Genomic DNA, 112,433 nt, shown 5'->3' on the forward strand with positions numbered 1-112,433 from the left:
ATCTTTACAAAAGGTTCATTTCAGGTTGTAATCCAAACTTGCCCCCTACGCGGACCACACACAGATTGGTTTTTCTCGAAATAGCCAAGGCTATTTAAGTGCGCTTTTATGTTACGCATCAATTTGTGCTTAGAATTGGGTTCACCTGTTAGAAAATAAGTAAGGATTAAGTGAGGATTAAACATATTTCATAAATAAGTGCTAATGTGAAGAGTTTTTAGGCCGAGTTATTCTTTGGACACCTTTCTTCAAGTGCAATATCAGAATATCGGGGCGGGTGGGCGGGCGGGCGCGCGGGGGGTGGGGGGGGGAGGGGAGGGGCAGCATAGAGGTCACCCCGAGGTTTTGGAAGTACCTCAAACCACCCACCAAAACAAAACACCAGACATATAAACATTTATTAAATAAATTATCACATACTTCGTACATACCCTCTACCAGAGCGACAGGTTGATTTTCCACAGATATTCACAGACATGTCTATAGGATTAATAGCAGGGATGCTAGTGGGGTCCGGAAAGAAAACCTGAACTTTTTTTTTGGCAAAGACGGGGGGGGGGGGGGGGGGGGGTACAAATTGATTATGAAACAATTACTATATTTCAAATTTTATTTAATAAATATATTGCAATATATGTCATCACAACTTCATGGTAATTTTCAACAGTTGTTTCCAAGGATAATCTTGACATTGACAAGATGGAAGTGCCATCAGTACATAAACACCTACCACCCATAGTAGACAGTAATGATCCCTCACGTAAGCTTGATAATCACCAGCATGATAATGATAGTCACTAAATGTTAATCCCTTTCATTTATCATTTTCAAAGATTGGTAATGGCTAATATCGTCTGTTCCCCTCTCCGCGAAATCCATTTAGTTTGGTTTAGTTCAAAATTTCGCGCACGCGGTGTCAAAACTTTCCACATGGGTGCCGACATTAAAGCCTACAAAAAGCCAACCAATCAAGCGCCATAAATAAATCACGTGCTACGGTTGTGACTAGATATTGTGTTGAAACGCAGCTCTGTCGCAATGGTTGAAATGCGACGTTCCTCTGACGCATCGTTCGTCCAGTCCGCGACCACGTTAAAAACGAGAATTCCGGAACAAAATATAGTACCAGAAAATTTTATAACTGGACGCAAAAAACCGGAATTCCGGTAAAAACCGGAAGACTAGCATCCCTGTTAATAGACGGTCATTTTGGTCTGATGATCGCCTCAGCAAATATGTCCATAATAATAAATGCGGCCCTGGTAGATGGTACTCCATATTAATGTCCACTTACACCTACTCCATACCGCAGAACTTGCTACTGCTGCACCTAGTATTTTGCAAAGAGAGAGAGAGAGAAAGAGAGAGAGAGGGGCACAAGGGTAGACATTGTGCCTTGCTTTGCTGGCAAATCTTAACCTTAACTCAATCTTGTAACTATTCATATTTTAATATTAATTTGTTTTAAAAATGCAGTAAGAATACCTTAAATGTACACACCATGGGTTTGAAAATCCCAAAAATGCTTATTTTTGCCATCCATAGCTTCTCATAAAACCTATAGCTTCAAAATGATTTAACCCCTCAAATATTTTTTCTTGAGCATACCTGATGTTGTTATCTCCAATGGAGCTTATTATTGGAAAATAGTTGCTGGTAATAATGACTGGCCAGTCATTTTAAACCAAAATCAACCTTTATAAATTTTATCAAAGGTCCAATCCAAGTTCACACATCTTTTCATAAGGTTCATTTCAGGTTTCCATCCCAACTAACCCCCTACCAAGACCACAGATTGGTTTTTCACTAAATAACCAAGGCTATTTAAGAGCACTTTTATGTTACGCAAGAATTTGTGCTTAGAACTGGGATGATCTCTGTAAGAAAATAAGTAAGGGTTAAGTAAGGATTGCACATCACATATTTCATAAGTGCTAATATGAAGAGGTTAGGCCGATTTTTTTTTTACACCTTTCTTTAGGTACAACATCAGAATCTTGGGACGAGGGGGGCATAGAGGCCACCCACAGTTTTGGAAGTACCCTCTTCTACCTTCCAAAGACAATACAGCAAGCCTAACTTTTCTAATCATCAATTGATGCTACTTTCGAAATGCGCACTCACAGCTACTCCATATTGTACAAATCTTCTAGGATTTTTCTAAAAGAGAGAGAGAGAGAGAGAGAGAACGAGAACAAGGATGAACATTTTGTGCCTTGTTTTGCTGGCCAATCTTAAACTATTAGAGGGCTTTTTAACTTCAATTACATACAAGGGATGAGGACGAAAAGCTGCTTGCCTTTGGTTCTTTTTTTATTATTATTATACCTTTTTTGCAGATATTATTATTATTATTATGTTATCATTTTTCATGTTTCAAATCTCATTCCATTTATTTTTATCTCTTTACTCTATGAACATTTTTATATTATTATATTTATCTTAAAGTTTTTCTGAACAAGGGGATGCCATAGAAACTAGTGGAGGGAATTTAAGTATGCCCAGTGTTCCCTCCTCAGGAAATAGTAAATACCTGTATTGTAACCAAATATCGATGGATAATGCACCCACCTTTCATTACTTTTTAATACACTACATTACATAGTTTTTTTTAATTATTTTATACTGAAAAACAATTTCATGTTTCTGAACTTTTTTGGTCTTGTGTGATTATACTCATTATATATGATTTTCTCTTTGGTCCCTTTCCTCTGTTCCACAACTCCAGGACCAATATTTATTGAGCTACCATAAACATTTCCTAGTACTACTATTTATTTATTAATAGAGTTACAAGATTTAAAACCACTCTCCATGTCAAAACTGACAATATGAGACCATTCCCACAGATATTTAGATCGATCTATCCTCCTGGGGAGTCTCAGTAGATTGCTGTCAGCTAAACCGGCTTAAATGTCTGTCCCCCTACTAAATGCTGTACGGGGGTAATTAACTTTTGTGTGCACTAGGCTCCCGGAAGCTGACAGCAATCTAGCGTGAACCCCCAGGGAGTTAGGTCGATCCAGATGGATCGATCTAAATCTGTGGGAACCCAGTCTATCTGATGATCGCTGAACATACTGCTCTACATACAGAGTTGCCAACATCACAGCCCTCCAGATGCATATATTTATTGTCTGCTGTCATATTTACAATAGAAACAAGGGGAGTCTCCCCTAATTATACACAGAATACACAGAAATCTGCACATGGCCCTCACAGTTTGAAATTGTTACTCCTGCCATTAACTTAATGTTCTTATAAGACCTTTGCTTGTGTGGTACATTTAGCCTGTAACTATTTAATAGCCTGCCAGAGGTACGAAACAACTTTCCACACATCAACTGTAGTTTTAAAGAAAATTCAGAAATGATGCTTAGGTTACATCCCCATAGAGTCTATGAGAGACAGATTACTCGTCAGAAGGTCCAGTAGGTGTATCTATGTTCATTCTGAGTTTAATTATAATTTCCAAACCCTGAATTCAAAGTCATTTAGGAATTCGTACATCCCATCTAAGTGTAAACAACTGATACATGTACATTTTTGTGTGCAAGAACAAACAAGATTCCAATCCTTACAATTTACAAGTCAAATCCACAAAGACTGATCTAAAATATGGACCTTGTCACTCCGGAGAGTTGGTTTTCGTCAGCCAATCGCCTGAAAGGTATGCGATGCATGCGCCACCTGCGTACGATCCCCCTGGAGGTCCCAGTTACAACGCACCGTGCTACAATTCTAATGGGGTTTGAGTTCCGTGGCAGTTCGGCAATCTCCTCGTCTGCTACATGCTGGAATGGATTAAAAGAAAATTTTGCTCAAATGAAGTTATGGTAATGGCCCCATTCAGAATAGAGTACTTACTGATCTTCTGACTACATGGCCGACCCCACTTCAAAAGTGATGCCAAAAATTCCATGATAGTCTCCCGGTCTCCACGGGAATCAGGGGCATCACTTTTGAAGTGGGGTCGGCCATATTTAGTCGTCAGGATTGCTTAGAACTCCGATCATCTGTTCTGAATGGTCCCAATGACTAAGACTCTATTCCCATAGATTTTAGATCGATCTATCCCCGCGGGGAGTCTCACTAGATTACTTTCAGATAATCCGACTTAAATGTCTGTCCTGCCTACTACAAGCTGTAAGGGGTAATTAACTTTCGTGTTCGCCCGGCTGACAGCTATTTAGCGTGAACCCCCAGGGAGTTAGGTCGATCTAAAGTAGGTCATTTTAATCTATGGAAATGGGGTGTAAATCTTTTCAATGGGCAAAAATTATCAAATTTCAATTATGTAATTTTACAATCACTAAAATTGTATAAATTTCTATATGGCATTTGTGGTGTTTTTACTATATAAAATATAACTACAAAGTAACCTATTTTTGAATTTTGTTGCTACCACTCACAAGGAAGGTTCCAATTTTAAGAAATTATAACTAAAAGAATACAGTGCCCGTAAATTCAAAAGTTTGACCTATTAAAAATTGACTAATAATCATATTTTTAAAAATATTAATGTTGATTCTTTAAGGAGAAAATATTAGCATTTAATTTTGGTCTAAGAATCCATATCAGCAAACCATTACATGATACTGTGCAAGACAAGTGTTCACATATGGCTGATAGCCATGGAATTGGTATGTAGAACATGGGCCTTAGTAGTGGGCATGCAAATTTGCTAGGGTTATCACACTTCTCTAAGAGGTATATGCAATAACTGTTTTGTATAAACCAATTCTATTCAAACAAATATTACATAAAAATTACAATGTGTGACTGTTATATTTAATGAATATATGGACAAAAATTTTAAGTCGGAAAAGTTTGGACCAATGTTTGGGCTGAAGTTCTTCTTATGAAAAGGGCTCCTTGCAGTTAATTGAATTGCAAAGTACTGATTGTCTTTGATTGTGTTAGATGTCCTCTCTCTCTCTCTCTCTGTATGAGAGAGAGAATGAGAGTAAGGATTATGGGGGAGAGAAAGAAGAAATGAGGGATGAAAAGAAGGAAAGAGCAGATAGGGGGCAGAGTACGAGAGAGTTGGAGGAAGGGAAGAGTGAAGGGGGGTGCAGAAACACACTCAAACTAGCATAAATATGGCTTAATATTTATACTGAATTTGGTTAATTAACACTAAAAAAAACTATACCAACCCTTATTTCCTTTGGCAAAATGGTATTTTTTCGTATGCAGTTCAATCGTAATCTGTCACTGTAACCCGTTTTCACAGTTTCCCTCCTTTTGGCATCTTTCATCACAGCCCATTTGACATAGTGACTGCGTACTGGGGTTACACAAGTACTTTGATGTGGTGGTTCCTCTAAAATCCTTCCACCCAGTACACACACCTAATTATATATAATTACAAACTCATGATTCAAACTAGTCTTCATTCACATATACTCAAGACTTTAAAAATGTTTGACTTTTTAAGTAAACTAATTATTAACTAAGTTATCTATTACATGCATTTAACCCATCTATTTATTCAAACAATGTTAGGTTGGTGGACTGCTTTTCCCATGCAGCCCTAGAACTACGCCTTAGCTGTCTGGGTAAATCATAACTTATGAAATTATTCACTTCAAAAGCAATCACCGAGAGATTATTTTACAATGGCGAATCCAGGAGATGGTAGTACGGTAGGGGTGGGGGAGAACGACCCCCCCCCCCCCCAAACAGATTGCCGACTCTTTCTTCCCACCCAACCACATAACAAGCAAATTGACTTAACTAATTTCTTTTCATCACTGTGGTCTACACACTGCAAATGAAGTTAATAATATCTTCGTCTGCCGATTCAAATTTGCCAGGACGAAACGTCGAGAGCCCAAAACCCCAGCAAAACCCTGGATCCGTCAGTATTTCATTATATCCCCTGTACTATAATCTTAAACAAATTCTCAAAACAAAAAACAGACATAAAAGAGACACCTGTTTGGAAGGAAAGGACAAAACTCTGCTGGTCAATACGTTTCTCAACGTGCGAACACCCAGCACGGGGGCCGCCATTTTGGTATTCTTTCTAATAACCACACTCCCTCCTCTGTAAATGACCAGGTATTGCATCATCTTTCATCACCTCGTTTGATGACGCGGAGTATTGCCAAATATATAGATAAAGCTTTTTGACCTAGATAAAACGCTTGGCCATGAATCGAATATTTTGTTTCCATTTGTTTTTTAAATAGTATGAAGGATAACAAAATGCACTGTTAACCTCATTTTATTTTTAGAGCATATTTTCCATATTTATAATGAAAATAATAATGATGATAAATATTAATATATTTAAAGTTTTAAATCCAATTATGCTCAATTAATTTTTTGCAATAAAAATTAAAGAATATAAAATACACGCAAAAGAAAAAGAAAAGAATTGATAAAAATATTAACCAGTTCAAATTATGAATAACCAAGCAGCACGTTGTTGCATCAAGTCATTTTAAACAGTAATATTTTTAAAAATTCAAGAATCATAATTTTTAATTGGTTTTTATTTTTATCATTTTTTTATAGATATTTCTTTGATTCCTTTTCCAAAGCATACAGAGCACTTTCATCGATTTACTTTCTGTACGCCAACGTTGTAGTAAAAAAATAAATAAAAAGAAATAAAGTATAATTAAGATAATGTAAAATAATCTAAATACTTTTGCTGGAGGCTGATCATCCACTTTATCCAATGTCTTATGCTGATGCAGTATAATACGGCCATGCATATAGGCCCCTATGTAACTTTTTAAATTCCGTGTTTAATTGTTTTTTATATAATCATTCCATACAGAAATAAGTCAAGTTCATTTGAAATCATGAAAACAATTGATTGCAGTTTCATTCAAGACATGTTGTTAACAGGTGTTTGTAGACACAGAAATGTCCCATGAAATGAGGCCTACTTTAATATTTTTAAAAAGGGTTTTTTAAATTATTATTTTTATTTTTTTTAATTATGATTTTTAATTATTATTAAAAAATATTGATCTAGACTTGAACAAAGAAGTGGCAGGTCTATGATTTTAAAGAATAAACGGAGACGAGGTTTTTATGGAAGTAAAACGAAGACGATAATCGAGCCACGACGCTGTATAGTGAAGAATAGACACACATGCAGCTATGTTCTTTCATTCAAAATACATCTTTGCTAATATCCAGTCCAGGATTTTTTCCCTCCAATTCGAATTCTTCTACTGGCTCACAGTCTAATACATGACCCGTCCCTGCACTTGAATACTATGTTTTATCCCGTAGAACATTCAGAGCATTCCATATGTATACAGAATATATATATATTGGCATCAGGTACTCGTATTTGAGGGGTTTTATCGTTTTTTGAGGTACTGACTGGGAAAGACGTACGTACACTGTAGTTTATAATATAGACACAGAATAATAGCTTTGGAACATTTTAAACGCGCCCGGATAATATAGGCCTACCTTTCGATTATGTGTTCCGTTGACTAATCATCACCGTAAATTAACAATAAAATAAGGGTGTCGATAAGGAAGCTATAGATGACTTTTAATCCAATTTTTTTCACTGCGATGAAGTCTCAGCGATGGAGCATACATGGTTACCTACATGAGAGCATGTCTTCGGATGGTCTTGATACGCAACCAAAGAAAAGAAATAAACGAAAAAAAAAAGAAAGCAAAGAGAACAGGTTTATGTGGACGATTTTGGACGTGATATGTGCTGGAATAGTACTGAAATTAAATTACCAGGAAAATAAATTTTGCCACATGAATGTATTATGGAAAATCTCTGCATGTACCGGCATTCATTAACCTATAGGGCCATTGTTCATATCGCTTTCATCGACATAGTAACAATTTTCTTTATTTCGAATCCTTTCACAAAATAAATAAATAAATAAATAAACAAATAAGATATTGTCAAAGCAAAATCAAAGCATTTTGTCACGGGTTAATATTCATATCTAAAATAATTTTGATACGCAGCTGACAGCGGTCTGTGACGTTCTAAACAAAGTTTGGGGCATCTCTATAATTAATAACGATTACGGTCAAACCGGCCAAACGAGTCCCTCATAATTAAGTGTTGATGCAATCCACGTGCACCTGCGAAATAATTGAAAGTTTATCGCGAACAAATGTACCATAAAATGGTAATTATATGCGCAGGGCCAACGACGCTAATTTAATCTGATAAGGTCCCTTGTGTGTGTGCGGAATTGGATGCAAGAGCAATATCAAAGAGGCTGCTCGCTGTTCGGTGTTGTTATCTATATTCACCGCTCGTGTGTCTAGTCTGTGTTACGTGAGCAGAGCCGACGTAGACCATGCGTGGCTTCTTAATGTTCACGCTTCCACTCGTCACGTGTTTTGCCCAATACGGAGTGTTTTCAAGTGTACCGGGGGTGGGGGTGGGGGGGTAGGGAGATTTTTATGGAACGGATCCGAAGCTTTAGGATAATGCAAAAAAACCTGCCTTAATTGGCATTTTTTATTCGAGCACAAATGGTGTATAAAACAATATTGGATATGTTTTGATGTGTGTGTGTGTGTTATAGAGGGTTATCCCCCTCGTTGACTAGTGGCTGCTGACAGGCAATCGTCATGGAGATTTTGTCAAAAAAAAAAAAAAAACGCTGAATTAATTATAGGCCTATAGGCCATTGCTAATTGGCCTATATATCACTCGACTTTCAGTTATTGTGCCCTGTTGCTTAAATCTGCTGAAAAACACCATTTTTGTTACACAGAGAATCCCCCTCCACCCCCCCATCCCACCCACCCTCCGCCAAAAATGAGCTATCCCCACGGCATCCCTGCCTAGCCCTCGCTGTAGACCCTAGGCTGCAGACATATAATTAATATAGTCACTGTGAATAAAATTGTTTAAATTAAAGAGGTTTATCAGCACACGGGATCAGGTCGCATTCTTTAGTGAACTTCAAGCAAAGGATCTGATAAGGCATTTCAAAAGATAATTTTCTTGTCATCAGTAAATCTCCAGTCCAGTTCTTCTCAGTGTCAGATGTCTTACACTGAGCGCAATTTTATCAGAAGTGATAAGTGATGCTAGGGGCGTGGGTTTACAAAATGGAACAGCAACCCCACGATGCTACCCGAAATATTTGTTTGAACAATTATATAATTTGGCTATTGTTATGGAGAGAAAGGTCCCACTTTTTCACGTATTTTGAAAAGGTAAGGTATTAATTTATCCTTTCTGGGCATTAAAATGAGTTGTTTAAAATTTCTTTTGAGACTACCGGAAACTGGCGGAATGCGTAATCATGCAATTGCTTAGGGGATGACGTCAATTGCAGGTACCCCTCTACTACACGTATATAAAGGAATTTCGCCATTATTCTTTCCTTTTAACCTACTCGTGGCACATAAGTGGTAAGTGTTTGAGGTGATGTTGGGAATCGGTTAAAACCTACTTGTAGAACGTGTCATCTTTCACCATGGTATCGATATTTTTATAGAAGAAAGATCAGAGTACACGTAGATGTTGATATTTTTCTGTGTCGTTGTGATTTTACGCTAAAGTATGACTGTTCAAAATGTAGAAAGTTGCCGGTCATTCATTCCCTCCCAGCTGCCATTTTTACCACGTCGACAAGTTTTCGACCATCATTTTCTAGTCCACGTGTAAAATGGTCAGCAGGGTTTAAAGAATTTTGAATGTAAGACGAATGTTTTCCCTGAAATTCTTCTTAGAATTAGCAGTGTTTGTGACAATTTAAGACGTCGAGTCTTTGTTAGTTTCGGTCACACATTCCTGAGTCACGTGTGTGGAAAATGCCGGTTTTTGTTCGGTATGGACTCTTTCTACAATATAGCTGGTAACATACATCAGGTAGACCTGTTCAATATCTAAAACTTATAGTTTTGGACTAGAAATGTTTTTTTTTTTTTTCAAAATCTATGGTGTGTGCAAGGGTCAAACATAACCACATGTGTGACTACACAACATGAAAAATGATTCATTTTTAAGTCTTTATTTACTCATAAACTATCTATTACATGTTAACTCATTTAGCTTCTCTCAAAACGATTTTTTTTTTTTTTATTTTTTTTTTTTTTATTTATTATTTTTTTTTTTTTGTGAGAAGTTATCTTCATGAAATTTACCTTCTGAAAGGTTTTTGGTACATTTTCATTTTCTTTTTGAATGTATAATAGAAATAACTCCAAATACTTTTGAAGCTCTACAGTCGGTAAGCAAGGTAGAGTGATAAAAAGCACTACTGTTCATCTCATATCATGAATCCAGAATTAAAGAGCAAAAAATAATGGGTCAAGTTGGAATACTGTAAATAATCACTGAAGGTTCATAATGTGATTAAAGTGTGCACTTATTCCTTGTTTATGAATTTTTTTTTATATAGAAATTCTGTATCAATGTTATGACACTAGAATAGGGAAATGTGGGCTTTTTTCCTGATTTTCTGGACTGTTTTTAGCCAGTCTTACCGTTGTTGCCTTTTGTCCTTTCAGGTCGCTTGCTGCATTATTTAATAGCATCTCTTAACAGAGCATCATGCCTAAGGAGAAGACTCACATCAACATTGTTGTCATTGGTCACGTAGACTCTGGCAAGTCTACGACAACTGGCCATCTTATCTACAAATGTGGTGGTATCGACAAGAGACAGATTGAGAAGTTCGAGAAGGAGGCACAGGAGGTGAGGGTCAAATGGTAGCTGTGATGTGTGGGGGTGGGGTAGGAAACTTAAAAAGATTCCAATTATTGGAATGATGCTAGTGATGGTGTGGTGCCTATTTTAAAAATACTCACTAAACAGAAGTCTGTGTAGATAATTTTTCTTGTCAAGGCTAATAAGAGTTTTAAAAGAAAGTGATGAAATGAAGTTTTTCCGTGAAAAGAAAAAGTTGGATAAAGTTGCTGGGGACATGCAGACGTCGCATTGTGATTCCTAGGTAGCTGTAAACTGCTGTTATTCACTTAAAATTGCTGTTGTCATTATTGATGTTTGTTAACTTGCAACCATCATTGAATTAGAGTTGGTTTGGCATTTCAGATGGGCAAGGGTTCCTTCAAGTACGCATGGGTGTTGGACAAGCTGAAGGCAGAGCGCGAGCGTGGTATTACTATTGACATTGCTCTTTGGAAGTTTGAGACCAGCAAGTACGAGGTGACGATTATTGACGCCCCTGGTCACAGGGATTTCATCAAGAACATGATCACTGGCACTTCTCAGGTAAGGAACACACTACTTAGGTAAAAACTTAAAAATTTCATCACTTAAAAATGAACTTACCTCATAATGCATGAATCCAACACAGCAATATTGGGTGACGAACTTTTCAAAATTTTCAAAGTAGCAAAAAATATCCATGGAAAATTGCCTTGCAACAAAATTCAAGGGTTTTACAATAGTTAAGATTCAGAGAATGATGTTATCACATACTTAGTTTGAACAAAATGTTTGAAAACCCAGCCAAACAGCAGTATTTAAGTTATATTTTTACAGTCTGTTCACAAGTCTTGATAAGTGCATTAGTTTTATGATAGAAAGTGGAGGTGCTTGAAAATTATAATTGTTACCAGACAATATTGTGGACTGTGTCCATTGTTGTCTTCTTGCTTCTAAGAATCGTGCAACACATTAGTATCTATAAGGTGTAAGTTTTGAAATTAATTTCTATGGCTCCTTTCTCGTAGGCTGACTGTGCTGTGTTGATTGTGGCTTCTGGCACTGGAGAGTTCGAGGCTGGTATTTCCAAGAATGGTCAGACTAGAGAGCACGCCCTGCTCGCCTTCACTCTAGGTGTGAAGCAGATGATAGTGGGAGTGAACAAGATTGACAGCACTGAGCCACCATACAGTGAGGTGAGAAGTAGGATTTTTTATTATATATATATAACTTCGTGTATTGAAAATACATCTAAATCTTTTGTTCTTTCTAGTTGAGATGCTTTATGGATGTGCAGGCAAAGAATGTTAAACTCATCTTCTTATGATTTTACTTCAGGCCCGTTTTAAGGAAATCTGCACTGAGGTCAGCAACTACCTGAAGAAGGTCGGTTACAACCCCAAAGCTGTTGCCATGGTCCCCATCTCTGGTTGGCATGGTGATAACATGATGGAGCCATCTCCAAATATGTCCTGGTACAAGGGATGGGCCATTGAGCGCAAGGAGGGCAACGCCAAGGGTATGACCCTGCTGGAGGCTTTGGACAGCATCCTGCCCCCCCAAAGACCCACAGACAAGCCCCTGCGTCTTCCCCTCCAGGATGTGTACAAGATTGGAGGTAAGAAGTGGTGACTGAGGAGATCATGTGTGTGAGTGTGTGTCAAAATAATAAGTAAAAAAAAAAAGCACCCTTATGAGACTTTTTCAGGGGCATTCTTGTGGATTGATTACCTGGACCCCTTGCCAATTTCCCTACTTTTCAGTGAGGATTGTCTTGCCCCTAAAAATGAATAAAATACACTTACACCCCATTTCCATAAATTAGATCGACCTTCTTTAGATTGACCTAACTCCCTGGGGTTTCACGCTAAATAGCTGTCAGCCAGGCGGACACGAAAGTTAATTACCCTCTTACAGCTTGTAGTAGGCGGGACGGACATTTAAGTCGGATTATCTGAAAGTAATCTAGTGAGACTCCCCGCGGGGATAGATCGATCTAAAATCTATGGGAATAGAGCCTTAGTGGCAGAACATTCCCTTTGTAGGGACGTTGGAGCCACAAATAGCCATTCTGCACAACATATTGAAAAAAAAATGTTTGAGCGAACCTTTGCTATTGCGGAGAAGGTAAACGCATCTATTTTTTGTCTCCAGGTATCGGCACAGTGCCAGTGGGCCGTGTGGAAACTGGTATCTTGAAGCCAGGCATGGTGGTCACCTTTGCCCCAGCCATGTTGACCACAGAGGTCAAGTCTGTGGAAATGCACCACGAATCTTTGACGGAGGCTCTGCCAGGTGACAATGTGGGCTTCAACGTGAAGAACGTGTCTGTGAAGGAAATCCGCCGTGGCTTCGTTTGCGGTGACTCCAAGAGTGACCCACCCCAGGAAACTGCAGAATTTAAAGCCCAGGTGTGTATATTTTTACATCTTTGTATACAGTGCTTCCCCCACTTTAAAGGAAATGTTGGAAATGAATAAATGCTGTTTGCGAAACCTAAGCTTAAATAAGGTTTAAGATGTGAGTCGAGCATGAATTACAGTAACGCATATAAACAACTGATGTTAGTTTCTAAATATTTGAGTCAACATGCAAAGGGCTAAATGAAATGAATCCCTTCATCAGCCGTAAAATAGCATTAAAACTGCACCTTGAATTTTTGGTTGAAAATTGACCTATTTATTGTCCCAGTTATACATGACACAGAAAAAAAAATACCCCTTATAATAATATTCAGGTAATGTTACAAAGTGCTTTGGCATTTCCCCAAATATAATCAAGACCTACTTAGTACATCTTTAAGGAATTCTGGGTTTTCTGTTAAATGATAAAGGGGGGGGAGTTGATGGGCTTTCTTATGCTAATATCCCACCCTGGCTGTTCCCAATTAGACTGATAATCAGGTTATCATTTTGTTATTATATTCTAGGTTATTGTTTTGAACCACCCTGGCCAGATCAATGCTGGCTATGCCCCAGTTATTGACTGTCATACCGCACACATCGCCTGCAAGTGGTCAGAATTGCAGGAGAAGATCGATCGTCGTAGTGGTAAAAAGCTGGAGGATAACCCCAAATTCCTGAAATCTGGTGATGCTGTAAGTATTTGCGAATTTAATGCTTTTTCAGCATATACTATGGAATGCTTGTGATTGAATTTGAAAGAGAATTTTCTTAAATGGTAATGAAAATGTTAATCAAGTGCCAAAACAACCATTGCTCAGAAGAGTTTCCAATTTCAGCCGAGTTTATCTTCCCAAAAATATTTGTGAATTTTAATCGCCTTTTGTCGTGGTTTAGATGAGCACTTTTCAATCCCTAGTTCATCTGTAACACAATTTATAAGGTTCATCGGTATTTTGTAACACAATTGATAACTTTCACCATTTTTTTTTTTCGATGCAGGGTATCGTGAACATGATCCCCTCCAAGCCTTTGTGCGTGGAGGCCTTCTCCAACTACCAACCTCTCGGGCGTTTTGCCGTGCGTGACATGAGGCAGACCGTCGCTGTCGGCGTCATTAAGGAGACAAAGAAGAAGGAAAACACCGGCAAGATGACCAAGGCCGCCGAGAAGGCCACCAAGAAGAAGTGACAGGCATCCTCCACGCTCGCCACAGTCTCTGAAGAGAAGAGAACCTTTGATGATGATGATGATACCACAGCTATTATTGTAACTAAGATCCAACCACCACGATTTTCTAGGACAATGCCATTTAAATTGAAAACACCGTGCAGCAGTGTAAAAATGAATCGGGATACCGAAGATGAAAGAGATGATGAGAACTATTCTTTAGGAAAAGGAACCTTGTGTGCCTCGGCGCCATGCGTTGTTGAGGCAACCGTTTTGAACCATCTTTTGTTCTACTGGAAGTCTTTATTTCAAAGACTTGACTTTCAATTTAATTTAAGTTGGCCTCTCTGGTTACTTAGGTCTAAGTCTCACTGGAAGGAGGTCAGAAGGAAAAGACCGTACCTAAACTTAGTTCTTAAAACGGCTTTAAATTGAAAACATTTTTAAAGCATTTCATTTCTTTTCCAGCAACAGACTTTGATTCAGGAAACGCGATACGAGTAGCGATTACATTTATTCACCCAGATGCAGGTGTTTTACTTTACTAAAAAAGAAAATGAAAATAAAAATCTTACTTAATAACTAAGGGGTTTGTGTTCGTAAATACAGAAAGCACGAGCGGATATTTAGACTATAAAGGTATAGGTCATCATTTGCTAAATTTAGATGTCCATCTGCAACAACAAGAAAAAAATTTCAAACATCTACTTAATTTGAAAATGGGCAACTGAGTCGTACAGACACGTAGTAAGAAACCCATCGAGCATGCTTCCTTGTTACCTCCGTCGAGGTTGTCTTCACCCCTGTTTGTCATCAAAATAACTCTGTTATGAACCGATTTTGATGAAATTTTCAGGGTGGGTGGGAAATGGATTAACTTATAAGGTTTTTGGTGGTGATCCGGATCAATAATAAGCAAAAATCGCTGCCTTGGTAGAGGTCTGCGCTCTCGGAGTGCTTTTCTAGTTTGTTGCATGCAACTCTTTTTCATCTAATAAGTAAGGTATTCGTAGACAATCTAAGTATTCACTATAACCGTGCAGCCGTCGACTTGACTAAAATCGACGTTTTTTCTGAAGATGAATGTAAGACTGCCTAAATTTTACTAATACATCAAAATCGCATCGAGGTCTACGACTGCGTTGAAAGAGCAGTACATATGAAAAATAAAAATTTGTAGATTAAATTCTATAAGAAATTCTGTACTGTAGTCCTCTCAAAACGAAGTGGGAGGTCGCAAATCTGACCCTCGTTCGTTACTTTTGGCCAGTAGATATCACATAAAATCGTCCCAAAACGTTGATAGTTTACGCTTTCTTTGCTTTTTACCTCACAGACTCGATTTTGTAAGGAATTGCATGATGTAAAAATTCCAACGTAAGCCGCTGACTCCTACGGGTCACCAAATACATTCTACTACTGCGAGGTCCCATAGTTATTACATTTTGAAGGCATATGCAACTAGCATCAAACTAAAAAGAAAAGGATTATAAACATAAGAAACACTTTTAAAAGTCTGATATTGGTTTTTAGCAACAACGCCCCCTCCCCCTCCCCCGCGCGCGCGCGCGCACACACACACGCACACGCCTCTTTGTCCACATTTTACTGGAGATCACAACTCCGCACTTATATATCACAGCTCCGCAGTAAATGAACAACTTTCGTCTCGCAATCGGCATGGGGGAATCACACGGAGTGTAAAAGAAAGAAAGAATGGTATTGTGCAAGTTTTTCGCTCAGGGATATTGCAGATATGGAGACAGCTGCAGGTTCGAACACCAAAAACCGGGTATGGAAAGTATTAAAGTAGTAATTATAGCAAAAACAGACAGTAATAGCAGCCAGAAAATCAGTGGGATGTAGTACAGCTCGGGGGATTCATGTGTTACGCAGTAAAATAAAAGTAGAAAGTGGACTACTAGCTTTAACAGAATATTTAGTCATAAAAAAATATAAATTTTTGACGTTTTCAAATGTGGATCGTACCAGTATGTTTGGTAGGCAGGGTAGTGTGCTTATTAGGCTAGAGACTTAAAAATTTTACACGCGAATCGATAGCTACATATGTAAATATGAATAAACCACTTTAATTTTCTTTTATCTCTTGTTTTATCTATATCGATTTGATCAAAAGTGATTTAAGTTTTAGTGACGCTGTGTCAGTCATTTTTTCAGAAACCACCTTTAAGATTTTCACTTTCAACCTTTTATAAATTGTCAAAACAATATGGCAGCACATGGACATAATAAGAGAAGGACGAGTAACGCGGAGCGAGATCAAAGGATAATCGGCTTAACGTTAGCTCTTCGCGAAACCATGTGCGTTCGGATCACACGACCTCCCGTACAGGTAGCGAGCATATCGCAGTTGTCGATGACTTTTTGTGTCATTTGGGCAGGTAGTTCGCGATAACGTGAGTCAATCTTTCGGGTGGATGAGACAATAATATTATAGAGATGAAGTATAAGTACAATTTGTTCTGTCAATTTGGAAACTATGTGAGAATTTGATATGTTTATTCATGGAGGAATTCAAAATGCCCTATGTGGTAAAGGCAATCTTGTTTGTTGTCGTAAAATGAGCATTCAAAATTGTACAATTGTAGTGTAGTATACTTGTTTTCAACTATGATCCGATTGGAAAATATTTTTTGTGTCAAACTTTTCTCTCTATGTGAGAAATTAGCCTGAGACGCGGCAATAATGAAACCTTCAATCGTGTCTTGAATTAAAATGACACAATTCCTCTCCGATTTATTCAACTCGCTGACATCGTTTTAGGTCTGGTATTTTTTACGTACGAGTTAGATAAAGGTGGCATTTACACTGATGTGTGCTATATGAAGGTGCACTTGTGGGCCTTTTAATATTCTTTTATCAAAATTGACATTAAAACTGCTCTGAAGTATACATATATTAACACATTACCGGCTACGATCTGCTCCATTCTGAGAATGATAATTATTATTTTATAAACTTTCAATATGGGCTCTCGTTGCAATATGGCACCACAGACGCATTCGTTACGCACAAAAACGCACTTGTGGGCCTTTTAATATTCTTTTATCAAAGTTTACGTTAAAACTGCTCTGAAGTATACATATATTTACACATTACCGGCTACGATCTGCTCCATTCTGAGAATGATAATTATTATTTTTTATTTTTCAATATGGGCTCTCGTTGCAATATGGCACCACACACGCATTCGTTACGCACAAAAACGCACTTGTGGGCCTTTTTATGTACAGACACAGATGTGTCTGTACATATTGCCATCACCTGCGTCTGTCGTCGCCGATGCCGATGCCGATGCCGATGCCGATGCCGATGCCGATTCCGTCGCCGATGCCGTGCACTTTCCTTGTAAACACGATAAGTGGAGGACAGTTTTACTTTTTGGCTTTATATTTACAGAGCTGATGAATATTCATAAAACGCAGGTCAAGTTCGAAAATCAGCATGATCGGGCCATTATTGTAGAACTTATGCTGTTTTTTCACTTTTCAGCATATATGCAACCCTGTAAACACATTTTAAGGAACACCGTTAGGCCTGTTGTCATGAAACTCACAGGAGTAATCAATCTTACTAAAACGCAGGTCAAGTTCGAAAATCGGCATGATCGGGCCATTACTTTAGAAGTTATGCTGTTTTTTCACATTTCCTCAGATTCAATTCTTAGGCATGTTAACAGTCTTATTATTTTACTAATAAGATACATAAAAGTGTTTGTTTGACATTTCCTGAATCTTTACAAAATTGTTAGTTGATTATGTAAAAATGATGGTAAACTTGTTATCGTGTATTGTGTAATAAAGTGTCAAAAATGGAAATAAACTCATATCATTGCAGTTTGTCAGATGCAATCATTCACTATGTTCAGAATCTCAGGATGGAGGAAATTGGACATTTAACACTGTTGTATTGATATTTTTCCCATCTCATCAATTTTCTTAGTTGATCGTATAAAAATGGCAGTAACCTGTTAATTTTGTTTATGTTAAAAAAATTGTTAAAAATGGAAAAAAAACATTTCAGAACAGTGCTGTCTTGTTTACATTTTGGCATTTTCAAGTTGTGACTTTGAAGTTCCATGGGCCTGAAGACCTTTGCTAGTCACATTTTCTGAATATCCATGATACTAATATTTTATTATTAAAAATTGATGGTCATTAAGCTGTTTAACATTATGTAATATTGCATCAAAATTTGAAAAAAACTTATTTTGGGCACTGCTCCCATGATGACCATTTAAGGAAAACCATGTCACTTACTGTTCTCAAACAGTACAGTAAATATGTACAGATGTGTCTGTACATATTGCCATCACCTGCGTCTGTCGTGGCTGGCGTTGCCGTCACTGTCACTGTCACTGTCGCCGTGCACTTTCATTGTAAACGCGATAAGTGGAAGGCAGTTTTACTTTTTGGCTGTATATTTACAGAGCTGATGAATATCCATAAAACGCAAGTCAAGTCCGAAAATCAGCATGATCGGGCCATTATTGTAGAACTTATGCTGTTTTTTCACTTTTCAGCATATATGCAACACTGTAAACACATTTCAAGGAAAACCGTTAGGCCTGTTGTCATGAAACTCATAGGAGTAATCAATCTTACTATAACGCAGGTCAAGTTAGAAAATAGGCATGATCGGGCCACTATTTTAGTTATGCTTTTTTTTTTTTCACTTTTCAGCATATATGCAACACTGTAAACACAAAATAAGAAAAACAGATAGGCCAATTGTCAGTAAACTCACAGGAGTGGTCATTCCTGCTAAAACGCAGGTTGAGTTTAAAAATCAGCTTAATTGGGCCATTATTTTGAAGAAATGCTGTTTTTTCACATTTCCTCAGATTTAATTCTTAGGCATGTTAACATGCATGTTTCATTATTTAATTAGTAAGATAAGTAAAAGTGTTTGTTTGGCATTTCCTGCATCTTTACAACATATGTAAAAATGATGGTAAACTTGTTATCTTGTATTGTGTAATAAAGTTTCAAAAAATGGAAATAAACTCATATCATTGCAGTTTGTCAGATTCAATCATTGACATTCACTATGTTCAGAATCTCAGAATGGAAGAAATTGGACATTTAACACTGCTCTATTGATATTTTTCCCATCTCATCAATTTTTTTAGTTGATCATATAAAAACGGCAGTAAACTGTTAATTTTGTTTTATGTTAAAAATTGTTAAAAATGGAAAAAAAAAATTCAGAACAGTGCTGTCTTGTTTACATTTTGGCATTTTCAAGTTGTGACTTTGAAGTTCCATGGGCCTGAAGACCTTTGCTAGTAACATTTTCTGAATATCCATAATACTCATCATTATGCTGTTAAACATTATGTAATATTGCATCAAAATTTGAAAAAAAAAAAAACTAATTTGGGCACTGCCCCCATGATGACCATTTAAGAAAAACCATGTCACTTACTGTTCTCAAACTTACAGGAAAGAAACATGGGACTAAAATACAGCTTCAGTAGGCAATGCAGTCTGTTTGGTAATTCTTACTGCCAGTTAAACAGTTTTTTTGTGAAAATTTAATTTTTCACATATTGGCATTTTCAAGGTGTAACTTTGAAGTTCCACGGGCTTGAAGACCCATGCTAGTCACATTTTCTGAAAATCCATGTATATTTTATTATTAAAAATTGACGGTCATTATGCTGTTAACCATTATGTAATATTGCATCAGAATAGAAGAAAACACAATTTTGGGTGCTGCTTGAGCATAATTAAAATTTGATGTTGAATTTGCAGTTTAACATAATGTACTTTTGCATCAGAATTGACAGTAGCCTATTTTGTGCATAGTTATTTCCTGTTTTTTGTCTGTACATTTGACAGCTTTGCTGCCTTGTAATATTCTTTTATCAAAGTTGACATTAACACTGCTCTGAAGTATATATATATATATATATATATATTTACACATTACCGGCTACAGTCTGCTCCACTTTGAGAATGAAAATTAATAGTTTTTCATCTTTAAATTGGAGTCCCTATACAGCATTGAGACGATTGACAAACGCCCTCATTGGTCTTTTAATTCAAGTATAAATGTGGACATGTACACATGCAAACTTCGTGAATATATTTACTTGGGTAATGGTCATAAAAGTGGACCTTGATCACAACTCACCTCTGTAATTGGCTTGCTACATTGCATTATCTTGTTATCAGATACGTTTGGATAGCACCTACCTGGCTTTATTAATCAACATGCTTTTAAACCAGTTATATATCAGTTCGACATATATCAATACAATCTTGGAAACGATAACAAGTATAGACAAAGGCCAGAGCCCGTTTTAATTAGGTAACAGGAAAAAGAAACTGAAAACCCGAAACAAATTTCCACTTGTTGACGCAAGTCTATGTGCTAGCAATTACAAGATGGAGGCAATGCTGTGTCATAGCAACCACGAGGGACCGCGAGAAATTGCGTTATCCATGCAATAGAACAAAAGGATTTCAATGAGGCACACCGCGCGCTACCTTGATAATAAGTTGTTCAGGCTCCCGTGGAGCTATCAAAACAGCTTATCTGAGACAATGGGCGAATGTTTACCCGAATGCACATAGCTTCAAAGGAAGATGCCGCGTTACTCGTCCTTCTCTTATTATGTCCATGGGCAGCACTAGCTAGCTGTTTTTAGTCATGTTTCATCACAAGTTCAAATCAAGAATCAGAAGTTGTGAAGCAGCATGCAATATGTAAACATGGGTAGAAATCTGATATTCTGGGGTTAATATTTATGGCAGTTTGTGTAAACAAACAACTAGCCCCACCCATTATAACCTGTGCTTCTTAACAGTAGTAACAATGATTTACAGGTAACATTAACATGTCCACAGTGTTTGCCTCTTAGGAAAAATAGTTGCTGGACCAAAAGTCCAGCCATCTTGAAAAGTAGCTGGACTGAATGTCTGCCGGGTGGGAAAACTTTTCAGCCCATTCTGAAAGTTGTCAGCCCCGGGCAGACGGTCCAGCCTTAATTTCTAACACTGCATGTCCATATATATAAGTACGACCAGGTGTAGTAGTGGATACAGCATAGACAGTCATGTGTTATGCAGTTAGTAATTGGGAAAGTGACTTAGCGTTGCAGGATATTTAGCCATAAAATATGACATCTGCCATTTCCAATTGTGGATGGTATACCTTTAAGTTTTCATAAAATGATTTATTTATCACAACAGGTCAGGGTGGTGGAAGAGGTGGAAGTGGCAAATCTGTCTCTTTTCATGATACCTTTGGCCAGAATCAGAATCCATTTAAATGGCTTGGGCAAGGACAGCGGCAGGACGGCCATCAGGGCCAGGGAACCTCTCAGCTACCCACGGCAACAAAGGACCTCAGTCCTACAGAAATAATGTAATTATGTAGTCCTGCAGTAAATGTCCAACTTCTCTTGCAACCTTCACTAAGCTGGGTGTCCCAAAAGGCTCATCCCCAGTCAAAGTATTGTTGTACATAGTCTGATCCTACTTTGATAGGACTCTTGCTAAAAGCAATCAGTATAACAGGGCACCTCCTGGCGCCGAGTTGAATACAGAAACTGGTGATTTTATGAGTACATTGGAAGTTAATTTGAAGCAAGAGGAAGTATGTTAATCTGACTATTCAGTGATCGAGAGTCTTGGCAAAGTTGAACTGATCTACGTAAACGATACTTTCACTGGGAATTAGACTTACGTCATGTATGGAAATTTAACTATTCATTAGGTCCTATACAATATGTATTAATTTTCAAAAATATTTATTTGTCATTTACATTTATATTATTTAGTACCAAAAATTTTAGCGACACTGATTCATATCACAAATAGTGGAAATCACTTTGAAGATGCTCTTTATTAATGTTTCTGTTAAATATTTTTCAGGGATTTGATATCCAAAGAGATGACCGTTTGGGAGACCAGTAAGATGTGGCCCTTCTCTTGCTATACTTACAGCAAGGAGGAACCGTCTATATCAGGTAGGTTACTGTCCAGTAAAGTTGCAGAATTAGCAGAAAATACAAAGAGTTAAACAAATGAATTGTTTATTCAGCAATCCATGTAGAGTACCTAAAATATTAAATTTATTTTAATTGGTAAATCCATTCATACTAGTTGCTTTAAAAATTGATCTGGGAAATATGTTAATTTGAGGGTATGCATGATGGAAGAAGTAAGGAAAAGACGATCAAAACTTTGATTGTGTTTCTTGCTTCATGTTACGAAAGAATCCCCTTCTACAATCCAGTATTTTCCTTTTTCCAAAAACCCTCATGTAGTTGAGATGTTTCAATGCCCATGGAACACTTGAAATTTTCTAATTTGAATTTTTTCCAGGCTTTTCTGATTTCTCACCAGAAGAGCTGAGATTAGAGGGATACCAAGCCAGAGCAAATGGAACGTGGTCTGCCTATGTAGGTTTTTATTTATTTATTTATTTATTTATTTATTTATTATTTATTTATTTATTTATTTATTTTATTGTAAGGGAATTCATTGTAATTTTTTTTTTGTTGTTGTAATTGACTTATTCTATTTCCCTTTTTTTAATAATAAAAATGTAATAAAAATCATTTATTTTTTTTTTAAAGCATCATTTGAATTGTTAAAATTTAAATGTTATTTGATGTGTAGCAACAGAGAGAGTCAGAACTTGCACGTGAGTACATGGCGAGGCGACAAGAATTCAAGAAACCCAATCTCCATGTGAAACAAAAGCTGGTAAGAAGACATCTTGCACTTATTTCCTTACTTCAAACAAAATTATTAAAAGCATTATTTGTGGAACTATTGAAGGCAAAATCTTATTTTCTTAGAGGAAAAAAAATATCCTGGGCAAATCCATTGCTCAACTCATTCCTGCACTTGGATTGAATATGAAGCACCATTTCCAAGTAGATAGCTTGGTTCTTAGGGAATTATGTCTTCTGAAATTTTGGAGGAATAATTGTATTTTGGTGAGATGACGGACCAAAAATGACATATATAATGAATGCAACAAGTGTGATAATAAGACTAGTGCTATTTACGATTTGTACAGTTGACTTGCGATATACAGTTGATTATTTCATTTGATTTTATTCCTGTTTTTATTATTATTATTTATTATTATTGTGTTTCATTCTTTATTTTCTTTCTTTTTGTTGGTTTAAGAAATGTCTATTTTATTTCCAGCTTCAGGAGATTGAGAATGCCAGACAGAAATCCACAAGGTAAGGAAGAATAATGAAGGCGGTTCAAGATAGCCCAAAGTCTTTCTACATAATGTAACCTCAAGTGAGATTTCCCAAGATTAAGGGAGAGTGGGGTCAGAAATAATTGTTGACTAGCAAGTGCAATGGGACAGCAAATAAAAGTTGATAGAATTTAACCAAGGATACTTTATTTGGATGCTTTCTCTAATTTGTACTAAATTACAGTCTATTGCACAGCACTGTGACAATTAGAACTTTTTTGTCTCAAACAATGTTCATCTGACCATATACCTTTGTTTGGGATAATTTCTTTTTCATTGAACAAATTATTCCTGGCTTATCAGAGTTTGGGAATTATTACCTCCGCCAAGGAGGTTATGTTTTTCTTTGCAACGAATTAATCATTCTGGTCATGTTTTAATCTGGAACTATATTTTCTCTTCATTAAACAAGATTCTACCTACCATATGTTTGGTTACTATCTCTAATGTCCTTGTTTCTATCTCTGAAGTGGCAGTGGCAGTACTTTTGGTTCTCCGGGATTCGGAGGCCAGTCTGGGTTGTTTGGGGGAACACAGAGCAGCTCCACTGGCATGACCCAAAGCATATTTGGTGGAGGTCAGACCCAGGGACCATCTGGAACTGCTACTGCCAGTGCTGGACTCTTCGGGGTAGGAAGTGGTGGCCAAGGTGCCAGTGGGGGCACCACGGGACTCTTTGGCAAGCCAAATCCTACTGCGTCAGGGGGACCCGTCACATCTCTCTTTGGAAAACCAACCAGCACCATTTTTGGAGGTTCGTCACCTGGTGTTAACAATAGTAACAATACTGGATTGTTTGGAAAGACTAGCTCTGGTACAGGGCTGTTCAGCTCTTCAAATCAAGGTCAAGGTCTCTTTGGAGGTCAGATAGGGTCACAAGGTCAAGGTCAGTCTGTGTTTGGGGGCCAGGCGACATTTGGTGGTGGTGCTGCCATACAGCAGAGTTCTCTATTTGGAAAACCGCAGGCACAAGTGCAAGGGTTTACGCAGGCACAATCTGGTTCACAACCAACTCAGACTGCATCACACCTAACACAATCAGGAGGTGTTCAGCCCTCTGGGTTTGGCTCACCCTTGTCTCAGCAAGCACAATTAGGAGGACAACTACCACAATCTTATACACAGTCTACAAGTGCTGGACCACATAAATCTAGATACACTCCACTTGACCAGTTAACTGATGAGGAAAAAGAACAGTTTACAGCAGCAAAGTTTACCTTGGGGAAAATTCCCACCAGACCTCCCCCTAAAGAATTGTGCACATAAGATCTCCCCTAGCGTGCACTTTGATAGATGTTGTTATTATTCTTATTAATATTATTATATATATAATTATTTTTCTTGGGGGGGGGGGGGGTATATACCCAGTCCTTTTTGTACCAGGCATAAATAATGAACAGTAAAGATTGTATGAAATATACAGTGTTATGGAAATTCTCTTTTAAACCATTGTTCATCATTTTAAGATAATATTTTGAAAAAATGGCTAGTTTGCACGTTTCGGCCATATCATCCTCACTTTTTATGGTGTGCATGTCACAGTGAAGGTCAGCATATACAAATGATACATTGGTTTCTTCAATTGTCTCATATGATTGCAATCAAGTCTTACATATCCAAGAATTGGTCAAGAGGTCATTTTAGTTCAGTCAGTGCCGAAAGTGACCTAAGTGCTAATAATCTGATTGACCAAAATATGATTGTAAGAATTTTGAAAAATTGCCAGTCAATATGACTGCATATAAAGGACAAAGATTTTATTCTTTTTCATCTTTGAAGTTGTCGAATGAAATAATGTAATTATTTGTCACCCAAGATTCTTGTCTAGGTGAAATTGTACTATTTTCTTTTAAGTTTACTTAAAAGGGAATTTATCTATTTACTTTTTGCCCAACGAAAAATAGATACTATGATCATGAAGGATAATTTTGGCTTCATTATTGTACCACCAGCGTAGGCGCTGGCGGTACACATGGTTTTAGTCCCGACCCGTATGTTCCGCCGGCTCCTGCGGCTCCGCCGCCAAGTCACCGTTACCGCTTCTCCTCCTAGACGGTACGGGCCTCCATACCCATCTCTTGGATTTAGGTCACCTATAATCTCAACTCGTTCCACGTAAAATTTGGGCTTTGTCGGTATTGGGGTCTAGGTGTGGCACTCATTGCAATGCACCCTTGTCCAAAAATGGCAAAATTAAATGCTAATTATCTCCCCTACGGAAGGAATTATGGGAAAAATTTCTACAGACAGCTTTCCAAAAGTCATATGTGTAGATTTCAAATATGCCCTTGGATTTGACCTTTGACCTTTATTTCAAGGTCAAACGGGCCAAAATTTTCAAAAAAACAAAATTTTTGCCGAAAAAAAAATTATTTGTGGTCTTATTCAGCCACCACACAGACTTAACTAATAATATTAATGGAAAGTGTTACCCTTCGGGTCATCTTTCATCTCCGTGAATTTGGGGTCAATCGGTGCATTTTCACGGGAGTAGCGGCCATAAGATATCGAAACTGAAAACTGTCTCTAATTCGGGAACCGTTAATGCTAGACACCCATTCTTTTTTGCATTTTGTAGAGCATGTAAAGCCCAACACTGGAGGTGGTCTCCGTTTTTTTGTATTCCATACGGTTTTCGAGTTACGCTGTATCAAAAAGTACATAGTGGTGGTGAAAGCAAAATGTGCAGTACGGTAATGGATAATAAATTTTGAACTCCGGAAAAATAAAACATAAGGCTTGGCAAAGCAGACAACTTGTGGTCAAAAATGACATTATTTCATCAAATTTGAACATCTGGAACTTCAGAGCACCTCCCATTTCAAGAATTTTGACCAAAATGACCTTTTCTTTATTTTAATTAATTTTTTCTGTAGGAAATTTATGGCACATTATGGTAACTCCAAAATTATAACATTTAGTCCCTTATATCTCCAAAACTGGCAGAGATAGGTCCATAGTAACTATTGAAGTTGAATAGGAAGTCATATACTGGCAATCTAAATGTGACCTTAAAATTGACCTTTGACCTACTTTTCACCATGAACTGAACTTTGCAAATTTTGCTTCCCTTTTATCTCCAAAACTGGCAGAGATAGGTCCATAGTTACTATTGAACTTGAATAGGAAGTCATATATTGGCAATCTAAATGTGACCTTAAAATTGACCTTTGACCTACTTTTCACCATGAACTGAACTTTGCAAATTTTGCTTCCCTTTTATCTCCAAAACTGGCAGAGATAGGTCCATAGTTACTATTGAACTGGAATAGGAAGTCATATACTGGCAATCTAAATGTGACCTTAAAATTGACCTTTGACCTTCTTTTCACCATGAACTGAACTTTGCAAATTTTGCTTCCCTTTTATCTCCAAAACTGGCAGAGATAGGTCCATAGTTTCTATTGAACTTGAATAGGAAGTCATATACTGGCAATCTACATGTGGCCTTAAAATTAACCTTTGACCTACTTTTCACCATGAACAGAACTTTGCAAATTTTGCTTCCCTTTTATCTCCAAAACTGGCAGAGATAGGTCCATAGTCTCTGTTGAACTTGAATAGGAAGTCATATACTGGCAATCTACATGTGACCTTAAAATTGACCTTTGACCTACTTTTCACCATGAACTGAATTTTGCAAATTTTGATTCCCTTTTATCTCCAAAGTTACGCTGTATCAAAAAGTACATATTGGTGGTGAAAGCAAAATGTGCAGTACGGCAATGGATAATAAATTATGAACTCCGGAAAAATAAAACATAAGGCTTGGCAAAGCAGACAACTTGTGGTCAAAAATGACATTATTTCATCAAATTTGAACATCTGGAACTTCAGAGTACCTCCCATTTCAAGAATTTTGACCAAAATGACCTTTTCTTTATTTTAATTAATTTTCTCTGTAGGAAATTTATGGCACATTATGGTAACTCCAAAATTATACCATTTAGTCCCTTTTATCTCCAAAACTGGCAGAGATAGGTCCATAGTCTCTATTGAACTTGAATAGGAAGTCATATACTGGCGATCTACATGTGACCTTAAAATTGACCTTTGACCTACTTTTCACCATGAACTGAACTTTGCAAATTTTGCTTCCCTTTTATCTCCAAAACTGGCAGAGATAGGTCCATAGTCTCTATTGAAATCGAATAGGAAGTCATATACTGGCAATCTAAAAGTGACCTTAAAATTGACCTTTGACCTACTTTTCACCATGAACTGAACTTTGCAAATTTTGCTTCCCTTTTATCTCCAAAACTGGCAGAGATAGGTCCATAGTTTCTTTTGAACTTGAATAGGAAGTCATATACTGGCAATCTACATGTGACCTTAAAATTAACCTTTGACCTACTTTTCACCATGAACTGAACTTTGCAAATTTTGCTTCCCTTTTATCTCCAAAACTGGCAGAGATAGGTCCATAGTCTCTGTTGAACTTGAATAGGAAGTCATATACTGGCAATCTACATGTGACCTTAAAATTGACCTTTGACCTACTTTTCACCATGAACTGAATTTTGCAAATTTTGATTCCCTTTTATCTCCAAAGTTACGCTGTATCAAAAAGTACATATTGGTGGTGAAAGCAAAATGTGCAGTACGGCAATGGATAATAAATTATGAACTCCGGAAAAATAAAACATAAGGCTTGGCAAAGCAGACAACTTGTGGTCAAAAATGACATTATTTCATCAAATTTGAACATCTGGAACTTCAGAGTACCTCCCATTTCAAGAATTTTGACCAAAATGACCTTTTCTTTATTTTAATTAATTCTCTCTGTAGGAAATTTATGGCACATTATGGTAACTCCAAAATTATACCATTTAGTCCCTTTTATCTCCAAAACTGGCAGAGATAGGTCCATAGTCTCTATTGAACTTGAATAGGAAGTCATATACTGGCGATCTACATGTGACCTTAAAATTGACCTTTGACCTACTTTTCACCATGAACTGAACTTTGCAAATACTGCTTCCCTTTTATCTCCAAAACTGGCAGAGATAGGTCCATAGTCTCTATAAATTGAATAGGAAGTCATATACTGGCAATCTAAAAGTGACCTTAGAATTGACCTTTGACCTACTTTTCACCATGAACTGAACATTTGCAAATTTTCCTTCCCCTTTATCTCCAAAACTGGCAGAGATAGGTCCATAGTTACTATTGAACGTGAATAGGAAGTCATATACTGGCAATCTAAGTGTGACCTTGAAATTGACCTTTGACCTACTTATTATCATGAACTGAACTCTGCTAATTTCTTTCTCTTTGAACTCCAAACCTGGCAGAGATAGGCCCATAGTTACTATTGAAGTTGAATAGGAAGTCATATACTGGCAATTTACTGTGACCTTGGAATTTACCTTTGACCTACCTTACGATGAACTTAACTTTGATTGTACCATTTTTAGTTATATATATATTTTTTGCATATTTTGAAAATTCTTGTTGATTGCATTTTTACACCTTGTCAAGCACAAGACTGGTGGCTGTGTTCCTTATTTTGTATATGTGGGGGTCTATACGAATGCGCTTGCTCCAGCTGGTGGTACAATATTCGGAGGCGGTATCGCCTCTCTGATCCTCTAGTTTTTATAAGTCTTAAGTTTAAAACATTTTTTAGGACTTTTGAGCAAGTAATTGAAAGCTTTTAAAGTGATAATAACTCTTCGTTTCGGCCAAAAAATGAATTTTCCTGGAGTAAACAACAATTTTCCCATACTTACCAATGGTTAATGAATCCATTTTTACATTCAAAGTTAGTCCCTGTTTTTTTTTCTAAAAAGTTTGGTTTTTTGTTAAAATCTCTTAAGAGATTATAACAGAGTATAGCCATCAATGGAGGTCACGTGGTCTAAAGACAAGCTCAGATATCAGAATAATAGCTATAACAGCCGTTTTTGTGGGAAAACAGAATATATTATATTTTTATGAGTCACTCACAATGTTTTTATTGTGAAATACAGATTTCATACGAAGAGTTATTATCCCTTTAATGTAAGAAGTTGCTAAGTAAGTTTTTGACCAAGTGAAAGTTGTCTCTGTAATTTGTAAATTTCACTAAAAATCATATAACAATTTAAAATTTATTTATTTATTGTACAGCCAAGAGTGTCTGGACACATTATCGTTACCCGAGTTTATTTTTCTATGCCCATTTCTTTGACGTGTGCAGCACGTTTTTCGTAAATAATCAGCTAATGTGTCCTTTACAAGCGTAGCTACTCATCTAATGTTCTCAAATGAAAAAAAAAAAAAAACTTAGAAGGGTACTTTTTCTATCCTTGCATAAAAGGTGTTGTTTATCTCGTTTTAAATTAAGTTTGAACAAAGGGAAAACATGAAGTCTGCGTGTGTCATTTGAAAAAGAGGTGAGTGTGATGACTTAGGCGAATGTGTCATGTCGATAATGCTTATTTGTTAACTTGCTGATGCATTTTTGACGGTGTTACACTGATACATTCCAAGAAATACGACCAGTTTCATCTGGGAAGCAATTAGACCCTGTATATTATGGGGTTAACTCAAATATCCACTTTACAGATTCAACTCGAATTGATTTTCGTCTTTTGTTAATAGGTTCCCATTTGATTACATGTGGATGGTGCTGTTCCTGTAAATTGCCACCAGTTTCGGTAATCCGAAACTCCATTCTGCTAAGTGCACGTCAAACCAAGTGTTACTAATCTCAAATATTGTTAGTGATACATAATTCTTGGGGGATCAGGTGGAAGGCAGCTGACTGTCATTTTAAGAGAAAAATTGGGGGAAAGCAAAATATCTACAGAGGAGGGAATTGAACTTCGGTTTTTGGGCGTTTCAGCCGGCATTGTACTGTTAAATTATTTTTTATGGTAATTTTTAATTGTTTTGCATCGGGTGCACTTTTTAATTAACACCGCGTTTTCTTAGCATATTTGGAGACCCACGTGGACATGATTGACAAATATTCTGAATTCTGGAGAGGTAAGGGAAGATTGAAGGTTAATATCTTTTTAAAATTATATGTAATTAAACTAGTGGGAACTTTTTCAAGTTAACGATTAAAAAATACGACGGAAATGTGCTTTGTGTTAACGCTTAAATCTGGTCTCAGTCCAGCGTTGAATCCGGTAAACAGTTCGATCTTAGAGTAGGGGAAGAAGGATTATAATGATTTTTTTTTAGAAATGTGCATCAGCAAATTAGAAAATTATTAAAATATCTCATCTTACAGACGAAACCCCTTATGTGGTTTACATAAGCGATACTTCTTGTCTTACATTTAATTTTGTCTAAAACACCAGATTTATTGTATTTTATATAAGGTAACATTAGGTAATATGTGTTATATATTTCATAATCACCGGTCTATAAACGAAAGATGAGCAATATGAAGATACTGATCCGAGCTACGAAACTCTGAGAGAAGGAGACCATTCTCGTTATTCCTCACAGATCTATCCTCTGGCAAAAGGTATATTATTAATAAATTCATATATACATTCCTACATATGATAATAATAATAATAATAATTATTATTATTATTATTATTTTTGCATCGAAAAGTTTCATTGTGCACTTTAATGTGTTGCAGTTTGTTTGTTTTTTTTTTTTTTTTTAATTTTTAAATCTTAAACGTGCTCCTCATTTCAAGGTATTATCAAGAGATCTACATAAAAGATCACATGTAAACTTCAGACATCGTTAAATAATTGGATTATCAGTATAACAAGTAGATAAAAAGAAGGTCTTTATACATGAGCTTTCATTTGTCTCCCAACAAATCTCTCTCTCTCTCTCTCTCTCTCTCTCTCTGTGTGTGTGTTTTGTGTGTGTGTGTGTGTGTGTGTGTGTTAGCTCAAGCGTATGAATATTGCCAAACTTGAATCTTTGCGTAACTCAAACCAATTTTTCAGTCTGCAATGTATTGAGATGGGGAAAAATTCTGTACTCCGGTGTGACAGAGAGCCCCCTATGACCCCCATGATAGAGTCTGCTTTCCATTCATTTGTACATGTACATGTTAGCCTGGCCCTAGATTTTGGCCCACTTAGGTCAGGCTATATGCCCTGAGTGTCATGGCCTCTTTTAAGCTAGCTTGCTCACTATGCCTTTCATACGGAAGTTTTTACAGTGCTTCAGTATTGCTGATATGGGTTATATATGAAATCAAGATCGAGCCGGTGTACCATGAAAATCTGACTCCCCTAAAATGTGACTTCCCAGTCAGATTTTCATTAATGATTATGAAAATGTGACTCCCCAGTCAGATTTTCATAATGAAAATGTGACTCCCCCTATGAAATTTTGAATCCCCCCCCCCCCAAAAAAAACATTCATAAATCTCATTTAATTTGAGTTGATGGACATGTTCTTGTAATATGTATAATGGAGGACACATTGGCACTTTTTGTTAGTTCACAGGTAAAACTTTTCATGAAAAAATAAAAGTTAAAGATTTGTATTTTACCACCCAAGGACTCCCCTATGAAAATGCTATTTATTTGACATTTGATAACCATTTCAAAATCTTTCCTTTTAGGATACTTTATGAAGTTTATATTGAAGTACTTGAAAGTTTGATAGTAAAAAATTGGGTGAAAAAAATAAAAAAGCTATTTATTTGATATTTGATGATCATTCTGACATCTTTTCTTTGAGGATACTTTTTGAAGAATATATTGAAAGTATTTGAAAGTTTGATGGTAAAAAATTGGGTGAAGTGATCATCAAATATTAAATAGATGGCTTTTTCATAGGGGAGTTATTGGGTGATAAAATGCACATTTTTAATTTTCTCTTTTTTATGTTTTTTTTTTTTTTTTTTTTTTTTTTTTTTTTTTTTTTTTTTTTTGTTGCTTTTCACCCAATATTTTACCATCAAACTTTCAAATATTTCCAATATAATCCTCATAAGGTAAATTTAAGGGAAAGATGTAGAAATGATCATCCAATATCAAATAATTAGCTTTTTCATAAGGGAGACAATGGGCGGTTAAGTGCACATTTTTTTAATTTTCTTATTTTTTCATGAAAAATTTCACCTGCAAACTAAAAAAAAGTGCCAATGTATCCTCCATTTTACATACTACAAGATCACAGTCATATACTCAAATGAAAGAAGATTTATGAAGTTTTGTGGAGGGGGAGTCAGATTTTCATGTTACACCGGCAATACTGAAATCGAGAACCTAGGGTATCGGGCTAATGCAATAACCTTGCGCGCGTTATACGTCACAGGTCTTGCGTAACTACCCACGTGCTACGATTTTTCCCTCGGGGGGCAGCAAGCGGCCATTTTGTACACGAGCAAAGCATAGATGGGTGAAAACGATACGTTGTTTTTTACCAAAAACGATGTCCCCAGGGCGAAACTGCCAACACCAAAAGTAAAGGAGTATACCAACGTTGTTTTGAAACGATGTGGTTAGCCTGTCAGTGGCGAGTTGGGGAGAAAAGAGCAGCACTGATAACAAGGTACTGTATACACGTGAACCGGCAAAGTTACTGATAATTTCATGTTGCAAAAGCATAATTAAATCAGTAAGTTATTTTCCAAAGGATATTATTTGAATAGCAGATACATAAATCAAACTAACAACAATAAAAATTTTTGATGACATTGAAAATCAAAACCTGCGGTGCACGATAGGTTGAGGAGGACACTGCCACAGCAAGTAATGCATGAATTTTGTTACACAACACCATATGCTTGTGTCATTGTTAACTCTGTGATATTATTACTCAATTTACTGCTCAAATTAATACCTGATACTATTTCTCAGGCTACCAAGTACAAATCAACTTATTTTGTGGCAATTGACCTCCATGTTCCATCTTGTGTGCAGGTTGTTTATTTTTGTTATCATTATTATTATTATTTTTTCAAACACATTTTGATAAAGTGGCTATGCTTTAACAAGAGAAATTTATGCTGAAGTTTAAAAGATTAAATTATCAGTAGTATGTACAATTAAAGCTATTAATTTGATTATGCATATTTGATTTTCAATTATCTTGATTATGATATGAGGTTTCTGCATTTTTCTCTTGCCCTCAAATCAATATCTAACAAGTAAATTGATAGTGCTTTATTACAAATTTGCTTTATACTTTCAGATGTAAAAACTGTGTAGCAGTTGGTAAAGCTGTAGAGATTGATGTGAGCATAGATCAGGGGAAATGGTATTAGAGAAACTAGGAGGACAAGACATAGATAATGTACTAGTAGATCCATCATCACAGCAAGGATAGATGGTGTGATCTTGTCCCTGAAGCTATGCCACAAGTTTTCAAACTGGTTGAGTCCTTACTAAGACAAGCTGCTGCGGTGTGAATCGTTGTACATTCAGGTTATACATGGCAGATTTATGACAAAAGAGACCTTCACAATATACTTCAAAGAAGTTATTCTTGCATCTATGCCTCAAAAGTACACAGTTACAGTGACTAGAACATTGTCTGCAAATAGTGAGGCAGTGAAGGCTGCAAGGTGCCATTGTTTTTCAGTATTAAGAATGACAGTATCTGTTTTTTATTTGTTTATTTTTATTTTTCATTTTTAATGGGAGGGAGACTCACTTTGTTCTTTCAATCCCCATTCAGTTAAGGGTTGGTGGCAATATATGGTAAATCTGTCATGCCTGTATGTAGAATTTCTCTGGCTCAAATTTCTACATTTATTGGGTGCATTATGAAGTTTCCTGACTGATTAATGAGGTTACTTGCAGAAATATCTTGCTTACACACATTTTGTGATATTTTTACTACTTTATACATATGATTATTCACATCTCATCAGTGGTGTGTGAAAGGTACTTGGTATTTGCATTTTAGAACTGTAGATCTGTGTACCAGCAGGGTTATATTTCATATATCTGCGAATGTTTCTAAAAATAAGCTTCATGTTTGATAATTAATTGGTTTGAAATAAATAAATAAATAACCAAAATAAAATCAATTCATTTTATATTTCACATAATTTGTTTTTATTATTCTTCTAAGCATTTAATCATAACATCTCCCATCATTATACTGTTATTGTGTAATAACATTGAAAGTTTCCAAGTTTTTATTAACAGGTTGATGCTAACGTATTACAAATGAACATAACTTCATAAGCATTAAAGCATATTTCCTTACTCAAATGTATCAAACGTACCACTGGCATAATAGCGGTAAAGATACATGTAAAGATGACAGCACTGATAACTGAGTTTACAGCGCTTTTAGTGCAGCTTGGCTAGTGTCAGATTGTTATCTGATAAAGTTTGCTACTAGTGCCTGGGAAGAAAAGGTCTGGCACTTGGCAATCAAGTTGATAAAATCACAAAACGCCTGTAGAAAATAGAGCATACCTGTCCAACATCGATTTGTTCAGATTCTTAACTAAGGGGTGCGTTACTGGTGTCAAGGGCAAAGACTTGAACTTTGGGGTTTGGCATGTCACTGGACATTCCTCTCGATTTCTGCCCAAATCTAATAAAGCATCAGTTGCTTAACTTTCGCCAAATTTCCAATATCTACAGGTTGTGTTGTTTAATGCTTGGGGTCTCTTCTTTGGTGGCGGTTAATTGGGGACACCTGTGCGGCCTGTCAACGCACCAAGATTCACTTTTGCCGTTGCCACATTTTCAATTGCCGTAAATATCAAATTCATGAATAGAATGAGGAAAAATGACAGTTATGAAAAAATGTTTGGAAGTACCTGTCACCTTCGCAACAGTAACCATATGGGCTGTGCTGCCCCCCCCCCACCACAGGCGACACCTTGCGGAGCAAGCGTGCGTAATCCAGGGTGCAACTGAAAATAACCTTGTCGCGCGACCTTATTATAACGTTAAACTAAATGGAGGTCGGGCTTTCTGTTACATGAACCCTCAGTTTCGTTACTCCTGCATAAAAAATTATCTTCATGCATTGTGTAATTAAAACGTGCGTATTGCATTCACGATTTCAGATGGGAAAAAATATATAAATCGACCTTTGCCGGCCGTTCCCCCAATCAGAGATAACGATACAACAAGCCAGAATTCTGATAAATATTATGAAAAAACTGACCGACGAAAACGTCGCATTGTGCCTCTGGTCGGCATAGGACTTGTCGTATGTTTGGCGTCGGTTGCTGGGGTCTTAAGCCTGGTAATACTATGTACGTATATATGTATACTTTGTAGCTTATTCATATAAAACATCAGCGATATATGTTAAGGTCGTAGGGCCCATAATTCCTAATGAAACTTGTTCTACAAAGATCGGTCCAACTCCTCGAGGACTGTCGCTGAATGCAATCAGATAAACAGATTAACAAGCCTCCTCCCGGCGTTGGGTATGATACAAACAAACTGGGGCACACGATTGCATTGAGCAAGAAGTGTGATTTTTTATTCTGATCGTATTTGGCAAGGTTCCCCGCGGAGTTGTAAATGTAGGCCTACTTTTAATTAGGAATCAAATGTGTCAGGAAATATAATCATTTTTTTCACCGTTTTTATTTATTTTTGCTCCCATTCGTTATTACAAATTTTAAATTAAGAATATTAAGGCCACACTTTTTTATTTTTATGGATGACATCCTCTGGGTACCCCAAAATCGGTGCGAGAGGGCGAAAGGTTATTTCATGCATTTAGTTGGTATAGCTATTATACTGATTTTATTTATGCGTGATTGTTAAAAAAAGAATGTAAAGTTAATAATTATAGAAAGCAAAAACAAACAGTAAAGATTTTATTTATCAGCCTGTATACCAGCTTAGCGGAAGCCACAACAACAACCATTCTGCTCCGGTGAAAGACAGGAACGGTAACACTCTGTCCACAGAGCGCGAGCAAGCAGCACGGTGGGTTCAGCACTTCAGGGAGGTCCTTAACCACCCTGACCCCAGTGAACCAGCTAATCTCACACCCACAGATGGTATCCTGGACATCAACACAGATCCGCCCACCAGGGAGGAAGTCAGGAATGCTATCATTGCTATGAAAAACGGCAAAGCTTCTGGCATTGACAACATCCATGCAGAAATGCTGAAAGCTGATGTTGGCATGGCCACAAACTTGCTGACTGACCTCTTCAGTACCATCTGGGAGAAGGACATGATACCAGACGATTGGACAAAGGGTCTCATTGTAAAGCTCCCCAAGAAAGGCAACCTCCATGAATGTGACAACTGGCGTGGGATCACTCTCCTATCCATCCCCAGCAAGATCTTCTGTCGAGTTCTGCTGAAGCGTATTGACCGAGCCATTGACTCCAGACTCAGAGAGGAGCAAGCAGGTTTCCGGAAAGGCAGGGGATGCATTGACCAGATCTTCGCCCTGGGCAACATCATCGAGCAGTGCCTGGAGTGGAACACACCTCTTTACATCAACTTTGTCGACTTCAAGAAAGCCTTTGACAGTGTGCACCGGGAGACATTGTGGAAAATACTGCTGTCATATGGTGTACCACCTAAGATTACCACTCTAATCAGCGTGTTTTACAACCACTTCCAATGTAGTGTTATCTTGGACAATACCCTGACGGAGTGGTTCCCAGTGGATTCAGGTGTACGTCAAGGCTGTATCTTGTCCCCAATTCTCTTCCTTGTAACCATCGACTGGGTCATGAGAAAAACAACATCCGACAAACCCAGAGGCATCCAATGGACTCTTCTATCCCAGCTAGAAGACCTTGACTTTGCTGATGACCTTGCCCTCCTGTCCTCCAAACACAGCCATCTCCAGGAGAAGACTGACCGTCTGAGTAGCTTTGCTGCACAAGCGGGACTTGCCATCAGCACCACCAAAACCCAGGTCATGTGCATTAACAACAGTACGACAGCACCTATCACCGTCAGTGGGAAACCACTTGAGTCTGTCGATGACTTCACATATCTGGGCAGTCTAATCAGCAAAGACAACGGGGCTCAGAAGGACATCAGGGCAAGACTTGGCAAGGCCCAGAGTTCATTCGCTAGACTCCGCACAATCTGGAAGTCAGAGCAGTACAGCTTACACAGCAAAGTCCATCTTTACAACAGCAATGTGAAGTCTGTTCTGCTCTACGGGTCTGAATGTTGGAGAGTTACAAAGTCTGACATGAGCAGAGTAGAGTCCTTCCATAACAGGTGTCTCCGCAGGATCTGCCGCATATTCTGGCCAAATAAGATCTCCAATCATGACCTGTACATACTGACAGGGAGCCAGAGTATTGTAGGGCAGATCAAGCGACGGCGATTTAAATGGCTCGGCCATGTACTTAGGATGGACGAGGACAGAGTACCAAAGGTAGCTCTGAGATGGACACCACCCGGAAAAAGAAAGAGAGGAAGGCCCAAGACCACCTGGCGCCGAACAATGATGGCAGAGCTGAGGGAGGGGGACCTTACATGGGGACAGGCCCAGCACGTAGCCAGAGACAGGGCCAAGTGGAAAGAAGTGACTGTGGCCTTATGTCCCACGCGGGACGAAGAGCAATGATGATGATGATGATACCTTGCGGATGGAGAATTTAACATGATTGAGTTCTCAGGTGTGTGGGTGATATAGTTTATAGATATTGCTCAGGATTTAAGTATCAGGTAATCATCAAACCAGAGTATTGCTTTGATGAATCCTGCAATGGAAATAATTTGATCAGTGATATCTATAATTATAGAAATAGATCAGTTTACTATACGCACCAAAGAAAGTTAGAAAGAGGCAACTTCTGGAGGTACAGAGAGTAAGCTGCTTGAAGTTATACATTTGGCACCTTTAAAAGGAAATTTGGAAATAGAATTTATATAAGACACATCACGTGAAAATCGGTGTTTGGCTATCGTTTGGGCGTGGTAGTCAAAAGGGTATAAATAGAGACCACTGGCTCTCTTTTAACACTTACTTACACTTACCTTCTTACTTACTGACTTACTGACTTACTATTTACTTATTTGCTACAGTTCTTCGTGGGACTAAAGTATCGTCGGCTACAGTGATCTCCAGGCTGCTTATTTTCGCATAGCTACTTTCTAGGCAGTTGCTACTAGCTTGGAGTATATTTATCAATAATTTTACTCACGGAATAAATACTTTACTGGAAAAGCAGTGACTTGTCCTTACTTAATTATCACCGGGACAGAGAGATTAATAACGGGAATAGACCCCCACGCACATATACAACAAACTCGGTTGATATAGCAATCAATAAAACAAATATCAATCACACAGTGTGTCTTTATTTGTATTCTCAGAATATTAAAGCATTTTGAACACTTCACAGAAATGTTTAAAAAATGATGCAAAGATATGCTTAATACTACCAAATCTATTAAAGGACATTTCGGACGATGCCATTTTGTCTACTTCAACTCACACGAAGCAGCCAAACTGTCAGGTGGCCTGTCCGACCTTCAGCCCACCAAACAGGGGCGTAACCAGGCATACGCACGGATGCACTGTGCGTACAATTTTTTGAGCCAACCATGATATTATTCTCCATTAATTCAGTGTATTTTTCAAGGAATATAATCGTACCTGGGAATTTTCTAAATCTGTGCGTACAATTTTTAAAGGTCTGGTTACGCCCCTGCCAAATACCTCGACGCCCTTGTCGACCCTTTTTTCGCTACAGAAAACCTAGTATTAATGTGCTGCTTTGTACAGAATGTCACAGAAATTTTTCGGGCGATAATTGCTGGCCGCCGCCAGCCTTTCGCACAATTGTAAAAAGGTGATATCTCCATGCCCAATATCAATTGCATACCAATCCAAAACGACGGCGCCCGTTCTCTTTATGACTTTTATTGTTGTGTAATTTGAAAGTAATCCTAGAGATGAATTTGACGGCAAAGCGGCCGCATTTCCACGTGGCGATAATACGCATGCGCAGAAAGCTCATTTCCTGGCAAATTCAATAACGACGTTTGCGACAACCGACTTCGTTGGGGGCTGGGGGGGGGGGGAATTTTTTTATTTATTTATTATTTATTTATTTTTTTTTTTTTTTTTGGAGAACGGGCGAAAATCGGTGCGCGCGCAGGATGTCATCCATAAAAATAAAAAAGTGTGGTCTAATAGATAATAAAACAATTTTATAATATGCTAATTTATCAATGTAGATACATTTGCATACATTAAAAAATAAGTACACAATTAAACTGCACATAATCCTTGTTTGAAATATTTACAACACCTATTAATTTTATCCGATTTCATACAAAACACCGTAGAAAATTCTGTCGCCTTCCTTTCTTAATTATACCTCTGCACAGACACAAAGTAAATTGAATTCAGTGATCTCACAGTCGTCAATGTCGATTTTGTTAAAGCAAACGCAGCGACCCCTATTGAGAAGACTACTGATGTTGACGTTACCACGGCAACGACACTTGACGTCACTGCAGCAGCCTCCACTGAAGGTTCATTATCAATAACAGTTTTTTAATTCTTTTTGTTCACTTTATTAAAGGTGAACAATAACTGATACCCCCTTTACACTGGACGGCGTCATTTCTGCGTCCTGTCTGCGACCATGAAATTTGGCATCGCTGTGGTCTTAATAAGGAGGCACGAGCATTGATTTTGTATCAGAATGAATGCTCAATGATCGGCCAGTTGTCGGCACGTATTTAAGTATTATAATTTTTTAACTCTCAAATGGGGCCGTACTGCTGGACGCAGAAAGGACGCCGTCCAGTGTAAAGGGCCTTGAGTGCTGTAACTGGTTGTTGTTGGCTAAAAGATGAATTCATTATATATATTTTATATGCAACTTGCATATGTTTATTGACAGTGCGTGGCCATGCTTCAATAAATTATATTTGCAAGAATAGGGGCCTACTTACAAAAAATTTCACCCTTGCAATATATATATATATATATATATATATATATATATATATATATATATATATATATATATATATATATATATATATAACTTTTAAATATTTCAATAAGAACAACAATGACAATAACAATTTTATCAACAGTATCTACCACTGAACTTACCACTGAACCTAGCACTGAACCTACTACTGAACCTACCACTGAACCTACCACTGAACTTACCACTGAACCTAGCACTGAAGCTGGAACAACAGAGGGATCTACGACCTTTCAGCCTACTACAGAAGGTATAAATTTCCGTAATTCAGAAAAACAATAAAAACACTTTGCTGTGAGGGAAGGATGTGCCTTTATCTTGTGTATGTGTTACTTATAGTGCAAGCAGTATGTTTTCTTTGCAGTTTAGAGTTGAAAAAGTTCAATGAAGCATTGCAGTCTTTTTTTTATTTCTACTTATTAAAAAAAATTGAAAATAGTAAAAAATAAAGGGTAACAATATTTTTCGTATTTTTATATCTTTACACGATAAAAGAAGAATCTTGTGGAATGGACACCATTTTAATGAACAATACGTACTTTGCCGCCGGACAAGTACTTGAGAGTAGGCCTTCTAAAGTGACCAGTGAAGCAGTTTGTCGTCGTTTCTGTGTTACCAACCCCTATTGTGCCATAGGGACTTTTAATAAGAGGACAAATCTGTGCTACCTCTCATCGCAACAAATCAGAAACACAAGTATCAGTTTACGTGAGCCTAATTTCAAATATTTACTAAAGGCGGTAGCACGTGACGTCATCCTCAGCTTCTTGGCTCGGTTGGCCGGCAAAAAGCTGGGGCTCGTTGACTATAGAAATAAGTTACATGCAATCCAATTGAAAATATTAAGTTGGAATTTCGCCAATATTTCATGGCGCTGTGCCACACAATCAATGTCAACTCGTTCAATAACATCAGGAAGGATACAATTTATGCATAGCCAATACTCTTAGGCTGTAGCCTACTCCCAGAGCTTTTAGATCGATCTATCCCCGCGGGGAGTCTCACTAGATTATTGTCAGATAATCCGGCTTAAATGTCCGTCCCGCCTACTACAAGCTATAAGGGGGTAATTAACTTTCGTGTCCGCTCGGCTGACAGCTATTTAGCGTGAACCCCAGGGAGTTAGGTCGATCTAAAGTAGATCGATCTAATCTCTGGAAATGGGGTCTTACACGTCGGCTGTTGCGTATCTGTATAGTTGCAAATGAAATGTTTAGGCCTTTATGACATGTAAAGAGATGGGATTGCCAGCTAAAACACTGGGAATTTCTCCTTTTCTTCGCTACACTGCATCTTGGACATAATAACGAATTATGCCCAAGACTGCATGAACACCCGACACCTAGGGCTTCATTCACATGCAATGTCTATTTTCTAAATTCTATTTTCTATTCGCGGTATGTCTTATGATCGCGGTCTGTGCCCTGGCGTAATTACTGGCAGCGCGAGCCAGTTACTATAAGTTACTATAAGTAACTGGCTCGCGCTGCCAGTAATTACGCGGCGGGATATTCAGGGCACAGACCGTGATCATAAGATAGCGCGAATAGAAAATAGATTTTTAGAAAATAGACATTCCATGTGAACGAAGCCTAGGTGTTACCGAGTCCGAAAACAGCCAGAAGTGACGCACGTGCTACCCACACCTGCCCCTTAAAGGGATAATAACTCTTCGTATGAAATCTGTATTTCACAATAAAAACATTGTGAGTGACTCATAAAAATATAATATATTCTGTTTTCCCACAAAAACGGCTGTTATAGCTATTATTCTGATATCTGAGCTTGTCTTTTGACCACGTGACCTCCATTGATGGCCATACTATGTTAAAATCTCTTAAGAGATTTTAACAAAAAACCAAACTTTTTAGAAAAAAACCAGGGACTAACTTTGAATGTAAAAATGGATTCATTAACCATTGGTAAGTATGGGAAAATTGTTGTTTACTCCAGGAAAATTCATTTTTTGGCCGAAACGAAGAGTTATTATCACTTTAAGCTAAATGTTACTAGTACCGGTAGATTTATAAGTGGCGGTCCGCAAAAGTTCCAGAGTCGTACGATATTGTGGGAAAATAGAATTGCTGTCTAATATATATATATATATATATATATATATATATATATATATATATATATATATAACGTCAGAATGCAGATTTATGTCAACAGGGTCGAGCCGAATGGATACTTCGTTCAACTGAAATAGGCCTTAGTTTTGGTTAAAAAGAGTAATCAAAATACAGTGATTCTTTCATAGTGCGCCAGGCTGGCTGGTCGGCGTTCATAAAGTCGGACGGGTGCCGATGTGAGATGGTGAACTATACAGCCCAGGACTTCATGTTCGTCGTTACGCCTGGAAACCCTATGGGTTAGTTATCTCGATCAACTTCTGAGATGTTTTCGTGAGCTTTGCTGTTCTTATGGTTTGTTTTCAAAATTCCCGGTCCCGTGGAACCTTAAAACAAATTCAACTTTGGACAATTTTAGATGGTCCTTAATACCAATTGCAACAGAAATATACTCCTTTGAATATTAAACTCGATCTAAGCTGATTATTGTTGAGGTTCCCGCCCAACTAGGAAATTTTATGTATTCGCAACGACAAAGTATCGTGAAAACCATAATGTCTGACTTTACCCTCTACCAGTGCCACAGATTGATATTTCACTAGAAATTCACAGATAGTTCTTCAGTTATATTATGGAACTCTTCTGCTCGTCAGAAAAAAGTGCACATAATTATCTGCAACCCTGGTAGAGGGTTGTCTGATTTAGGCTCTTAACAAAATGTGCGGATGGAGCTATTTCTGTAAATTGCTGGCTGTTGTGTCCCCGTTCAGCGCATACTGCCAGTAATTTTTATATCTTTCTGAACTTAATTAATATTGTGCCGGAGCGGCTTTGAATCATGAATATACAGCATTTGGTAGTCTGTGCATGAAAGTTGAGGAAGCTGGATACTTGATTTATTCATTTTGCATGTCTATTTTCATGTCTTTTTTCCTCAATTTTTCAGGAATCAAAAAAAGATATGTTTACGCGTCGTCGTCAGCAGATTGTGCCAATAAATGTCTGGTGGATAGCGCATGCGCCGCCTCACAACACAACATAAACGAAAACGTAAGTTCTCAAAAGTAAAAAAAAATGTTGAAAGAGTTCATCGGATATGTACTGTCAGAGAAAGAACTGTCGAGGTCTGGTCATTTCCAGTCACTTAACCCAACCCCTTTGTAAATTATTATCCTCTCTCCTCCCCTCCCATGCACTGTACAGTACATAAATTTGTTTCATACACGCATGCTATATACTGATAACTATACAATTTTGCATTGTAGATTTGCGAACTCTTTGATCAGTTGCCACAGATTATCAGTTCCTGGTTCGACGTAATGATGTTCGTCAAAACCCTCGGTTGTTCTAACAATTAGGTGCTACTGTCACCCACTACGTCTCTTCCCACATAGAATCCAACTGGACTGGAAACGCGCGCGGTGTCCCTCCTTTGAACAAAGCGCGTTACAGACAAGCATAGCCCATAGTTCTTTGCAATGGGCTGCGTCCTTTGTGCGACTATGAAACTGGTATCGCTGTGGTCGTAGAAAGGAGGCACAAGCATCGCTCTGGTTGTAGACTGAATGCTCAATGACCGGCACTATAGCATTTTCAATGGGACAGTTTCAAATGTTCCGCACCGTGGTCACAGTAGAGAGGATGACGAAAGCAATATATATATAACTATAGTTTCATTTTTAAAAGGATAGATAAGAAGTGGGGCTAATTGGGTCTTTTATATATTTATTTATATAAAGATACTACAGGTCCGTAGCCAGCAATTTCAGAGGGGGGGGGGGGGTCGTTTTCTGAAAAAGTGGACCTTTTACCATAAAATCCTCAAGTACATAGGTCAAATTTTACCCAAGAGTGGACCTTTTCCCAGCAAAAAGGGTGGTTCTTTCGAACCCCCCTGGCTACGGGCCTGTACTACCACTTATCAAAAATATGGTTGTGACCAAATGATTGGTGTTTCAGCGTATAGCAGCAAGTATCGAAGGCGCTCAATATGAAATAAATAAACTACTACTTTCTTCTATAGCGTTAGTTTTTGCATTAACACTGAGTAACTGCGACATTCAGAGTATACTGAATAGAAAATCTTTAAATATTTAAATTTTAAAAGAATGATGTCATAACTACAATGTATGAGATCGACCTTACTCTGCAAGTAAATATATATAAATGTATAATAATTAAAAAATCCTGAAAATTTCAATCATTTTTCCTTTATCATGGTATACCACACACAAAACCATTTGCAAATTTGTGACCTAAAGACACGAAAGCTTGAAGTTGCTTAATTTTGTGCCACGCTTGTAATTGGTTCAGAAACCAGTGTTTTCCACCCTGGACTCGGTTGACCGTAAAAATTAGAATTTCGTAGTTCGAAACCTGGTTTATAGTTCAATATTTTATCAATGGTTTTGCTTAGGAAATACCCTGGTAAAATTTATTCCATTTTCATATATTTTTTAATTGGTAAAATATGCAATATTAAGATGCTCCACAGGCCCCCTTAATATACCATAACATAAAGGGCTAAAATGCCTAATGAACAGCATTGGCATGTTCATGTTTTTCTTCTTAGCATCCTTAAATTCCAACAACACATACTAGTGGATAAATTTACACCAGTCCAGGGACCCATTTCACTTAATGTAAAAAAAGCATATTTCGGTCTGAGCACAGATTACTGTTACAGTAGTTCCTGACTTGGTAATGTTTCGAAAATAAAAAAAGTAAAAAAAGGTTGTTTTTTTTTAGTATTTTCACTGCGCAATTTGAGAATAAACTGATTATTTTGACAATATTTCATGATCTTAGTGACGACAAAAGACCTCTGGCACAATGTTTTAAATAAAGCAACTTTTAAGATTCCCTCATGATGCAACTGAGCCACCTAAAATCTTCTGTATTCTCCTCAAAGAGCAATTGGTGAAATAAGATCTCATTTAAAACAAGGAGCCCTCAGCCATGACCCAATTACAGATCATTGTGTTTCAAGCATTATCATAATTCCTTCCAAGTTAAATGGTCTCAGTTCCAGTCATTGTCATCATCACTGTTCGTATCATTAATTGTGCTTTGTTTTATAGCAATGTTCATGACGTCCTTGACCTCTGGTTTGGGAGGGGCCTCCAACTCCGTCTCAAGGACTCCTGCCTTGGCTAACATCCACTCCAACTCTGCAATAAAAATATTTTTATTTATATAGCCACCTTTAAAAGACAAATGAATAAAAAACAAATAAAATATATGAGTTAAAATAAGATAGAATAAAATGAAATACATAAAAATTACACAGAGCATATAGAAGACAGTTAAAAAGATTTTAAAAGTAGTCCCACAAGCATGTATTTCTTAGATTGTCTGTCCTGATAACTGGGACTATTGACCAAAAAAGTCAATGTGTCAGCTCAATATAAGCTCAGTATATTACATTTATAAGTACATGTGCTGGCATAGCTTTATACATTGAAGAGAAGTATGGACTAATGTATTGACAGAATATACAGTGCATACAATCCAATGTTCTCTTTTGTACCAATCAGTACATTTATATTCATTTACTTATTAATTACAACAGCTGTTACAGCAATTATAATTTGTCTTTGATTCTGGAGCAGCTGTGCCATGCACATTTCATTAAAAGAAACGTGTCTTCATTGGGCAGTCTGTGTCAACAAGAACAGATGTAGAAGAAAATTCATTCTGATAAAATAGAACTGTTTTAAAGATACTTTGCATGTGGCATAAATACATTAAACTTAGATTTTTGTATGTATGTGTATACTAGTGTGTGTTTAGTAAATTTTACTTAAATTTTTTTATAATGTTAAATTTCTCAAACTCTTTGCTTATTTTGTGCCTCTTGATTTAGAAGTTTACAAGGTGTGTGTGTGTGTGTGTGTGTGTGTGTGTGTGCAAGCGCACGCACGTGTTCAGAAAATAAATTTACGTACCATCACATTTGAAATTCATGCCCCCAAAATTTAAAGGGCCAACCCACTGTTTCTTCAGGTCTCCTTCGAAGTACAGAAATATAGTCGGCAGATTCTTGTCCGGATAGTTTGGAATACACAACGAGGATATGCTTTTCAGGAATTTCACTTGTGGGTTTTTCCTTGCCAGTAGAGACAGATGCTGATTTAGAAGTTTACACAGTGGTATTCTGAAATAAAAGAATGAGTTAATTTGAATTTTATGTAAATTATCTTTAATTTTATATACAGTCACCAATCCTGAGATTTATTTACAACAGTTTTGTTCTATTTTTATTGAATAATTAATTAATTTTTTTTGCACATACTTGCAATTTATCTAGGCATGATTCATTCATTTTTTTCAAAAGTACTGTATTTTTGGAAATAAAAGACATTAGTTTAATTCAACATTGTAAAGTGATTTGCCTTTCTGTTCTAAAGCATGTTACAGGAGCATAAAGCTCCAAGTCCAGAAATTCTTTTAAAAACAAAAATTCAAAAGTTGTCCTGTCTAGGCAAAAGAAAAAAACTTAAAAGATTAATTTAATAATATATTTTTTCTTTTTTTGTGGATTATGAGATTACAGCAATTTTTCTTGCAAATACTCACGAGTCTTTGTAAATATGGAGAACCACCCACACCCCATCTCCAGCTTTATTAACTTCATCAACATAATCCGCCTTTGTGATTTCTCGGACTTCTCCATATTTGGCTTTCATCTGTGCTGCCCTCATTTCTGCCATTCTTTGTTTTCTATACTGCTCAAATATCCTCTCTTCTTCCTCATCTATCTCGTCCTCTATGTCATCAAGTTCATCTAGGGTCATTTTGTCCATGGACTTACCTATTAACATCAAATTAACAGTAAATATAAAAGAATCAAAGTAGAGAGCTCATAATCAGTTGCTGGTGCAGGATTTTAATTTTTTTTTTTTTGATATGGGTGGCATATAGATATAAATTTCTTCCATTCCCTCAATAATTAAAAATACAGACAAGGACAATTCTAGAGCATGGGAAATCCCCAAAATTTATTTTGCTTTTCTTTTTTTTCTTTTTTTTTTTTTTTTTTTTGAGGCCTTAAATAGACTAAAGCCAGGGGGTGGGGGGACTAAGACTAAGGCCAGGGGGTGGGGGCGTCACTGTAGACTCTTTATTAAACAATAAACTATTAGTTTAGCTGCTGTCTTAATAAACCACATGCATTATTGTACCTCTGAATGTAAATGCCATAACTCTGCTAAAACTTAATTTAACTGAGAGCTGGCAATTCATTTCAGACTAATGTGAATCCAAGATCAAGGCACTAGTAACATACCCTCAGATTTTTCCTGTATTGCACTTTCTACCATGTTAACAATGTCCTCCTCTGTCATCTCCGTCTCCTGTGGCTTGGGGGGGATAATGCCCTTCGCACGGAGGACATCATTCCATTCTGTGTCTTCATTTGGATCCTAAAATAATATCAAGATATAAATAAATTAATACCGGCCTCAGGCTCTATGAATATTTTCCTGAATATGTCGGTCTAGTAAATATGTGTGTGTGTGTGTGTGTGTGTGTGTGTGTGTGGGGGGGGGGGGGGGGGGGGGGGGGGGGGGGGGGGGAGGGGGGGGCGGGGGGAGGCACTAACAAACTTCCCAGATTATTAATTCATTGTACAGGATTACCATTCTGCAAATATGCATTAGGCTATGGTCCTTCACATTTGCCCTGGTGCATTGCCAGTGTGAGACCTTACAGTGAGGCAAAGGGAATTTACATGTTAACCCCCTTCCAAATTCCATATTACTCTCTCATGGACATGGATAATGAAGTCATGTACGTGTAAACGGTATTTTATTAAACCATATAATTTATTAGCTAAAATGAACATATATCTGCTTCAACAAGATGAAGGAAAATATTTTTAATAATAATAATAATACAGGAAACAGAAAGTCTTCTCATGTTATAGTACCCCCGACGTCGTGTTCGGTGTTTCCCTGTGGTCCAATATGCCCATATAAGGAAGTAAAGGTGGGGATTCCCTACCCCACTTGGCGAAACCTAAAAACTCTTGTTGATTAAATGAAACCTTAGTTCTACCATGTTAAAACAAATGGATCACACATCAGCTATTATTTTGGAATATAACATACCTGCATTTTGACTAGATCTTTCTCAACTTGGTACAACTTTTGAGTTTTTCCACAAGTAAGATACTTGAGTACTTCAGTGATTCACGCTTTACTTCCGCTCATGCGTAGACGGCACTTCCTCTGACGTAAGCACTGAAAATGGCTTCCAAGGAGCAGGTGCGTGCAAACTGTTTATGTTGCTTATATCAGCGTTTTTTTGTCTTACACGGCTATATAAGGTGCCGGTTACAAAGTGCGTTTAGTGCATATACCTTTTGTGTTTTATCCATGCTGAAATGCATGCTTAATTTCAAATCAGATTTTAATTCTCAGGTATTGTTTTTTGATCACTGACTAGGCCTAGGGTACTGCAATATTTGCAGATTACAAATATTTGATGTAATTATGCAGTGATGACTAATGCAATGACATGTTACCAACTGTTTCTGTCCTTATTATAAATGACTGTCAGCCGTGACTCACGTCGTATTTTTATACGTTAATTTTGCGCATACCTACATTCTAATACTATATTGTCATCTAAATTTGGCAGATGTTTATTCTCGTGTCAAGACGTTTGATTACTGTTGGCTGTCACCATCATCTATGGTAGTTGATAAGTCTAAAGAAAAAAAAAACGTGAAACCAAACAATGGCTTTGTATTTTAAACGAATTTTAAGAAATCACCATATACATGTACATTGGTGTTTATGCCATAGCTAATGTTGTTTTTGATTTAAGATGACAACTTGTGAAATACCAGCAACCCCCCTCCCTCTCCAGCTCTGACATGATAAAAATCCAAAATGAAATAGAAACTGTGAAAATGAAATTTTGGTGTAAGTGAGCTTTTTGAAATAAATGAATAAAGCCAGACATAACTGATAAGTTGGTTAGAGGTTTAAAATAATTGGAAGTGAGACTTAAAATGAATTATTTTTATAATAATTATTATTCCTATTATTATTAAACCCCCAGGACACTTCCAGTGAAGGAATAAAGGCAGGAGACATGCCAAACCCTTCAGAAAGATCCTCGAGGAAGCGCACATCCTCAACATCCTCGCGGAAATCCTCCATCACCACGCCGCCATCTTCACGACGTAATTCACTGTCAACACCAAAGTCACCCGGCAGCAGAAAGTCAACACCCACACCTAGCAAATCTGGTAAATATTTGTTAATCCTGACATTGATATCTAAATAGTGTGTACCGCTTTTTAAATAAAACAGGATCATTTCTCCATCTTTTCTTCCTTTCATTGATAAAAGTCTTCTGGATTTATCTGGATATCCAAGACTCCCTATGTCTACGTGTGCATCAGTACTTCATTTTCAGGTAATTTTTAAAGGTCCACTTTGATCTTTGGTTTTATAATTGCAGACTTTTCCCTTATTTCAGGTGGTACCCCTGACTCCAACAAAAAGCCTCCAAACAGAGCCGGGATAACATGGAAACCTGGAGAGAAACTAGAGGCCAAAGATTTCCTGCAGAAGTGGTGAGTTTGACATTTTAAAATATTTAAGAGCAGGTGTCAGAAAAATGTGATATTGTATATCAGTCTCTCTTGACTAGATTCTGTCAGAAGTATCATTAAAAAAAAAAACAGCCTCAGTGAGTTTATGCAATTTTCTTTTGACACTCTTTTGTCCCACACTTTGAGGTATTTTTAAGAGAAAGCACATTACTGTTCCTTTTTTTTTCTTTATATTGACATCTTTGAGAAATGATTTTAATATTGACGTGTGATACTCATCAGGCATGAGATTTTTCCGTCTTTTGGCGGAATTCCGACTTTTTTCCTTCAAAAATGTCATTTTTTATATCATTGCAAATCCGTTGAGAAAATTTCAGGGGGGGGGGGTAGGGGTACCCTTCCCTTCCCCGGCGAGACCCTTCACTCATCGGCACTCGCATGTTTTCAATTTTGACCTTGCCGAAAAACGTTACCAACCGTACATATATATCGATTCTGGGACGCACTGTTATCAAGGGGGAAACTTTTGCGACATCTATACGACATTTATACAGTCATTGAATGCAATTACCGTAAAACGGCCTGTATCCTGTTCATATAGCGCTGCGCGGTTTTTTCCATGTGGTATCGTGTGTCGCTTTTGCGTTTTGGAAAATGAAGCTACTTGAGGCCGGTGTAAACGACGATAGAGTCAGAGAAATCGATAAAGGGATTAAAGTCATAATAACTCTTCGTTTTGGCCAAAAATTGGATTTTCCTGGAAAAAACGGCAATTTTCCCGTACTTACCAATGGCCAACGACCCCATTCCTGCATTCAAAGTTAATCCAGGGTTTTTTTCCTAAACGTACGGTTTTTTGTTAAAATCTCTTAAGAGATTTTAACTGACGGAGCTCTCTCTGACATTGCAAAGTCACTGGTGACCTACTTAAAACCGCGGGAAAAGCAGACAACAACAACACTATATAAGATTCATGAGATATATTCGTCTTTTTGTTAAAAATGCATTTATATCCACAATGTGTGCCATTCTGGGCTTTTCGTTATCCGACGCACTGTACAAAAACTCGCAACTTACGTCTGCGTCTGCACTAATGCGTTTGGCGCCATGTTATTTTGGTCTCGAATGAACGCGAGAATCCGCGTGACACCATTACGTCATTAGCAACGAATGCACTTGTCGACCGGAAAAAAGGCATCGTAAGCCCTATTGACAAGCACAGATTTTAGTTTTCCTACAATAACGGCCGTTTTAGTGGTAAAATACAATAGAATATATTTCCATGCGTTTTTTACAATGTATTTCATGCGGATTTTTGAATCTCAAAGGAAGAGTTATTATTGCTTTAAGAATAAATTCAGATAGGTTGTTTTACTAGATCGGTTGTGTGTATGTCGTATGAAGACATTGAACTTGCATTTGAAAATTTTCATGTTTTGAGTTGTCGACTTGTCGCTCGTTTAAAATTGTGCCCAACTGTTGAATCACTAAATCTACTGATCGTCTGATGTGATGACGGTGTTGTCACTAGTAATAGTATAAACGATAGTTGTACTAGATCTATGACATGGTTTAAACGTACATCAACAGAATTAAATGCTGAATTAGAGATCAGTAACGTTCTCACTCAGTCACTGGTGTGTGTGTGTGTGTGTCACTGAGTGTGTGTGTGTGTGTGTGTGTGTTACTGTATTATAGTGTATACTGTCAATCAAACTATTCCTACATGTATAGGCCTAGCCTACGTGTGCGTTAAGATTTTTCTTCGAAAAATCTTTCAGACTTTTTTATCAAAATCAAATCTCATGCCTGATTATGAGGTTCATGACGTTGTTATTGATGTGTATGATAAATGCTCATAATAATAACTCTTCTTATTAAAAAAAAAAATAATAATAATAATCTCAGGTACCCAGCCAAGATTGTAGAAATAGACCAGAAAGAGGAAGAGGTACTAATTCATTTTGAAGGATGGAATTCACGGTTCGATGAGTGGCTGGAGATGACCAGCGAGAGACTTCGACCAATCACAAGGCACTCAGAGCGCAAGGACAAACCAGTTCAGAAGGTTAAGAAGGCGGTAAGTTTGGAAGGAACGTAACACAGATGGCATCTATAATTTTTTTGCACACAGGGCTGTCTGTCTTTTAGGGTCATTCCACAAAAAAAGCAACCATTTAAATAACATACATAATGCACACATTTTGTGTAATTTTTGATAATCATTTAATTTATATCACTTGTTAAAGCCCCCTTTACACTGGACGGTGTCCTTTCTATGTCCTGTGGTACGGCTTTGTTTGAGAGTAAAAAAAATATATATATATTACGTACTGACAACTGGCTGAACATTGAGCATTCATTTCTGCAACCCAAGCAATGCTTGTGCCTTCTTTCAAACAACCACAGCGATAAACTTTCTTGGTCGCACAAATGACCCAGAAAGGACGCTGTCCAGTGTAAAGGAGGCTTAAGTAGAATAAAATGGCATATCACAATTGGGCAAATTTTGATCAAAATGTGCCCCTTATTGTCCTCATTTGTCACAGCGCAGTGCACAATTTACAAATCAAAGCTTCAAATTCTAAAAAAAAAAAAAATTTTAACCAAAGATGTTTTTTACATCTGATTTATTGTATTAACAGAAATACAAAATCAGCGATGTGGTGTTAGCCAAGTGGTCGGACTGCCGTATGTATCCTGCCAAGGTGACTGACGTCCTTCATGACAACATGTACGAAGTCATGTACTACGATGGTATACGGAAAGTGATCCAAAATATCAACATCAGGCCTTTGCCTCCTGAAATGCAAGATCAGGTGAGTTGTGGAAGATGGGACATGTTGATCAATGAGTATCAAGTTTGTTGTGACACTAGAAGCAATTTAGATTGTGTTGGATGTGACACCAGAAGCAATTGAGATTGTGTTGGATGTGACACCAGAAGCAATTGAGATTTGTTGGTGTGAATTGAAGCAATTTAGATGTTAAGTGAAATGCTGAAAATTGGTATTTTTGAAAATGCAAACAATCAATGAAAATTGATATCTTGGGCATCATGTGTATCTTTGATCATTATCTGTAGGAATTCCACATAGTCCCCCCTGAAGCAACTGTTGTGAACCCCCTTATGCCAACATTGTCAAAAGAAGACAGACGGCTGCTGAAGAAGAAAGAAAGAAGGGATTTTACCAATAGTCCGGGCTTTAAGAGTGAGTTATCCTGGAATTTATGGGAGAACAACCTTTAGGGATCCTTGGAAATTCATTTGATAAGATGGCTTTAATCCTATTCAGACCAATAACTATTAAGTATTTTTTTACTGTTTAATTTTTCGACGTGCTGATCAGTCAGCTTCTTAATTTGCAGTGTTTAACTTAAAAAAAAATCTTTTCAGAAAAATTAAAGCAGCATGGTCATCATGAAAGCACAGAGCCCAAAGAAAGGAAAAGCACAGAGACCAAAGAGAAAGAAGGAAAAACGGGTAACCACTTACAAATTATGATTCTTTGGCCACTTTTTTTTATAAGTTAGTAGACAAAGTAGGCTTTTTTAATAATAATATTAGGGATGCAGTTTATCAGATTTCAGAGCATTAATTGGGAAAATAAGGTATTATATTACCAATTGATGAACAAAATGTCTCTTTTTTCTTGGCTTAGTCTCAGTTATTTATATGTTAGAAAATAAAAAAGGCAAAAACACGTCTCCTCTCTCCTGTTTTTAAGCTGGATATTGTGCCTTCCTTATACTGGCCAATCAACACTTCAATTTTTGACATTTTTCCCATCCGAAGGAAACTGATTTTCTTTTTCTCATTTTTAGATAACACTATGAAGAGCCATTATGGTGTAGTACATGATTTATTTACCTTTAATGAGTTTGTGCAAAATCTTCATCTTGTCTTTAGGGAAGACAGCAGTGAAACAGAAGGATCAGGCATCAGTTAAAAAGACAGTGAAAGGTATTTATTTATAATTTCACTTTCTCTATTATTTGATTCACAGTTAAAATTATCAACTGAGTTACATGGTGATATTTTTTTCAATACAGAGTCTGATACAGGGTGCAGTCAGTGAAAGTTTTTAAAATTATTTATTAGGAGTTTTATGAAAAAAACATACTCAGTCATGATTTTCAGACGTTTTTAGTCCAGAAGAATCTTTGAAATTTTGAATAATGTATAGGATCGTTAGGATTGTTTGGGTTATGGCTAAAAATTATTCACCAATTTCTTTCAGTGGAGGATAAAGTCTCTCAGAAGAGAGAAAAACCAGACAAGATAACACAGAGACTTAAAAAGGAAGAAAAGCAAAAGAGGCGAGAGAAGAGAAGAGAGGAGAGACTGAGGGTAAAGAAGGAAGCTCTGAAAGCCAAGGGCCGGAAAACAGACTATGCAAAGTTTTTGAAGCGAAAGAAGCTTCTGATTGGAGGAACCTTCCAGGCAAAAAGGAAGTTCCAAGACGTGCAGAAAATGAGGAAGAAAAAGGTTGGCAATTTTGGCCCTGTTTCATTGAAAAAACTTTGAGAAAAAATTTGGTTGTAACATCAAGAATACAAAATAGTCAGAGAGAAGAAGATTGTTTCACCTGCTTGCTGCTACTGGCTTGTTTTGGAGAGTCTTCAGCAGGATTCTTTAAAATATATAAAAATACATGGGGTGATAAACCAAAGTTATTTATTAATTTTGATTCAGTTCAGGCTGTTGTGTAATCAAGGTTAAGATGTGAATGGCAATCAGAAACAAAATGCCTTTTACCTCAATCGAAATTTCTTTGATTGAAGCCCCACTTGAAATCTTAATTATGGTTTGTGTATGACATTTGCTCCATATTTTTTAACCTAAATTTGCCATTGCAGTTGAAAGAAGAGCATCTTAAGAGACAGAAAAAAGAGAAAGTTGTCTCATCAGATGAAGACATTGATTCAGATGGCAACAATGGTAAGGTCAAGGTCACTGTCAGTCAAGGTCATTTGTTAGAATTAGAATAGCTTTTACTTCTTGCTAGCTTTCTATTTTATCTTCTTAAATATACTTAGTATAAGAAAAATACACAATAGTGAAATACATCTCTTTCTTTCCCTATTTCTTTCTTTTTGTCAGTCTTTCTTTCTTAATTTTTCTGTCTGTTTTTTGTCTTAAATCATAAAGAAGAGAGATACTGTCTACCTTCCTCCCTATGGCTGAGTAGCTCACTGTAATGTTTCTGATATTGCTTGTAGTTGAACCAAGTAGTTTAGAGCAGAACACTCCCCCTTTGTCTCCACAATCTAGGAGAATGAACAGTGCAGTCATTGCTAAGAAAAAGGCAAAGCAAGGTAGAAAGTTTCAAATTTATAATTTTGGGGAGTCTGAGTGTTAGAGCGGGAGCATGCGTTTATTTGTCTATTAGTGTGCTTGTGTGTTTGTGCATGGCTGTGCTGCACAGTACCAAAGTTAAAAAAGAGAGGGATAGAAAAGTCAATGTTTTGCACATAGCATTCATTTTTTTATCTTTTTTTCAAAGCAGAACATTTTTAAAACTAGTTGACAGTTAAATGAAAAAGAATTGTTAGCTGTTTACGCATAGAACCAATATCTCGTACAACTTTTGATACTTGATAATTATTTTTATTATTCGAATTGTCGCAGATAATCAGTGAAAAAAAAAAAGAAAAAAAAAAAAGAAAAAAGATCCAGCAATATCATGAGTTTTCCTTTGCAGCAGTCACTCCCTCTCCCCCAACAAAGAACACACCGCCGGAGACGCCCAAATATCCTGAAGGTAGTACGCTGAAGCACATGTTAATGCAGTCGCAAAGTGTTGGAATGGCTGATAGCTTATCTCTGCTGCCGTCTCCTGCTAAATTCGCTTCTGCGTCTGCTTCCTCTGCTTCTTCTGCCAAGAAATCTGGTACAGAAGGTAACTGGCTTTGTGCTTTCTGTCACGTGTTGATAGTAGTATAGATAAGGCTGTGGTGTTGTTGTGATGTTGCTCTAATATGGCCCAGTGCTAGCTGGGGCAATGTAATTGTGTTAGCTGTGACACCTCCATTGTGTTAGCTGAGACATTGTAATTGTGTTGGCTGTGACACCTCCATTGTGTTAGCGGAGACATTGTAATTGTGTTGGCTGTGACACCTCCATTGTGTTAGCTGAGACATTGTAATTGTGTTGGCTGTGACACCTCCATTGTGTTAGCTGAGACTTTGTAATTGTGTTGGCTGTGACACCTCCATTGTGTTAGCTGAGACTTTGTAATTGTGTTGGCTGTGACACCTCCATTGTGTTAGCTGAGACTTTGTAATTGTGTTGGCTGTGGCATTTCCATTGCATTAGCTGAGGCAGTGTTATTATGCTGGCTCTCACATGGCCACTAAGCTGTTTTGTTATGTGATTGTAACATTGCTGTGCTTGTGTCATTGTATTAAAAGATCTAAAAGAATGCAATACTGTAGTCTAACATTGCCATTGTGGTATGATTTTGTTGGCTGCGACATTACAAACAAGCTATATATTTTAATTGTTTGTATTGTCTCTGTGTTTGTGAGTGGTGCTTGAGCCAGTTGTGGCATGGTAATCACTTTTACCATATATAATGACAGTATAACTGTGGTAGATTGAATGTTGTAAGCATGGCATGATTCACTGCTACTGGGTATGTTCTGTGTGTGCTTTAAAATGTCATTGAGCTAGCATTTCCTTATTGTGACTTTGTTGGGTGTAGCTGCATAAATGTATTTAATTTAACATTTAAGTACGGGGTGTTTTGGCTTTAGAACGCATTACATTTACAGAGCAAGCTCTGTTATTTTGTTGGATATGATATTGTAGTTGTGCTGTCAATGTTTTTGAGTTCAAGTATGAAAAAGGGCTGAATTTAAATAATAGTAATTTAATTTGCTCATTTGAAGGAAAAGTTAAAAGAAAAGGATTAGGAGAGCAGAAGAAAAGGCGACGAAAGCGCCGCATAGACAGTAGCCCAGATAGTGCAGGGAAGAAAAAGAAACTGAAATTTTATGCAGAAGGTAAAAAATCTTGGACATTCTATGTATTGACATGATTTGTACTATTTTAAAATCTCCTTATGCTTTTCCCCTTATAATTACGGTAAATTATATTTCCAAACCAGTGGACAAAATTATGATTTATCATAAGCTCTATGCCCACAACTGTCCAAGAACCAGGAAATATACAATATCATAAAAATTTTCTTTTATTCTAATTTATATATTTATTTACTAATTTCCAGTCCTAGTTCCCGCCACTGATCCAGCTCCCAAAGAATTTGTGGTGAAGAAAGACCACAACCAATACAAGTGCATTTTCACGGATTGTGACAAGAGCTATCGTAAACAAAGTCTTCTGGACTACCATCTGAAATATTATCACACTGAAGATGGCACTCCAATCCAGCCTCCACCTCCCAGACAGAGGAAGAAAACAATAAGCATGTGTATGTGTAGTTTCTCTCTCTCCCTCCCTCCCTCCCTCCCTCCCTCCCTCTCTCTCTCTCTCTCTCTCTCTCTCTCTCTCTCTCTCTCTCTCTATCTCTGATGTATCAGTTTTAAACAGAGGGTGTCCATATTTCTCCATTTATCATAATCCCCACATGAACATTAAGATGGGGTAGAAAAAGAATCGTGCCTGTGCATGGAACACATTAAAAAACTCTCTCCCTCTCTGCTCCCCCCCCCCCCCCCAATCTCTTTTCATATTCAGTTTTTCAAAAGATGGTTTAGATTAAGTGTACTTTTCTCGAACTGCTTCTGTCCTTGTTAGTTAAATATTTCATGTCCTGGTTTAAATTTTAATTTTTTTTTCTTTGGACATGAAATTAAAAAATATATGTATATTTCAGGTTCCAATGAGTCCGAAGTCTCCATCTTGAGTGACCTGCCCCTGTCAGAATTGGTTTCAAAGCCAGCCAAAAAGAAACGCATGTCGTCTGCTGAGTCAGAACGCAAGCGCCATCTGTCAGCAATGTCTACAGACAGCAGGGCAACAGTGGAGTACCAGGATGACACGGCTTGTCTTGATACTGCTGAAGGTACCCTGTGATTGTTTTCACTTCATTACTTAGGACTTAACACAAAAGTCGGCGATAAATTCATAAACTTATCTCCCTAGAACAAATTTTGTGAAGTTTTCATGAGCTGAAAAAATGTTTCTTAAATTGTGAAAAGCCTGTAATTATCAAACTGGTTCAGAGCTTTATGCTATCATACTGTATAATACTGAGCTTTCAAATTGTTTAATTTTTATTAACCATTTTTGTAGTCCTTTGTCAAATTGTTGGGTGTCTCTTCATGCTTCGTGGCTTAAGTTTTGTGCAGCCTGTAAATTCTTTGCTTTTCTGTCAGCAAATTCTCTTAAAAAGGTAACTAATTTTTCCCTCCTCAGCAGGGTCTGTCCACAGTTTCACAGCAGACCAGGATGGTTTTAAGTCCACAGAGGACACAATGGACATGCTGGACATGGAGGATGGCCAGGAAGGGCCGGAGGAGCTTAGCGACGAAGTGGTCAACTGTATCTGCATGCTGAATGAGGAGAATGGACTCATGATCCAGGTATACTGGACTGGACTAACTTTTATATTAATGATCATGATGACCAAATGTGAGTCTTTGTAAAAATGACTTACTCAAGCACAGTTTGGTTGAATTGACTTTGGCCAAGTTCTGCAAAACAACTTGTTGATTGAAAGTAAAAGAAAATAATTGTCTATTTATGAAATGTAAAGCTTAAATGTTTTTCTCCTCCAAGATAACATCAAATAGTTGTCATCTGCCAAGTTGTTGTTGTCTGATTGATTTTTCGTCTCCTTCACTCTGATTAGTCAAAAATGCTATTTTACATCATTGATTAGAATTGTGTTTGTGAAAACATCTGATCCAGTGCTCAGCAGCAAGTTTTATGATACATCGAATTCCCAGATAGAATAATCTTTGGCTTTTATGTGATAATATATCTTTATTCTTTGATAATTATATGACAAAATATTGTATTCTGTGGTCATATTATGTTAATTGTATAATGCTATAATGTTATTTCCAGTGTGAGTGCTGCATGTGCTGGCAACATGCGGACTGTTTGAATGTGACTGCAGACACTTTACCCAGCAAATATGTCTGCTCCATATGTCAGAACCCAGTGGGTAGGTATTGCACAACTGTCACACCTAACATAATACTGTCACACCTAACACAATACTGTCACACTATTGTCACAACTCTTGCAATACTGCACCCTGAGCTTCAGAGCTAACTTGACACTAACCTTTTCACTGTAGCCTATCTTCATCGTGTCAAGTAACCTATGACCAGATTCGATTGCCTCCGCCGCCCGCCAATCAAATTTAAAAGCCCGCACTCAATGACTCATTAAACGATCTAGCCAATGAACGCGAACGAGTCAAAGCGCGCTTTGTTCAAATCCGGACCAATTAAAGATAAGGCTGAATATCAGGGACTTGCCGTAACCTGTGGGCAGCACGCAAATAACATCGTCTCTCAGTAGATAATGATGCAGGGCCTCAAACTGCTAGACCCTATGGTTTCAATTCCGATTTTCTCATATTTTGCAAAGAATCAAGAGATAACTTAACACATTCTTTTTCGTAGTCACTCGCCTTGCTTTCTTTGTGTACGGTAATACACTCGGAACTACTCGGATGTCTCCGCACTCGACAATAACTTTGTTGTTAGTATGGAGCTTGCGGAATCAGCCGAGGATTGCCGATTGACGGTCAACCAATCAGCGTTTTCACCAAACTTTGGTGAAAAATTTTGAAACATGGATTTGATTGGCTTATATAAACTAGGTCAAACTATTTTTGTCAGAGGTTACTTGACACGATGAAGATAGGCTACAGTGAAGAGGTTAGTGTCAAGTTAGCTCTGAAGCTCAGGGTGCAATACTGTTACACCTAACACAATATGGTCACACCTAACACAATATGGTCACACCTAACACAATACTGTCACACTTGACACAATGCCTCACAAAATATCAGGTGTCTCTTCTTATAAAATTATTCTTGACACATCTGACACATTGCTTTTCCAGAAGGAGAGAGAGTAGAGAATGTAGATGTCAGAGTAGATTCTCCTCCTTTTCTAGATTTACGCATAGGATTGTAATCATCACAACATTTTTTTTCTGAAGTAAGAAAAATTGGTTTTAACTCCAACAAAAAAAAATGAAGTAACTGTTACGTTTCAATATCACATGCCCTGTCTTCTTAAAGGCGTCCGTGAGAGTGCTCGCTTCATCTGGGACCAGGATATGTTTAAAACAGGCCAGCTTGCCAGGTTTGCCTGTAACTCACTTGTGGACACAGGACGCAAGTCCCCCTTCATGCTGGCCACTAATAACCTGCTGGGAGACATGCACAACATTAACCTGGTGTTGAAAGGGTTAAAACAAAAGATTAAGTTATTGAAGTAAGTGCTGACACAGAGGTTTGTGTAGAGAATGAAGCTAGAAGTTAACACTTGCTTTAAAGGTGCATACAAAGTCAATTTTTTTGTCACAAAAACCAACCAAATGCCAGCATATAGTTTCAAGTAGAATAACTAAGAGAATTACCAAAGGACATTGTTTAATTTTACCCGAAAATGATGTTTGAACGGATTTTTCTGCTGGCATTCTAAGCTGTATGTCAATGGGGCAGGAAAGTAGGTAACGAAAGTAGGTTAAATTTACAACCAAAAATTTAAAGAAAGGAGCAGTCTAAAGGTCTTTTATGGCTGATCGAGTGATCTATTCAGTTTATCCCTTGGCGTGTCGAATTTATTTAAGTCATATAAGAATCTAGTAGAAGTGGTTTACATGTGTTACTGGGAATCCACGCTCCACCGATGCTCGGTTCGTATGTACCTTTAAGACCAAAACTTTGAAATAGAATTAGTAGTTCACCAAGACAAGAATATTAGGGCTGTTTTAGAATAAGAAAGAGAAATGTTCAAAATTTTAGACTGATAGCTGACACATGAGAAACATATATCCCATAATTTTAGCTCCAAAGATGACCCTGACCTTGACCTTTGGGCCAGAGAGCTGGAAAGAAGGAGAGAGATAGAAAAAGAGAGAATGGAGGAAGAGTTGAGACTTGAAGAAGAAACAGGACATTTAGAAGAAGAAGAGGAGTATCCAGAGGAAGGAAATATTTCTCATAGGTTTATTCAGGGATCAGAGGAGCTTCCTGGACCACTGCATTCTGGGATGCCTCCAAATGACTTGCAAAATGGCGGTGTTGATTTGACAGGTGAAAAAGTACACAGATCAGAAAGTGTTGACAAAGAAGTGTCTGTTCCAGAAAAGACAAGTGATTTGGCTTCAGGAAAGCATCAGGTGGGCAATGAGGGAAGTGCTGAACAAGTTTCATTGAAGGAAAGAGAAACGGAAGATTTGGCAATCAAACCAAAACCCTCAGACCCACAGGGTGGTAAGTCCACATTACCACTGCCCAGAAGTGCCAGAAACAACTCCAGTTTAGACTCAAATGAGGAAATTGATGTCATTGGCTTATCACCAACTCAAAAAACTTTCCCTTCGGTACCCAGTTCAACCAGTGTCTTAAGTGAAGTGGACCAGTTGTCGAATGCTGGTCACTCTCAGCAGACAGAGGAGACATCATCTAGTGATAAGGCTTCAGATGGAGTCTCAAAGGTTGTTGACAACTCAGCTGCCATCCAGGCAAAAGCAGCAGATAGTGAAGGTGCTGCCAAGGAAAAACTGCCTACAGGTGTCTCCACATCCCAAGACCAGTCTGTGTCAGCAGTAACAAAGACTGTACCCTCAAAATCAGATGTGATCAGTGTGAGTGCATCATCTTTGCCCACTCCCCAGGCTGGTCTTGGAGAGTACAAACTGTCTCCAGTGCCCTCTAGGGTTAAGTTGGTTGGGAGCAGTGTCTGGACACCAGTTGCCAAGGTAACCATAGTTCTATAATGGGTATTTTAGAGTAATTCAATAAATAAAAACTGCTGAAGCTGTCAAAGCATAGTACTGTACTTAATATTTTCAGGGACATATATCATTGCTTCTGGCCGTTCACATAGATAAATTATATACATAATTTTTGTGGTGTCTTTATCAGAATCTTACCACTTTGGACAAACCACCAGAAAACAACAGGAACCAACAAGAAAAGAGCCCCCCAGCAGAGACTGGACCCCCAGCAGAGCAGGAGGCTCCCTCTGGTGGCAATCAGAAATCTTCAGACACCAGCATAGACTTGGACGTAGAGGAAGACAGACACTTAGTGGCAGAACAGCGACTGAGAGAACACATTCATCAATTACAAGACCAACTGGAGAAGAAACTTGACAGTGTGGAACAGCAGGTGGATTGTAAGTACAATATATTCTGTAATTTTTTTTGTTATAATATTATTATTATTATTATTGTTATTATTATTGTACCACCAGCGTTAGCGCTGGCGGTACACATGGTTTCGGTCCCGTCCGTATCGTTCCGCCGGCTCCGTTGGCTCCGCCGGCTCCGCCGGACGGCTACCGTTACCGCTTCTTCTCCTAGACGGTAAGGGCCCCCGTACCCATCTCATGGATTTAGGTCACCTATAATCTCAACTCGTTCCATGTAAAATTTGGGCTTTGTCGGTATTGGGGTCTGGGTGTGGCACTCATTGCAATGCACCCTTGTCTAAAAATGGCAAAATTAAATGCTAATTATCTACCCTACGGAAGGAGTTATGGGAAAAATTTCTATAGACGGCTTTCCAAAAGTCATATGTGTAGATTTCAAATATACCCTTGGATTTGACCTTTGACCTCTACTTCAAGGTCAAATGGGCCAAAATTTTCAAAAAAATGAAATTTTTTACGAAAAAAATTTTTTTTGCCCTGTTATTCAGACACCACACAGACTTAACCAATAATATTATTGGAAAGTGTTACCCTTCAGGTCATCTTTCATTTCCATGAATTTGGGGTCAATCGGTGCATTTTCACGGGAGTAGCGGCCATAAGATACCGAAACTGAAAACTGTCTCTAATTCGGGAACCGTTAATGCTAGAGACCCATTCTTTTTTGCATTTTGTAGAGCATGTAAAGCCCAACACTGGAGGTGGTCTCGGTTTTTTTGTATTCCATACGGTTTTCGAGTTACGCTGTATCAAAAAGTACATATTGGTGGTAAAAGCAAAATGTGCAGTACGGTAATGGATAATAAATTTTGAACTCTGGAAAAATAAAACATAAGGCTTGGCAAAGCAGACAACTTGTGTTCAAAAATGACATTATTTCATCAAATTTGAACTTCTGAAACTTCAGAGCACCTCCTATTTCAAGAATTTTGACCAAAATGACATTTTCTTTATTTTAATTAATTTTTTCTGTACGAAATTTAAGGCACATTATGGTAACTCCAAAATTATAACATCTAGTCCCTTATATCTCCAAAACTGGCAGAGATAGGTCCATAGTTACTATTGAAGTTGAATAGGAAGTCATATACTGGCAATCTTACTATGACCTTGATATTGACCTTTATTTTAATTTATTATTTTATTTTAATTAATTTTTTCTGTACGAAATTTAAGGCACATTATGGTAACTCCAAAATTATAACATCTAGTCCCTTATATCTCCAAAACTGGCAGAGATAGGTCCATAGTTACTATTGAAGTTGAATAGGAAGTCATATACTGGCAATCTTACTATGACCTTGATATTGACCTTTATTTTAATTTATTTAAGGCACATTATGGTAACTCCAAAATTATAACATCTAGTCCCTTATATCTCCAAAACTGGCAGAGATAGGTCCATAGTTACTATTGAAGTTGAATAGGAAGTCATATACTGGCAATCTTACTATGACCTTGATATTGACCTTTATTTTAATTTATTATTTTATTTTAATTAATTTTGTCTGTACGAAATTTAAGGCACATTATGGTAACTCCAAAATTATAACATCTAGTCCCTTATATCTCCAAAACTGGCAGAGATAGGTCCATAGTTACTATTGAACTTGAATAGGAAGTTATATACTGGCAATCTAAATGTGACCTTTAAATTGACCTTTGACCTACTTTACACCATGAACTGAATTTTGCAAATTTTGCTTTTCTTTTATCTCCAAAACTGGCAGAGATAGGTCCGTAGTTACTATTGAACTTGAATAGGAAGTCATATACTGGCAATCTATATGTGACATTAAAATTGACCTTTGACCTTCTTTTCACCATGAACTGAATTTTGCAAATTTTGCTTTCCTTTTATCTCCAAAACTGGCTGAGATAGGTCCGTAGTTACTATTGAACTTGAATAGGAAGTCATATACTGGCAATCTAAATGTGACCTTAAAATTGACCTTTGACCTACTTTTCACCATAAACTGAACTTTGCAAATTTTTCTTCCCTTTTATCTCCAAAACTGGCAGAGATAGGTCCGTAGTTACTATTGAAGTTGAATAGGAAGTCATATACTGGCAATGTAAATGTGACCTTAAAATTGACCTTTGACCTACTTTACACCATGAACTGAATTTTGCAAATTTTGCTTTCCTTTTATCTCCAAAACTGGCTGAGATAGGTCCGTAGTTACTATTGAACTTGAATAGGAAGTCATATACTGGCAATCTAAATGTGACCTTAAAATTGACCTTTGACCTACTTTTCACCATAAACTGAACTTTGCAAATTTTGCTTCCCTTTTATCTCCAAAACTGGCAGAGATAGGTCCATAGTTACTATTGAAGTTGAATAGGAAGTCATATACTGGCAATCTAAATGTGACCTTGAAATTGACCTTTGACCTACTTTTCACCATGAACTGAACTTTGCAAACTTTTCTTCCCTTTTATCTCCAAAACTGGCTGAGATAGGTCCATAGTTACTATTGAACTTGAAAAGGAAGTCATATACTGACAATCTAAATGTGACCTTAAAATTGACCTTTGACCTACTTTACACCATGAACTGAATTTTGCAAATTTTGCTTCCCTTTTATCTCCAAAACTGGCAGAGATAGGTCCATAGTTGCTATTGAACTTGAATAGGAAGTCATATACTGGCAATCTAAATGTGACCTTGAAATTGACCTTTGACCTACTTTTCACCATGAACTGAACTTTGCAAACTTTTCTTCCCTTTTATCTCCAAAACTGGCTGAGATAGGTCCATAGTTACTATTGAACTTGAAAAGGAAGTCATATACTAGCAATCTAAATGTGACCTTAAAATTGACCTTTGACCTACTTTACACCATGAACTGAATTTTGCAAATTTTGCTTTCCTTTTATCTCCAAAACTGGCTGAGATAGGTCCGTAGTTACTATTGAACTTGAATAGGAAGTCATATACTGGCATTATAAATGTGACATTAAAATTGACCTTTGACCTACTTTTCACCATGAACTGAATTTTGCAAATTTTGCTTCCCTTTTATCTCCAAAACTGGCTGAGATAGGTCCATAGTTACTGTTGAAGTTGAATAGGAAGTCCTATACTGGCAATGTAAGTGTGACCTTGAAATTGACCTTTGACCTACTTTTTATCATGAACTGAACTCTGCTAATTTCTTTCTCTTTTAACTTCAAACTTGACAGAGATAGGTCCATAGTTACTCTTGAACTTGAATAGGAAGTCATATACTGGCAATTTACTGTGACCTTGAAATTGACCCTTGACCTACCTTACGAAGAACTTAAATTTGATTGTACCATATATATTTTTTGCAATAGTTTAAAAATTCTTGTTGATTGTCTTTTTACAGCTTGTCAAGCACAAAACTGGCGGCTGTGTCCCTTATTTTGTGTATGTGGGGGTCTATACGAATGCGTTTGCTCCAGCTGGTGGTACAATATTTGGAGGCGGTATCGCCTCTCTGATCCTCTAGTTATTATTATTTTTTTTTTTTTGCAGATATTTTGTAAATGCAACTCAACACAGTTTTTGCATGATAACTTTGTTTAGATGAAAATTATCAGAATGGAACAAAACTGGATTTAAGTGTAAAATAACATTAAAAATGACAAGTAACATGATTTTTTTTTCAGTTTTGGAGGCAGAAATTATAGGTGGCAGCTCAAGTCAAGATGATCCTCTTGAAGACGTTGCACAGCTGAAAAAGTCCCTTCATAGTATTCTCTTTGACCTAAGCAAGGTGAAGAGGATGGCCTTATACCACTGACACCAGCTCCAGCCCAGTTTATAGAAATAGGTTGCAATTCACAAAGAATCTGCAGTCAAAAACCATTATTATATCTAAACATAAATTCTGCATTTTGTAAGGGACAAAATTATTGGACAATCCATTCCCTTTGAGAAATAGAAATTATACAGATGTGCTCTTTTGAGGTGAATGAAGTTTCTGGAGCAGAGGATCCCAGTTGTAATAAAAGAAAACAAATGAAAGCTGGTTTTCTGTGTTCATTTTCTGTAAAACTTGTGACTTTGTAGGGTTTTTTTACTTCAAGTAAATGGGGTAACATTAAATTCACTTTCAACAAAATGATTGACAATTAAGCAACAAGCAGCCCACAATATTTTAATTGTCAATGATACAATGACTAAAAACAATTTTTCTTTTGTGAACTTAGGCCTTTTCCACATGAATTTCTTCTTTTGCAAAACCCACCAAAAAAAAAAAAAAAATAATAATAATAATAATAAAATAATAATAATAATAAAACAGATATTTCTAATTAAAAAATTTGTAAAACTTCACAATGCATTGCAATGCAATTACACAACGTATTGGATGAAAGCAAGCCCTGAGTTTTTTTTTTTTTTAACATAAATTATATTTTACAGAATTATAAATGAACACTCAATAAATGTTTACAGATTAACATTCCTGTACAAGTAAAAGTTCTGGGGTGGAAGCTCAAAATGACATTGCAATGAACCTTCACGAAAATGGTGTAAAAAGCATATGGTTACAGCATTCTGACTCTGTTTTCGTCTGTTAAGTGTCATTAATTTCTTATCCCTTTTGACATTAATGTCATATATACTAATATTCACAATTCAAAACCCATTTCAATCTGTTACTCGTAACAGAGTCACAATAATGAAGGAATGATAACATATGGCACACAAATATTTAGCTTAAGACTCAAGACTCAACTAAAATGGTCACAAGGTGGAAAAAACTACTGGGAAACAAAGCCCTTTATTATCATGGTGTTCTCTCATTATATGTAATGTAAATGGCATTACTAATGCCACAAAAATAATATATACAAATCTGGATCCAACTTAGCTCTCTCACTCATGCCTTAATAGCTTATTATGGGCATGTTTTAGCCCATACTTCTTCATATTGTAAATTACTCAATACATATGACAACTAAATTTTGTAGCAATGCCATATAACTGATTAACTTGTTATAATTTATGGGATTTTATTTTTTGTTTTTCAAAATTGCCCTTTTCGGACTACAACTCTCAAAACTAAGTGGCTTAATATAAGAAACAAAATTATTATCCAGTAAAACAAAGCTGATTCTTTGTATGTTTAATAGGCATGTTTAATAGGCTATGTAGCAAAGAATTTAGTCTTTTTTGGGTCACGCAGACCTTTTTATCTGTCCTTGACCTTGGACTTATTACCAACTGTAAAACATCTAAACTGCAGTCTCTTTTCTAGGCCAGGGGTCACCTTTCAACTCTCTTTCCCTGATACCTGACCTCCAGACTCTGACCTTAAAATCGTCACTAACAGTCACCAGCATCTCTCTGTCCACAGGATTGAAGGCAACGCAGTTCACCACGTTGTCGTGAGGGAGTTTGGCCAATTTACAATAGTAGTTTCTGTCCCATAGGTATGCATGTTTGTCCTCTGATCCACTAGAATTGAAGGAAGTGAAAAGGTTTATAGTTAGATTTGTACATAACAATTATAATTACATTCATCAACAACCACATACCCCAGTACATGCAAAAAAAAAAAAAAATACTGACACATCTAGTATATTTTTCTCATAGTAATAATGTTACAGTACTATAAGTATTACCATTAGTTGTTCAAAATTACAAACTGAATAATTATGATTTTTTTAGAAAAAGATTATTACTTCTTCAAAAAAGACTTCTTCACTTCTCAAAACTGCTAATTTCTGTCAAACAACATGCAAAATATTTCTTATCAATTCATATCTGATATTAAGTATGTCTGCAGGTACATTTACACGCAATTAAATACACATACTGGTATAAACACACAAAAACACATTTATGAACACTGACAAATGCACGCAAAAAACATACATGTAACACACACACGCACGCAGGCACGCGCACAGACACACACGCACACCTGCTAATATCCTCTACCAGGGTGACAGATTAATTTTTCACAGTTATGTCTCTAGATAAATAGACAGTCATTTTGGTATGATGTCGCATCAGCAAAAAAAAGTCCACAATAATAACTGTGGCCCTGGTAGAGGGTACACCTACTAACACATACAGTATACCCGCAAAGATAAACATCTACCCACCTAGCTACATATTTATCACAAACATCCAAAAATATGTAAAAGCAGTCTTCACTTGGCGTAAACCCCCGATGACCTTTGTAGAGAACCCCAATGTCCTTCATCTTGACAAGGTCAATTACATGCATGTCTATCTCTTCTTTTATTGGTGGTATCCAAGTGTCATCCCTCACCAGGTGGCAGTCTGATCGCCAGGAACGGATGTTCACATAAAGAAATCTAGGATAATGGAGAACAATTAATGATATAAGCCTAGAGATAGAAAATCATTATGGTAATAATCAGAGCTCAACATTACCATAACCTATTTCACTTGGTTGCTACTGAACGCAACCAGGCTAGGTGGTTTGGCTGCTGTTCCAGATTTAAAACAAAATATTTCTCGAGGAGGGAAGGGGGGGAGGGGCTTACCAAGCATGCAATGAAATACTTATTACTTTCTAACTGATACTCCAGATTCAAAAATAATTCCAAATAGAAAGTAATGCAAGTTCCACTGTTTTTCTGACAAAATAAAATTTAAGGAAATGTAATATATTATTGCTATCTTATAATCAACACAAACAACTACTGTTCATGTTAACTAAGAGGAGCCAATACCATAAAACAGACTGGAAAACATACAATAAAAGAAAATTATTCATAATGGAATCAGTTTCATTGTTGGGCAATTGCATGGGTGAAAGTTGTAAATTTAAAACTAAAATTCCAAAAACATAGCTTGGAATTCCTTATCACATTTGGATCATTAAAAAAAAAAAAAAAAAAAAACCTATCAAAACAGTGACTGAAAATCCCAAAATCAGGCATAATCCTGAAAACCTTCACCCATGAGCTCTATGTCTTCAGTGAAACTGGCCCCATGGCTCCTTGTTGATCCTTACCTTTGGTCTGGAGATAAACAAAGTCCTATAATCTGTCCCTTCATTTGGAACATGTAATCAGGAGAGGAATCTTCCTCCAAGAAGTGAATTAGCTCCCCGTCCAAGTACAATCCCGTCTCGACTCCAACGTCTATTTTCTTTATACCAATTTGATGCGGCACAAACCCCTGCGTCCCAGCTGTGAAGATCAGATATTTTTGATTACTTTTCATAGCATCTCTCCGCTGCCAGTACAGCCTGGCCAGCTCATCTTGTGTCAGTTCATCTATAGAGCTGTTGTCCGAGTCCTCACGTTCCAAACAGCCAAGAAAATCCTGTTCTGAACCCAAATGCTGCCTTATGTCTTCTCCGTTAATTTTAACATCTTTTTCCACAGCCTGCCTCTGGTCTAACTGTGACCCTGCAAGGCCATACTGATTAATGGATGAGTCTGTTTGGGCATCATGACTGACCTCCGATACTGATGGATCAGATGGGCCTTCTGTACACGCTGGCATGTAATTTCCCCAATCTGTGTCATGAACATCACCACAAGATGGCGGCACTGTCTGGACCACATCCCTTTCCCATCCGCTGCCACCAGAAGGATTGCTCACCTCTCTGTTAAGTTGAGATGTGGATTCATCAATTTGGGATGCATCTTTATTTCCATGCTCTTCTTGAAAATATAAATGAAATAGGTAATTTCTGTTATCCTCTCCTAAATCAGCACCCTCTTTTGCCAATTCCTGCCTATTATCAACCGAAACAAGGTCAACCTGTCCTGAATGAAGGTCACATTGCCCTGAATTTGGGTCACTGTGTCCTGAATGTGAGTCAATCTGAGTTGGATCTAGGTCCGCATGACCTGCATTGTTTTCAAAGTGACTCAGATAAAAGGAATTGCCCCCAACAGCTTGCAGCTGCTCATCTCCTGTGTGTAAATGTATATGAATATCCTTAAAGTCTACTTCCGGTCCCAGCCTCTGTTTCCTGTTACTATGGTGATCACGAGATGCAGCCATGTTGCACGATGCATCTAGGGAACTTTCTGTTTCTTGTTTGGATTTCTTTGAGGCAGCTTCATCTTCATGACAATCGGCAAACATCAGATACCTAGTAAATAAGACCATTGGTTGAAGTTATAAAAATAAATTTAGCTCGGATTCAGTTTCATGTTGAAAGCATTACCTGATATTGTATGAAAAGCTCAATTTACAAAAATGGGTGACGATGGCCACGACAGAGGCAGGTGACGGCTATATGTACAGACACATCTGACAAAATGTTAGAATACCTTACAGCAATACTGTGGAGCAGGCATTTGGCTGTATATCATTCTCATGCCAAACTATCTTATTATCAATTTGTTATTTCAAAAATTTACACAGTAAATAAGTTAACATAAAACACCACATGTTGAATCTTTTATGTATTTACAATAATTCCTAGAGTTTTTTTACCGCCTCTCATTTTACCTGGAGGCAAAACCTTCACTGTAGCAGAACATCACTCTCCTCTGCTGCCAGTCCGACATTTCAAAGTCAAACTTTTCATCTTTATTCACCTAAAAAAGTAGTATACATGTTATTTTTTTAACATTTTGCTCCAAACTGTTTTAAGACTTTAATTTATTAGCTAATGACATTATCCTATCACTTGATGTGCAATACGTATTTTAGATATTATTCATTTCAGGAAATTCCATATGTAAAACCTATTCAAAACTGTCAATATTAAACGAAAGGATGGTAAATAAATAAGCCTTTTTGGCCTATTAAATTGTAATAAAATAAATTGATTAATACATTTTGAATACTTCATCTTTACTAATTTTTTTATCATTGTGATCAGAAATTATAATCACATGGCAAAAATTACTCTTAGACTCAGTGAGAAACTATGAAAAAAACTTGTAATCAATTAATCAGAAACAGACTACTTTCTAATACCTTGGCCACAAAGACCTGTGAGGAGTTATTGGCTGACCACCCAAGTTCCCCTGTTAACATAAACTCCTGGTCCAAGTATGGAGACAGATAGAAGTCACCATACATGTCAAATGGAGAGTTGGGATAGAACCACACCAACTGGGGTACTTGTAGATGATCACCAGCTGAAATGGCAGTTAGAGGTATATGAGACAGAGGATCTCACTGGTCAAAAATATTGTTAAAATTTTTTACTTTATATGAGAAAGAATATTTCACTGGTGGAGATTTGAAAAGATGGAAATTCAGAAACTAAAGATTATTCCATTGGCAGAAAAATCTGAATTATGAAAATATGAGAGATAATCTTTCAATGCCATAAAATTTGGACATCTTTTCATTGGTTTATACCAAATGTCTTCCCAAATGGACACAATGACACTTGAACATTCTTCTGATGCCTAATTATGTGGAGTTACCTGCTTTTATATTATAGACCACAATAATCCCATCAAATTCGTTGGACTGTGGTCCCACAGCGAGTATTAAGCTGTCATCGTGGTTGAACTTGGAGAACTGCGGAAATTTCATGGTTGTGTCGCGCACATTGATGCTATATTTCAAAGAGATGGGGTATTCAGCGCTCCAAACCTAAGGAAATAATGGAATACGATATATTGTCACATATTGGCCTTATATTTCAAAGAAACTGGGCAACCTGTTGAATACGTCTTTGGAATGTAGGGTTTATTGTACAAGCATATTGATTTTTTGTTCAAAAGAGATAGGGTACCCCATGCTTCAAGCCAAATAAAGCAGTGGATATAATAAACATCTCTTGTATATAAAACCGTTTTTTTTTTTTTTTTTTTTTTTTTTACTTTTTTTAAAAATAGGTATTATTATCTAAAAACTCAAAGAAAAAAACCTACGTGATCCAAATCTCAGTAATTTATGTACACTTTTATATAGCAATATAATAATTAATTTTTATGGAAATTTCAAGATCTTTCATTTAATCACAAACTTGGGTTCACCAATACCACTGACATATTCCATAATGGTTATCTTTATAGTATTACCTGTTTTTGAGTTCTAAATCTTAATTATTGTCTAGCTCTTGTAATGGACATACACAGGACATATACAGTATATCTTCAGAACCTTTATCTTATTATAATTTTTTCTCTGAGAAGTGAAATTGACACTGATCAGAAATCAACTTACCTTAACGTGCCCGTCTTTTGAAGAGGTGGCAAAAAATTTTCCGCAGTGAGCAAAAGAGACATAGAGCACCTCATCGGTGTGTTGGGTGAGCTCTTCACTCAAAATGTCAGGAACATGATAGAACAGCCGGCGATACTCATCCTTCCAGGAGGGGATGCCCTCTGGTAGTGAGGGACTCCTGGGTAGAAATAAATGCATTTTTTTAATCATTGATATTTGAACTTTTTGGAGGATTTTTAATATCAGGGGCAGATCCAGAGATATTTTCTGACAGTCTTCCAAATTATCTTTGTTGATCTATCCTCTATTTTTTAGTCTTCTGATGGAAAAAATTAGATACCCATCAATGTACTCATCCAGAAGATGGCCTCAATCTGCCCCTGAATATTCAATATTCTTTTGCATCATATTGAATTACTATAAAATTATACTGTAGTACTTAGTATTCTCCTGATAATATTGCAGATTTCTTTGAGAGTTATAAAGACTTAGAAAATTAATAAAGAATATCATTTAAAAAAAAATGATAATAAAGGACTAAGTTCTGAAATGGACATAAGTCTTTTTTGGAAGTGACTAAAATTGGGATAATTTTTAAAAAGTGAAATAACAGCAAAGTATGTGAATATATCTAATCTCAAAATAATACTGTTTAAGAATAATTAAAACAACAAATAGCCATAAATTACAATAATAAGGAAAAAATAAGACTCCCTAAAAAAATTAATTGAGTAGAAATATTTTGCCTTACCCTTTGACATTCCATTTACAACATACAATCTCTCTCCATAAGAATTCATCCTGCGAGATTTTATACCAGTCTTTACAGACTAGCCCAGCTTGTATGATATCTAGACCAGGGAGGTAGGAAAATATGTGCAGCAGCACACCATGCGGGATTCTTTTCCAAATGCTCATACTACACTGAAATCGACAGGCAACAAAATCCTTTTAGAAGCAGTCTGTTCATCAAGCAAACCTTAGTTAAAGGGATACCAACTGTTTGTTTTGGCCAAAAAATGAATTTTCCTGTGGTAAGCAACAATTTTCCCCAAATTACCAATGCTTAAAGAATGATCAATCCATTCTGAAATTTACACCTTTTTTTCCCCAAAAAGTTTGGTTTTTGTAATAATCTCTTCAGAGATTATTACAGAGGGTAGTCATCTATGGAGAGCTTGTGATCTGATGGAACTTGATCTGATGACAAAAACATATTTCAGAATAATTGTGATAATTAACTGCTGTTTTGGTGGTAAAAGTCAATTTATTACATTTCTATTAGTTGTTTACAATTTATTACATTTCTATTAGTTGTTTACAATGTATTTATGTGAAATATGCATCTTAAAGAGTTGCTATGATCCCTTAAATTTTTTCAGAGCCTACTGGAAATTGATCTCTTTTATATCGAAGCATAGTTTCATTTTCCAAATGTTCACAATAAAACTTCGCCCAACCCTCTTTTGGATCAATTGATAAAATGTTGCAAACATTCAGACCAATGAACCTTCGGACTATCACAACGGATTAACCCTTATATTATCCCACTCAATCTGCTGTTTACCAGAAAAGGGAGAGCCATGTTGATAATAGAGCTGTATGCTGTCATTTCTGAACCTAAGGATGCCTTCAGGGTTTGTTTCAAGTCACAGGAGTCATATGAGGCATTGCTTTAATAGTGTATTAAAAAAGCGAAAACATAAACGAGGCTGTGCATATTTATGTCATGAAGTCATGAAGGATAAAATAAACTACATTTTGGTGAATTCTCTCCAATTTCTAAACCTACCTCGTTCTTGTAACAGTAGAATTATCAGGACAGGATGGAGCTGTCAGTTGTGTTTCAATCCTCGCGTCAAACTGAAGTAAATTGATAAATAATATAATGTGAATATCGACATCCAAATTGTACAGGCCAAAGCACGACTCGAATACATCAAATCAGATGAGTATTGGTCAGATATCTGACCATCTACGATGGTACCCTTAATCTGAGACACATGCTGGCAGTACCGCGTGCTGGTTAATCCTTCTTTTATTCTAAGTTCATGCGCGTTCTTTCCTTCCTGGGTCAGGTCCAAAGTCAAGCTATAATTTTGCAAATACCTTAGTTATCATTAAACTTTAATATTCAGAAAGCAATCTTATGGATAGACTGAATTGTGTTTTGTTATATTACTTTTAAAATATTGTCTATAATTCCCTCAAACAAATCACATACTGACTTACGAAAAAGACAGTCAGAAGTGGCAATCCCCACACCTGGAGGCAGACATCTTGAAAATATCCCGGATGTCAGTTTCGCATTGGAACACTTTCAAGTAGACAGTCTCTTAATTTTTCACTTTTGTTTTTCATGGGATGAATGTTTAAGTTATACTCGAATATTATGGACTGTATTACTGAATGATCATCAATTGACCAAGAATAAAGTGAGCCCGTCTGGGTCAGAGAACCTGTAAGATACATCGACGTACATTTAAACTTCCGGTACACGCAAAATAAAAAAAATAATATGACTTGTTCACAGTGACTGGCGACAGCACAGATATTTTTTAGGGTGTGCATTTATTCTGTGCCCAAACTTGAACGAGATGATAACTTCTGTTGTTACTAGAAACGTAAGTTTATATTGGTTAGTAATACTGTTAATTTACAAGCGTAAGATCGCATTCACAACGAGTTGAGCCAGGCTTTACAAAATATGGCGGTCGTACATGAAAGAAAAACCGCCTAATCTTTTAATAGTCTCTCCGCCTCTCACACGCCTCCCCACACGTCGTCCCTGCGGGGGGACAGTCATTAAATCTCTCCTCCATTGGGACGACACAACTCGTTGTGAATGCGATCTAAGTGAATGATAAGGCCAGTCTATAATTTTCACTGCATATGTTTAAATTTAGCGGAAAATGATTGTGTCTTTTACTTTCATTTCATTTTTATTAAGCCCTGTATGTGTTTACAATTCCAGGCCAGCAAAATGTAGTGGCAATACAAGAGGAAAATGTGCATGGCAAAGACCCCATTAAGCAGACCTTGACCCTGTTGTGCATGACCTTGACTGACCTTGACCTGTAATTTGGCCAGATGTTGACAGTCCTGTGGTCCTGGAACTATCTATTCCTCTACATAGTGCTGTTCTCTGCTACAACATATGTCAACAAAGTGAGTGTGTTATAAACATAGTAACTATTGGTCAAGGTGAATAATTAGGTCAAGGTGAATCATAAGGTCATTGTGAATAATTAGGTCAATGTAAACTAGTACTGGTAAGATTTATATCTATTCATATATATCTACAATTTGTCTTTTGCCATATAACATAAAAATGATGATATGCACAATTGAGCATGTGAAGAAATTGAATTGAATATTGATTGAATTGATTCATTTTGTTTCCATTAATTAAATAAATATTATGTGTTGTTTTATTTCAGTATGTGCTGTCAGTGTTGACCTTTCAGTATCCCACTATATTTCAGGGGTGAGTTACTTTTTAATAATAAATAATAATAAAAGTATGGAAAAAGGGGTTTTCATAACCACATAAGTGCAAGCAACTTCTTATGGTTTAGGATAGGTACGTTACATTTCCCTTTCCGTTGAGGCACAAAGTCACCATTCACATAATTAAAGTCTCTAGATGGTGGATCAAAATGTAGTTTGACTCGTTAATTTTTCAAGTTCCACTACTGCCCCTTAACACGAGTCTCAAGGGTTAAACAATCTGATGGCCAAAATCAGAACTAGTGGAACAAATTTCCACAATTTGATAGACCAGGTTTAACTTAACTGGTACAATGTATTTGGCATGCAAGCAGTGTTAATGTCACATCTGTCATATTTAAGTATCTGATACTTCTTCCACCATTCATTGCATGTCATTAACTTGACAATTTACAAAAATGACCTTCTTTTTGCATGGCAAGATGGCAGACTCTGGTTGGGGCAGTGTCCTTAAGACTTCTCAGTCTGAAAATAGATATTGGGACAGCAGATTTGAACAGGTAAGATATATAGATGTGTGTAGATAAAGTTTTTAATTAAAGTCTATTTCTGGACTTACAGTATAATCTAATTGATGACATTGCATCCCTCTTGCAGACTTCTAAGAATACTGGTGAAATAATTTTCATGTTTATTATGTAATCTATACCAAGATGTTTGATGGCCCAGTCCCCCCTATATATATATATAATGTAAAGAGAGTAATTTTTTGTGATCAAAATAATTATAATAATTATATATACAATAATTGTTAGTGTTTGATTTCCAGTTTGATTTATTATAATTTTCTTTCTACTGTAAAAAAAATTTAAGAACTTTGAGAAGGTCTCCTTCCCGGTGAGTATAGGTGGATGTTATCAGGTTTACAGTGGTTTTCACATGCTTGTTACTAAAGAGTTTTTTTAAACAGTAGTACTTGGTATTTTGTTGGTAAAATAAGGTTTACAGAAATGTATTTTTTTTAGATGTATGTAGTCTAGGATTTTTGGGAATTTGATCATTTAAAACATTTAATCTTTAAATTTGATGGGTTGAAATTCACCATGATAAATTTGAATGCTAGTATTCAAATTCAAGGCACACAGTGTGTGTAGACTTTAAAAAAGACCAGTTGATTTTCCTCGTAGTTTTAGCAGTTTTCCCTTGAGTGCCAAGGTGTACCACATCCAAAACCATTGACCCAGGTACAAACTACTGGTACAAAGCATTTTTCGATTTTCTAAATTTCTAATTCCTACCAACCAGGTGAAATTTGCTTCACGCTGAGAGTGCTTCAATTTTAACTAAATCTAAGAATTCAAAAACAAGTTTAAGGAGGTAAATGTTAAGAATAATTTTGGATATTTTGTAGGTTTTTGAATTGGTGAAAAAATTTAATTTTTGCCACACAAATGTCTAGCACCTGTTGTGTGACTTCAGTATAGTAACTGTTGTCTCTAAATGGTGGTATTGGGCAAATTTCCTTGAAGTAGATATTTTTCAGTGTTTTATATAATGCGTAAGTTTCTTAGAGGAACTTCTTTTCAGTGTGCAAAAGGATTAATTTCAGATTGGTTATACAGCACTGACAACAATTTTATTTATTTTTTATCATAAGTGGTGGTCAGGGGAGATTATTTTTTTAAATTGTGGTTATGGTGTGACTTTGAATGTTAAGATAAATAAAAATATTAAATGTTTTGTTAATCAAATTTTCAGTAGACTGTTTGATGGGTATGATATTTATCTTTATGCCATAACTGTTCGATATTCTGTTTGATTATGAAATTGGTGTAAATATTATAATAATCTCAACTTAGCAACAAAAGAGTTGCAGCAGCAGTGCTTTCAAATCAGGGGTTAAACATAGTTTTCCCTGCTGCACCTGTATCCATACCCTTTTAACAAAAGTAGTGGGAATTTATTTCAGGACCTTGAACATTAGATATAAAGATTTACAATATCATGTGATTTTAGTTAATGCTTAACTGTACACACACACACACACACACACACACACACACACACACACACACACAGGCAGAGGTAATGTGAAAAAGATCCCAACTTAAGTCTTTGATAATTACTTGTATAGTACATATTTGTTATTGGGGACAAAATTTTAGTGATTAATAATAAGTTGCCAGTCTTTCACCCTGGGTTTGATAGCTTACTGGAAACCCTCTTTTGTTATCACTATTATTTTGCCATTTCCATTGATACCCTGTGAGTTTAAGCAGCCACTCAATTATTATATCTTTATTATTTCTTCTAACTGGAAACATCAGCCAGGAGCATGCTGATTATAGTCTCAGGTGTTTTTTCTTTTACATCTGAAAATTGGGGGTCACCAATTTAGTGTCTTTTATATACGTATGTACATGTACCCTCAAAAATGTTCCTGTAATAAACCCATGCACTCCATATATTTTCAGGAGAGAAGTTCTCAAATGGTCTCCTGGGTTGGTGCTTTTTGTGATCAGCATCTATTCTGGCTCCAAGGCTCTGTCAAAAATAGTAAACAAACCTTGTTATATAGTTCATTGCTGTTCAATTTTGATTGTATTAATTCATGATTTAATTGTGTCTTTGTAGCGAAGGTTATTTATCATTTCATAATCAAATTCACTTGATCTCCAGCTACCTTTATTATTCTTTACACTTTACCATGATAATAAATTATTTCATCCACTGTAATTGCATATTGAGACACATTTCAGATAATAAATTAAGATATTGATACCAAAGTGGTGAAAATTCATCACTGACAGCATACTTTCTTTACTTTCAGCCCATTCCAATATTTTTAGCCTTACATAATCTAACAGATTTTAGTCACGTTATCACAGACACCATTATACATAGAAGGGTGAGTCATTCAGTCTCCCCCCTCCCTCCCTCCCTCTCTCTCTCTTAAACACACACACACACACACACACACCACACAGACACACACTGTTAAAGCAACTTGTAAAATTTTGTTACACATGATGTTTCTTCTAAGGTTACCAATTAGATCTGTGGTTACAACAGTATAGGAGAAACTTCTACTTGGATTTGGCTGATTCTGATTGGTTCTATTCTAGGCTGTTCCTTACATTTGATTTTTAGAAATTTTAAGGGTTTGGGAACTTGTTTGAAACACCTTCAGAATTGTGCAGATACAAAATAGAAAAATAGATAACAAATGATGATGGAACAAAAATAAATTATAATTTCAAGATTTTAATATTTTCCAGACAGTGACCCTGGGCCGATATGTGTCCTTGATGTACATCGCGGGGTCCTCCATTATGATCAGCTGGACTGATCCACAGGTACACTGAGTTAATTAAAAAATTCTGTCCTGTTTCACAAGAGAAAATTGATTTTTTTTTTCACTTGAAAATTGGTTGAAACTTGTAGACAAAAAATTTGATTTAAATTTTCATGGTACTTACTCAGTCTTTTCAAAGGGCAAAAATTATCAAACTTTCAGATACATAATTTTATAAGCACAAAAATAATTATATTTCTATACAGCATTTGTGGTGCTTTTAATGCACAGAATAGAACTATAGAGTAGCCTGCCTTTTAATTTTGTTGCTACCACTAAATAGGAATGTTCTAATTTTAAGAAATTATTATTTAAAAAATGCATTATCTGTAAAATGCACAATTTTCTCCCATCGAAAAGATTAAATAAATATGGTTATGTTTAAGTGTCAGTAAACACTTGAGAAAAATATATTATTTATAAAATAGAAGTATGCTACATTTTGTTCTTATCACAAGAGCCTCGTAATAAAAAATAAAGACAATGTAGAAACAGATCCAACTGGAAAAGATATGACATGGTTATACTTACTGTCAGTTTTACTTGTTAAATGATAATAAAATAGTAATCATAACAAATCTTCATAATAAATTGAAGCGATTTCAACAGAGCAACTACAAGTATGTAATTAGGTATAGAATTGGTTAATTTGTAATAATGTGTATTTAGATATAAGTATATAACATACTAGCATTTATAAAGAGACTAAGTCTTATGTATTTTCAGTTCCACGAGGCGGGGTACTTGTGGATGATGGTACATATATTATCCACTGGGGCACTTGCAATGTACAGCAAAATGACAAAACATTTCCATCTTATACAGCTTGGGTAGGTAGTTTTTCATTTTCTGTCAAACCATTTATTTCCTAGCTGTCCCACAATACATTGATATTTCTACCTTATTTCTACATCTGTCTCATTTTGTTTAAAGGTATCGATATCTGCAGTGACTTCTGTATCTAAACATGGGGCAACATCTGTTTGAAAAAACCTTCTGTTCAGCTAGATATTTTGCAGACAGTTCATGGATGTTTACATTTATCATCCAGCATCATTAAGTCTTTTAAATTACAAAATTGTTTGACAGTGTGTTCTTCCTGATCAAATGGTAGCTAGATGTTTATCATTTGAATTGAGTATTTTTATTTTATTTTTATTTTCAGAGATACTGGTAGACTATATTACAATTATTTATATAGGTAAGTCTGAATTGTGTCTTGAATTGCAGAAGAACTGTTGCCTGTTATTGATTATTGATGATAGTCTGTGAAAATAAGATAAAGTAAGGAATATTCTTAGAACACAAACTATCACCAAGAAAAGAAGCAATTACTGAAAGGGATGACAACTATTGAGAGACCCAGATACACTTGAAATTGTAATTATTTTTCTTTTTTAAGAATAACAATCTCTCTTGAGTATTTCATCGAAATTTGCAAAGGACTTTTTGAGGTATTTTGCCTCTAACAAACAGATAGACTGAGGCATATAATATATTTTCTTTTAAATTAGTTTTTATATTTTCAATCAATGTGAAGGATTTTCTTATTCTGTGTTCCCTGCAAGTTTGATCGGCAGGATGAACACCCACTTTCTAATTGAACTTTTTATAGATCTCCTTTGATATTTTGTTCAATTGTTCATTTCAGCTTCATAATATTGGCACCTTCAAGTTACTTCATAGGTAGGTTTATACACTAGATTTGCACTGAATTGTATTTTCAGTGCAAAAAAATGCTATGAACAACCATTTTTACCACAAACAGGCAGCCACTTTGTCCTGTTTCAAGCTCAAGTATACTGCAAGTTACAGTACATATTTGTCACCTTTAAGATTATGAACTCTGCCTTTTGCTTGACTCAAACGGATAAGTCACAAACTTTCCTTTAACTTGCATTAAGCATTTTGTTATTCTTCTAGTAGAGGAATGGAAACATATTTAAATTCTTTATTTGTTCCATTTTCTCCTTTTACTGTTTTTAGGTGATGCCCTAGCAGCAAGGGAATTCCCATTTTTCTACTTATATAAATTTTACGTTGGATGTGTGTCAAGGTAAGCCAGGTCCGGTTCTGGGAGAGGTTCTTGTAATAAATCCTTTAATATATTTTGTTATATTTTTGTTAACTTTTCAACCAACTTTACCAGTCTTCATTGATGTAAGCCATGCATGCCAGTTAGCCAGTGACATTTGGGCCAGTAGTCAAAAAGAAAGTTGCTGGACCTTTTTTTTTCTAGACTGACTGTAAATTCAATAAGAGAGCTCTTAAAATTGTTACCAGTCTCTTTGATCGACTGATTCAGAACACAATTTTTTACCAGTTTGTTAAAGTTTTATCTGTATTGACAAGTAGGCGAGGATTGACCATTTGTGTCGTTTCAGCCTGCTACACATCTCAGTTCATGAAGCCAATTTGCACATTTCCTCACTTGTAACACTTTTCCTACCCACTGTCTTCTTGCATCTTTAATTCAATGACCCACTTTCATTTTCAGTGACCTTTTTTCACTTTCACTTTCAGTGGAGTTTTTGGTGTGATACTGAGCCTGATTGTGATCAAATATAAAGAGGAATACCACACCTCATTCAGAGCCACGGCCGCTGTCGCAAAGGTGAGGTGAATATCAGTGCAATAAGATAATACCTAAGTTTGTACCAGTAAATTAATTATTATTTATTAAATCCGCCAAGGAGGTTATGTTTTTGGTTCCTTTAGTTTGTCTGTCTGTCTTTTAACAACATTACAGAAAAAGTTATGGAGCAATTTTGATGAAATTTTCTGGGACTGTCAGAAGGAACAGATGATTAGTTTTTGGTGGTGATGCGGATCATTAATCAATCAATAATCAATAATCAAAATCAAAAAACTAAATCATTATAGAATGAAAATTTCAGGGTGAAACGGCATTGGGTGGAGACTTTGCTGCATTGGCGGAGGTCTGCGCTCTCCGAGTGCTTTTCTAGTTTCATATCTGGAAATAAAGTTAAAGCTGAGATGATCAAAGGCTTTCAATATTTAACTTCAAATGAACAAATGTTGAACAGTTTTTCTTTTATTTCAGGTTGCCGCTTCCCTTGTGTCCTTGAGTTTATTTGATTTCATTATTACGGCAAGTAACTCATTCTGGTAAGTGTTAATTAATTAATTTATTTTTGTGAGTGTCTGCACCCAAAATTCAGAGATAACTTATCAAACTTGATCATCAGTGTTTAATTAAAATGTTTTGTCTTAAATGACTGGCCAGTCATATAAAATACCATGGCTTCCTGTACATTTCAGAAAGAACCTTCAAAGTCTGTTACTTTTATTTTAGGGGTTTTATCTTTTTTTTTAAGGTCAGAATTGAAAAAGTAGCTTTGCAGAATATGTAGACCTAGAAAATATGACTTTGGGACATTTTAAAAATGTGTACAGTGTGCCAGAAATCAAGGAATTTGTTCTCTTTATTGTATTGTATTGCATTGTATTGTCATTGAAGGGTATGTTCCAACCAGCTAGCCAGCGTGGCCATCAGCCTTTTAGAACAACTGGACCCCATACCAAGAGAGATGGAAGAAAGTGACCTGAAAACCAAGCAGAACGGTGTGTCAGAAGCCACAGGGTCTGCCATTGTCTGAGAGAGAGAGAGACAGAGAGAGAGAGAGAGAGAGAGAGAGAGAAGTTATGAGTTGTGTGAGAGAGAGTGATATATACTAAGGTTGAGTAAATTCAAGCAAAAAGACGCTGAGCCTCATAGGTCACCTAGTGCTACTACAAACAGTGCCATTAAAGATTGGTACTATTCCCCTGACATATGTGAGCCTGAATCAAAGTCAACATTAGAGCAATGAACTACCAAAAGAACAATCCAAAAAAACAGAATGATACAGAGAAACCACAGGATGAGTGAGGGAAAACAGAAAGTGGTACACCTTTGGAAAGATTTATAAAAATTCCAGTTCCTACATGACTATTCTTGAGACACACTAAATGACATTAAAAGACATTCAAAGTCATATAATATGGACAAAATATTAATGTTGGAATCAGGGAGCATACTTCCCACAGAATGCTCAAGTGCAAAAAAAAATCTACTTCCATTTTAATTTAAAAAATATTTTAGGGAGAACTGTGCTGGTGGATATGTCCATTGAGTCTCTTGTATTATAAATCATAAAATATGCATAATATGATATAAAAACAGATAATGTTTGCTGTACAACAAATAGTGGTTTACTGGTTGCTTACGTATAAAATATTTCCAAATCCTTAAGTCATATAGAGTCACTAGAATTTTTTTAAATTATTTTTTAACAAGTTTGTTTCTTGTTTGGTCAGAAGTAGCTGTACTGAGTGTAAGGCTCACAACTGGTGATTCTTAATCTTAATAGAGAGGCTATTGAGTTGTCAATCTTTAAAAATGTACCAGTACAGATGGTATCAGTAAAGTAAAGGTAAGATTATGGAAGGAATGCCAAGAGCTTTGCTGGAGGCAGTTTATTGATGTTTACAACTACTTAGCACACAAATGGATAAATTTGTGTCTTATCCAACAGTTTAATTTATAACAATATTTTTATTCAGTCAAAGTAAGAAACCCCACAGCGGGTAGAGAATATTTGTTATTTGCATTTTATGCACACTGGTGATAGGAAATATACTAATATATGTTATATTTGAATGACTTTTGTTTACTTAATATTAAATTCATATGCTACACTCCCTTCCCAGAACACTGTTTCATATGTGACAAGGTTAATGCAGAGCCAGGATGAAAAAGTTAATATATTATTTGTAACATGTTGAAAATTTCATGTGTACATTTTGAGTTCTTTTAATTTGGCAAGTTTGGTTACACAGGCTGAAATGTCTATACAAGACATTTCTCCATCTATTTGAAAATATTAAATCTCACATTATTTTTCATTGAAGTGCTTTCAACTCATTGGAGGATAAATTTTAGGTTGGTTGCAAACTTAGTTAATAAAGAGCCTAAGCATGTCAAAAAACTTCTAAAAACCGGTCAGTTGTCTTGGGCTTTTTAGTTCAAGTAGATAAGAGAGGAAAAACATAACATGAAAGAGAATTTTCATCCTTAAGTTGCATTAGATCATTTTTCTGATGGTGCTAAAAGTTGTAAAATTTTGGCAAAGTCAGTTTTTGTGGATGCAATAGATAGCAAAGATTGCAAGGTCAAGGTCAGCAGAACAAAGTGAAGGTCACCCATTGATTATTATGAGGTGGTGTTTGATCCCGGAAAGATAACATATGTATAAGAAAAGACAAACAGATGAATAAAAGTGTACAACAGGGCTTTTATTGTTTCTAGCATGTAATGCAGTAAAAGTGTTTTTTTTTTCAGCAGAAATGTACTTTATTTATAATATCATAAAATGTCACAATCTGAAGGAAGTTCGTCGTTAAAAGAAAAAAATATAATAGCATGTCATCGTCATAAGAAGAAAATATACTAAGAAAATATACTATAAGTTTGACTTGCTTACTCAAAATAGAGACATTTTCCATAAAAACTTGTAGGTCAAAACTACAATGAAAAATGACAGAATTTGTCCATAACTAATGTGCACTTCTTTTGTAATGTTCCGTTTTACATTGACTTCAAGATAAGCAATGACCAAAATTTCACTGAAACTTTAACTTACATCTTTGAATTGTTATCTTCCCAATTAAGTTCTCACTAACTAAGAACTCCATTCAAAATTATGAGCAAGACAGTCAAGATATTTCATTACTTCTAACAAGTTGCCCTTTGGTTAAAATTCCCAGAAAAAATCTACTTTGGAAAATAGCTGTATGCCGTGTTTTATTCCCAATTAAAGAGACACAGGTGCTGTGTCTACTTCGCCACTACTTGTACAATGAAGGTTTCTTCTTGAGCACCGGCACTAAAATAACAATAAAACAAGGTGTTATCCTATTGTTTATAATATTAATTCTGTCAGTGTAAATGCTATATAGGAGGAAAACCGTGGTATGAAAAACTGAGGCCAAATTTGTAATTTTGTTTTTTCTTCGCACAAGGCTTGGGATGAATTTTTCCCAATTTTGTGTTTTTCCAAGGAAGAGTTATTTTTGTATAAAGGTCATTCATTAAATATCTATCAAATATGACTAATTTTGGTAAATAAAGTATATGCCATCTAGAGTAAAGAGAAAGAGAGAGAGAGAGTGGGGGGGGAGAACTTACTTATATGATGTTATTCCATTCCTTGCTGAACCTGTAAGGGAGGATTTCTCTTCTCCAGCTACGAACGTTACCAGACCACCATCTTGCCCGTTCACATGACGACCAGCTGGACAGATGCCAGAATACTGGAAAAAACACGCATTTTGGTAAATTTCTTCCAATTCTAATATACATTACACAAAACACATAAGTATGTATATTTACATTAAAAACAAAATACTATTTCTTAAAGGGATAATAACTCTTCGTATAAGATCTATATTTCACCATAAAATCATTGTTAACAACTCATAGAGATATAATATATTCTGTTTTACTGCAAAAACGGCAGTTATAGTTATTATTCTGATATCTGAGCTTGTCTTTAGACCACGTGACCTCCACTGACAGCTATACTGTTATAATCTGTTAGGAGATTATAACAAAAAAAAAAACACTTTATAGAAAAAAATCAGGGAGTAACGTTGAATGTATAAATGGATTCATTAACCATTGGTAAGTATGGGAAAATTGTTGTTTACTCCAGGAAATTTCATTTTTGGCCAAAACGAAAAGTTATTATCCCTTTAATTTGTTTGAAAACGGAGCACAGGAAACAGAATTAGTGAATACAGAAAAATGTATTTTGTTAATAATAACATTCATTATAGTTCAATAAAAATTCCAAAATGATGTTAGAAATGAATGTGCATTTGTATTGTTTCCACTTCAATATTTTATTGAAGTTCCTTTTCCAAACAAACAAGATCAATTGATTGAATAAAACATTCAGATACTAACATTTAGAACTCATAAATCATAGAAATTCTTAATCTACTTACACTTATTTATCTGTCTTATTTTAATTTCATTTTTATCAAATTAAATGTTTTGCTTTGATAACTTACCGGAGCATAAAAGTCGGTACCATATACCCTGCTACCACGAGTGCATCCACTTCGACACCAGACTCTGAAAATATAGTACGTTTTTAAACTCTATCTCACCTATTCTTTTTTCTTTTAAATTTCAAATAAAATCAGTACTTTTTATTGGACAAAGAGGCGTTTTTTTGTTGATATTGGGTATTTAGAATTTTTTCCTCCCAAAAGTTTTTTTTTCTGAAATATGTCAATTTTAAGCAAAATTACTGTCACTGACACCAAAATAACATCCATTTTCTGCAGTACTTTTGTTTTCTGTGTAAATTGTCTATGATCTTATGTTTCTCTTAGATGCCAGTAAAAAAATTTAAAAAAAACAATTTTTTAAAATAATTAAATGTATAAAAAATCACCCACTGGACAAATGCAGCAATCCCTATAAAAAAATAATAAAACACGAAGAAGAAAATAAAATGAAATAAAAAAAATACTGACCTGCAAGGTTCTGTGCCAAAACGATGCTTACAAGTCTTTGACCAATGTGAGTAGCAGTCCAGCTCGTAAACACAACCCATGTTACCGCCACCGAGGTCTTTACACGTCTGGAAGGACTGACAACCTTCACAACCAGCCGTGGTCTCAACGAAACTGAATGCCGACGGCCATGATCGGTGGAACCTGAGCATAAACAACATGAAATGTAATTCTTATCTTTTTTTAAGGTAATTAGTCGAATTATTTATAATTGGGGCGGTTGTTTCATTGTAAGTATTACAGTTCTGAATAAATCAAAACAAATAAATTAATAAAAAAATAAAAGACAATATAGAGACAAGATAAATAAAATAAAAAAATAAATAAATATGATAACGCCTACCCGTGTGAAGTGATAGAGTTTCTGACGGTTCCTGCAAACGAGACTTGATTGCCTTCGCCTTTCGCTGTCACTACCCCTCCTTCGGATACTTCCGGTATGGCGTGGGCTGCTGCTCGGCAGACGGCAGAATTCTGGGTGTGAAAGTTTAAACATTTCAGGTGCATTTTGACTTTGCAATCCATAAATGAATTTCACATTTTTAAAACCATTTAATAATATGGCTGAAATATTAGTATAACAGTTGGTCTGGCCTTATCTGTGAGCGTAAATCAAAAACCAGAACCACAGCAAAAAATGTCAATCATTGATAATTTTGCAAACGGCTTTTGATATGATGTACATAGGAGATTAATGCAAAGATGGTCCAGTTTTCAGAAAAATTATCATTTTCAATATTATTATCAATTCATTAATTTTGTTTTTGAAGTTGGTCTTACGCACACTGCTTGGTTTTAAATATTCTTCGTGAAATGGAAAACGGGCTAAATTGATACAATGTCCTTGCATGGTTGCCATAAAAGTTCAGATTTATAAGCCAAGTTTACCAGCAGTACTACAAAAGGTAGAGTTGGCGAAGCACATGTGAAATAACTTACATTGTGGTAAATGTCCGTTCCCCAAATGCTTCCTCCACGCGCACATCCTGCTCGGCAATTCACTCTGAATAAAAATTATTAATATTTGCTTACTTCAAGATAGAATTTACATTTAATTGATTTTTGTTGGTTTCATATGGTCATCAACAGTTAAATCCACAATTCAAGTTTGTGAACTCCATTTCATTCATAATCAAATACTAATTTGTTTGTTATTCATACTTCCTTTTCCATCATATTTTCCACCAAGGGGACTATATTTTGCCTTTGTTAATTTGTTGGTTTGCTAGTTATCCTGAAAATTATGGGCCAATATTGATTCAATTTTCGAGATCGATCTACACTGGGATAACCTAGAACAGTTCAGAATTCAATGATTAATCACGAAATAATATGAGAATTGAGGTGCCTTCTTTTTAAGTGTATTTCAAATGTTCCTTACTTGCACTCATCGTTACCAAATCGATGTTCGCATGTGTCGGCCCACTTAATGTAGCAATCCAGGTCCAGAGCGCATCCCAACTGTCCCTCAGTGACGTTAACACAGGTCTGGTATGGTTCACACTTAATGCCGGCAGCGGCGCATTCGTCGTTGGCCTCGGCAAAGCTGAATGATTCTGGATAACGCCTATGGTATCTGTCCACAGAATAATTAAGTTGTTAAGACAGATTGATTACACCACTGATCGTTACAAAATGGATCGTGACTGTCAGTGTCAAGAAGAAAAATTTAACCATGATATCAGGTTCATTCGTTCGTTCATGCTTTCCGTCTCCCTTTGTCTCTCTATGCGAAAAACCTCCTGGTAAATATACAGGGGCGGATCCAGGATTATTAGAAGGGGGGCCCGTAGATGCGAGGACGACCCTCCCCCCCCCCCCCCCCCACACACACACACACACACACACACCTACCCTCCAGTAGAAACTCCATTCCTCACAGTTCCAGAAAATGCACGTTGTTCGCCTTGAGAAAGCGCCGTTACAACGCCGCCTTTTTGGATGCCCCCCATGCTGTGAACAGCAGCCCGGCAAACGGCGGAATTCTGTAGGACAAAGAATAGAAATAGTGTGTTAATGTGTGATTGTGACGATGTTAATAATCCTAGACGTTTACACGGTTGCGAATATGTGTGCATAGCACGTGTGTATGCTAATGCAAGCCCGTTCGCGGGCGCGTAGTCCTTTTAAATTTGCTTAAACATTGCTTACGTTGTAGAAAAAAAAACACCCTGTTTAGTGTAGGCGCATTGGTTAAGATATGTGACTGTGTGTAACAAAAGAACGAAATATTTTCAATGTAGTGAATTCTAGGTATAGACTTCCACAATGAAAAAGTAATTTTAAATTAATAGTTCTACTTGTTCATTGTAACTTACATTATGGTACATTGCAGAACCCCAGACGCCACCGCCACGTGCACAACCCGACCGACACTGCACCCTGAAAATCACAAAACATTGTTATTTGATAGATGAGTTAACCGAAATATTGCAGTCTGATCGAATTGCTCTTTCTCCAAAAACTAAGAAAGAGAGGGAGTTTTTTTGTGGATGATTAAAAGTTATAAGGGAACTCCTCTTAATTATCTTTATATACTTATCAAATACTAATTTCTTTTATTCATTATTCCTTTTCCATCATTTCTTCCACCACGTGGATTATGTTTTTGCTTTTGTTAATTTGTTGGTTTGCTAGTTACCTTAAAACTACGAGTCGATTTTGATTAAGTTTTCAGGATAGGACTGAAATGGGGATAATCTACACGTGCAATCGATCAGACTTCATTGATTAAAGGGATAATAACTTTTCGTATGAGATCTATATTTCACAATAAATATATTGTAAACAACTCTAGAAAAACATAATATATTCTTTTTTGCCACAAAAACGGCAGTTGTAGCAACAAATCTGAAATATATGCTTGCCATCGGACCACGTGACCTCCATTGTCTCTGTTAAGAGATTATTACCAAAAAAAAACTTTTTAGAAAAAAAAAAAAAAAACAGGGACTAACTTTGAACGTAGAAATGGATTCATTAACCACTGGTAAATATGAGAAAATTGCTGTTTACACCAGGAAAATTCATTTTTTGGCCAAAATGAACAGTTGGTATCCTTTTAATCACGAAATAATCCTAGAAATGAGGTGCCTTGGCGGAGGTCTCTGCACCTCGGAGTTCTTCTTAAGTTTATTTAAAATTTTCCTTACTTGCATTCGTCGTTCCCAAATCGATGTTTACATGTGTCGGCCCATTTTACGTGGCAATCAAGGTCCAGAGCGCATCCCAACTGGCCCTCAGTGACGTTAACACAGGTCTGGTATGGCTCACACTTAATACCGGCAGCGGCGCATGCGTCATTGGCCTCGGCAAAGCTGAATGATTCTGCATGACGCCTATGGTATCTGTCCACAGAATAATAAAGTTTTTAGGACAGATTGATTACAACAATGACGTTACAAAATGGATCAAGGCTGTCATAAAAGAATATTTCTAACGATAATATATAGGGTTAATTTGTTCGTGATGCCGTCCGAACCCCTCTCTATGCAAAAAACCTCCTGGCAAATATGGTGCAATCCGGTAAAGATCTGATAAAACCAACTGCACATAAATGCTCTTAAATATGAGTAATACTTTTTAAAAAATTATATCTTCTTACCTTTATTTTATAAGATCATAAGACTACCCGACTTATTTTCGGGTACAGATGTAGGGGAGATTTTGGGGCGATGGTTAGTTGGAGTGAAATCAAACCCTCTTCCGAAATCATGGATCTATCCCAGGTCTTGAATAAACTTTGTCTCAAATCACTCTGTAATTTATAAGCAATAATATACCTACCCTCCAGAGGAAACTCCATTCCTCACAGTGCCAGCAAAAGTAAGTTGTTCTCCTTGAGAAAGCGCCGTTACAACGCCGCCATTTTGGATGCTCCCTATGCTGTGGACAGCAGCCCGGCAAACGGAGGAATGCTGTAGGTCAGAGAATAGAAATAGTTTGTATTAACATATTAAAATATGTGTGAATGTGTCAGTGCTAAAAACCTATTTGTTTACACGGTTGAGAATATGTATGTGCCTTTGCTTGTATTCATGCTAATGGAAGCCAGTGCTTGGGCCCATTTTTGATTTAATATTGTTTACGTCGTAGGAAAAAACACCATGTCTATTGTAGACCTACACTTTCTTGATAATTTATGTGGCTGTGTAAAAAAATAACAAAAATATTTTTAATGTGGTGAGTTTTAGGTATAGGCTTTGACAATTAAAAAAGGTACTCTAAAATTGGCAGTCCTACTTGTTAATTGTAACTTACATTATGGTACATTGCAGATCCCCAGACGCTACCGCCACGTGCACAACCCGGGCGACACTGCACACTAAAATTATTACATAAAAAATTCTAACTAAACAGATTAATTAATCGAAATATTGCATTCTGGACAGATTGCCGTGTTTCTCAATCGCTTTTAGAAAGAGGGGGGAGTTTTCGTTAATGATTCAAAGTGAAAAGTAAACTCCCCATAATTAAATATAATAACATAAATTGAGAGAGAGAGAGGTCGCATTCAGAACAGTGGACTAACTAGTCCGCGGGTCAAATATGGCGACCCGCTTAAAAGCTTGCCGTCTAATCCCCTAATAGACACTGAACAGGTTCCCCGTGGGGAAGTATTCAAGTGGGTCGTTCATATTTGACCCTCGGACTAGTTAGTCCACTGTTCTGAATGTGGCCAGAGAGAGAGAGAGAGAGAGAGAGAGAGAGAGAGAGAGAGAGAGAGAATTTTTTGGAGAAGGACATGTGCTCTATCAACTCACCTGCACGGCTCATCTCCAAAACGGTGTTTACAGGTTTCGGCCCAGCGGACGTGGCAATCCAGAGCAATCACACAGCCCAACTTCCCCTCGCTAACCTCCACACAGGACTGGTAGGGTGCGCACTTGATTCCAGCATCAGCGCATGCCTTGCCCGCCTCGGCAAAGCTGAACGACTTGGGCCAACGTCGATGATATCTGAGAATGGATAAATAAATATGTTGATTTTCCTTCGTGTGAACTATTTACCCTTCTTTTTTGCTCGTTATCTGTTCATGTATGACACTTTTAACTTCATTTTGACCGATTTCTTGTTCTAAATTTTGTTTATGTAGATATCTTCAAGTTTGTTTCGCTATTTAATGAAACGTGAATCCACAAAATACACTTTTCCCTGTTTGAATATTTGCACCAACTTCATAAAGCAATAGTCTAAACCAATACATTTTCACTTCAAAAGGCATAAAATTTAAAAAGAAGACATAAAACCTACCCGCCTGAGCCGACGCCATTTCTCTCTATCCCTGGGAAGTTGAGTTGTTCACCTTGAGGCAGAGCTGTTACGACGCCGCCTTCTGACATGGTAGAGATAGCATGGACAGCAGCTCGGCAAACGGACGAGGTCTGGAGGTAAATATGACAAATTTAAAGAAACGATATTTATCAGCAGATCACAGAGAATTCTCTTCACTAGATATTCATTGAAATTTCTCCTATGCGATAGATTTCGCATGTCTGTATTGTTAAACTGCGATGACTTCTGCACAAAAATAGCGTCATCATCCAACTGGTCTCTGTTATGAGTAACAAATTTAATCATCTTACAAAATATTAAGAATAAATTTTGTTTGCACACGTGCGCACTTTTGTGTGTGTGTGTGTGAGCGCATGTGCGTGTACGTGTGGGAGAGTGACAAGAAAATTTTCACTGTATGCATATGTATGGAGCGTTAATATTCATGTTTGTGTGCGTGTACAGCAAAAAAACTCACGTTAAAGTAAACGTCAGCGCCGACAACACCTCCTCCACGACTACAACCCTCTGGGCACATCACCCTATAAGTAAAATAATGAAACTTAAATGAAAATTTATGAAAAACGAAATTTAATCAGATCCCCATGATGGATTTTTCAACTTAGGCCTACTTGATATGAATTAATATTTTGATGTTTCAAAATGTTACGGTGTCTATAATCATCTGTTATTATTTAATTATTTTTGTAGCTATTGTTTTTTCCTTTTTTAATACCACTGATGTTAAGTGCATCAAGATTTTCATCACTTAAGGGTTTAAATGGCGGGAATCACGTAAATTTCCATTAAATCCACGTTCACTGAAAGCACGTATTTAGTTAATGTGACCTGATTCTGGGGACATCCTATGGAGAAACCGTAAATAATTTGTCCTAAAATGCAGTGACATACTTGCAAGCTTCAGCTCCAAAATTATGTTCACAGATCTGGCCCCAATTACTGTAACAATCAGTTGCCAAGGCACAGGCAAGTTTTCCGTCTCCGACATCGGCGCAAGTTTGGAAAGGCTCGCATTTGAGGCCAGCCTCTGCGCATGCGCTGGTGGTCTCCAGGAAACGGAAGGTTTCTCCCCATCCTCTGTGATTTCTGGAAATGGTTCAATTGAAATGCGTTTATTAAACTTATCTTGAAGGTGGGCGAATTTTTGGTATCAAATATAGAGCTTGGCTAATTGAAAATTTTTAATTGACTTTATAGATATTGAAATATTGATACAACTTATTTTGAAGAGAATTCTACGGTCCTGGAAATGAATTGATATACCGGCGTTTAAGAGCACAGCAGGTGAATTATTTGTCCAAAATCAATTTCATTTTATAACTAAGAACCGAATTAAACCTAAACATACATTATTTCAAAGAGGAGAGAGAGAGAGAGAGAAACGAACCTTCCAGAGCCGGCGCCATTTCTAACTAGGCCAGCGAGGTAGTTTGTCGCCCCTTGGGGCACCGCCGTCACTACGCCGCCCTCGTTCTGGCTAGCAATGGCGTGCACCGCGGCCCGGCAAACAGCTGATCCCTACAGAAAAACAATAATATTCACTTTTATAGAACTTATTATTGTATGGATGCATATCAACAGACGGGCAGACAGTCAGACAGGCAAACAGACAGAGAAACGGACTACCAGCGGAACATGCGTAAACATTTAAACGCATGCGTGCATAAATTAGAACAAATATTACCAGATTAAAAAAGTATGGCATACTTTTTGACAGGTGGGGTACGAGTTCATGTAGTCTTATAAATACAGAGGTTAAGAAAACTCACATTGTGGTACACATCTGCTCCATATATGCCACCGCCTCTAGAGCACCCTGCTTGGCACAACACTCTGAAATAAAGCAAACATATTTGTTTTATATTTTAACAATCAAATAGATTTTTTAAAAATCAAAATTACTTACATCGCCATGGTTAGCCAGTTGTGACAAAAATTGGTACTTCTACCAGAGGCACAGATTTTTTTTTTTTTTACTAAATACATTTACGTTGTTTCTTATGCTATCTATTCATAACCAGTTTAAAATTGACGCCATGAACTAGTTGAGTCCCTATTAGTGAGTAAAAAGCTGTGAAAGTGGCCAGAGAGTACGTGTTACTAGTAACAGCTCAGTGCCAAAGTGTTCCACGGCAGACTCACTTGCATTCTCCTTGTCCGAAGTGATACTTGCAGGTGTCTGTCCACTTGGCATAACAATCTAGCTGCATAGCGCAGCCCAGTTTGCCGTCTTTGTCTTCAGCACAGGTCTGGAAAGGTTCGCACTTAATACCGGCAGCGTCACAGGCGCTCGCGGTTTCGGCAAAACTGAAGGTTTCGGGCCATCTTCTGTGGAACCTGTCGAAACATAAATATTTTAGATTAGTTTAAATCATGGCGATTGTTAATAAATGAAGTGATTATGTATACAATTATCTTTAAGTCTATATCTTGGCATCATCCATGAATAAATCAGTAGCATACACAAAAGGAAATATCGGTAGGCATATTCTCTGAATAGCCTGAGAGGCTGTCGTTTTCACGTCAACAATATTAAAAGAGTAGTATTATATTTTTTAGTGTTTTTATGAGGTTATAGTGTATAGCCAACAATACTTTCATCCAATTCTACAGAAACAAAATGGTATTTGCAATAAAAAACGTGATGATTATTCATCTGGATGGATCGTACATAAAAGGAAAAATAGATGGCAAATTTCTCGCAGAAACTACCCTATTTCGTCTTACCATTCTAGTGGCTTTAATACGCCATTTTTGCGATTTTCGCCATTTTCCACAAGTTCCAATAATGTTCAGGTTGCAATAATTAATTATATTAATAGCAACGTTCTTGTGGAAAGAAAAGGGGGGGCTGAAAAGCGACCTACCTCCCAGAGCTAACGCCATTTTTAGCCATCCCGGACAAATAAAGTTGTTCGCCTTGAGGAAGTGCGGTCACAACACCGCCTTCTTTCATGTCTGCGATTGCATGTATGGCAGCACGGCAGACAGCAGAATTCTGTAATGAAAGAAATGCAATGAATTGTGAAAGTTACCTTTTTTAATTGTTCTTATTCGGTACGACAAGGAGAAATTTACAAAGTGCGATCGATGCAACAAACGCAAAAATCGTCTCCAGAAACACACTCGAAGCAATTTAAATAGTACTTGGGGTACATCAACTATCTGCCACGTCACATATTTTCTAATTGTTACGAAATTTAATGAAAGTGCACTTTTGCAACAACTACAAGATCTCTGGTATAGAGTAGGACAGGCCTTAAGTTTTCAATGAAACAAACACCACTTACATTGTGATAAACATCCGTTCCCCAAACGCCTCCGCCGCGTGTGCATCCTGAGGGACATTTCACTCTGTCAGAAAGAAACGAACATAATCAACATCTTAGTTTTGCTGCGAAATTCAGATCGAAAATATGTTCTAAAAATCTTAGGCCTGAATTTCAGTCTAATTTGGGCCATGACACCATCGTTCTACGAAGACCTATCAAACTCTGGGACTCTTGCTGAATGCAATCAGAGGAACCATGGACAAAATTTCGAAATTTTATCCTTGGATTAACAGAATAACACGCCTCATCCTAACGTCGAGTTAAATACAGGAAACTGTTTATCACACGATTAAGTTGGAAGTAAGAGGAATCGTGTTAAAAAGAGTATCAAAAAATCTGCAAATGAATATTTCGAAATCAGTATTACTATTATACAACTAAACCACCTTCGATTATACTTATGAACAAAGCATGTCATTTGAGTATTAAATTCAAAATATGTTCTGAAATCAAAATAACATCTTACGGGCAAGGTTTATCGCCGTAAAGATGTTTGCAGGTATCAGCCCATTTCACCCAACAATCCAACTGCATGGCGCACACAGGAGGTTCTTTCTCTCCCATTTCAACACACGTCTCGTGAGGGGCGCATGTCAAGCCGGCAGCCGCGCAAGCGCTAGTTGTCTCCACGAAAGCGAAGGATTCATCCCATTTTCTGTGGAAGCTGTAAAGAAAAGATTTATTTATTTATTTATTCAATCATTTATATATTTATAAAATTAGATGAAATAAAATTAATTACAGTGTTATTTAAAAATGGAATAAAGCCTGTGGCCATATTTCAATAAAGGCTAAGGAACAGCATTTTCAATAATAACAAACCATTCTGGCCTAACTCCTTGGGAACTGTTATTAAGTGCTACAAATTATTAAAATTCACACATTTGGCGTTTTAAATACGAATTTTAAAAACAGAAGTTGCTCTTTCCACGTGAACCTGTACTCAACAAAAAGAGGAAGAACTCCAAACGTACGGGCTTTTTCCATCAACAGCATGTAATGCAAATGAGATATAAATTCATGAAATAAAGAAAATCCTGAAACATAAAAGACATTTTGAACGTAGAACCTATTAATATAAAATATAAAATAAATGACTTACTTTCCGGAACTGACGTCGTTTCTAACAGAGCCAGGGAAAGTGAGCCGTCCTCCTTGAGCCGTTGCCGTGACAAGGCCCCCAGTTTTCATTCCTGAGATCGCATGGACAGCTGCTCTACACACTGCCGAGGTCTAGACATTGGAAACAAAATTAACAGTTCTTTTTTCTGATTCTTTATTGATTATTAATAAACAGAAGCGCGTTTTCATTAGTATAATAGCATTTACCAGCGATATCAAAAAGGAAAAGGCATAACTGTTTTTTTTTCTCTTTTCCTTTTTTTTCGGTTAAAATTACATATGTATTTACACATTCAGTTCAGGAGACAAATACAGGTTCTTTAATACTATTACTGGGACTGTAGAGTTGAAACGAAGGCGATTTTTCCCTCTGTGACCAGTCAAAGTCCTTGTGATAATTCCAGTAAAAGCTGATAAATATACAGACACCATGCCGCAGTGCAATAAAAATTACAATAAAAAATTGTGATAAGGACATTACGTTCTGTGCGTCGTCTGCGTACTTCCAGTAAAAGGTGGCAAATATACAGACAACATGCAGCGATGCAATATAATATGTTCTAGAAATTAATAAATGAAATGGAAAATGTGTTAATTAATAAAAGCATCTTAACAAACTATCTCAACTTGATTTATATATTTATCTTCATAAAAATAAAAACGTATCCTTACATTGGTGTAGACGTCACTTCCGTGGACCGAGCCTCCTTTGACACACCCAGCTGGACACTGAACTCTGGAGGGAGAAATTAACAGTCTTAACTGGGAGAATATCTTTTATATTTAATATATATATATATATATGTGTGTGTGTGTGTGTGTGTGTGTGTGAGTGTGTGTGTGTGAATATTATCATCAGGTAGAACTACTAGACTTAGGGATACGATAGATCAGACAGACTTCGCCTTTCTTGACTATAGAACTGGAGCAACCGAGGCTATAAAAAAAGCTATTATGATGCGAATGGGAAATCCTACATGCATCGTTGAAAAACAGGTCAGGAGTTTTTTAGGCGAGGCAATGGAAACTATTCCTACCCATATGGCTCTAAAATGAGGGGACCAGTCGATCCAAACCTGGTGAAATGAATTCATTACTACGCAAGTTCCAGAACTTAGTTTATAAATGTTCACAGCAATAAATATAGCGGAAATAGTTTTTCAAACATTTAATAAGGCTTCTTCCAATAAAACGTGTTTAGGACGACGTTCATCCACGTGATTATCACGGAAATCTTAAGAAAAAAACTTTGTAATAACGCTTTTGCCACGTGGTAGTCGCAACTGCCACGTGGTAGTCATGTGACCTTCACGTGGCATGCTTGGTTCGTTTGAGTGGATTTTAAAACATGTTAACTAGGGAATAAGGCTTTACATGACTGAGGTTGACACACTAATTGTCAAGGTGGGCAATGAATTACTAAAAAGGAAAGACCAGTTTTGCTGTTGCTTGAACGAAGATATTTACCTGCAGTTATCCTCTCCATGCTGAAATTTGCAAGTGTCCGACCAACGGGAGTAGCAGTCGACGGCCATGACACAGCTCTTTTTCCCATCCTCGTGTACGTGACAGGTTTGGTGAGGTTCGCAATTGAGTCCGGCCTCCTTGCAAGCGCTGGTGGCTTCCGCGAAGCTGAAAGTTTCTGGCCAACGCTTGAACATCCTGTTTAAAAAATAGGGATGATTTTTAGTTTAATAGAGGTGCGCAAAAGGTGGTCATAACAATTGCTATGTTTTGCATAGATAACTAGATGGTGTTGATGGGTAGCCATTGCATATCCCCGCACTTCCTCGTATTGTAAAGAGTAGCTCTCCCTCAGGGACCCCATTCCCGTGATACCTATTACAATGCCTGGGTCCAAAAGAGAGAGAGAGAGAGAGAGAGAGAGAGAGGGAGGGGGTATTTCAAATTTTCAACTAAACTAAACTAATACAAACCTTCCTGTGGTCACTTCATTTCTGACAGTGGAGGCAAAGTGCACCTGTTCTCCCTGAGGAAGTGCTGTTACCACGCCTCCTTCATTGAGATCAGGTACTGCATGGACAGCAGCACGACACACGGCGGACACCTACAGAGGACAGATGAGAATGTCGTTCTCATGATATTTTAAATTTTGATTTAAATTTTTAAGCCCTTAATTTTACTGGTTATTTTCTTTCAAAATTTGTCAATTTAAAACACAAAGAAAAAATTTGGTAACTTACTTTTCAAAACGTTACGAACCAATTTTTTTTTTTTATGAAAATGTACTTTGGCGGATTTTGTAACTCAGATTTCTCAAAACTGTTGAGCACTCATCATATGCTAGGGTCAGCACTTTTCCAGTTTTCTAGACTAGCTTTCATGTGCCAAAAAGGCAAATTTTTAAATATTTGGAACCCTAACGTAAAAATATTTTTAAAAGCATTTAAAAAAACTTACATTGCTATAAATGTCAGTTCCCCATACACCTCCTCCGCTTTTACATCCGGAAGGGCAAATGACTCTGAAAAAGTACAGATTTTGTTATTAACGTCTTCTTTCTTTTACATCGGGCCATAGCCTTGGTCACATTTAAAACACATTCTCATGTTGATTTTTTTTCCTTTATAGATAATATAGAGAACATTAAATCTCATACTGGACTATAGATCGCGGTTTAAAGGTGCACACCGCGGGATTTCCTGATATAAAGAAATTTTAGGGGTTCTCTTCAAGCGTCTGAAAATCCCCCAGCCATATATGTGTTCTGTAAAGCTTCTTATATTTCTTATTTTAGACGCTTATGACTATCAAACCCTTTAAATAAAAGTTCATCAGAAGCGCACCTAGTGCTGTTATTATTTTTTCAGCATTCTCAGGTAGCCATTGCCAGCTTGTAACGTTTGTCTTATACAAAGTGCCGCGTTACAAACAAGGCAATGCGCGTGGCGGCAGATGTCTTTCTATTTGACCAGCCAGTCATTTAAAACATAGGTGTTTAATTAAATTGGAACAACAAATCTAAGTGCAGGATCGGGTCAAGCAAAAAATGGAAAATTCATTTTGGCGAAAAAAATCCCGTGGAGAGCATCTTTAACCTGTAACAACTTAGTCCTTAGTCTTAATCCTACACACCTGCAGGGACCGTCGCCATAGTGAGATTTACACGTTATGCCCCAGTATATTCTGCAGTCCAGCTGCAACACACAGCCCAGTTTTCCGTCACCGACATCTTGGCAGGTTTGTTCAGGGCCACAGGGTGTGCCTGCAGTTGCGCATGCGCTGGTGGTCTCCACGAAACTGAAGGTCTCCGGTTTCGGCTTGTAATACCTGAATTATGATGAGTGAAAATGAGTAGAGAATTTAAGAGTTTAATCAACACCACTGATATTGATATTTATTATTTCTATTAATTTCACCATCATTAAAAATATCATAAAGGGGCATAATTAATACTTGTTACTGCGTCGTAATATTTATTTTAAAATGTAACATTTACATATATAAGCCCTTTAATATTTCTGTAGCAAAACTTTTTTACTTAAAAAATCTTCAGTTAAATATTTCTCAAAAAGTAATGACAAAAAAGGGACAAAGACGCATGGGGCGAATGGTTTTGACGGAAAGCGCAAGGCAATAACAATTTCAATTCTTATGATCTACAACACTGCATATACATCATTAATGATGAAATAAAAGGTCAATACATACGCTCCTGAACCAATTTCGTTCCTGACGGTGCCGGCGAAGCCTTGTTGTTGTCCTTGACTGAGTACATTGACAACGCCGCCATTTTTCATGTCTGGAATGGCGTGCGCCGCAGCACGACAAACTGCCGAGTTCTGGAACATATATTTTGTTCAGTAAAAAAGTTGATTGACCAAGAGATTAAACTAAATTAATTGATTAATTAATGGTAAATTAAACGTTTTATTTAATTCTTAATTTATTAGGCACACATTTATTGAATAGACATTGTATTGCCCATACGTGTTTATAACACTGACAACAGTTAGTAATCGTCAGTAATCTTATGTATTGGCCAATGACTTACGCTTGTGTAGATATCAGAGCCATAAATTCCTCCTCCGTTTTTACAACCCTCAGGGCATAATACTCTGAAAAGAATACATCAGGAAAGATGATTGATCTTGAAGGATATGTAGACTAAAAAAACTTTAAAAAAAAACATAACTTTGGGGAATTTTCAAACGCAGACAGCATACCTTTGAGAACAGCACAACAGAGTTTATCTATTCAGTCATTTACACTGAAACCCTCACCTGCACTTTTCCTGACCGTAGCGTACTTTACAGCTGTCCTCCCACGTCTGTCTGCAGTCCAAGGACAGGACACAGCCAAACTGACCGTCACCAAGATCCTGACAGGTCTCGAACGCCTCACATCCTCCGCATGCCTCAGAAGAACGCGCGATGCTGAAGCTTTGATCTATGTCACCGTAATGACTTAACAAATAGAACAAATTCGGTTATACAAAATTTGAAATGACTCAAACAGCGCAGACCTCCCCCCCCCCCCCCCAAAAAAAAAAAGAAAGACGATGTAATCCATCGGGAATATTGGGATACCCGAGTTCAGTTTAAACTTGTAATCATTTCTAACCCTGTATACTCTAAAATCGATTCAATAAAATTTATGAAGAACTGTTTGAGAAATTATATCCATTTACAAACAGGCAAACCATCGCCGTTGAAAATGTACCCTCTTTCGTTGGGTTGGTAATGAAAAAAAAAAGAAGGAAAAGATTTGTATATGTGAAACACCCACCCCATAGTACCAACACCATTCCTGTGTGTTCCAGCTAGTGAAGCCTGTTCTCCCTGAGCGACGACGGTGACGATTCCACCCTTGGCGAGATCGGCATTGGAGTGAACGGCTGCACGGCAAATAGAAGATGCCTATGATGAAAGAAATGATACGATTAAAGACATTGATAGCAAAAAAAGATAATGAGGAAAAGACACGAATGCTTGGCTGGTTTTTGTTGTACTTATCTTAGGCCTCATCCCCAATGACACCGTCGGTCCACCTTGATCGATCCAACTCTACGAGGACTCTTGCTGAATGCAATCAGTTGAACAGATTAACACGCCTCCTCCTGGCGTTAGGTGGAGTACAGAAAAGCTGGTGATTACACGAGTATGTGGGAAATAAGGGGGAGCTGTCATTCAGTTAAGCTGATTGCACTTAACGAAGAGCTGGGTCGAGCCACGTAGACCGACGGTGTCTATTCGAACGTGGTCTTAGGCTGTATTCTCAGAGGTTTTAGATCGATCTATCCCCGCGGGGAGTCTCACTAGATTACTGTCAGATAATCCGACTTAAATGTCCGTCCCGCCTACTACAAGCTGTAAGGGGGTAATTAACTTTCGTGTCCGCTCGGCTGACAGCTATTTAGCGTGAACCCCCAGGGAGTTAGGTCGATCTAAAGTAGATCGATCTAATCTCTGGAAATGGGGTCTTACAGATTACTGATCCCGATTGTAGACGTGTGAAAGTATGAAACCTAAAAATGACTGCTTTCTTTTGTTTTCTTTTGTGTGATCTTGAATGGAATTCGGTTAATCTGTCATGAAATAAATTACTCACAGTGCGGTATATATCAGTCCCCCACACCGAACTACCTCTCGTACACCCGGCTGGACACATCACACTAGATTAAGAAAATATAACAAAAATGAGGTCCTACACTCTTTGCGAGAGTTCAGTGCTTGCAAATTACACCTAGGTTATGAGAAAAATTAAATCTAATACTGGATGTTACGACGCAAATAACACCTAGATTCAATTAACACAGTACATACTCCACGCTTTTTCTACATGAATATTTTATGTAATTAATTTATTCATTTACTGCAATAATTTCGATAATATTTTGGTACAGATGCGCAATGACATAATTCTACGTATTATACGTACAGGCATGTTCCGTTCCTGTTGTAATCCTCACAAGAGTTGTCCCAATTCGCATTGCAGTCAAGCGGAAGTACACACGCCTTTTTGCCCTCCCCGACGTCGGTGCAGATTTCTCCAAGTTGACAGCCACCGCATTCATTCTCTTCCTCCAGAAAGGCAAAGGACGTCGATCTGGCTCCGGTGCTGAAGGATAGAAACAGGTTTGGTATATTATGTAATTTGTTTTTAGCTTCTAACAAGAAAATTTCTCGATTTCTATACTGTTTTGTAAAGTTCGAAACTCAGGTTAGTCGGTGCCTGTTTTAATAGCATCATTTGTTATATATAGTGGCGCAATAGCTGATGGTGCACTGAAAGTTATTAACAGAATCTGTTATTATGCTGTATATTACCTTAAACTTCACGTGATTTAGCACGTGTTTGGAATAAGATTTGGTGGAAACGCTGGTCTCGTTACATTATGCATTTAACGGGTGTTTGAAAATAGGATTTTCATTACTTAATGGAACCTTAGGCAGGGAGTTGGAATGGGTTTGAAAGCACATTTTTTGGTGGGAAAATGTCCGCCCTGAGTCAAGATTTGATTTACATACTATGCCATTTCTAAAGTTTGGTCAAATAAGGGCATATGCAGATTCACCCCCCCCCCCCCAAAAAAAAAAAAAAAAAAATATGCCGGGTACAGGCCAGTTAATGTACGTAAACTGTGACCTGGTACAAAACATTATGTGATAATACAAAGAAGTAATTATCTATACTTCCTTGGTATATGCAACCGCTTGTTTTTTCCAACCAAGAATTATATGTTTCATTGAAACGGATATTTACCTAAATTTAAGAGGAAAAGACTTATATTCATTTCCCTTTAAATGCTTGTTATTTCCAAGCCATGATGGTACGTTACACCGTGTCCACCATGTTTAAATCAGACCCTTTTCATGCCAATCAAATTACACCATTAAAACGGGATTGAACACTATTTAAGGGAAGGTAAATTATCCATTTCACATGAAATGCCCATAATTGCTGTCCTCTGGTATAAGACATGTAGGTGGTGATGGTCCGCCTGATTGCAACATTTAGTTAGGCGGGTGGTGAATGGTTTCGGTAGTAGGAGATGATGACTTATTATGTAAATTACAGAAAATAAGAACTGTGTTTGGTTATAGAGTCATATATTGGTAGTAATACGGATGGGGTGCGATCTTTCTGATCTCAAAAGGACGGGAAAACGGCCGGACTGACTGACTGATGGAGAGAAAAAAAGAATGAATGAAGAAAGGAAGATTGACAGACAAACAAACAGAAAAGTAAATTGGTGATCTTGTTACGTTGAGAACTTAAAAACATCACAATTTAAAGATAAAGCAAGTAATTTCCGAAAATTGGGGTCAATTTGTTGATAAGTGGGAGACGCGGGTGATGATGGAAGCAATAATTTGTCCAGAAATCTTCTCATTGAATGCCAGTATACGGGTTTATGACATGATGAATTGTAGAAGAAGCCGTTAATTGTTGAAACAGATGTAGTTGAAACAGGATACAATACAATACAGCCTACGCCATGAAAATTTCTCATCCACAAAAGAGGATCAATTCCTCAGAAAATATTTTGAAATCATTATGCTTTTCACGAACTCCCGTTCACATCTGTGAGATATGGAGAAAACGAAACTCAAAATTCCAAATTCACTTACGATTCTGAGCTGATCCCGTTCAGTGAGCTTCCAATGAAAAAACGTTTGTCCTCCGTACCCATAGCTGCGACAAAACCACCATCGGTGCCTGTGGCGTGTACATAGGCTCGGCAGATGGCGGAGTCCTGAGAAAAAAGAATAATATGGTTTAATTAGCCAATTCAATATGGAGGAAGACTGGGATGATCTGATTCACCACGTGGGACCCAATTGGTGGCGGATAGATCAAGACAGAAACAGGTGGTTTAGCTCCAAGGAGGGTTTCCTCAGTGCGCGGTTCTTCCTTTATTGATGTATTGATTGATTGATAATACAGATGAAGGGTCATCTATTGTCATAAAAATAAAATGGCAAAAAATAAAAAGAAATATTTTAAATGGAAGAAACTGTTGGGGAATTATATAACGAAAAGGATGTGACTGTGAAAATATTTCAGACAAGCTGTTTCGACACAATGGCATGGAATGTGTTACACAAGGATAAACAAAATGTGGCGAGTGTGTTAGTTGTGCCAGTGATGTGTTAGTTGTGCCAGTGATGTGTTAGTTGTGCCAGTGGTGTGTTAGTTGTGCCAGTGGTGTGTTAGTTGTGCCAGTGGTGTGTTAGTTGTGCCAGTGATGTGTTAGTTGTGCCAGTGGTGTGTTAGTTGTGCCAGTGGTGTGTTAGTTGTGCCAGTGGTGTGTTAGTTGTGCCAGTGATGTGTTAGTTGTGACAACGCTGATTGCGTTTGGTGTGATAGAATGAAATGGTTGTATAGAACTTCAGACTACTTACGCCAGTGTAGGTCCCCGTACCCCGGATTCTTTCTCCCAGATTGCATCCCTTAGGGCACATCACACTGAATGGCAAATGATTTGACAAAATTTAATGATAATTATTCAACAATTTCAAAGACATTTTTGTTTGTAAATTTTTAGTCTTTACAATGACGGAATCCAACCTTCATCCTTGTCTCAGGATTTTCACAGTCTTCGGTCCTAAGTTTAGAACAGCTTGTTATTAAATTGTCCTAAATATACCAAAGTCCATTTCTGTAACCCTTGCATGCCCTGGCATTGACAGTCTGTGTGGTTACGATTGTAAACATATTCCTATGAACATCAAATGAACAAAATGACGATGTCCCTTTACTAAGTGTGCAAAATCAGTGTATAAACCCCTGACAAGCCATATTAACCCTTAAAATAATTAAGCATATGGCAGACAGGTTCAACGATCTCACTTTTTGGGAGAGTTCAATGTTTAATTATTTTATAACCTATAAAATCAGATTGTCGAACTCCTTGATTAAGGACGAAAGCTTTTAAGGCAGCTCGTAGGCTACTTAAATGCAGCAACACACTTTTAAAATAAAAATAATAACTAAATATACGAACGCTTCGAACCTTATTGAATGTAAAACAGAATGCAACTTTCTGCACGTAAAAATGAACACCATGTGAATTAATTGTAAATATCACATCGTATATTGCAATCTACATCGTATTAACTTCGTGTAAAGCTCTACCTACTTGCACAAGCTGCTGGGGAACAATTCTCCGCACACTTCCTCCCACTTGGTGAAGCAATCAGCAGGTAACGAACATTGCTCTTCGCACCTATGAAGAGAAAACGTACAGTTTAGAATACATATGTTGCTCATTATGTTCTCCATGATGATTGACAACACTTTGACGCGTTACGTTCTTTCATTTTGTAATCCGTAGCTTTATCAGACTACTTGTTTATTCGTTCTACTTCATTCCTTCGTTCATTCCTGTACTAATCAATTAGTTTTTTACTAATCATGATTTGAACATTTATCTGTGCATTCCTTTATTTTATTGAATTTAATGTCAGTTAATTTATTGAGTTTTATGTCAATTTGATACTTTTTTTACAAACGACGTTCATATTCCTGAAGACTGGCATAAGAAAATGTCGAATTAAAACACACATACACACACACTCTAACACACACAAACACACTCAAGGTATTGCATGACCATCTCTGTGTGGTGGGATCAACTATATCCGGAAACCATCGGTTGTCTTTGTAACCACAAATGAGACACAGAATTAGCCGAAGTTTACGGAAAAGGTGCGACCGATTTTTTCACAAGAATGACCCAACGTAGATGAATATCTTTGTTTCTATTTTACTTTCATAAGGCTGGAGAACTCAAACTCTGGCTTATCGTAGAGCTGTTATCTAGGCGCTGATTCATTTTTAATACGGATAAAATGTCAGCAGGCAACAAGTGACAGTGACCCCCTATACTCACTACCTTGTTCAGTTCCTCCCCAAAAAACATGCATATGCACAACACTGGTGAATGTACAGAGCTACATGTATGTTTTTGTAATTCAAAACCAAATGTTGAATTTCGTGTGTATCCGTTGTCAATAAGGGGGTTTGAAACATTATATGCTGGGCACAGGCGAGAGCGATGAAAGCCATGCACGCGAAATAACGTCTTTGGTAAGCTCTGAAATCATGCCCCGGTTTGACGAAAGTCAGGGCCCATGTAACCATTACATTCACATTGGTTAGGGTTAACATGACGCAAGTTGGTCATTTTTTAGACGGAGCTTACCCGTACAAATTAATGGAAACCGGAGTTCGTATTTCTCAGTCTCAGTCACGTCACTCCGACCTAAATGTCTTTATTACTATTTATATCTGCTTAATTTCATTTTACCATTTTACTTTACTTAATTTTACTTCATCTAAGCAAATTTACTTTACTTAACTTGTATTGCCCACCCTGGCCACACCGCTAAATGAGGCAAAGATGAACTGATCAATGTGTAATGATTAAAACTGGATTTAAATATCAACGATCATACAGAGACTAACTTACATGTATTTTCAGTCAACAGGCAGTCGGATTGATTTTACCGACAAAAACGACAATGTCAACAGCAGAAACAATTATAAACTGTAACAATGTGGACAGGTGGCAAATATTCATTAGGTAACAGGAGTTGCTGACCGTTACGATGCTGATCGTTATTGTTCCAGTTTTTAACCAGCCCGCCCCTCCGCTGTTGTTTTCGCACCGGTTTGTCGAGTACGGAGTCCTCAAGATCACAGGTCTGTGATGTCTTAGATGGAAGTTAGTTCTGAGATAAAATCTTTGATACGATCTTTCCTACGCTTTGGTTAACTTGGTCGCTTCCGCCTAAGACGGGAGTTCCAAGGTGTGTATAATTTGCTTCATCATGATTATTAATCAACTAATGAGGTTTTGCAAAATTTGACTAACACTTTCGCCTGTGTAATCCTTTACATATGTGCGTGATGCGTGGCTATGATTAAACCTGGTACGGGCAAAAAATGTCCTCACTCAAATAAATTGTTTTAAAATTAATTCTTAATACGTTGAAGATGTTACAGAATAATATTTTCGTATTTATTTAAATGCGCAACGTCAACTTAACCATTCTCATCCATAAAAAGGCGTGGATTCTAAATGCGTGCAACAAATTTATTTTGTCGTTTTCGTGGTCTTTACCGTTTATATATATATTTTTTCATTTTATAATTTCCCTTTTTATTCTTAAGAACACGGCGAGGCTTAATGATTTTTTTCTTCATATAAACTAATATTAAACCAATATTAAAAAGTAACTGCGCTTCAGTAAAAATACCTGTCTTGCTTTTATAAATATGCTACCGTCTCTTTGTAAATAGTTTTACTTCATCTACTTACCTGGCTCGCAAAATATACACAGCGACGAGCAAAGCGTACGCTATCGCTTTCATCCTCTTTCTTCGTTCCTTTACTGGTTTTCGAATCAGTAGTCAGTTTGTGTTGTTCTATCCAACAGAAATCAGCGAAAAGTTGGTTCACAAAGATCAATTCTGAAATTTTCTTTGGCAAGTTTTCGGCACAGAAGGTAGTCAGTACTTGGGTGCTACCGCGCCAAACGGAAAATGACCTCTCAAAGCACACTCACTCTCTTTTCGTTCAGCTATCTACTGGTAAATCAGCGATCGGATGAGCATGCGCAGTCCCGTGTCAGCAATCTACTGACCTCAGGTTTGTGAGTAGTTATCTTTTCTCTCTTTCTCCTCTGACGTCATCCACGCACTCAATCAGAAGAAATCTTTGTGGTCCGTTTCACAAAGTAAGTTTAGACCGAAACTTCGTCTTAACTTTATAAGACCGAAAATCTTGGTACGCTTCTGTTAGGATAAATCTTAGCTCCACTAAACCATTACTTATCATATGAAAAGACTCAAGTTTCCTCAACTTGAACTACCCGCACTTCTAATTTACTGGATCAAAGTTTATTGATGATATTTATTTTAAAGTCAAGACCAACATTCGGTCGAACGTTTCTTTGTGGAAACATCCCCCTATCTTATTGCCATCAGTGACCCGCAAGGATTGTCAACCCACACGTGTCTTCCCGCATCTACTTACTGCCGTTCGCGGAAAACAAGACCCGTTATCTCATAGCCGAGTTGGTTGCAACTACCGCGACTTCTTCCTGCTTTCACCGGCCCAGCGACGCGTACCGAACTCGCTGTCCGTAAAAAGTTTTATGTTTGAGACTATGGTCATGGTATTACGCTTATGTAAACATAAAAATGTGTAATAAAGAAACAGATAAATTGATAAATAGAAATAGATAGATTGAAATAAAAAAATAGAAATTGATGAATAATTCAAGTTTTGCGGTGATTTAAGATAAGATTATATAAAAAATATCAATATTGCAATCTGATTAATGTTTTTAGGTTCACAGATTTGTCGCAATTTACACAGTACTTGGCAAGGTTCATTTATCAATACATTTTAGTGCACATTTGTTTAAGTTTTTCACACCTATCCGATCACATTGTGTAATTCAAATTAATTTTGAATTATTATTTTTGTTATTCCCACTCTAATTCATGTTGATATAAACACCATTATTATGAATATATTGTTAAAACAATCAAAAATAATTTTTTTGCAGCAAAACGGCACTCTATAAAGCATATTCATAACGGCACACCGGTGTCACAGTTAAATCATAATTTCTTTTCACCATAGTGGCTATTATCCACTAATCTAAGATAATTAACTGCCAGGCGATCTTATTGTCGGTTATCTCAGAGATCTGTTCTACTTGAAAGCCCGTGACGTCATGGTGTTACGTCATCAGCAGGTCTCCGGTAAGCAGGTACCTTCAGTTTGGTAATTATCCTAATGTGCGTCATTGTCTCAGTACAGTAGAATATAGTGGCATTCCCTGCGTGTTGCATTCGCTGAATAAAGAGAGGAAAACAGGTTTTGGAAATTATTGGGCGGGGTGGGTAGGAAGAGGGGGTCATTAATGATACGGGTTTTTCTTCTTCATTGTCACATTTTTATGAATGCCCGTTTGATGCGATTTGAATATGAAGCTACAAACACTGGAAATATTGTCGGTAGAAACATCGCTTTATCTTCAAAACATACATGTATGTCATATTTTATCCTAGTGGTGCTTCAAGAGGAGGAGCACACCAATGATTCTGATTCCAGCTGAAGGACCAACTTTCATTTAAAGCTAAGATCTAATATACCGTTTATTAGATCTTAGTTTAAAGTTATTTCGTGAAACCTGTCTCGTCCCCTGGACTGAGCAGCGTCACGCCGAGTGTGCTGTGACCATATCAACCCTTCACGCCGCCGCAGTCATGCAGACACTTACCTTTAACCAGGGACGCGTACCATGACACTACTTTATTTAAACAAAACATTCGGCTAAACATCGGCCTATCCCTTTTAACTTGACGATAAAGTTTATGAAACAGTGCCACAGTAACATTTCCTCAACCAGGGGTCTTCTCATTCTTCTCTAGTTGTTACACAATTAGATGAAGGTCTTTCGTTCAATTTGGCACATTCAGCAAGACCTCTGGTAAAGTGAATTTGCTGCCCTCCATTCACTGTCGTATCCAAGATGTTGCTTGGGGTGGGACAAAAACTGCCTTTCCTAGTTTTTTTTTTTTTGGTAGATATATAATTATATGTCATTACATATTAACAATCACACGTTGGGATCAGGGATGAAAATTGCTTGGGATTCTCTTGTTCTTCTTGTTGATATGTTTTTTTTTAATTTTTTTTTTTTGAGGGGGAGGGGCGCCCGTGGCCCACTTTGTCCGCTCTCCAATTTCCCATTGATCTACTCTCTTTGAATTGGTTAAAATAAAGTATACAGCAGATACTTCATTTGCAATCTCATCAGTAATAATTAGTAGGCCTTTTGATTAATTCTGACACACGGTCTTGTCTTGAGGTACGGCCTTAAGGGCATAAAGGTCTCCAGTAAGCAGTTACCTTCAGTTTGAAGGATTAGTTCATAAACCATCAACGACATTATGTTTTGGAGCTGCTTTTACTTGAAAATAAAAAGGGTGCCAGATGCTTTAAACACTGGCGCCGTTTTCTGTACACGCGCCCGCTGTTGGCGCAACACAAGAACCATTATGTTTCATCAATTTTTTCTTTTATTTATTTATTTATTTATTTATTTGTTTGTTAGTTTCTTTGTTTGTGATTTTTTTTTGCGCTGTACTCAGCATTGTTGACGGCGGTAGGGAAATCATAGCAAACTGTCATATCAGATATCCCTTGCCAGGTTATACAGGTGCTAGTGTCCTAATACTTACGTCATGGCACGTGCGTTATCGTCGCGAAGCACTGGGTTCTGCCACGCGTGGATTGGCGCTGTTCCCGACCACTGACCACCTGGCAGCTTTGGTCTGCTGGACAACAACGCTTGACCAACGGCGGGTGCCTCCGATGTCAAAAACAACGAACAACGATAAGTATCTACAACAACAACGACGACTGAAGGAGTTCAAAAACTTGTTTGGCGATACTCCGCTTCACTGTTTGTGCTGACGCAGATTGGAGTCCTAGATACATTGCACGTATAATAAGCAATTTTATCAATTAAAAAAGTAGTATTTTATAATATACGGTTTCAATCATTTTAATTTATACTCTTTTTCCTACTCATTTTTTTTTGTTCCAAGATCTTGTCCGTTCATAACACTTTAATTACTGAATGTAGATGATATTATGTGGGAGTACTGTGGGCAATATGATAATTACACTCTCTACAATTGAGTTTTTCGTGTTTTAAGCGACATATGCTATTTCTCAACATGTAAAAATTAAAATTTCGAATTCCCTTCTTTCATTAGAAGATATTTCAAATTCAGAAGTAAACTGCCCTCCCCCGACTCACACTCCCTCTATCCCATTTTAATTTTAAACAAGGCAGCAAAGCTGTCAAATGTACAGACAAAAAACAGAAAAAATTAAACTGCAAATTCAACATCAAATTTTAATTATGCTCAACAGGTAATACCAATGTTAGTAAAATGTGAAACAAGCATAAGGCTTCAGGCCCATGGGAGTTCAAGTTCACACTTTGAAAATGTAAAACTTCCAGAAAAAGAAGTCAATTAGACTGCTTTTCCAACTTAGGCTGCATTTTAGTCCTGTATTTCTTTTTTGAAAGTTTGGCAATCATAAGTAACATGGTTTTCCCATAATGGTCATCATGGCAGCAGCACCCAAAATTGTGTTTTCTTCTATTCTGATGCAATATTACATAATGGTTAACAGCATAATGACAATCAATTTTTAATAACAAAATATATGTATCATGGATTTTCAGAAAATGTGACTAGCCTGGGTCTTCAAGCCTGTGGAACTTCAAAGTCACACCTTGAAAATGCCAATATGTGAAAAATTAAATTTTCACAAAAAACTGTTTATCTGGCAGATTGCATTGCCTACTGAAGCTGTATTTTAGTCCCATGTTTCTTTCCTGTAAGTTTGAGAACAGTAAGTGACATGGTTTTTCTTAAAAGATAATCATGGGAGCAGTGCCCAAAATAGGTTTTTTTCAAATTTTGATGCAATATTACATAATGTTTAACAGCATAATGACCATCAATTTTTAATAATAAAATATTAGTATCATGGATATTCAGAAAATGTGACTAGCAAAGGTCTTCAGGCCCATGGAACTTCAAAGTCACAACTTGAAAATGCCAAAATGTAAACAAGACAGCACTGTTCTGAAATGTTTTTTTCCCTATTTTTAACAATTTTTAACATAAAACAAAATTAACAGTTTACTGCCATTTTTATATGATCAACTAAGAAAATTGATGAGATGGGAAAAGTATCAATAGAGCAGTGTTAAATGTCCAATTTCTTCCATTCTGAGATTATGAACATAGTGAATGATTGACTCTGACAAATTGCAATGATATGAGTTTATTTCCATTTTTGAAACTTT

General features: G+C 36.8%; 9 protein-coding genes and 1 long non-coding RNA gene across 26 annotated transcripts; 6 read left to right on the forward strand and 4 right to left on the reverse strand.

The window, feature by feature from the left end:
- Nucleotides 1-3,115: 3,115 nt before the first annotated feature.
- LOC106170450 (small ribosomal subunit protein uS14m) lies at nt 3,116-6,101 on the reverse strand. The gene is made up of 3 exons (XM_013550308.2): nt 5,941-6,101; nt 5,160-5,354; nt 3,116-3,794 (listed from the first exon to the last, which is right to left on the reverse strand). Exons 1-3 carry the CDS (start codon nt 6,076-6,078, stop codon nt 3,612-3,614), a joined length of 516 nt encoding a protein of 171 aa, XP_013405762.2. The 5' UTR covers nt 6,079-6,101; the 3' UTR covers nt 3,116-3,611.
- Nucleotides 6,102-9,196: 3,095 nt separating this feature from the next.
- LOC106170554 (elongation factor 1-alpha) lies at nt 9,197-14,793 on the forward strand. The gene is made up of 8 exons (XM_013550443.3): nt 9,197-9,378; nt 10,480-10,666; nt 11,024-11,203; nt 11,668-11,835; nt 11,978-12,257; nt 12,794-13,050; nt 13,569-13,736; nt 14,044-14,793. The coding sequence occupies exons 2-8, from the start codon at nt 10,523-10,525 to the stop codon at nt 14,230-14,232; spliced, it is 1,386 nt and encodes a 461-aa protein (XP_013405897.1). The 5' UTR covers nt 9,197-9,378; nt 10,480-10,522; the 3' UTR covers nt 14,233-14,793.
- A 1,013-nt stretch (nt 14,794-15,806) lies between these two features.
- On the forward strand, nt 15,807-25,392 carry LOC106170448 (uncharacterized). Its single transcript, XM_013550306.3, has 7 exons — nt 15,807-16,003; nt 21,432-21,606; nt 22,116-22,210; nt 22,569-22,645; nt 22,866-22,952; nt 23,406-23,443; nt 23,937-25,392. Exons 1-7 carry the CDS (start codon nt 15,928-15,930, stop codon nt 24,730-24,732), a joined length of 1,344 nt encoding a protein of 447 aa, XP_013405760.2. The 5' UTR covers nt 15,807-15,927; the 3' UTR covers nt 24,733-25,392.
- A 3,675-nt stretch (nt 25,393-29,067) lies between these two features.
- Nucleotides 29,068-44,902, forward strand: LOC106170457 (uncharacterized). Of its 2 annotated transcripts, XM_087019309.1 has the most exons (9): nt 29,068-30,438; nt 30,836-30,928; nt 35,415-35,606; nt 39,742-39,831; nt 40,405-40,548; nt 40,794-40,994; nt 42,559-42,669; nt 43,317-43,420; nt 43,636-44,902. In XM_087019309.1, the coding sequence occupies exons 1-9, from the start codon at nt 30,408-30,410 to the stop codon at nt 43,726-43,728; spliced, it is 1,059 nt and encodes a 352-aa protein (XP_086875435.1). In that variant the 5' UTR covers nt 29,068-30,407; the 3' UTR covers nt 43,729-44,902. The 2 variants fall into 2 exon arrangements, with proteins under 2 accessions (XP_086875435.1, XP_086875436.1); XM_087019310.1 differs by lacking the exon at nt 42,559-42,669.
- On the forward strand, nt 32,605-34,424 carry LOC147760505 (uncharacterized). 2 transcript variants are annotated; one of them, XR_015330913.1, is made up of 3 exons: nt 32,721-32,932; nt 33,241-33,303; nt 33,575-34,424. It is a non-coding gene; the product is annotated as an uncharacterized LOC147760505 (long non-coding RNA). The 2 variants fall into 2 exon arrangements; XR_015330914.1 differs by lacking the exon at nt 33,241-33,303 and having other exon boundaries at nt 32,605-32,932.
- LOC106170479 (phosducin-like protein 3) lies at nt 44,571-48,617 on the reverse strand. Its single transcript, XM_013550353.2, has 5 exons — nt 48,481-48,617; nt 47,658-47,793; nt 46,949-47,183; nt 46,318-46,526; nt 44,571-45,540 (listed from the first exon to the last, which is right to left on the reverse strand). The coding sequence occupies exons 1-5, from the start codon at nt 48,484-48,486 to the stop codon at nt 45,392-45,394; spliced, it is 735 nt and encodes a 244-aa protein (XP_013405807.2). The 5' UTR covers nt 48,487-48,617; the 3' UTR covers nt 44,571-45,391.
- On the forward strand, nt 48,480-66,306 carry LOC106170478 (PHD finger protein 20-like protein 1). 11 transcript variants are annotated; one of them, XM_087019303.1, is made up of 21 exons: nt 48,480-48,636; nt 49,439-49,628; nt 49,862-49,958; nt 51,846-52,017; nt 52,583-52,756; nt 53,023-53,149; nt 53,335-53,421; nt 53,848-53,901; nt 54,179-54,426; nt 54,798-54,879; nt 55,161-55,256; nt 55,643-55,840; nt 56,832-56,945; nt 57,170-57,373; nt 57,779-57,967; nt 58,321-58,487; nt 58,975-59,074; nt 60,167-60,362; nt 60,939-61,854; nt 62,021-62,273; nt 65,949-66,306. In XM_087019303.1, exons 1-21 carry the CDS (start codon nt 48,619-48,621, stop codon nt 66,080-66,082), a joined length of 3,816 nt encoding a protein of 1,271 aa, XP_086875429.1. In that variant the 5' UTR covers nt 48,480-48,618; the 3' UTR covers nt 66,083-66,306. The 11 variants fall into 11 exon arrangements, with proteins under 11 accessions (XP_086875429.1, XP_086875422.1, XP_086875423.1 ...); XM_087019296.1 differs by lacking the exon at nt 48,480-48,636 and adding an exon at nt 48,733-48,792; XM_087019297.1 differs by lacking the exon at nt 48,480-48,636 and adding an exon at nt 48,733-48,792 and having other exon boundaries at nt 58,324-58,487.
- Nucleotides 66,307-67,028: 722 nt separating this feature from the next.
- On the reverse strand, nt 67,029-74,784 carry LOC106170485 (F-box/WD repeat-containing protein 5). Of its 2 annotated transcripts, none has more exons than XM_013550368.3 (10): nt 74,647-74,784; nt 74,207-74,277; nt 73,166-73,338; nt 72,415-72,592; nt 71,667-71,838; nt 71,209-71,372; nt 70,735-70,823; nt 69,278-70,372; nt 68,397-68,612; nt 67,029-67,743 (listed from the first exon to the last, which is right to left on the reverse strand). In XM_013550368.3, exons 3-10 carry the CDS (start codon nt 73,330-73,332, stop codon nt 67,521-67,523), a joined length of 2,304 nt encoding a protein of 767 aa, XP_013405822.2. In that variant the 5' UTR covers nt 73,333-73,338; nt 74,207-74,277; nt 74,647-74,784; the 3' UTR covers nt 67,029-67,520. The 2 variants fall into 2 exon arrangements, with proteins under 2 accessions (XP_013405822.2, XP_013405823.2); XM_013550369.3 differs by having other exon boundaries at nt 74,643-74,684.
- A 79-nt stretch (nt 74,785-74,863) lies between these two features.
- Nucleotides 74,864-84,514, forward strand: LOC106170466 (UDP-N-acetylglucosamine transporter SLC35D4 homolog). Of its 4 annotated transcripts, XM_087019311.1 has the most exons (15): nt 74,864-75,038; nt 75,389-75,582; nt 75,855-75,901; nt 76,347-76,424; nt 76,738-76,761; nt 78,339-78,420; nt 78,695-78,772; nt 79,143-79,220; nt 79,946-80,049; nt 80,385-80,420; nt 80,871-80,905; nt 81,206-81,275; nt 81,743-81,833; nt 82,284-82,348; nt 82,701-84,514. In XM_087019311.1, exons 2-15 carry the CDS (start codon nt 75,505-75,507, stop codon nt 82,837-82,839), a joined length of 1,005 nt encoding a protein of 334 aa, XP_086875437.1. In that variant the 5' UTR covers nt 74,864-75,038; nt 75,389-75,504; the 3' UTR covers nt 82,840-84,514. The 4 variants fall into 4 exon arrangements, with proteins under 4 accessions (XP_086875437.1, XP_086875439.1, XP_086875441.1 ...); XM_087019313.1 differs by lacking the exon at nt 78,695-78,772; XM_087019312.1 differs by lacking the exon at nt 76,738-76,761 and having other exon boundaries at nt 74,865-75,038.
- LOC106170475 (uncharacterized) lies at nt 84,497-108,135 on the reverse strand. The gene is made up of 38 exons (XM_087019295.1): nt 107,846-108,135; nt 105,662-105,748; nt 104,925-104,988; nt 104,151-104,275; nt 102,457-102,636; nt 102,127-102,190; nt 101,305-101,435; nt 100,800-100,982; nt 100,571-100,634; nt 100,228-100,358; nt 99,652-99,846; nt 98,977-99,040; nt 98,493-98,623; nt 98,023-98,217; nt 97,228-97,291; nt 96,536-96,666; nt 95,900-96,097; nt 95,392-95,455; nt 94,969-95,099; nt 94,244-94,438; nt 93,871-93,934; nt 93,489-93,619; nt 92,993-93,187; nt 92,559-92,622; nt 92,060-92,190; nt 91,570-91,764; nt 91,067-91,130; nt 90,593-90,723; nt 89,959-90,153; nt 89,125-89,188; nt 88,661-88,791; nt 88,188-88,382; nt 87,746-87,809; nt 87,150-87,280; nt 86,768-86,950; nt 86,297-86,360; nt 85,410-85,534; nt 84,497-85,107 (listed from the first exon to the last, which is right to left on the reverse strand). The coding sequence occupies exons 1-38, from the start codon at nt 107,896-107,898 to the stop codon at nt 85,059-85,061; spliced, it is 4,626 nt and encodes a 1,541-aa protein (XP_086875421.1). The 5' UTR covers nt 107,899-108,135; the 3' UTR covers nt 84,497-85,058.
- Between the last annotated feature and the right edge of the window lie 4,298 nt (nt 108,136-112,433).

The sequence above is a fragment of the Lingula anatina genome, chromosome 8, assembly GCF_051362555.1.
Source record: "Lingula anatina isolate TDL-2025a chromosome 8, LinAna3.0, whole genome shotgun sequence".
NCBI classification, from domain to species: domain Eukaryota; kingdom Metazoa; phylum Brachiopoda; class Lingulata; order Lingulida; family Lingulidae; genus Lingula; species Lingula anatina.

Bases quoted from the DNA above. Each gene is read 5' to 3' on its own strand.
- LOC106170450 (XM_013550308.2), bottom strand. From the start codon at position 6,078: ATGATGCAATACCTGGTCATTTACAGAGGAGGGAGTGTGGTTATTAGA. The intron at 5,355-5,940 runs GTGTCTCTTTTA...ATATATAATTAG, and splicing joins TGTCCTTTCCTTCCAAACAG to GTGTGTGTACTGGGTGGAAG. The intron at 3,795-5,159 runs GTTGGTATAGTT...AATCCATTCCAG, and splicing joins TTTTGCCAAAGGAAATAAGG to CATGTAGCAGACGAGGAGAT.
- LOC106170554 (XM_013550443.3), top strand. From the start codon at position 10,523: ATGCCTAAGGAGAAGACTCACATCAACATTGTTGTCATTGGTCACGTA. The intron at 10,667-11,023 runs GTGAGGGTCAAA...TTGGCATTTCAG, and splicing joins TCGAGAAGGAGGCACAGGAG to ATGGGCAAGGGTTCCTTCAA. The intron at 13,737-14,043 runs GTAAGTATTTGC...TTTTCGATGCAG, and splicing joins TCCTGAAATCTGGTGATGCT to GGTATCGTGAACATGATCCC.
- LOC106170448 (XM_013550306.3), top strand. From the start codon at position 15,928: ATGGTATTGTGCAAGTTTTTCGCTCAGGGATATTGCAGATATGGAGAC. The intron at 16,004-21,431 runs GTATGGAAAGTA...TTATCACAACAG, and splicing joins GTTCGAACACCAAAAACCGG to GTCAGGGTGGTGGAAGAGGT. The intron at 22,953-23,405 runs GTAAGAAGACAT...TTTTATTTCCAG, and splicing joins TCCATGTGAAACAAAAGCTG to CTTCAGGAGATTGAGAATGC.
- LOC106170457 (XM_087019309.1), top strand. From the start codon at position 30,408: ATGATTGACAAATATTCTGAATTCTGGAGAG. The intron at 30,439-30,835 runs GTAAGGGAAGAT...TATAAACGAAAG, and splicing joins ATATTCTGAATTCTGGAGAG to ATGAGCAATATGAAGATACT. The intron at 40,995-42,558 runs GTATCAGTTTAC...ATTCTTTCATAG, and splicing joins GCAACAAATCAGAAACACAA to TGCGCCAGGCTGGCTGGTCG.
- LOC106170479 (XM_013550353.2), bottom strand. The intron at 47,184-47,657 runs GTATGTTACTAG...TGATGTTAATAG, and splicing joins AATACAGGAAAAATCTGAGG to GTAAGTCCATGGACAAAATG. The intron at 45,541-46,317 runs GTACGTAAATTT...TTTTTATTGCAG, and splicing joins CATGAATTTCAAATGTGATG to AGTTGGAGTGGATGTTAGCC.
- LOC106170478 (XM_087019296.1), top strand. From the start codon at position 48,748: ATGCTGAAATGCATGCTTAATTTCAAATCAGATTTTAATTCTCAG. The intron at 52,757-53,022 runs GTGAGTTGTGGA...CATTATCTGTAG, and splicing joins CTCCTGAAATGCAAGATCAG to GAATTCCACATAGTCCCCCC. The intron at 53,422-53,847 runs GTAACCACTTAC...TCTTGTCTTTAG, and splicing joins AGAGAAAGAAGGAAAAACGG to GGAAGACAGCAGTGAAACAG.
- LOC106170485 (XM_013550368.3), bottom strand. From the start codon at position 73,332: ATGAGCATTTGGAAAAGAATCCCGCATGGTGTGCTGCTGCACATATTT. The intron at 71,373-71,666 runs GTAACTCCACAT...CTGCCATTTCAG, and splicing joins GGTCTATAATATAAAAGCAG to CTGGTGATCATCTACAAGTA. The intron at 67,744-68,396 runs GTGGGTAGATGT...CTTCAATTCTAG, and splicing joins TGTGATAAATATGTAGCTAG to TGGATCAGAGGACAAACATG.
- LOC106170466 (XM_087019311.1), top strand. From the start codon at position 75,505: ATGTTGACAGTCCTGTGGTCCTGGAACTATCTATTCCTCTACATAGTG. The intron at 78,421-78,694 runs GTAAACAAACCT...CTTTACTTTCAG, and splicing joins CCAAGGCTCTGTCAAAAATA to CCCATTCCAATATTTTTAGC. The intron at 78,773-79,142 runs GTGAGTCATTCA...AATATTTTCCAG, and splicing joins ACACCATTATACATAGAAGG to ACAGTGACCCTGGGCCGATA.
- LOC106170475 (XM_087019295.1), bottom strand. From the start codon at position 107,898: ATGAAAGCGATAGCGTACGCTTTGCTCGTCGCTGTGTATATTTTGCGA. The intron at 100,635-100,799 runs GTGAGGGTTTCA...TATTCTTTTCAG, and splicing joins TACGGTCAGGAAAAGTGCAG to AGTATTATGCCCTGAGGGTT. The intron at 87,810-88,187 runs GTAAGGAACATT...ATTTTTATTCAG, and splicing joins TTTGGTAACGATGAGTGCAA to AGTGAATTGCCGAGCAGGAT.